The sequence below is a fragment of the Schistocerca nitens genome, chromosome 2 (assembly GCF_023898315.1).
Source record: "Schistocerca nitens isolate TAMUIC-IGC-003100 chromosome 2, iqSchNite1.1, whole genome shotgun sequence".
In the NCBI taxonomy this organism is placed as follows: domain Eukaryota; kingdom Metazoa; phylum Arthropoda; class Insecta; order Orthoptera; family Acrididae; genus Schistocerca; species Schistocerca nitens.
The window spans coordinates 403,669,197-403,813,375 of record NC_064615.1 but is presented as its reverse complement, the minus strand read 5'-3'; the positions used below and the strand labels follow the sequence as shown (position 1 = coordinate 403,813,375).

The following is a 144,179-nucleotide window of genomic DNA, read 5'->3' as shown; positions in this document are numbered from 1 at the left end:
AAGGTTTCGGCTTCATGGTTATCTTGGTCACGATAATGGGATGACTGTAATGTTCGTAGCAGCTTACGCCCATTCCTATTTTGTTACTCATTAGTAGGCCTACTTGTTCATTAGCCCTGTTAGATCTCGTGCTGATAAGCCTTCCTGACCTGACCAAAAGCCCTGTTCTTCCTGCCGCCACACTTGACTAATTCTCATTATGTCTAACTTCAACCTATCAACTTCCCCTTTTAGTCTCTGTAACGTACCTACCCGACTAAGAGATTTAACATTCCACCCTCCGCCCACTGGAATAACTGTCTTGGTTTTACTTGTATTTATCTTGAATGAGCGACAGTATTTGTTGGGGAATGAAGACTCCTACGCCATCTGTTGGTGTTCTGTTAAGTCTGTACATTGTGCTGCCCTCTGCAGCGGATATATTTCGAGTAACTGTAAAATGGACGTGTGAGAATAAAGGTGTGTGTGAGCAGAAGTTTTACTGTGTCCTTCATTTCACTAGTGTGTAGCAACATTTTGGTGCCGAAACCCGGGAGAACATGAAGAGATAGACTGCTACTACACATTAAAGAGGACTCGACTCTGGCGGAGAAGGTTTTGAGCGACTTCAATCTCAAAATCCGGTCACGTCACGCCACGTTCAGCTCACACAGATAAGTTGCGGCATTGCTCTGAAACTGTAGCAAAGGACACTGCGGGGCGATTGATTTGTATGTGATGTTACTTGGTGCATGTTTGTTGGTGGCAGAGCAATAGAGGGCAGTTGGCGTATTATTTGCAAGGCACAAAGGGGACTTGCTAAAGTATTGGTAGACTGCAGCGCCATCTGTTAGCAACAGCGACCACTACTAAAGGTCGCGGGAAGTTGAAAACTGCACGGTCGCGCCATCTGTTGAGAACTACAAACACCACTAGGGGGCTGCTAACGGTTCACACTCCTGGACAGCGCCATCCCTTAGCGATAGCATCCAACTGACGGGGTGTCTTGACCTTGAACGCACTCTCGCGACAGAAAGCAAAACCACCAACTCACCATGGCAGAAGCAGTAGCTCCGAACTTGGGGAGGCTGCGCCGGAAGCGGACGACCTTGCGATCGAATGCGACGCGTTTCGTCAGCCAAATAAACGCCTTCGATGGTTCTACAGCTGCAGAAGAAGTAGAACACTTCCAGGAACGCCTACAGGAAACATTAGAAGAGTTGAGCCGACTCAACGATACAATACAGGACTTGCTGGATGACTCTGAATACGAAGCCGACACGGAAGCTTGTGAGGAATATACTGATAAATGCAAACGCGCCCTCCGAAAGGCGAAAGGCCTTCTAGGAGGAGCGCGCTCAGGGGACAGGAATGCGACGTCAGCAGCTCAACAACACGCCTGTATGGACATAAAATTGCCTACTATCAAACTGCACGCATTCTCAGGGGATATAGAAGCTTGGCCTCGATTTTGGGAGCAATTCACAGCTTCCATAGACGAGAATCCGATGGTGTCAACAATGAACAAGCATGTATTCCTCCGTGGTTACCTTGATGGGGAACCTAAGGACTTGGTCGATGGCATTGCTGTTACAGCTGATACATATGAGCAGACTAAGCAAATTTTGAAATCCAAATATGGGGATAGGAACAGAATTATCCAAAGTCACCTGGATTTCTTGGAGGATCTTAACACTTCGACTTCAGGCAGTCCAGAGGCTCTCAACTCCACCTACATTGAGTGCCATAAGCGCATCCAAGCACTACGAGCTCTAGGAGAAAATGTGGACTCTTATGGGAGAGTGCTTGCACCCAAACTTCTTCGAGCCTTTCCTGAAGAAATTTGCAAAAATTGGCTTGTTCATGCCCGAAGGCAAAAGATTGAAGAAGGGAACCTCACCCACCTTATGGAGTTCTTAAATGAAGAGGTGGAAGGAGCTATCAACACACGCAAAATTCGTGGAGATACTGTACCACACGAAAATTACGTACCAACAGCATCTGCCTTCCATGTAAAGGTTAAAACGAAGAGGGACAAGAAGAAACAACAGAATTCAGAGCCCTTCTGTGTGTATTGCGGCGAAAGAGGGCACTGGGGCCAAGACTGCCAAAAGATTGCAAGCTTGCAGGCAAGAATCGACGCCCTCAAGACAATGAACCGTTGCTTTCTATGCCTGAGACGTGGTCACAACAGAAATCAGTGTTTCAAACGGGGAAAGGCGTCCTGTGCGAAATGTAAGGGGGAGCATCACATTTCTATCTGCAGTAGCCATACCACAACAGTAAATAAAATTGAAACTATGACTTCTAACTTCACATACCTGCAGACTGCTCGTGTGAGTATCACAGGACCCACTGGTAAGAGCAAACAGACACATGCCATCCTGGACACAGGGAGTCAATCGAGTTTCATTCACCATTCACTGATCGAATCTATCCAACTAAGTGTCATTGGAAGCACTACTCTCGAGATAACTACTTTCGAATCCAGTTACAGTTCATCACTCTCAAGGAAGAAGGTGCAGTTTAATATGATGGGATGCTCCACTAATTCCCACATATCAGTAACAGCCTTTGAAACCACAAATAATTTTTCACAGCAACCAACAGTGCCACAAGATGTAGGAGATATGGTCTTGAGGGGTGGTACACCACTCGCAGATCCTAAAGGAGACACTGAAGATCTACCTATTGAGATCCTGATTGGAGCTGATTATTACTGGAGAATCGTGACTTTGGAACAACCAATCAAGGTATCACCATCATTGGTTCTTCTCCCAACAATCTTTGGATATGTTCTCAGTGGAAACAGATCTAGCACCACCGTCAACAGAGCAACTGTCAACTTTATTCAGGGCAGCTGCAGTGATATATCTGATGAGTCAGTGCGCCGATTTTGGGACCTGGAGACAATAGGGATAACAGGACATCAAGAGCGAGCATTAAAACCCATGGACCACCCAATTTATCAGGAATTCCGAGAATCATACTGTGTGGAATATGGTCGCAGAGTTGTATCTCTGCCTCGAAAGAAGGATATGCCTCTCTCCTGCAACCGCACAACTGCTGAAGCGCGTCTTCGCGCCTTACGACAAGCTGTTAGGAGAGTTCTTCACTCTTGCCTACCATGCGAGATAATACACAGTCGCCGGTATGAAGAGATGGAGGCCCCACTACCACTGGACAGAGTTCAGCCTTCAAGACCATTTGCAGTAACAGGCATCGATTTTGCCGGACCATTATATGTCAAATCTGGACATCAAACAAAAAAGTCCTACATGGTCCTATTCACATGTGCATCAACACGGGCCATTCATATTGAACTTGCAACTGACATGTCCACTGGCAGATTTTTGATGGCCGTGCAACGCTTTGCAGGACGTAGGAGCCTACCAGTCACTGTCTACTCAGACAATGCTACAACATTCCATGCAGCCAACTCAGAACTGGCAGAGCTTTTCAAAACCATGCAGCATACTGACATACAGCTCTACTGTGCCCACCATGGAATCACTTGGAAATTCATACCACCACGTGCGGCTTGGTGGGGAGGCTGGTGTGAACGCATGATAGGCTCAGTCAAGCGCTGCCTGAGGAAAGTTCTTGGTCGCTCCCAGGTGGATGAAGAGAGCTTAAACGCCACCTTGATCAGCATAGAAGCCGCAATAAACTCACGACCCATCACTCAAGGAGAGAGTGACACTGCACTGACGCCAGCCCACTTTCTAAATGGTGGGAAATTAGTAACAATTCCATGTGGGCCAGAGCCAGCAACTAGAAAGGACCTTGCCAAGGAGTTCCGACTCAGACAAAAGGTCAATGGCGACATCTGGCGCAGGTGGAAGACAGAATACCTCCTGCTGCTAAGACAATATCATGAGGTGAAGGGATACCCTTCACAGAGGAAGCAGAGAATTGGAGAGGTTGTTCTGCTCCAAGAAGACAGCAAACCACGGCACTTGTGGAAGAGGGCTGTGGTAGAAGAACTGCGGCATGGCAGAGACAGTAAAATACGGTGCATCATCCCCCGCCAGCCAGATGGTATGAAGATCTGTCGACCGGTCCAGCTGGTCATCCCCCTCGAGATGGACCAGGGTGGGGAGGATGTCGGGGAATGAAGACTCCTACGCCATCTGTTGGTGTTCTGTTAAGTCTGTACATTGTGCTGCCCTCTGCAGCGGATATATTTCGAGTAACTGTAAAATGGACGTGTGAGAATAAAGGTGTGTGTGAGCAGAAGTTTTACTGTGTCCTTGATTTCACTAGTGTGTAGCAACAGTATTTGTAAGTACACACGTCTCACTGATGCTATCCCTTAAAGGAGTGTGGCTTTTTATAGTCGATTGCCTTATAAGACAATAACGACCGATTCCAACGTTGCTGATGTTCGCACGAGGGTTGAATGAAAAGTAATGCCTCCACCATCATTAATTGGGCTTGGATGGGAATATTTTAATACATCAAAATCAGAAATAATCCTTAGAGTGTGATCTTTAATTACCAATATTCACTTTTCCACATAATCACCAGCCACTTAAATACATTTCTGCCAGTGATGAACTTTTCTGAAGCTGTCACGCAAGAAGTCGACACTTTTGTTTCCGCAACTACAGTCTCAGTTCTCTCAACGTCTTCATCAGAAGCGTAATGAAGTCCCTGCAGATCGTCTTTCATTATCGGGAACAGATGGAAGTCAGACGGTGCTAAATCTGGTCTGTATGAAGGATGCTGTCCAGTCTCTGAAGTTCTACTGTGATGGCACATGAGGTGTGTGGTTTGGCATTGTCATGCTGCAGGAAAACGTGTGACCTACACGTTCTTGTGAAATGTCGATTGTGCTTGCAATTTCTCTCTGAGTGATACGACGATCGTCCTGAATCAGTCTGTCAACATTTTGCTTGTGAAACTCGGTGGTTGCTGTCACAGGACGTCCAATTCTTTGTCATGCAGGTCAGATGGCCCCGCCTGAACATCTTTACACTTACTCGCCCATTGACGCACAGTACTCGCATCAACACAATCACCATAAACTGCTTTCATTCTCTGATGAATATCCTTTGGGGTGCCACCTTCTACTGTGAAGGATTAATGACTGAACGTTCCTTAAATCGCATTGACCGACCGTCTGCGCAGGGTTCCATACTTTACACTGTAACAACACAACCGTTCAATGCTAAGGCTGTAGGGAAGAGGCTACGGAAGAAGCCAGTACCTGCCACACACCAATGCTGCCAACTGTTGAAGAGTTACGAAGATGGGGGCATTACTTTTCAGTCAACCCTCGTATTTCAAAGTAGAAGTAGCAATTGTATTACAAAAATAGTTGACGTGTCCTTTCACAACAATCTATGTCTAATACTGCATCGCTGATGTATTAATTGCGCTCTACTAAAGCGACCAGATTTCTCAAAAATTACAAGGTCAGTTTATTCTCCTGCTTGCCGTGGACGACACCGCCTGGAGGGGGGTAGGGGGGGAGGAGGCGACATGGGGGACGTGTCCCCTCCTCCAATATCATTTGCAAAACAGTATCAATTTTTTTACTCTTAGCTGACGAAAAATTACACGGTTCAAGGAATATATGCAAGCTTAGCTAATTAAAAACACTAAAACTCTTGCATGTTAAGAATTAATTGTGTACAGGATTTACTAACGCCATTGAATCTTACCCACTTACGTTATCCACTAGCAAGACAGTATCCCAAGCTTTAATGAACTGTGTTGGTGGGACAACGAATGATGGAGTAGCGGGATAGGTAAGTACGAATCTGGTTGGTTTTGCGGTAAGTTTGTAGGAGGAGTGGCCTGGAAGAAGGCGGTAAAAATGACACGCTACGCAACAATCACGTACTGTCGGGTGTTGGTATAATAGCAAAGTTAGAGTCATTGCATGTATCAAGAGGAATTACTGACAAGAGAATTCAGGGCAATTCGCCAATTTGTTTTAAAAACAAAGGAATGACGGTAAGTAAATATTTATTACAGAATGTGTTCCAGTTCACTCAACTTTACCTCTAGAGTGTAATAGAACACCTAGTTTATATGAATTTATGACCCGTTTTTAAACTGACATAAATGTAGCATGTAGCCTGTTACGTTCTCCATATGTAATTTTTCCCCCATTCTTCCCTACAGAAGTATTACAATGCAATGGCAGTCTACCCACAATGATTTCGCCCAAATTACTCAGTAAATGAAAACTATGCAGTGTGAATTTTTGGAAGGTATTTTGTAATGTAATGGGTTTCCAGCATTCTCCATGTTTTTAAAGCATGGATCTGATTTTAATAATCAAACTAACACAGTATTTAAAAAATGTAGAGGTCTTCGTCTGTTACTGTTTCACTCAACGGACTGAGCTGAAATTTTGCATGTACGAATCTTTTATATATTGAAAAAAACTTAGAACTATTGGGATTTCGTTTAGGACATAACACATAATAGTCATACGCACACTGTCTTTACTCATACAACTGCAGTTCGCCGCTTTACCTCCGAGGATGTCTCCCACGGCCTATCAGCCCGGAAGTTTTAGGTGAAGACACACTGTCTTTAAATTCAAATGTTGATATTATATGACTTTTTTTTACTCGGTAACCGCGTAATACGCTTTACCCCAGCCTACGTTGGAGTGTCGTAAGAGTCTTAAATGTCAGTGAAACAACTGTCTGACGCAACCAGATTTCTCCAAAAACTGATTGTCGGTCATAATTTTTCCAATTTTTTTAAGGGGAATCTGTCGTTTAGACTTCCTTATGATCTACATCCTATCTATTGATTCCTCCCATCCCAAAATTAAGTGTTACCTGCATCTGTACGTCTCGTATCTCCCCGTTCTTACCTCTCTTTATGTAATTACATTAACAAACCCCTAAGGCTGAAGGTACGTAATATAGTCCAGGAGCACTTCCAAGGAAGATTTCCTTTCAGCATACTTTCAAGATTCTTTCACTCGTAGAAGGGGAGAGAATTGCTCATTTGCACTTCTTTTTCCTATGGCATTGTGCTCTCTTGGTCTTTTATCATAAAACTTTGAGGAACTGTTATTTGTGTGTGTGTTGATGATAGACACGATGACGACGTAGGCTGGTCCAAACCAGGCGGTCTATTATGCTCTAGCAGCCACTTATTTCTGATGCGAACGAACGCATACAGCATGCCTGGCTCTGGTGTGCTGCCGCATACTGCAGCAAAGAAAAGAAACCCGAAACAATAGCTACGTAATGAAACGGCTGTTTTGTTCCTTTCCTGTAGAACTAAGAGACAATGGCGTTCAACTAAAGGCGAAGACTGTCACCACAAAGCCCAAGTATAAACGCGCCGTCTGCAATGTAAAGCCCAACAGATAAGTCCTTTGTAATACTGAATATAAAGCCACCCGACTCTGCCGCTAATTAGTGTGTGAACCGCGCTAAGTCTGCGTTCTTTCCTAAACTAAACGGCCACTTGCTTCAGAACAAAGCTTCCTGCCGTAGTTAATTTGTACTAACACTAGTCCCTGTTACGAAGACCTTCTCCAGCATAGTCTTCAGCAGAGAGCACACAAATGTGTTAAAACGTATTAATTTGAATCACCTGCTGCAACTTAATTTGAATGGAACCGTACTTGAGTTAAGTAACAAGGGATGAACTCATTGGAAAGTTAAGAACGACATGTTGTCTCAGAAAGCTGAACTTACATACGCCGTCTTACATGGTATGAAACCGGTTGTACAAGTCCCTGAACTACTACAATAAAACAGGTAACGCAGCAAATTGGACTCTCAGTCAATTTTACTAGAATTTCAACATCTCAGCATATTTAATTTTTATTTTTCGTTGCTTTCAGTATGTGTTGTAAATTATCCTTCTCTCTCTGTATTTTGTCCTTGCTATTTTCCACATTGAAAAAGCTTTCTTTAAATCTACAAATTTAGATTTGCGTTCTTCAACCTATCTTTTAAGATAAAACGTACGATCAGTATTGTCTCGCGTCTTCTCACATTTCTCTGGAACGCACACTGATTTTTCCCGAGGCCGTCTTCTACAAGTTTTCCCTTTCTTCTGTAAATAATTTGCGTCAATATTTTGCAAACATGATTTATTCAACTGTTAGTTCGGTGGCACTAACCTGTCCGGATCTGCCACCTTTAACGAGTAATAAATTACAGCCTGATACCTACACTTCAGAACAGCAGTACACCAGAAGAAGGTTAAATCGAGCTGTCGACTACGAACCTCTACTTTCAAATTTAATACTACACCTTTGCAGATAAAGTCTTTGACAGTGTTAAGAGGTTTCTTTATGTTTAAGACGACTTTATTTTTGTTAACGTGAACAAGATGTAAGCAATTGTTTGTAGACACGTTGACAAATTTCCTGCTCAGAATCTATCTATTGGGTTTTCGACGTGAATAAAAATGATATGTCGTGTGACGAGGGCCTCCCGTCGGGTAGACCGTTCGCCTGGTGCAAGTCTTTCGATTTGACGCCACTTCGGCGACTTGCGCGTCGATGGGGATGAAATGATGATGATTAGGACAACACAACACCCAGTCCCTGAGCGGAGAAAACCTCCGACCCAGCCGGGAATCGAACCCGGGCCCTTTGGATTGACAGTCTGTCAGGCTGACCACTCAGCTACCGGGGGCGGACTTCGACGTGAATAGAACAGCCCACAATGAGTTATTTCCTCGAAGTTACGAAGTTAGTACATTCAAATCCTAAAACGATTTCTGCGTGAGGTAGCGAGGAGGGAAACGGCGTAGATCGTGAAGAACAAAGGATTATCTTCTCCTACGAGACAACGCCTAAAGGAAACAGCATCGAATGTCAGGCATTTTCGACCAAAAACAAAATGAGAAGCTGTAAGATAGAACTTTTTGTCACAAGACACCCAGACATTGCATGATGCTGTAGTAGTACTATAATGTTTGGAGGTCCCATGCTGGGTATCAGTCGTGTTGTGAAATTCCATCTCTCCCCTTCTCCCCCTCTCCCCCTCCACCATTCCCCCAGGTGCATCAGTCGTTTCCAAATACTGGGTGTCAGACTGCTGAAGGCGTACTAACAGCAATCAAAATAGTATAATTGCGAATAGATAACGGAAGTGAAACAGGTAATACGGAACAACACATAATGAAACAAATAACTGTGTTATTATTTTAAATTTTCAGCAAAACAAGGAATTTCCTACACACCTCAGACCCCTTGTCCTAGGTACAAGATTAAACATACAGTACTTATTCCATATGAGTACGTCAGTACAGTTTCGTGTGATGATATAAACACCATACACGTTTGTTTTTTTTTTTAACATGAAGTCGTCAGCATTCGAGAAAAGATTCATTTTTCTTGTCGTGATACTGACAGGTAGAATTGTCGCATTTCCGACTTCGTAAACATATAACGTAGCCATTGAGTTAGTGGCGCCACTTACTCAGCTGTGCTATCGGCCATCCCTTTTGCGGCCCCATTGCCAATATCTACACTACTGGCCATTAAAATTGCTACACCACGAAGATGACGTGCTACAGACGCGATATTTAACCGACAGGAAGAAGATGCTGTGATGTGCAAATGATCAGCTTTTCAGAGCATTCACACAAGGTTGGCGCCGGTGGCGACACCTACAACGTGCTGACATGAGGAAAGTTTCCAACCGATTTCTCATACACAAACAGCAGTTGACCGGCGTTGCATAGTGAAACGTTGTTGTGATGCCTCGTGTAAGGAGGAGAAATACGTATCATCACGTTTCCGACTTTGATAAAGGTCGGATTCTAGCCTATCGCGATTGCGGTTTATCGTATCGAGACATAGCTGCTCCCGTTGGTCGAGATCCAATGACTGTTAGCAGAATATGGAATCGGTGGGTTCAGGAGGGTAATACGGAACGCCGTGCTGGATCCCAACGGCCTCGTATCAATAGCAGTCGAGATGACAGGCATCTTATCCGCATGGCTGTAACGGATCGTGCAGCCACGTCTCGATCCCTGAGTCAACAGATGGGGACGTTTGCAAGACAACAACCATCTGCACGAACAGTTCGACGACGTTTGCAGCAGCATGGACTATCAGCTCGGAGACCATGGCAGCGGTTTCCCTTGACACTGCATGACTGACAGGAGCGCCTGCGAAGGTGTACTCAACGACGAACCTGGGTGCACGAATGGAAAAACGTCATTTTTTCGGATGAATGCAGGTTGTGTTTACAGCACCATGATGGTTGCATCCGTGTTTGGCGACATCGCGGTGAACGCACATTGAAAGCGTGTATTCGTCATCGCCATACTGGCGTATCACCCGACGTGATGGTATGGGGTGCCATTGGTTACACGTCTCGGTCACCTCTTGTTCACAATGACGGCACTTTGAACAGTGGACGTTACATTTCAGATGTGTTACGACCCGTGGCTCTACCCTTCATTCGATCCCTGCGAAACCCTACATTTCAGCAGGATAATGCACGACCGCATGTCGCAGGTCCTGTACGGGCCTTTCTGGATAAAGAAAATGTTTGACTGCTGCCCTGGCCAGCACATTCTCCAAATCTCTCACCAATTGAAAACGTCTGGTCAATGGTGGCCGAGCAAATGGGTTGTCACAATACGCCAGTCACTACTCTTGAAGAACTGTGTTATCGTGTTGAAGCTGCATGGGCAGCTGTACCTGTACACGCCATCCAAGCTCTGTTTTGACTCAATGCCCAGGCGTATCAAGGCCGTTATTACGGCCAGTTCTAGTATAATATATTTGTCCTATGAATACCCGTTTATCATCTGCATTTCTTCTTGATGTAGCAATTTTAATGGCCAGTAGTGTATGAGGAACAGTTGGTATCTGTGGATAGTGTCCTTAGAAGGTTTTGCTTGCCTATATATATACGGTTCGCTGGCCAGAGAGTGAGGCACGAAGTTTGGGGATTGGCGGTAGCGTCGCGACGTGAGGTGGTCACGAGTTCCGAGCGGCCGAAACCACGACCTGCGCAAGGAGAGCCTCCGCAGAGCGAATATACCGGAATACTTCACTGGGGTCAGCGTCGATTACAAGCAGCAGGGAGACGTCGTGTCGGATGGTTGGCAACATTCGTTGGCCTGGGTGCCCTCTTCTACCTGGCTTTCATCGGCATCACTCAGTAACTGCTGCTACGCACCGTGGATCCACGGAACTGCTTGCAGATAAAGGGGAATAACATTCTGTAATCCTCGTGGTTATATGTTTCATTTTCTACCGCCCTTCTTATTATTTCTGGTTTGTAGCTGACCCTTTGAGTTTTACTCTGTTGGCTCTTTGGTCGTTGAAATAGGCAGTAGTATTGTACTAAGACACTAGCTGTCATTTGAAAATTTGTCCCGTTATTATATAGCCTTTCCTTCCTGGTTTGTACCAAATCATTAATGTTCTAATTAGTCGTTAATACGGCGAGAACTATTGTACTAAGGCACAAGCTGCTGTTAAACAAAAGAGGTTCAATTCTTTGACTGTAATTGTATTTCTCAGTCATTAGTTATAACTGAACAACCTGTTGTGCTAAGGTGTTCGTTTCTGTGTTTGCAACACCAGGTCATTATTGGTGTATTTTACCTGGATCTCGTGGTTCCGCCGAGTGAGTTCTCTTGTAGTAAGTGTTCACAAGTAAGGTTTCAGTACGTTCCTTCAGAGCGGTCTTAATAACTGACAATCAGTTAACTTTGAAAATATTAAGAGCCAACTGTCACCTGGGCTTTAATCAAAATAAAATTGACAGAAGGAACGGGTTGGGATCCAGTCGCACCTCGGTTGCCGATTGAAATTAAGAGGTTGGTTGCTTTGAAGTACGTCTTATTGTCATATTGTTTGCTAATCGGTTTAAGCAGAGGTGCGCATCTTAACCCCGATCCTTTCGACATACAGCTTTCAAATTAAAAGTTAAATCATCCGTTTTGAGTAACTAAATCACTCTTGTCATCAATGGTGCTTATATAGTTTCATGTGTTGCAGAGGGGCATGTAATAAGACAGGCTGTGTCCAGGGCGGTAGTAAACACCACTGTTTCACCCGATAAAGAGCGGGCTGCAGGTCCGACCGTCTTCTAATCATTGTCATATTGTTTACTGTTTTGCAATACAGCACTTCAGATTTCTTTTGCAAAGATTAAAAGTCCATTCAAGTTAAGGTTTAAGATAAAAACAGTTTTGCAAATTTGTTTATTTTGTTAAAGAAAATTTTATGTTTAAATGCTTCGATTATCTGTAAAACAGTTTGTAAATTTTTAAATAAATAGTTTGTGTGAAAAGAAAGTTATTGCGGTGGGTCCTCCCTCCCACGTAATCCTTAATTCCAGTAAGTACAACGTATCAGTGAGTCACTGGTTTCTCACCATCTCCAGGTTCAAATGGCTCTGAGCACTATGGAACTCAACTGCTGAGGTCATTAGTCCCCTAGAACTCAGAACTAGTTAAACGTAACTAACCTAAGGACATCACAAACATCCATGCCCGAGGCAGGATTCGAACCTGCGACCGTAGCGGTCTTGCGGTTCCAGACTGCAGCGCCTTTAACCGCACGGCCACTTCGGCCGGCCATCTCCAGGTGCTGGAAAGGACCATCAGCTGGCGAAGATAAATGTAGTTGTGTCAGGCGACTGTATGATGAAAGAATTCGCCGATCAGCGACGAGTGACACTAGATACATTATCAGACGTATCTTTCTTGAGCGTGCGGCCTTTTCTAATTGTTCTGTGTCTCCGCTTCTGCACATTCTGGTAGATCAGTTATCCTTTTGTGTGCTGTTGATAAGAAGTAATATGCCGTGCTGCTAGTAATGTAAACTGTTACACGCCCATTCGAGCTTCTTACTTCCTCCCAATTAATCGGTGATGATCTTCCATCTCTCACAGTTTATTTGATTACATCTTGGGGTATAAAACCATTCAAGGCAATTTCCATCGTTTCCTAGGTGTTATTTCCGTGCTATGTGAACAAACGTTGGCTGAGTCAAGGATTCTTTCAGACAACTTAACATCACAGGGAGTACAGAGTTGACGTAACCGCAGGGAGAGATTTAATTATACCCGACAGCGTAGCCTGTCGTTATGGTTACTCATACCAGAAAGAGTATCAGAGTAAGGGTAATTTAATGGCTGTCTTGGAGAAAGCTTTATAGGGATTTATGACTGACTTCCTAAAAGCAGTCATATCTCGTCTAGCAGGCATCACAGAGCAACATGCAGCTATTGTTGCGAAACAGACTAGAAGAGTGTCTTGCACTTAAGGCCAATATACAGGGTGTTTATAAATGAATATCGGGGTTTTAACGCTTTGTAATATTTATTATACTTACAGTTATAAATGATATGTCAAATGAAAGACCAACTCAAAAAGTTTTACCAAGAACCTTATAAATGTTCAATGTGAGCACCATACGTCACACGGCACACATTAAGTCTATAGCCGAGTTCTTCCCAAACGTTGATAAGTGTGTCTTCACTGATTGTAGCAACACCTGCTTCAATCCGGTTTCTTAATTAATAGAGGTTTGCTGGTAGCGGAGGCATGTACACACGATCCTTGATGAAGCCCCAAAGGCAAAAATCGCATAGCGTTAGGTCGGGTAAACGTGGAGGGCATGCAAAGCAAGCCCTGTCATTGGGCCCCTTGCGGCCTATCCTGCGCTTGGGTACAGTGGAGTTAAACCAATCGCCTACTTCGCTATGCCAGTGCTCATATTGAACATTTATAAGGTTCTTGATAAAACGGTTTTAGTTGCTCTTTCATTTGACATATCATTTATAACTGTAAGTTTCATGTAATAAATATTATAAAGCGTTAAAACCCCGATATTCATTTATAAATACCCTGTATTCAGATCATTTCGTATGTGTAAGGAAACATGAAGACATGGCAATAGTTGTGGTTCCGATGGGGCCGACAAAGCCCGTAGAGTGTAACGTTGATATCTAGTGAACAGTTTGCACTGAAAGGCCAAAAAAACGCGGTGATTCATATCATCTTTGATATCAATTTCTTAATTTAAGAAGGCACTATTATATTTAAGAACTATATAGCTGGATGTTATTTAACTGCTTTTTCATACGATGGAAATGATATATTGTAGCACGTGAAGCTGCTATATAATTTATTTTCAGTTCTATGATCGGTTTCAGTGAGAGATAATTTTCGAATATAAACTTTTGTTAATGGAAGGCGTCATACACTGATAAGCCCAAATATTATGACTGCTTCCCACTGCGAGGTTGGACGCCACCTGGTGACGTTGCGGGCACGTGACGCGCCGTGAAAAGTTTGTAAGCACAGCAGAGACGGATGGGGATCACCCTAGCGAGGATATGGGTTGCAAATGGGTAAATCCAGTGAGATGATCGACTGTGTCAAAGGACAGATATTTATGGCGCAAAGCCTGTGAACGAGTATTTTGAAAACGGCGAAGCTGGTCGAGCTGTGAGCATCTACGGAAAGAGGTACGGGGACAGTGAAACTACCAGTGGCCGCTGAATGGTTGGACATCCACGGCTCTTCATAGAACGTGGGGCTCGGAGGCTTGTTTGCTCCGTAAATCAAGACAGATGGTGATGCGTTGCATCTCTTCCGAAAGAGCGCAATGCTGGTGCACCCACAAGTGTTTCGAAATACACAGTTCGTCATGCATTGTTGAACATGGAGCTCCGCAACAGACCATCCCTGCCTGTTCACATGTTGATGCGACGGCATCGTCAGTTACGATTGCATTGGGCTCAGGACCATCGGGATTCGACCGTCTATCAGTGGAAACGCCTCGGCTCTTCGGATGAATAACACTTTTGCTACACTAGATCGGTGATCGTCTCCATAAACGCCGTTATCGAGGTGAACGGCGGCTCGGAACGTGCAGCGCGCCGCGGAGGCAGGCTGGTGGGAGCAGTATTATGCTGTGGGAGACTTTCTCCTGCGCTTTCGTGGGACCTGTGGTAGTAATCAAAGACATGCTGACAGCTGCGAACCACCTGCATCCCTTCATGCTTGATGTCTGCCCCGACGGCGACCTCACCTTTCAGCAGTATAATGGTCCGTGTCTCAGAGCCAGAACGCGCTACAGTGGCTTAAGGGGACTTATAGTGAACTCACGGTGATGTCTCTGCGACCAAATTAGCCTGATGGAAACCCTATGGAACCCATCTGGATCACTATCGAACACCATCACTGCGTATCCAAATTAACGGCCCATTATTTACGCGAATTTCATGGTCTGTTCTTAAACATCTAATGCCACATACCTCCTCAAAGCTACCAGCAAACTGTCGGATCGATGATAAACTGGATCAGTGATGTATTTCATTCCAAAGGCTGATAAACAAGCTATTGCGCTAATGTTTTGGCCCATCCGTATATATGCTGAAATGTAATACAGAGGCTGTCAAAATGAATATAGGTTTTTGAGGCTTTGCGGCATTTATTACGTTCAACTAACAATTATGAATAACACATCAAATGAAAGAACAACTTAGAAGGTTTTTCTTACTAGAGTTCGATGTGAGCACTGTTCGTCAAACATCGAGTCGATAAGCGAGCTTTCGCCAAAACTTGATCAGTGTATCTGAAGTAAGTGTTGCCACAATGCTGTTTCTCACATCAGGTAGATCAGCTGGTAGCGGAGGCAAATACACATGATCTTTGTGAACCCCCAAACGTAAAAGTCCCATGGTTTCAGGTCGAGAGTGAACGTGGAGGTCATGCAAAAGAATCTCTGTCGTCCGTCTCCTTCTGAACAATCCAGCGGTCGGGGAAAATGCCGTTTAACCAATCGCGTACTGAGTTATGGCAGAGAGGTGAGGCACCATCTTGATGCCAAAAAAAGTTTTGTGGCTCAACTTCCTTCAGTTAAAGAAAGAGCCGTAGTTCTGCCGCATCAAGATAAGAAACATCAGACACACTTACTTCACCGAAAAAGTAAGGCCCTTAAACTTTTCGGCGAGAGATGGTACAAAAAATATTTAACTTAGGGGAGCCTCGTTGCAGTTACGCCATCTCTTAGGGATTTACTGGCCCGTAGATGCTCACATTGTGTGAGTTTACACTCCCACCTAGGTGAAATGTGGCTTCATCACTGAAGACAATAGCACCAAGAAAATCTTCGTCGTCATGCAGCAACATTTCGTTCGGAAAGTTGTCAGGCTTTAGAGCCTTTGACAATTGCAAATGTAAAGACCTAGTTGTAATCGTCCCCTTAAGACTCCACACAGACGTCACTGGAATTACTCATTCACGACTAGCCTTCCGAACTGATTTCTTGGGGCTACGCGTGAAAAATTCTTCACTCGTTCGACACGTTTCTGAGTCGTTCTTATTTGTTACATACGCTTCCCTTTGCAGACAGATTTACAAACAAAACTGTTTGGGTTGCTCTTTAATTTGATGTATTATTTATGATTGTTAAGTTCAATGTAATAAACGCTACAAAGCCATAACCTCCTTATATTCGTTTTAAAATATCCTGCATTATATTTTGACCTTTGTTTTATGAGATATGTATACAGCGTGTAAGACGTACTATTAACAAAAATTTATATTGGAAGATGGTCTCTGACCGAAACCGATTGTACAATTAAAAATAAAATATGCAGCAGCTTCGCGTGCTACAATATGTCATTTGTAAGATATATCAAAGCTGAGGAACACAATCAACAAAAACTAATTTCTGAATCAGTTAGAATCATTCAGTAGCTTAGCTTCGTGAACTTTCTACGGTATGTGATTCAACTTCTAGGTACGAACAGAGTCTCAAAGTGCTGACGTAACTCCACAGATGCGACGGCCGCCGTCGCAGTTTTGCCAGTGTTCACAGGCATGCCACGGGATACCAACGTTGCAGCAGTTTAGGAGTGTACTCAGCGAACGCTGCAAGGAGGAGATAAGCGGCTTGCCCGCTCCGTGCGCTGAGTGGCTTCGTATTGCTGGGCGCTACTGATTGATTTTACGGCCTAGAGATATGCGGGGTACGGCAGCTGCAGGGTGGCTGGGCCGCGGAAGGCACACGTCGTCGATATTCAGAGCAGCTGTCCTTAGCAGCTGGAACGGTTTACCCTATACAAACTTGGCGTGGCACTACGCCCAGTCAGCCATATTGGTTCAGATATTATCCTGTGGGATTATTGCACCGGCACAACGTTGAGCAACAGACGCTACATCTGTAAGCGCTATGAGCAATGTGAAACGCTAGGCGGTGAACAATTGGTCATTGAGTACCACACCATCGCATACACAGGTACTGGCCTTGTCCTCTTCCACATGTCGTTGGCTTGCAGGCTGTCAAACTGATGTTTGCGACTATTGTGGATCTGGTTATGAATTGTGATTGTTTGAAAAATTCACGGTTAACCACTATTTGCATTCGATGTGCCCCGGCGTAAAGTTAAGCGCCGGCGCGCCAGTCGGGAGCGTTAGGGCAGAGAGGGCTGTGAGACGACGTCAGCCAGCTGCACGCTGGCCGACCGCTCTCCAGGACGACAACGCGACAGCCTCTATGCGAAGAGGACATTAGCGCCGCGCCTGACTGGTCGCGACCCGGTTCTACAGCAGCTTGAAGACCAGCAACTTGGATAGAAGCGTCTACTCTTATCACTTGCTTGTACAGTCTATGTAACATGGATTTGGGAATTGTTATACTGATGAGATTTCTTATTTTTTCTGTCGCCCTTTGCTCGCGACACATCTGTGTAACACAAAGTTAAGTATTGTGATTTTTCATTTTATAATAAAACTCATTAATACGATTTGTTTGAATGTTGTATAGCGGAAAGTAGATTTCCTAGACACCCCATATTTGATGACTAGGCTGGATTTAACAAGATGCCCAACTGCATTACTATGAAATAGTTCTCACAACGAAACTCTGTCCCGAAATCTGGCAGAAAATTCGAAGAGATATTGGTCATTTGTAGAATACGTACACCAGAGGGAAGACACAATCAATGCCTTCACTGCGCTACAGCGATGGTAATATTACCATTAATTACGAGGGCAGTTCAATAAGTAATGCAACACATTTTTTTTTCTGAAACAGGGATTGTTTTATTCAGCATTGAAATACACCAGGTTATTCCCCAATCTTTTAGCTACACAACACTATTTTTCAACGTAATCTCCATTCAATGCTACGGCCTTACGCCACCTTGAAATGAGGGCCTGTATGCCTGCACGGTACCGTTCCACTGGTCTATGTCGGAGCCAACGTCGTACTGCATCAATAACTTCTTCATCATCCGCGTAGTGCCTCCCACGGATTGCGTCCTTCATTGGGCCAAACATATGGAAATCCGACGGTGCGAGATCGGGGCTGTAGAGTGCATGAGGAAGAACAGTCCACTGAAGTTTTGTGAGCTCCTCTCGGTTGCGAAGACTTGTGTGAGGTCTTGCGTTGTCATGAAGAAGGAGAAGTTCGTTCAGATTTTTGTGCCTACAAACACGCTGAAGTCGTTTCTTCAATTTCTGAAGAGTAGCACAATACACTTCAGAGTTGATCGTTTGACCATGGGGAAGGACATCGAACAGAATAACCCCTTCAGCGTCCCAGAAGACTGTAACCATGACTTTACTAGCTGAGGGTATGGCTTTAAACTTTTTCTTGGTAGGGGAGTGGGTGTGGCGCCACTCCATTGATTACCGTTTTGTTTCAGGTTCGAAGTGATGAACCCATGTTTCATCGCCTGTAACAATCTTTGACAAGAAATTGTCACCCTCAGCCACATGACGAGCAAGCAATTCCGCACAGATGGTTCTCCTTTGCTCTTTATGGTGTTCGGTTAGACAACGAGGGACCCAGCGGGAACAAACCTTTGAATATCCCAACTGGTGAACAATTGTGACAGCACTACCAACAGAGATGTCAAGTTGAGCACTGAGTTGTTTGATGGTGATCCGTCGATCATCTCGAACGAGTGTGTTCGCACGCTCCGCCATTGCAGGAGTCACAGCTGTGCACGGCCGGCCCGCACGCGGGAGATCAGACAGTCTTGCTTGACCTTGCGGCGATGATGACACACGCTTTGCCCAACGACTCACCGTGCTTTTGTCCACTGCCAGATCACCGTAGACATTCTGCAAGCGCCTATGAATATCTGAGATGCCCTGGTTTTCCGCCAAAAGAAACTCGATCACTGCCCGTTGTTTGCAACGCACATCCGTTACAGACGCCATTTTAACAGCTCCGTACACCGCTGCCACCTGTCGGAAGTCAATGAAACTATGCGAGACGAAGCGGGAATGTTTGAAAATATTCCACAAGAAATTTCCGGTTTTTTCAACCAAAATTGGCCGAGAAAAAAAATGTGTTGCATTACTTATTGAACTGCCCTCGTAATAAAGACAGTTTTCCGAAACTCCTTTACCAAAGAAGACAACGCAAATATTCCAGAATTCGAATCAAGAACAGCTGCCAACATGAGTAACTTAGAAGCAGATGTCCTTTGTACAACGAAAGACCACAGATCATTTAATTAAGGCGAGTTTCCGGTCAAGATCCTTACAGAGTTTGCTGGTACATATGTCCATCTTTAACAGTCATAAAAACCCCTCATTCACTATATGAATATGAAAACTATCTATTGACGGATACACAGGACGGACTGAGAAAATACTTTTGTTGTAAAACACAGCTACCTCTTTATACACACGAAGTAATGAGTGCTATCGACAGAGAATCTCAAACTGATTCCATATTTAGAGATTTCCTGAAGGCATTTGATAACGTTCCTCACAAGCGGCCTCTAATCATATTGCGTATTTACGGAGATCGTCTCAATTGAAAGACTAGATTCGTGATTTCGTGTCAGGAAGAATGCAATTCCTAGTAACTGACGGGAAAACATCGAGAAAAACAGAAGTAATGTCTGACATTCCCCAAAGAAGGTTTTCAGGCCTTCTGCAATTCTTAATCCACATAAGTAATTTATGACGTAATCTGAGCAGCCCACTTATTGTTTCTGAGAATTATGATGTCGTTTACCGTCTAGTAAAGTCATCAGAAGATCAAAACAATTGCAAAATTAATTATGCATGACAGATGTGTAGTACGTGAAGTGGCACGTCCACTGGAGCATTACAGAACATTACGGGACCGTTACCAGACAGTATTGACGGAGGACGACGAAAAATTTCAAAGAGGGGTCGCTCGTTTTGCATTATCGCGAAACAGGAGGGATAGTGACAAGGTATGATATGCGAGTATGGGTAGCAATCACTAAAACAAAGGCGTTTCTTATTGCAGCGAGATCTTTTTACGAAATTTCGATGTGTAACTTTCTCCTCCAAATGCAAATATATTTGGTTGACGCCCAACTACATGGGGAGAAAAGATCCTAATAAAATAAGAGAGATCAGAGCTGGCACGGAAAGATTTATTTGTTTCTTTTTCTCGCGCGTTCTTTGAGAGTGGAACGGTAGAGAGATAGTGTTAAAGTGGTTCGATGAACCCTCTGCCATTCACTTAAGTATGTGTAGTTGTATAAGCAGATACAGAGGTAGATGCAGAAGTAAGAGGTTATGTATGACATTCTTGGCACTGTATCTAGTCGCCTACATTGGAAACCTGACCTTAACTGCCTTCTCGTTCTATATGGATTGTTCAAACGAAAAGGTACGAAACATCATAACAATCAAACCAGTTGAAATTTGCATATGCCACTTTGGGATAATGTAGTGAGACATCTGGGGAACAGCATGCAATGGAAGCATGAGTCGTCACCTGCCCCTAAAAACTTCAACGTCGTGGCGTCAGCAGGTAAAGCGATGCTCTTCGTCTCTTTCGACCACCGACGTCCGATACTCATCGAATTCCTCGAGCACGGAAAAGCCATTAACAGTGACGTGTACTGTGAAACATTCCATAGATTACGCAAGACCATCGAGAGCAAACGGCCTGGGCTGCTCACGGAGGGAGCGATTCCGTTCCACGATAACGTGCGTCCACACGTCTCTTAGGGCACACAAAGTGAAACGGTCTATTTGAAGTGGAGCAGTATGATGACATGCTCAACGGCCCGGACGTGTCACCCTGCGTCTTCCATATGGTTTGTCTGATAAAAATCAGAACACTTCAAAGGGAAGCGCTACAATTCGGGCGCCGACGAGATGAAGAACACAGAGGAGGACCTGCTCCTCTCACAGCCACAGACATTCTGACAACAGGGAACCCTTTGGCTCGTACAACAGTGGCGCACTTGTGTTGAGGCTTCTGGGTGATTACTTATGAATGAAGACTTCATTTATACCCACAATGTTTCGTCGTACCTTTTTCTTTGACCACCCTTCATACTTTTTTTTTCCTTTACGAACTATGTTTATACATGTTCGCCGGATGAATTACTAGTCAGTTCCTTAAAAGAGCGCAGTGGTCGCTTTGGAGTGCTTTACGTGGTGTAGAAAAGGTGCCCGGCTCTCGTATGATCCTCTACCGCTGACTTAAGTCATGGCGGTGAAGTGGTGTGTACGCACCAGTCTGTTACGTGGATTCAGCGGAGTAGCACGGGTCGACATGGAGACGTAACAGAATGCCAGGAAGAGGCCATCCTGTTTGTACGTACCCATGACTACACATGGATTGAAGCTGCCCGTTTAGTTGAGACATCAACGCCGAACTGTCCACCGAATCTACGAGGAATAGTGTCCAGCTAGCAGCCATGTAATGTGCTGTAACAACAGTGGCCGTAGAAAGATACAAACCGAAAGTTATAATCAGTTTCAAACACGACACGAATTGGTGCTGTCAGTAAACACAGAAATTCTTCTGCGTGTGCTGCCCAGTGTGTTACTAAATGCTTAAAATACTAAAATAACCGAGGTATCACTATAGTGAATGGACACGTCCACAACTAAATAAGTGTTTAAGTATATCAAGTGTTTTATAAGACACCTCCCGTCTAAATTTATCTAGAGAAGGTCACTGCAACACATCGAAATATTGTTTAGCATTTTAAGCGCTTCATGAATTTGTGGGTCAGAACATTCACAAGGAATTTTATTAGACTGAAAACGTATCTGCAACGGGATTATAGCTTTAGTAGCATTAATGCTGTAGGCAAGAGCTTAGATATTCACCTCAGAACAGAAGAAAGGTTGCTTTTAGAGAGACAACCAGAAGTTAATTGATACTCATGTGTTTTACTTTCTACTGTCGTTGTGATGAAGCATTTACCCACTTGCTCTATTTCTTGGGTTTCGTGCTTCATGTCATACCAAATCTCCTCACCTGTAATGATTTTTGAGAAAACGTTGATGTCAGTACGAATTTCAATAGCGTCCAAAATCTCCGAACATGCGATAAAAAGTGAAGGAAAGCAAGCAATCCAATCCAACTGATGATTCCTCACAGATGGAGTTAGGCCAGCTGGTTCGGAACACCGTGTAGCAGAGACACATAGTAAACTGCCTCACAATTTCTGAAGAACGGAAACATTATTGGAGAGGAGTAATCTCAGGCAATGATGGGCGACATTCAACAAAGCACATACGTAACAGAGGTGGAGGGGTATATTTATAACGAAAAATGGTACAGATTTCACCACATTGGAAAGCAGAACAACAGACACAAATAACGTTCATGTTTGACACAGGTCAGACTTCCAAAACAAAGGTCGACATCTTACACCCAGTTAGGAATATTCCCTCATCTGCCACTAATGCACATTTTGTACCTGAAATTAATGCTGGCTACCAAACTGTTGAGGCAATAATAAAAGTTTTTCGTGCTTCCAGCCGCGTCAAGTGGTCTGAAATCCACGAGCTTTCGGCCGGTTACTCCTCGGCCATTGTCAAGTGTTCACCTCTTGACAGTGGTGGAAGAGTACTCGGCCGAAAGCTCCTGGATTTCAAACCACTTGACGCGGTTGGAAGCCCGAGAAACTTTTATTAGTACATATCGCGGTGAAACTACACACTCCTATTAGACTGTTGAGGTGTCCTTGGGGGATATTGTATTACTCCTCTCTCAAAGCGGTTTCCATTACTTGCACAGTTTAGGGAGGAGTGTTCATCGAGAAAAACGTCTGCCAAGTGCATCCTGGGCTTGTTTTATCGGGTTTAGGTCGGAGAAGAACGCGAACCATTCCTCACCTTCAATATCATCACCTTCCTGTGTGTCACCCTGTCAGCGGTCCTATGTGAGCTGGAATTGTTGTTCATCTACAGTTCGGGACCTACCCCACCCCTAAACGGAAGTACGTGATGTAGAATAATGTCCTTGCAATACCGTTAACGGTACCTCGTGACAGATGCACAGCGGTTTTAGGCCATTGTGCGTAATGCCTACCCATACCATACCGATGACGTTCACGAGCACTCTTTGCTGTGTAATGTGTTCCCTTCTCTCTCCACGCTAACTGGTAGCTAGAAACATTTGTTGCAGTGAGGCGGGATTCGTTGGAGAATATCACGCTGGACCACTGTTGCCGACCCCAACCAACATAGTCAAAAATAGTTTTAACACCATGGGACTTAACTTCTGAGGTCATCAGTCCCCTAGAACTTAGAAGTACTTAAACCTAGCTAACCTAAGGACATCACACACATCCATGCCCGAGGCAGGATTCAAACCTGCGACCGTAGCGATCGCGCGGTTCCAGACTGCAGCGCCTAGAACCGCTGGACACTCCGGCGGGCCAACATAGTCCCCGCTCCAACGAACTCTTTCTCATTGAAGGCATGGTTGATGTGCGATGCATTTAACGGGCTTTCTAGCATACAAATCAGCCTGATTTAATCGCCGTAAAATAGTTCTGGCAAAGGCATGTGTACCGGTAGCGGTTAAAAGGTCTACAGCGATATGCCTGGGAGTTAGATGTCTACCTTTTCGCCACTAGGAGTACGTATCGATCCTCTAACGTTGTGACGGTCCGTCTACGGCTATCGGCTTGGTTAGGCACAGTATTTCGACGCTCAGCGTCCGCTTCTGATCACGAAGTGATACTTTTGGACATATTCATTAGTGTGGCCACAACAGTGACACTTGGCTCGGCTACGCTCGAAAGCTCTCAATTGATGTCTTTGTGACATGCTGCCACACCACTTTGAATGTTACACTCATAGGTTCCACGGTCACCTTCATCAAACGCCGTACTGCATGAAGTGTTCAATGCATACAGAGCGTTCGCGCACGACCTTCGCTGCAGTTAACACGTCCCGGCGTCTACATTTCCTTTTACTTTCATTAGTCGGATGTTCCGCAGCAATTGTCGGTTGTTCCGCAGCAGTTGGCCAGAAGTTCCTTAGCAGATGTCAGCTGGTCCTTAGCAGTTGTCAAGCAGCGCAGATGAACCCGTCAGTGTCCGTAGAAAAGAACCCTCGTACAGTGTCAACGAAAGAACTACCAGAACCTTTGTCTCCGGGATCTGATCGTATAGGAACATTCAGTTCGCTATAGCTTTCATGTACTGTGACCCCGATCCGACTAAACATGACCTGGAATCCAATAATCTTAGTGGCACGAACGCCGTGTCAAGTGTGATGACGGCCACACGTTTTTACACCGCACGTTACCCGCCGAGATGCTATAGTATGACACAAAGGCGGACCCTGTGAAAGGCAGGAAAGGATAGCTGTCTCCCTCCCCCCTCCATACTCCTTGACAAAAAGATCTTCTCAAACCGAGCTCGCATCCTGCCCCGCCACACACACACACACACACACACACACACACACACACACACAGTCGTGTTGATTCACGAAACTAGCAAATGTAAGGGACATTGACCTGTAGCAAGCGTACTAAAGAAATTTGTCGTAAGATCTCAGTATTTACCTGAGATACCCCTGTCCCCCTCTTTCCATACCTCACATTCTGAATAAGCTCTTGGTATGACGCTAAGCCAGTAAGTGCTATACGCTGAACATTTCTCATAAATAATTTGTAATTTCGCTTCCAAGTTCTGCGTAATGATTCCGTCACACCTGACGAAAGCAGAAACTTTTTCTGGTGAAGTAAAGCGCTGTCTTAAACAACACAGTCTGCAGCAAAACCTGGAAGAAGACGGTTATTGTATCGTGTAAACTACAAAACTTAAATTATATCAGTTTGCTCAAAATCTTGTAAAGTAAGTTCATAAAAGTCATTTCATTAGTTCTCCTTTGTAAATATGTGTTTTCCTTTTCACGATGATAATTCTCGTAGCCCCCCATGAACCATGGACCTTGCCGTTGGTGGGGAGGCTCGCGTGCCTCAGCGATACAGATGGCCGTACCGTAGGTGCAACCACAACGGAGGGGTATCTGTTGAGAGGCCAGACAAACGTGTGGTTCCTGAAGAGGGGCAGCAGCCTTTTCAGTAGTTGCAGGGGCAACAGTCTGGATGATTCACTGATCTGGTCTTGTAACACTAACCAAAACAGCCTTGCTGTGCTGGTACTGCGAATGGCTGAAAGCAAGGGGAAACTACGGCCGTAATTTTTCCCGAGAGCATGCAGCTTTACTGCATGGTTGAATGATGATGGCGTCCTCTTGGGTAAAATATTCCGGAGGTAAAATAATCCCCCATTCGGATCTCCGGGCGGGGACTACTGAAGAGGACGTCGTTATCAGGAGAAAGAAAACTGGCGTTCTACGGATTGGAGCGTGGAATGTCAGATCCCTTAATCGGGCAGGTAGGTTAGAAAATTTAAAAAGGTAAATGGATAGGTTAAAGTTAGATATAGTGGGAATTAGTGAAGTTCGGTGGCAGGAGGAACAAGACTTTGGTCGGGTGATTACAGGGTTATAAATACAAAATCAAATAGGGGTAATGCAGGAGTAGGTTTAATAATGAATAAAAAATAGGAGTGCGGGTTAGCTACTACAAACAGCATAGTGAACGCATTATTGTGGCCAAGATAGACACAAAGCCCATGCCTACTACAGTAGTACAAGTTTATATGCCAACTAGCTCTGCAGATGATGAAGAAATTGATGAAATGTATGACGAGATAAAAGAAATTATTCAGGTAGTGAAGGGAGACGAAAATTTAATAGTCATGGGTGACTGGAATTCGTCAGTAGGAAAAGGGAGAGAAGGAAACATAGTAGGTGAATATGGATTGGGGGAAAGAAATGAAAGAGGAAGCCGCCTTGTAGAATTTTGCACAGAGCATAACTTAATCATAGCTAACACTTGGTTCAAGAATCATAAAAGAAGGTTGTATACCTGGAAGAATCCTGGAGATACTAAAAGGTATCAGATAGATTATATAATGGTAAGACAGAGATTTAGGAACCAGGTTTTAAATTGTAAGACATTTCCAGGGGCAGATGTGGACTCTGACCACAATCTATTGGTTATGAACTGCAGATTAAAACTGAAGAAACTGCAAAAAGGTGGGAATTTAAGGAAATGGGACCTGGATAAACTGAAAGAACCAGAGGTTGCACAGAGTTTCAGGGAGAGCATAAGGGAACAATTGACAGGAATGGCGGAAAGAAATACAGTAGAAGAAGAATGGGTAGCTCTGAGGGATGAAGTAGTGAAGGCAGCAGAGGATCAAGTAGGTAAAAAGACGAGGGCTAATAGAAATCCTTGGGTAACAGAAGAAATATTGAATTTAATTGATGAAAGGAGAAAATATAAAAATGCAGTAAACGAAGCAGGCGAAAAGGAATACAAACGTCTCAAAAATGGGATCGACAGGAAGTGCAAAATGGCTAAGCAGGGATGGCTAGAGGACAAATGTAAGGATGTAGCGGCTTGTCTCACTAGGGGTAAGATAGATACTGCCTACAGGAAAATTAAAGAGACCTTTGGAGAGAAGAGAACCACTTGTATGAATATCAAGAGCTCAGATGGCAACCCAGTTCTAAGCAAAGAAGGGAAGGCAGAAAGGTGGAAGGAGTATATAGAGGGTTTACAAGGGCGATGTACTTGAGGACAATATTATGGAAATGGAAGACGATGTAGATGAAGACGAAATGGGAGGTAAGATACTGCGTGAAGAGTTTGACAGAGCACTGAAATACCTGAGTCGAAACAAGGCCCCGGGAATAGACAACATTCCATTAGAACTACTGATGGCCTTGGGAGAGCCAGTCATGACAAAACTCTACCATCTGGTGAGCAAGACGTATGAGACAGGCGAAATACCCTCAGACTTCAAGAAGAATATAATAATTCCAATCCCAAAGAAATCAGGTGTTGACAGCTGTGAAAATTACCGAACTATCAGTTTAATAAGTCACAGCTGCAAAATACTAACGCGAATTCTTTACAGACGAATGGACAAACTGGTAGAAGCGGACCTCGGGGAAGATCAGTTTGGATTCCGTAGAAATGTTGGAACACGTGAGGCAATACTAACCTTACGACTTATCTTAGAAGAAAGATTAAGAAAAAGCAAACCTACGTTTCTAGCATTTGTAGACTTAGAGAAAGCTTTTGACAATGTTAACTGGAATACTCTCTTTCAAATTCTGAAGGTGGCAGGGGTAAAATACAGGGAGCGAAAGGCTATTTACAATTTGTACAGAAACCAGATGGCAGTTATGAAAGTCGAGGGGCATGAAAGGGAAGCAGTGGTTTGGTAAGGAGTGAGACAGGGTTGTAGCCTGTCCCCGATGCCATTCAATCTGTATATTGAGCAAGCAGTAAAGGAAGCAAAAGAAAAATTCGGAGTAGGTATTCAAATTCATGGAGAAGAAGTAAAAACTTTGAGGTTCGCCGATGACATTGTAATTCTGTCAGAGACAACAAAGGACTTGGAAGAGCAGTTGAACGGAATGAACAGTGTCTTGAAAGGAGGATATAAGATGAACATCAACAAAAGCAAAACAAGGGTAATGGAATGTAGTCAAAATAAATAGGGTGATGGTGAGGAAATTAGATTAGGAAATGAGACACTTAAAGTAGTAAAGTATTTTTGCTATTTAGGGAGTAAAATAACTGATGATGGTCGAAGTAGAGAGGATATAAAATGTAGACTGGCAATGGCAAGGAAATCGTTTCTGAAGAAGAGAAATTTGTTAACATCGAGTATAGATTTAAGTGTCAGGAAGTCGTTTCTGAAAGTATTTGTATGGAGTGTAGCCATGTATGGAAGTGAAACATGGACGATAACTAGTTTGGACAAGAAGAGAATAGAAGCTTTCGAAATGTGGTGCTACAGAAGAATGCTGAAGATAAGGTGGGTAGATCACGTAACTAATGAGGAAGTATTGAATAGGATTGGGGAGAAGAGAAGTTAGTGGCACAACTTGACTAGAAGAAGGGATCGGTTGGTAGGACATGTTTTGAGGCATCAAGGGATCACAAATTTAGCATTGGAGGGCAGCGTGGAGGGTAAAAATCGTAGAGGGAGACCAAGAGATGAATACACTAAACAGATTCAGAAGGATGTAGGTTGCAGTAGGTACTGGGAGATTAAGAAGCTTGAACAGGATAGAGTAGCATGGAGAGCTGCATCAAACCAGTCTCAGGACTGAAGACCACAACAACAACAATTCTCTTAGGCTATAGCCTCTACAGTTGGCAGTAAACAGCGCTTACCCGTTCAAAAGGAAATCAGATATCACAATATGGTGAACCTCTGAAAGAATTAATCAAACGCGGGCAACAGGCTGCATCGGACTTCAGAATTTCAGTTCAGTGACATACAGGAATACGACGATTCATACACCGCTCGTAGTTATATACTGAAACATTCTTAACGTTCGCAAAATGCCGTTTTGACCGGAAGAAGAGACCGGCAACCTCTGAATCCGATTAGATTATGTAACTGAATGTGTTGGTCGGATACCACTTTATTAAAACTGATCACCGGTATCGGCTTTGCAGCCATTATCAGATAATAAAGAAACAACAGCAACTCGAAGGTGCTTAGTCAATTCTTTTATGCAATGTCTACACACTTGAATGTCAGTGTTGTAACATTAATACCTGATGATAGCTCCAAAGACGAAATCGGTAATCGGTTTCAATAATGTGTCATGTGACAAAGACATTGACTTAAATAATCTAATTCTTAAGACTCGTCGGCTTATCATGAGTTTCGAGGCTACCCAAATAGAAGAGCAGCAGTTGATACAGTAATTGCTAGAGTTAGACATTTTGATGCATTTTACAGTAGATAGACATAGGTTCCTAGTGCTAATGTCTCTCCGTACAAATTTTATATGGATTTTTACTGGTCAGGTATGCGAGAATTATTTTTATATTGGCGCTTACTTTTGAAACTTCCTCAATGTTTTTTTTTTTTTTTTTCTTGCAGCATTACACAAAAATTTAAGATATAAGTCACAATGCCAAACCAAAGCTCTCTGTATCCCTATGGCTGTGTTACTTGTGGGGTTTATAAAATATTACTGGATAATGACGTGAACTGGCTGAAAGTGGGCACTCATTATGCTTGTTTCCTACAGCTTAAATCTGGCTTTATTTCAGTATATTTGCGTTAGTATACATACACGATGTATTTTTAAATGCCATACCACTGTATATTACATGTATCTGTGGCCAACATAAGCATCTAATACATACAAGACTAGAGACTGAAACGTCCCCTTAGAAAAAGTTATGAATAACTGTGCTGGTAAACCCCTTACGTTATTTGATTTTCAAACAGCTGAGCAGAATTGAACGTACTCAGACATTTCGCTCTTTACCTATTCTGATCAACTCTAAACTGACACACAATATTTTTAGCGCAATGCAATCTGACTTTCAATAATCCCTACAAAGAATGGCCCTGACTAACGTTAATCTATACCTTTCACAAATCGCTTACCTCACAAAAATCTTCGTTACTCGAACTACTGCAATACAGCGAGCGCCACTACTGCCAGCTAAATAAAAGATTCAAACTACTGAAGGCACTAACTACTGAAAGGCATAGTTAGCAAACGAAAGATTTTGATAGAGAACAAACAATGTATTTACCTTAATAGTGTTCAAAAGTCATAATATATATATATAGCAGTTCATGACATCCAGTCTTACAAATTTACTGTCTCTGATGAACACACGTCCAGATCATCCGCTCTCAAAACTCCGCCATTTCACTCCCCACATCCACCATTGCAGGCGGCTCACCTGGAACTACGCAACGCTACGCACTGTTAACAGCGAACTGCCCAAAACTACAATGGCGAATATTACTCCAACAATGCAAACCAACCACAGCCTTTACACAGCACAGTCAGTGATTTTCATATAGAGTGCTACATGGCGTTACCAACATAAAAACCTAAACAGCCTACTTACAAGATCAGCATTTATCATGCTAGCAGTAAGCATGTCCAACGAATGTCTGTGCAGACAGTAATGGATAGTATCGGAAAGCACAGGTAAAAGATTAAATATTCTAATGTTTTTAAATGATGCCACACAGACTAGCAATATTTTTGGTGAGACATATTACCATACACATTGGATTAATTTGTTATAGTCGTGAGAATCTGCACTTATACGCAGGACCACTCATCTAAGACGACTCTGGCATAGTTTCTGTGTAATGCATAAGGAGCTACATTGACCGGAAAAAGATGGCAGCTTAAGGAGCGAGTTGTTTGATATAAACAAACGTTGGTAGGCGTGTCTCCACATCTGAAAGACGAGTTATATTCAAATTTAAAGCCAGTCGCATAAGAGTGATGCTAGTAGTGAAACTATGACGATGCAAATCAGGTTTGCTTTAAATACACTCTGTAACGCTCTTGAGCGTTAAGTTACCTTTGAGATTGGACCTGGTGAGTTGATGGTAGTCAAGGATGCCTTTAAGACGCCATTATCAACACCTCACTGCGTTTGAATGAGGTGGTGTAATAGGGCTACAAGAAGCTGGAAGTTCCTTCTGCGATATTGCAGAAACACTTGATAGGAATTTAGACACTATACAGGATTGCTGGCATCGGTGGTCACGAGAATGTACGGTCACAAGAAGACAACATCCCACAAACTGACATGCGGCACCTGTACAACACAATGCTTACACGTTTTCACGCTTAAATTCAACATTTTGGCGGTTACACCAGTTATTAATGTACAGTATTTCACATTTGCAATGTTTTATTTCACGCTTACATTAACCTGTGATCTTGCAACGTTAATCACTTAAATATTTCACCTAGGCAAATGTATTCCCAAAATTTCATTACTCTGAATTAATTAATTTTTGATGTTACGATTTTTTTTTTGGGTCAGTGTGTTTTGTGACCTTTATACATTTTACATTTTTATATGTTATATACAGGGTGTCCCGTTTATTTGACCACCCTAAAGAACTATTTGTACAGATGAAAATTGCAAAAAGTTTCAAGAAAATGTTCTTAAGCTGTCAGCTGGACATCAATCAGTATGATTGTCTTCGCTGTAGCTTTGTTTTTAACATAGATGTGAACAGCAGTATAACTTTTTTAAATGGAACCCTGTAATTTTTATTCGGTAATTCATTTCCTCTCCTAAAGACCTATTCAAAAATGTATCACAGTGTACCTTTCACTGAAACACAACGTTATTACTTACATAACACAACACTGACGTCGACGCTCCCAGCGCTTAGTGCAGGTACTCGGGGTAATGGAACACATCCACGTGCTGACGTTGACAGGGGACAAATGTAAACATAGGTAGAATGCACACCCGTCATTCCGTCAGCCATCGTCAGTTGAAGAGTTGTATGAGTAGAATGTACACCAGCAAAGAGAAGGTAGAAATGCTACTTATCTATGGGGAATGTAAGTTAGCAGACAGAAATTGCAATACTGTTTTCTTATGTATGGGTACATTTAGTACAGTAGTTTAGTCCTATTAAAAACTATTGTGTAGAGTAGGCATACAGTAAAGGTTGTCCTTCCTACAAAGTGCATCGACATAACGTTTCTTTTATCGTTGTTGTTGAAGGTAGGCGAAATGCTACGCAGGCAGCGAAACTGTACAGAGAGCGATATCCTGACAAGAACCCACCTTCCCGACGGATGTTTTCTCGTCTTGTTGCGACACTTCAGGAAATGGCAATTTTCAACCGACGACAACGCAATCGTCGTAGCACTCGCACATACGAATCTGCCGAAGTTACTGTTCTCGCTTCCGTTGCAGTGAATCCACATGTCAGCAAACGACAGCTTGAACACGAGATCGGCATTCCTAAAACCAGTGTACGTCGTATTCTTACACGTTACCGGTTCCATCCTTACCACGTACACCTACATCAAGATTTGCATGGGAATGATTTCCAGAATCGTGTACAGTTCTGTCAGTGGGCACAGCAGCAAATCCTCGCCAACACGAACTTCTTCTCAAATGTTCTATTTACCGATGAATGCTCCTTCTCAAACAAAGGACAGGTAAATACAAGGAACATTCATTATTGGTCCAGCGACACCCCACGATGGCTTAGACAGATGGAACATCAGCTTCAGTGGAGAGTCAACGTCTGGTGTTGGATGCTTGGTACAACAATTATTGACCCTTATTTCATCAATGGTAGTCTAAATGGCACAGCGCATGCCAACTTCCTCAGACGAATTCTTCCTCCTCTTCTGGATGAAGTGTCACTAAGAACCAAAATGCTTATGTTCCGCACATAATGCTTTGCGTGCACGTCGTGTTCTGAACCGAAGGCATCCTGCCAGATGGATTTCTCAAGGAGGAACAGTTACTTGGTCTGCTAGGTCTCCTGATTTAAATCCTCTGGACTTTTTTCTTTGTGGATGCATTAAAGACGTAGTCTATCGCGATATTCCAACAACTCCAGAGAACATGCAGGAACGTATCGTGCTTGCTTGTAATTGTCTTCAGCAGACAACACCGAAAGCACTAAATAATTCTTTCACTCAACCAGTGCACCAGTGTATCGGTGTCCAGAGCACCTTTGAGCACCTTTGAAAGTTCTACTCCTGGGCAATGGTACAGGAGAGTCAAAGTCAATTTTGTGTTATGTTTTTACTTGGTATTCATTTGTTTTCTGACAACTCCATCAAGAGGACGGGTTCAAAGTCAATGTTGTGTTATGTAATTAATAATGTTGTGTTTCAGTGAATGGTACACTGTGACACATTTTTGAATAGGTCTTTAGGGGAGGAAATGAATTACTGAATAAAAAATACAGGGTGCCATTTTAAAAAGTCATACCGCTGTTCATATCGTGTAAAAAACAAAGCTGCAACGAAGCAATCATACTGATTGATGTCTACCTGACGGCTAAAGAACATTTGCTTGAAACATTTTGTAATTTGCATCTGGACACACAGTTATTTAGGTTGGTCAAAATAAATGGGACACCCTGTGTATTGTAAATTAAGATATAGCATCTACTTTTGTGCTATCCTAGTTCAAAGTACATTATGAAATACACGGAGTGGTCCAATGAATTTGTGACACATGGCAATTATATGCATCTAGCTTTTAATGACTGATGACAAAATTCTCTTTGGTTTTATTTCACTGATTAAGTATAAATGTTTGTGACATATTGTTTTAAGACTGATCAAGATATCACTGAACATTAGGTACATATGGTATTCTTAGCAGGATGCTGTTAGAGTTAGATTTCATTTAAGTTCATGACTGGGAGGCTTGGTGGTACTTTCGGAAACTGTAACTGTATGAGTGTATTCGGTCATAGCATATTATTATGTTTATGGAACTATTACATGCAGCACACCAGAACATAAAGCTGTATCATTCAGCATGTTCTGTTATATACCGGCTGTCCCCCTAAGTGCGGCATTAAATGAATGCATATACGCAAGTATGCTTATATATACTTGTTGTGGGGTTCAGAGTGGAGACCTCCGCATTAGTTACATCATCTATATATTTAATCTTCAGCATTCTTCTGTAACACTACATTTCGAAAGGCCGGCCGCGGTGGTCTCGCGGTTCTAGGCGCGCAGTCCGGAACCGTGCGACTGCTACGGTCGCAGGTTCGAATCCTGCCTCGGGCATGGCTGTGTGTGATGTCCTTAGGTTAGTTAGGTTTAAGTAGTTCTAAGTTCTAGGGGACTGATGACCACAGCAGTTGAGTCCCATAGTGCTCAGAGCCATTTGAACCAACATTTCGAAAACATCTGTTCTCTTCTTCTCTGAACTGTTTATCACCCATGTTTCATTTGCGGAAAAAGCTACGCTCCAGACAAATACTTTCAGCAAAGACTTCCTAGCACTAAAATCTATATTCGATGTCAACAAATTTCTCTTTTTCATAAATACTTTTCTTGCTATTGGCAATCTACACTTTACATCCTCTCTAATTTGGCCATTATCATTTATTTTACTGCCCAAATATCAAAACTCATTTGCTATTTTTAGTGCCTCACTTGCTAGCTAAATCACTCAGCATCGTCTATATAATTTCGATTATATTAAATTACATTCTTTTCTATTTTATATTCATCTTATATCCTCGTTTCAAGACGCTGTCCATACCGTTCAACTGCTCTTCCAGGTCCTTTGCTGTCTTTGACGGAATTACAATGTCATCGGCAAACCTAAAAGTTTTTATTTCATCTCCCTGTCTCTAATTCCTTCTCCAAATTTTTGTTTGATTCACTTCACTGCTTGTTCAGTGTACATATTGGATAATATCGGGAAATGCTTCTACCTTCCTCGCTCCGTTCTCAACCAGTGCTTCCCTTTCATGCCCTTCGACTCTTATAATTGTCGTCTGGTTTCTGTACAGGTTGTAAATAGCCTTTCGCTCGCTGTATTTTACCCCTGCTACCTCCCGAATTTTAAACAGTGTTTTCGAGTCAACACTGTGGAAAGCTTTTCTTTAACTCTACAAATGCTATAAACATTGATTTCCCTTTCCTCAACCCAGCTTGTGATGATAATGTAGTGTTCGTATTGCCTCGTGTGTTCCTAAATTTCCCCAGAATCCGAACCAATCTTTCACGATGTCAGTTTCTACCAGTTATTCCTTTCTTCTGTAAATAATTCGTATCAGTCATTTGAAAAAAAAATGACTTATTAAACTGATTGTTCGGTTATATTCACATCTGTCAATGCCTGCTTTCTTTGAAATCGGAATTTTTTATTATAATGTTCCTGAGGTCTAACCGGCATTATTACATTCTTCTTGAGGTTTGAGGGTATTTCGCCTGTCTCATACATCTTGCACACCATGGGGAATAGCTTTGATGTGGCTGGCTCTCCGTAACGTATCAGCAGTTCTGACGGAATGTCATCTACTATATCAGCCTAGTATCGACTTAGGTCTCTCATTGCTCTGTCAAATCCTTCTCGCCGTATCACATCTCCCATCTTATCTTCATCTACATTATCTTCCCTTTCTGTACTGTTCCATTCATGTTCATTCCCCTTGTACAGGCACTCTATATACTCATTCCACCTTTGAGCATTTCTTCTCTACCTACTACTGGTTTTCCGTCTCAGCTCCTGATATTCATACGGCTGATTCTCTTTTCTCCAAAGGCCTCTTTAATTTTCCTGTAAGCTGTATCTATTGTAGCCGATTTGTATTTGCTTTCCAAGAGTAACCTGGACGCTCCGCTTTGTATTAACAGTGCTCTGATAGGTACAAGTTTTGCTCTCTGTGCTACTGCATTCACTTGTGAACAAGATATATTCTCACTCTGTGCATCTCCTTTTACATTCAGTTGCATTGACAACGGTGAAGTGCTGAAACGCGTATGGAAAAAACCAAACCAATATTTTTCCGTATGTCCATCTTTTCAGAGATAATTGCTGGACTCGGTTGTTCAGCACAGAATGTCAAATCAAACACATTTCAGCGGTCTATTTTCAAAACTGTTATTGTATTGGGATACCAGTTTCGGTGGCTTACTACGCCATCTTGTGACTGGTGTATCAAACAGAAATCTACAAACACCAGTCTTGAATGCTGGCCCCTAATTTGACCGAAACCTAGGCTGGAATCTTCCTAAACGTCGGTCAGGGGGCCTGAAGATGGCGTAGTAAATGGCCGAAACTGGTAGGGCAATAAAATAACAGTCTGGAAAATAGACGGATGAAAGATGTTTGATTTGACAAAATAAATATTTTGTGAACAAGATCAAAGTTTCATTATAAGTGAAAACTTTCTTACATTTCTTTTTTTCAGTGCATTAACGCTGTAAAGATACTATGTGTCAACGTTAGATCATTCGCGACGAGCAAATGTTCCATATGTAATGATAAATGGTGGCAAATAAAAACCATATGAAGAGCAAGGAATACACTGCTACATCTGCAGTTAACGTCTGCTTATATTATGTGTGTTGTTGACAGATTGTCTGATTATAAGTGGGGCTAGGTAGGGGGAAGCTAAGTGAACATCCTGGTAGGGTCACCAAATGAAATATATCTACTAAAATGGGGAATTAAATGCAAGTGGGCCATTATTAATATATGGATAACATCCCAGTAGAGCGAGCTAAATGAAATATGTCTACTATGATCCTGGCAGGGTGACTTAATTGAAAGAACCCTGTCGCAATACTGACAGGGTGAGCTAAATTAAATAAATCATTATGAGGAACCATGCGAGCTGTTACTTTCTTTAATTATTCATTTCAAAGGTCGCCAGATGCCTGAGCATCGATGATTAAAACAAAAATGAAGTAATATTTTCCATTGCCCATTGGTTGACCAAGAGCTGTCAGTAATTTTATAAAAAATAGGCGCCACCTAATAGACATAGAAAGGCAATGTTCTTCACGTATATGCATGACTATTGGCCTTGTATAATCTGTATTGAAATGACAATGGAGCAAGTAGTTACTGAAATAATATTCAGAGGAATTCGATTAATATAGTTTATTTTTTTAAATATTTGGACACATGGGATAATCTGAACATGGCGAATATCCAATAATGACATGAAATACGATAAAGTTTCAAAATGTTTCGATTACAATTAATTACAATGTATTGTTAGGCCACAATGTACAAGGCACCGGGAAACACTATGTAAAAGAGACGTTATTTCCTAAGATCGCAACTGAATATGCTTGGTATGATGTGGCAGAAATCATCGCGTTACCCATGGCATTAAGATGAGGTTACATGCAGCAGAATTAATAAATGAATCAGATTAGTTAACGAGAAAATCAATGGTCACTTACAGTTCATTGCAACAAAAAAGTTAAGACCTGAATCTCAAGAGAACTTAAATGAAAAGAATTAACTTGATCATAGGGTGTCTAAAGTTCACATGGTGTTGAACTGGATTAAATTCACAGCACAGCAGCGTAAATATTCGCCATTTGAGCTGCCGCCTCAGATAAAGAACGAAACGAAACTGCTCCCCGCCGGTCTCCGACAACCAATCTTCTCTCGACCACCCACCAGGATAGAACGTTCTCTCGACTTCTATCCAGAATAGAATGTCCTCTCGGCCGCTTCTGCATACCGAATGCCCTCTCCACTCTCTCGTTTACACTAAGTCCGGTGTCTCAACATTATAATTCCGTCAAAAACTCGCCTAGCCCACCAGGGCTTGTAAAAGGGAAAATTTTTCACAAAAATCCCTTCCTCTCGTCTCTCGTCTTACGAGCGTCAGAACGAATTACGTCAGATATTAGTGCCCAATGAAAGTTCTAGTGATGGTGTTAGCCTATGAGAGGTGTGCAAATGATTTTTTCTTCCCCTACCATCTAGAATATTTTTTGAAAGCGTCTCAATTCTTCCCACGGTTTCAGGTGTACATATCTGGCTTCAGTACATCTGTTGGGTGCGTAACTTGCGCCTTAATCACCAAGCTATCAACTTTCGCCAGCATGTCACGTGTGGGCGTGATTTCTCTCTCTATCAGCAAACAGTATATCTGCATCCGGCGCCACCAAGGCACCCTGGGGCATGAAACCGCCTTCACTTTCTGAGCTGTCCCTTAGGACGTGCACCAACAGGTCTGCAAGGAGTGTGTCTTCAGTGGAGCTTCGTGCATGCTGCGTGCTGCTGAAACACATCATAACGAAAACGCACTGTGGTACTCTCCAGAGTACAGTGCGTGCAACTCCACCGTCCACAGCGGACTCGTGGATACCTGGCCATAAGGGGCCGCGAAAAGTCAAGTGCGAAATTCATCTATCTCAGAATTACCTCAAAAATGGTTCAAATGGCTCTAAGCACTATGGGACGTAACATCTGAGGTTATCAGTCCCCTAGACTCAAACTACTTAAACCTAACTAACCTAAGGACATCACACACATCCATGCCCGAGGCAGGATTCGAACCTGCGACCGTAGCAGTAGCAGGGTTCCGGACTGAAGCGCCTAGAACCGCTCGACCACAGCAGCCGGCTAGAATTACCTCATGTGGAAGAAAACACTGTAATTTCAGATGCGTTCAACTTGCTTGTACTTGACCAGTATCAAACTGTCTTTCTAGGATTGATTACGATGGTAACTGGAGTTGTTTCCGCTCTAATCATATTGAAATTACCGCTGGAAACCAACCTTAACTGACATTTAATCACAGCAGACCCATGTTAATTGACTTGTAATCACGGCAGGTGGGTGTCTCAGTCGAAGTGCATTTAATGAGGCACACGCCAGCATTTTCCCATGTTCTTTTTACTAATTTACCTCTCCTCTTTGTCGCTTGGTATCAGGATGGATTTACATCAAGATGGATCAGGAAGAAAATGAGGAGAGCGGACACATTGTCATTTATTAGCATCTAAAACCTGTTGTTGTTGTTGTTGTTGTTGTGGTCTTCAGTCCTGAGATTGGTTTTATGCAGCTCTCCATGCTACCCTATCCTGTGCAAGCTTCTTCATCTCCCAGTACCTACTGCAACCTACATCCTTCTGAATCTGCTTAGTGTATTCATCTCTTGGTCTCCCTCTACGATTTTTACACTCCACGCTGCCCTACAATGCTAAATTTGTGATCCCTTGATGCCTCAAAACATGTCCTACCAACCGATCCCTTCTTCTAGTCAAGTTGTGCCACAAACTTCTCTTCTCCCCAATCCTATTCAATACCTCCTCATTAGTTACGTGATCTACCCACCTTATCTTCAGCATTCTTCTGTAGCACCACATTTCGAAAGCTTCTATTCTCTTCTTGTCTAAACTATCCATTGTCCACGTTTCACTTCCATACATGGCTACACTCCATACAAATATTTTCAGAAACGACTTCCTGACATTTAAATCTATTCTCGATGTTAACAAATTTTTCTTCTTCAGAAACGCTTTCCTTGCCATTGCCAGTCTACATTTTATATCCTCTCTACTTCGACCATCGTCAGTTATTTTGCTCCCCAAACAGCAAAACTCCTTTACTACTTCAAGTGCCTCATTTCCTAATCTAATTCCCTCAGCATCACCAGACTTAATTAGACTACATTCCGTTATCCTCGTTTTGCTTTTGTTGATGTTCATCTTGTACCCTCCTTTCAAGACACTGTCCATTCCGTTCAGCTGCTCTTCCAAGTCCTTTGCTGTCTCTGACAGAATTACAGCCGGCCGGAGTGGCCGTGCGTTTCTAGGCGCTACAGTCTGGAACCGCGTGACCGCTACGGTCGCAGGTTCGAATCCTGCCTCGGGCATGGATGTGTGTGATGTCCTTAGGTTAGTTAGGTTTAAGTACTTCTACGTTCTAGGGGACTGATAACCACAGCAGTTATGTCCCATAGTGCTCAGAGCCATTTGCACCATTTGAACAGAATTACAATGTCATCGGCGAACGTCAAAGTTTTTATTTCTTCTCTCTGGATTTTAATACCTACTCCGAACTTTTCTATTATTTCCTTTATTGCTTGCTCAATATACAGATTGAATAACATCGGGGATAGGCTACAACCCTGTCTCACTCCCTTCCCAACCACTGCTTCCCTTTCATACCCCTCGACTCTTATAACTGCAATCTGCTTTCTGTACAAATTGTAAATAGCCTTTCGCTCCCTGTATTTTACCCCTGCCACCTTCAGAATTTGAAAGAGAGTGTTCCAGTCAACATTGTCAAAAGCTTTCTCTAAGTCTACAAATGCTAGAAACGTAGGTTTGCCTTTCCTTAATCTTTTTTCTAATGTAAGTTGTTGGGTCAGTATTGCCTCACATGTTTAACATTTCTACGGAATCCAAACTGATCTTCCCCGAGGTCGGTTTCTATCAGTTTTTCCATTCGTCTGTAAAAAACTCGCGTTAGTATTTTGCAGCTGTGACTTATTAAACTGAAACCTAAAGAAAACAATGGCACACACTTCCTTCCGAGACATTGGTGATATTTGTAGACTATTAGCAAGTAGCAAAAGCCAATGATTGATTTAGAAAAAACAAACGATATTAGAAAGATCTTACAGATCTCTCACATCGTTAAAGCTATCTCCTCCGACATACGTCTTGCGAAATGATTGGGACGAGGAAGTCAGAGAAATTAAAGCTCATACGACATTCATTCTTTCCACACTCATTCGTAAATGGAGCAGGAAAGGAGGGAAGCGTCCTCCAACCACACACCATACGGTGGCTCTTGGAGTATAGATGTAGACGGAATTGATTATCTCTCTGGAATAAATTCAGAGTGAGTTGGTCATGTCAGATATTAATGACGTTGAGTAACTGTTTAACTTAAGGTCACATTAAATCATGTCGTCAAACAGTATTATAAGACTGTCGATAGTCACAAATACTGAAGTGTTATCACGTGTGCATTGAAAATAAACAGAGTTGCGAGTCTTTTAGGGCCGAGGAGAACGACGGGTTGTTGGAGACCCAACTCTTCGTAGATTCTTTTTAGCTAAATTATAGGCGAGCTGGTAGTGGGGAGAAGGGGAGTAATTGCGAGGGAATTATCAATCCCAGCACTTTCCTCTTTGCCAAGGGAATTCTCGCAAAAACCTTCTCCTGTTCCGTTAAAAGAATTTTTACTAATTTATTCAGTTTCTGTCGACGGTTCCTTTCATCTCACGTTCGCCAGGCTTGTTGGTACGGTTGCTGTTGTCTTTCGCAAACCTTTCCTTCCTTCAACTAACCAATCTCCAACATCGCTGTCTCCCACCGATTCTGCATTACTGTACTAATACTAGCTGTCAAACCTGTTAATTACAGTATGCAAATTAATAAACGTAGTATGCAAAATATAAATTCTCTGTACTGTTTATTGAACTCAGAACTTGACTATGAGCAGTATTTCTAGTTACATGTCCAGGCAGCTGGATGCACCTGCTTCGCATGTCTATAATGTGTTTTTGTAAACGTCTCTATGGCAACGCCACATCATAGCTGCATAGACGGCTATTGTTTTCGCCTACAAGCGTTTTCGCTTCGCAGTTGAAAGATGTCAAAAGCCCTGATAGGTGTCTGACATATCTTTAGGCTGATTCGACTATAGGGATGTCTTAGCAGTAAAGAATAATCATGCATGATTCGTCATTTTTCAAGAATCTCAGTGTTTATAACGTCATATCTCTTGAACTGTGTGTCATATAATGATATATTTGTGCAGGTACCTTCAGCGACAGTGATTGCGAAACATTTTGCGAGTATAGTTACTAGCAAACAAGTAATAAACTAAAACGTCATGCATGATGTGGCCGATTTTCACGCATCTCATTGCTTATGACGTCTTATCTTCTTAACTGTCAAAGGTAGGTGGTTCTTACTCCCACAGCCACTGTTGGCGACAGTAGGGGATACGCGTGCTAAGTTTTGTAGAAATCTATCCACTGTTTCAGGAGGATATGTGGGACATACACACAAAATAACGCACATACATACCTACACAGATACATTTTTATAATACGTGTAGATGTTTGGTCATAGCTTTTAACAATAAATATTGCGTACAACTTTTCACACAGACTATTACATGAGGAGTAGTATCTACAAAATTTCGTGTTTCTTGTATTTATATCAACAAAAGAAAAAAGTGGCAGTCATGAAAAAATCATCGCAATATGTATGATAAAGAGCTGTATGTGGCATATGGTTTACCCTGGGTTTCGGCTCATTAGTATCTTAATTTGTTTGCACGTAGCGTTTAACAATAAACATTACATAAATGAAACTTCCTGGCAGATTAAAACTGTGTGCCGGTCCGAGACTCGAACTCGGGACATTTGCCTTTCGCGGGCAAGTGCTCTACCAACTGAGCTACCCAAGCACGACTCACGCCCCGTCCTCACAGCTTCACTTCTGCCAGTATCTCGTCTGATTACATAAATGTTTTATACAGATCTTACTTATGGAAAATTATTTGCAAAATTTTGTATTACATATATTATTTATTTATTCGTTTCACCCTCTAAGGAACACGCGGAACCATTAGTTAGCATTGATCTTCTTAGCTTTCTTGTTCTTCTCTTCTTCCCAAAATTTCCTCATCCTTTCACTATGGGCCTGTCTTCTCTCTTGTGTCCGTGCGATTTTCAATTTCAGATTATTTCCGTTGGAATTTTGGTTGTGAACTTATGAGAGTGGATTTTCTGTCTGTACGCTGTCCGTGTGGTTTCTAGCGGGTCAATACTGAGTTCCGTGAGGTCATCTTGGGTTTCTGTTAGCCAACGTACCCTGGTTTGGTGAGTTACTTTGATGATAAGGAAGATTTTCTTGTCATTCTAGAGGTGCCCATTCATGCTAAATGTCAGTAGAATTTCAGTCGTCTTTTCCGTGCAACTGTCGTGAAACGTTCAGCTTTTGCGCATCCAGGTACCATCTTGTACTTTGGGTCCAAATATTTTCCTGAGTATTTGCCTTCCCATTTTCTCAATGTCCTTGATGTTGATGGTTAATGATGATGTTTCAGTTGCGTAGAGCGCTTCTAGAAGAGTGGCTCTATGATAGTGGTGAAGTTTGGATTGGGTAGATAGCGATTTCTTATGTATGTGTTCCAGGTCATTGTATAAGCTTTACGTAATTTTTCTGCTCGTGTTTTGTGAGATACTTTTTCGTTGCCAGTGTTGCTGATCATTTCACCTAAGTACTTGAAGTGCTTGTTTGATGTCATCATATTTTGTTGGAAGTGGTTTCAGATTTGAACTTTTGGAATCCATGAATTGTGTTTTCTCGTAAGAAATTTGGAGTCCAGTTTTGATGGCGACCTCATGAAGTTTCTCGATGGCATGTTTGGCTTCCTCTGGAGTCCGTGTAATTATTGCTAGGTCATCAGCAAAAGCAAAGCATTTTATGTTGATTCGTTTGTCCTTTGTTCCCATATTTATCCCAGGTATTTCTTTCTCCCACGTCTTGATAATCTTGTTCAGTACCATTTTAAAGAGGAGTGGAACAACCCATCACCCTGTCTCACTCCTATCCTAATTTGAAAAGGTTCAGAAACTTCTTCCATGAATTTTATTTTTGAGGTTGTGTCTGTTAAAGCCTGCTCAATTCATGAAGTAGTTTTGCTATCTACACCATACTCACGACGTGTATTGAACAGACTGGTGCGATGAATTGAGTCGTATGCTTTCTTGAAATCTACGAAGCTGACTACTGTGCGGTTCGACTGACGGTGCTGCTGTATCATCTTCAGGTTCCAAATCTGTTCTGCGCAGGATCCATGTGGTCGGAAGCCTGCCTGATATTCACCGATCATACATTCAGTCTGTTGTTCTAATCTGGTGAGCCGGCCGTTGTGGCCGAGCGGGTCTAGGCGCTTCAGTCTGGAACCGCGCGACTGCTACGGTCGCAGGTTCGAATCCTGCCTCGGGCATTGACGTGTGTGATGTCCCAGGACCTCAGATGTTAAGTCCCATAGTGCTCACAGTCATTTCAACCATTTTTCTAATCTGGTGAGAATAGCACGCACTTTGTAAGCGACTTGTAGGAGTGAAATGCCTCGACAGATGTTGAGATCGGTCTTGTCGCCCTTTTTGTGTAGAGGGTGAATCAAAGCAGTTTTCCAATCTGCTGGTATGACTTCACTTTCCTACATATTTGCAGTGATAGTTTTTAGTCTGTCAAGCAAGAGTTCACCCCCAATCTTGAGCACTTCGGCAATTACGCCGTCTTCCCCTGTTGCTTTGTTGTTTTTCAGACATGACAGAATGTTTCGTATCTCCTCATGCGTAGGTGGAGTTGAATCCTGGTTTGGGTTCGCCACATGGAAGCCAAGTTTGTCTGCTGGTGGTTCACAGTTGCGTAACTTCTCGAAATGCTGTTTCGGGATTTCACAGTTGGCCTTTGTGTTCTTCTCAAGTGTTCCATCAAGGCGCCGAAAACAAAGAGTGTGTGGCTTGAAGGTTGCTAGTTCTTCCCTAAATGTCCCATAAAAGTTTCTCGTGTTGTTTCTTTTAAAATCATTATCAGTTCCCTCTAATGGTCTGTGTGTGATGGTACGTGCGTTTAATTTGTCTGATGGTTTTGGATGTTTTCTTCTGTTTCCAAAAAGTTCTGCCAATTCTCCGGTGTTTGTTGGCTGTGCCAAATCTTCCAGGCTTGAATACGTGGTTCAAGTGCTCTGTCTGTCGCAGTCTGTTGTGCACCATCTGTGTTTCCTTCTCCGTGGTGGTTGACCGATTGTTCTTGATGACTGCTGTATTGTTCCAAGAAGCTCTTCCCATGTTTCTGTATTAGTATCTAGTGATTGTGCAAACTCCGATCATGTACTTCTAGGTATTATGGATCAATACGCAGCAGTATAGATTTTCAGCACTACTTTCGATTAAGTATGAAGCGGATTTTGATTTGTGAGAGATGGTGATCGGACTGCACGAAACCTTTGCGTACCCTCACGTTCATGATTTTTGGAGAGAATTTCCTGGTTATCGCTACATGGTAAATTTGATATTCCCCAACGTGGTTGTTCGGAGATTTCCAAGTAGTCATTTTCCTAGGTGGTTTCTTAAAGTGAGAGGACATTATCTTGACGTTGGCAGTCACACATATCTTGATTAAGCGATGTCCGTTGGTGTTCGTCTTTTTGTGTGCTGAAAAACTCCCAATTATATGTCTGTGTTCACGTCCTCTGCGCATTGAAATCTCCCAAGAGGACTTTGACATGGTGCTGAGGGATCTTGGTGAATATACGTTCGAGTTGTGACCACACCTTCTTCACTTTGTTTTTGTCAGGATCGTTATTGACTGGAGCATGTGCGTTTATCAGTGTATAGGCCTTATTGGCACAGTTATCAAAATAAATACTCACAGTTTGTGCAAATGAAAAATTCATCACGATATGAAGGATAAGAAACGGTTCACGGCTTACATTCGTAATTTACCCTATATTTCAGTTGGCGGCACCACCTTCGACTGTAGACTCTTCCTTATTTAATGTGGACTACGAGCGACTGCGTTATAGTCACATTCACGAATGATGACTGTCCGCGCACATCGCTGCACAGTCGGGAATTGCAGTGTTGCCGGTTCCAAGCTGCAGTTGCAGTACGAAGATAGAGCGACTTTGCTCTTGAAGAAAGCATGTACTCTGCAGATAATATATATCGCTTACTTATATACAATTTTTCGCTTACCACCCTCATCGACCATGACAACGAATGGAATCTTCACTAAATAAGTCGCTATAGTGACATTAAATCAGTGGTCATCCAACTGTGGCCCAGGGTTCTCAGCCGTATGTTATAATACAATCCTGGAAATGGAAAAAAGAACACATTGACACCGGTGTGTCAGACCCACCATACTTGCTCCGGACACTGCGAGAGGGCTGTACAAGCAATGATCACACGCACGGCACAGCGGACACACCAGGAACCGCGGTGTTGGCCGTCGAATGGCGCTAGTTGCGCAGCATTTGTGCACCGCCGCCGTCAGTGTCAGCCAGTTTGCCGTGGCATACGGAGCTCCATCGCAGCCTTTAACACTGGTAGCATGCCGCGACAGCGTGGACGTGAACCGTATGTGCAGTTGACGGACTTTGAGCGAGGGCGTATAGTGGGCATGCGGGAGGCCGGGTGGACGTACCGCCGAATTGCTCAACACGTGGGGCGTGAGGTCTCCACAGTACATCGATGTTGTCGCCAGTGGTCGGCGGAAGGTGCACGTGCCCGTCGACCTGGGACCGGACCGCAGCGACGCACGGATGCACGCCAAGACCGTAGGATCCTACGCAGTGCTGTAGGGGACCGCACCGCCACTTCCCAGCAAATTAGGGACACTGTTGCTCCTGGGGTATCGGCGAGGACCATTCGCAACCGTCTCCATGAAGCTGGGCTACGGTGCCGCACACCGTTAGGCCGTCTTCCGCTCACGCCCCAACATCGTGCAGCCCGCCTCCAGTGGTGTCGCGACAGGCGTGAATGGAGGGACGAATGGAGACGTGTCGTCTTCAGCGATGAGAGTCGCTTCTGCCTTGGTGCCAATGATGGTCGTATGCGTGTTTGGCGCCGTGCAGGTGAGCGCCACAATCAGGACTGCATACGACCGAGGCACACAGGGCCAACACCCGGCATCATGGTGTGGGGAGCGATCTCCTACACTGGCCGTACACCACTGGTGATCGTCGAGGGGACACTGAATAGTGCACGGTACATCCAAACCGTCATCGAACCCATCGTTCTACCATTCCTAGACCGGCAAGGGAACTTGCTGTTCCAACAGGACAATGCACGTCCGCGTGTATTCCGTGCCACCCAACGTGCTCTAGAAGGTGTAAGTCAACTACCCTGGCCAGCAAGATCTCCGGATCTGTCCCCCATTGAGCATGTTTGGGACTGGATGAAGCGTCGTCTCACGCGGTCTGCACGTCCAGCACGAACGCTGGTCCAACTGAGGCGCCAGGTGGAAATGGCATGGCAAGCCGTTCCACAGGACTACATCCAGCATCTCTACGATCGTCTCCATGGGAGAATAGCAGCCTGCATTGCTGCGAAAGGTGGATATACACTGTACTAGTGCCGCCATTGTGCATGCTCTGTTGCCTGTGTCTATGTGCCTGTGGTTCTGTCAGTGTGATCATGTGATGTATCTGACCCCAGGAATGTGTCAATAAAGTTTCCCCTTCCTGGGACAATGAATTCACGGTGTTCTTATTTCAATTTCCAGGAGTGTAATATGCATCTAGCAACTAACACCCGGATCCAAACACGTCAATTAACCGTTAAGAGCTTCTTAAAAATGTAGCTTTCCTGCTCATTAACAAACGAAAAGACTTAAGGAGGCAGTAATATTTTAAGTTTAAATGACGTGGGTGAATTCGCCAGTGAACTAAGTATAGTTGGCAGCTTACGTCAGTGGCAGAAGGGTGGTAGATACGGCGGCCGCTTAAGAGTTAGAGGATGTGAGAAATGGACTGTTTCACTGAATGTCTTCCGGTACTGACAACGCAAGGACCTGCGCGACTCGTACGGTTCAGCTGCTGCGGTATAACTTTTGACACGTAAATGTCATGTATTGGTGAATGCACATATAGAGGTGGCCACCTTCAAATGTGTCACAAATTAACTATGGCTGTTGTGAAAAACGCAATGAGTATAAGAAAACTGACATCAAAACATTAACAAACATTCTTGATCGTGTTTCATTCGCATAAAGCATTTAAATGTAAATACGGTTACTGTTATGAATCAATTAATCATCCGCTCACACACACAACACAAAAACACTTTGTGAGGAAAGTATAGTATAACAGCTTTTGGGGTCGCTGAGGGTGGCAGCTATCTGAAACAGGGAACAGCCGACACGATGTCTTCCAAATAGTGCCGACTTCTAACAGTCAGTACTTGGTGGGCCGACAGCAATTTATAGCGCCCTTATTACGGGGAATCTATTGGAGGTTCATTACATGCTAATTTATGTTGTTGTTGTTGTGGTCTTCAGTCCAGAGACTTGTGTGATGGAACTCTCCATGCTACTCTATCCTGTGCAAGGTTCTTCACCTCCCAGTACCTACTGAAACCTACATCCTTCTGAATCTGCTTACTGTATTCATCTCTTGGTCTCCCTCCACGATTTTTACCCTCCACGCTGCACTCCAGTACGAAATTGGTGATCCCTTGATGCCTCAGAATATGTCCTACCAAGCGATCCATTCTCCAAGTCAAGATATGCCACAAATTTCTCTTCTCCCCAATTCTATTCAATACGTCCTCATTAGTTATGTGATCGACCCATCTAATCTTCAGCATTCTTCTGTAGCACCACATTTCGAAAGCTTCTATTCTCTTCTTGTCTAAACTATTTATCGTCCACGTTTCACTTCCATGCATGGCTACACTCCATAAAAATTCTTCCTTACACTTAAATCTATACTCGATGTTAATAAATTTCTCTTCTTCAGAAACTCTTTCATTTCCATTGCCAGTCTATATTTTGTATCCTCTCTACTTCGACCATCATGTTATTTTGCTCCCCAAATAGCAGAAATTAATTAACGACTTTAAGCGTCTCATTTCGTAATCTAATTCCCTCTGCATCACCCGATTTAATTCCACTACATTCCATTATCCTCCTTTTGCTTATGTTGTTGTTCATCTTATATCGTCCTTTCAAGACTCTGTCCGTTCCGTTCAGCAGCTCTTCCAGGTCCTCTGATGTCTCTGACAGAATTATAATGTCATCGGCGAACCTCAAATTTTTTATATCTTCTCCATGAATTTTAATTCCTACTCTGAATTTTTCTATTGTTTCCTTTACTGCTTGGTCAATATGCAGATTGAATAACATCAGGGATAGACTACAACTCTGTCTCACTTCCCAAGCACTGCCTTCCCTTTCATGCCCCTCGACTCTTATAACTGCCATCCTGGTTTCTGTACAAATTGTAAATAGCCTGTCGCTCCCTGTATTTTACTCCTGCCACCTTGAGAATTTGAAAGAGAGTATTCCAGTCAACATTATCAAAAGCTTTCTCTAAGTCTACAAATGCTAGAAATGTAGGTTTTCCTTTCCTTAATCTATTTTCTAAGTTAAGTCATAGGGTCAGTATTGCCTCACGTGTTCCAACATTTTTACGGAATCCAAACTGATCTTCCCCGAGGTCGGCTTCTACCAGTTTTTCCATTCGTTTGTAAAGAATTCGTGTTAGTATTTTGGAGCCGTTGCTTATTAAACTGATAGTTCGGTACTTTTCACATCTGTCAACATCTGCTTTCTTTGGGCTTGGAATTATCATATTCTTCTTGAAGTCTGAGGGATTTTGCCTGTCTCATAATTCTTGCTCAGCAGATGGTAGAGTTTTGTCAGGCTGGCTCTCCCAAGGCTATCAGTAGTTCTAATGGAATGTTGTCTACTCCCGGAGCCTTGTTCCGACTTAGGTAATTCATGTAGCTTACCAATTAATAATAAGATCGATGCAGGTACTGCCCAACGCGCCGCTTCACCATGTCAGTGTTGGTTCTCGAGCAAAAAAGTTTGACGATCACGGCATTAAATGCTCGCACTCGTTACGCGTTCACAGCAAAGCGCTCAGAGCACTAAAAAAAGTGGCAGGTAACGCGTGACGTCAGACATGCAAAACGAGTCTAAACTCGACTGCCGTCATTCGTGACTCCAACTACAGCACAGCATACGCTGACGCATCAACAACCACCAAGAACTTTCCAGGCAGTTAACTGTTACAGACTGAGAGCATCTAAGGTGGTACTGGATAAGCACTGAGGAGCGTAACAAATTCAATACGCAACATAGCATTCATTTTCTAGAATGAGGAAAGAGAAATTCAGAGCACAGTTTGCTCTGGAGGGACTGAATATGGTTGTGAAAGCACACTATCCATCAACGCCACATCAATTCGCCTGCCATTATCATGATGAACGGTTCTTTGTCTGTTGGTCTTTTTTTCCTGACCTTTTCAGCTAGTGTTGCCGGTAGCAAGGTTCTCCATGCCATGCGTTGAACGTCACAGGAAACCGGTAATGAGGGCAAGGGTTAGGTAAAAGCCATAACAAGGATCGTCCCACTGCCTGGGGAAGCAGAAAAGGTGACTTCCCGCCCTTAACGAGGCGTCTGCCCTCTTCTAATGAGATACTATCAGTTTCTCTGTACGTAACTCTGGCGTTACTGTGCAGACGTTTTTTGATAGAATAGTTGCGAGTAGGATTCTGCTGCAGATCCACAGATTCCGATAACGGCCGCTTCATGCAAAAGTTATTATTGATCTTAAATTTAGTCAAATTTAGGGCACATTCATTAGTAAATTAACTATCATATGGAACAAGGGAATCGAGAGCAGAATTATATCGTTGGTAACTTAATTCACCTTTTTCTACGTCTGCATCTATACAAATCGTTGTGAAGCGAATGGCAGAGTGAATTTCCCACGGTAGAAGTTATTACGATTTTTTTTTCCGTTCCATTCGCGTGTGGAGTGCGAAAGAATTAGTATTTAATTGCCTCTGAATCTAAAACCGCCTTCGCGGTCCCTACGGCCGTACATTTCTAGGGACCTCACTTTACAATGGTTTTCGAAATTTTATAAGTAGGCTGTGCCATAATAGTTGTCATCTATTTTCAAGTGTCTGCCATTCAGGTGTTTCAACATCTACGTGATGCTCTCACTTACTAAAGTGCAACGACCCGTGTCAGCAGTGTACATGTAAGCGTAGTTGTGTATCGTGCTGAGCTGGCGTTCCACGTTCAAAATTAAATAGTTCGTTGCTTAAGGATCGTAAATATACTTTCTTTCCGAAGTTTCCAGTTGCAGGTTCGTCTAAAATCACGGTTAGATGAAATATGGGCACAAATGACTTTTTTTCTCATCAGAAATAAATTCCAATGAAAGACTTCATAATAGCCGGCTGATGTGGCTGAGAGGTTCTAGGTGCTTCAGTCTGGAACCGCGCGAGTGCTACGGTCGCAGGTTCGAATCCTGTCTCGGGCATGGATGTGTGTCATGTCCTTAGGTTAGTTAGGTTTAAGTAGTTCTAAGTTCTAGGGGACTGATGACGTCAGATGTTAAGTCCCATAGCGCTCAGAGCCATTTGAACCATTTTTGAACTTCATAATATCTGTGCAGGTGAATGTCCGTTGCTTTGATATGCGTAATGAACAATCCACATTAAACGAATCTCGTTTTTGTGATAACTCGTAAATATATATTTCTCCTTTATATTAACAATTACTTCCGCAATTTTGTAATTTCAGAGACTCTTCAAATAGTCCATACTCCTCATTACAATGTATAAAATAGCAGCGATTATAGTGCACTTTGCACTATCTCAAGTTAAATAATGTGATCAAATTAAAGGTTTTGCAATGAATATTTCTTGTATAGTGACTATACTGTTGCCTTAGACTAACAAATCTGCTCTTGTAACACGAAAAGAAATTTATCTATGTGTATAATGTTAAATACATGGTGAGGCAAACTTTCGTCCTCTTGTAACAGTGAAAAGAAACCTGACTGCTGAGTATTTTGCTATAGGAACCAGAGATAAGACAATACTGCCACTCTGTGACTTACAGTAACCTCTGGATACGAATTAATGATTGTCAATTAAATTCAAATTCTTTTAAAGTTGCGTTCTTACAGCGATCAGTTTTCAGAATATGAAGTATTGTACTTTTCAGTGGTAGACCATTTACAACTTCCTTTCAGAAAGTATCAGAATAGTCTGTAATAAATCCACTGGGTTGTTACACTGCAAAAGCACAGACATGATTAATTTTCACTCTCCACAATATTCACTACTGGTCTCTCTTTTCTTTTCAAAAATGAGAAGCCCACGTTTAACTGCTCATGACAGCGCAAATGAAAATAGAGTGTGTCGCTGTTATCTGCTTTCAAAATCCACACTGTAAGAAATATTTTTTGTCTTCCCCAAAATAATTTCGCGTGTTGAGCATAAAAGCGACAACATAGGTTTTGTAGTTTTCTGTAAATGACAATCGGTAACGCAACATTCATCTAAACGGAAATAGATTGTAAACATACCTGGTCATGTATCATATAGGTGGCAAAACAGTACAGTGGTACAGCGTCTTACGATGTATAGACAGAAGAATGAAATTTGGCACAGAGGTGTCTGCAATGATACTCTGCAACGGTTCAAAAGCATGGTACCCTGCAACGTCATCCTCGGGCTCAGCGAGATGTTGACACATGCGGGAAGGGCCAGAGCTCCCTTCATCTGAGGTGTAATGTGGTTTAATGACGTCACTTTGGCACCATTACACCACAATTCTGCCCAACGCCACCGTGGACGTGTCACATGATGAGAAGGTCATCACGCTTCCCCTTAACCATATCTTTTCATTTACTCCCATTTCGTTGTCAAAAACGACGGTACGTGGTTCGATGTGCAACAGAATGCCGCCCTTGATAACCTTTGGCAACTGCTATATGATGTGACCCCCTTGGAGTATAGCACGACCACAATTTTTTATCTCGTTTACAGGCGAGAACCAATAGGGACAGTTAACAACCTTTCAGTAAAATCTGAAAGTGATCCGAAGCAGTGAAGAGTATTTATGCTTTCTCAGCCCTCTTATTTCGCATCCTCCTGTAACATGACCATGAGGGTGAGCAACATTGACACAAGCATGTACAAAATGGCAGCGGCTGCCTTTAAAACACCTCCTCCCCGTTCGGTAACATGCCCAGTGCCACCCACGCACCTTTTTTTGATCACTTCAAAACTGTACCTGTACAGAGACAATTCTTCACTGGTTTTTAGTCGCCTGCACGCAGGCAACCCCTTTGGTACACTACAGCTGAGTGGCGCTACACTGCTGCTCTAGCACCTGGTTGCAGGCATGCAGAATCTGAGAGGTGTTGAAGCAGTTGCGTGCCTGCAGGTACCAATGATTCGGTCAAGAGTTTTCTGTGTGTGGGTATATTTTTAAACTCAAAACATTAAAATAGAGAACATGTTACATTGTTACTGACCCATCGTAATTTTTTCTATTCCATATTCTGTTCAAAGGACGTCATAAGGTATAGTTTGTGTACTAATACAATTACAAGGTGTCCAGTGGTATTTCATGTACAAATACCTACAAAATGTTCTGTTTTACACCCTACACTGACAGTACCAGATTGACGAGAGAGAAGTGTTACCAACTGCAATCGCAAATTTTACGATGGTCTACTAATCTAGGGTTAAAGTGCTCGATAAAGGTGCGCAGGTGTCACTGATCGTGGTGCTGAACTGGGAGGAGGTCTTAGAGGGACTCTTTGCAATTTTTCCCATGCTTGCGTCAATTTTGCACTCCCTCACGGTCACGCCAGAGGAAGACATGAAACAAGAAGGCTGAAAACCCATCAAGATCCTTTGGTACTTTGCATCACGTTCAGTAGTTTTAGTCATATGATTTTGAATGGTGTCTATAGTTCACCCCTGTATATCAGAGCAAAACCTGCAGTCTTAGAACACTCCAAAGGGATCATGTCACGTTACAGCTAAAAAAAAAAAAAACCGTTCAAATGTGTGTGAAATCTTATGGGACTTAACTGCTAAGGTCATCAGTCCCTAAGCTTACACACTACTTAGCCTAAATTATCCTAAGGACAAACACACACACCCAAGCCCGAGGGAGGACTCGAACCTCCGCCGGGACCAGCCGCACAGTCCATGACTGCACGTTACAGCTCCACGATGTCCTTAGAGAAGGGATGAATCATTCGAGGAGTGTCGCCAGCGTCAGAGGTTGCCGTAAACGGCGTTCTGTTGCATATTGCAGTGCGTATTGTATTTTTCCAGCACAAAATTAAGTAAACGAATGCCCCAAGGGAAGGGATGGTTTTGTTGACGCCCTTTATGTCAGCTTCTCACGCTTTCTCGCGTCGATTCTGAGAAACAGTGGGTCTCAAACATGTTCCTCGGCCGCTCGCAAGAAAACTGTTCAGCGATAGTAGTCGCGCTTCCGATCTCCATCGCAAAGACTGGAAGACAAGGGATGAGAAGTGATTAAGGCGGCGTTGTGACAACATTCCCATAGTATCACAAGTCAACAGTGGTGTTGGGCGGAACTGTGATGTCACTTTGTGCCAATGTTTCACCATAAACCCGCATAGCACGTCGCATGACAGATCTTTGACCCTCATTTCGCATGTTTCGACATTCTGCTGTTTGAAGCTTCGCTGAGGCCGAGGGTGATGTTGCAGAGCGCCTTGCGTTTGCCTATTACGAAGGAATGTAGTAGGCACCTTTGGCCTAAATTTCATTCTTCTGCATCGCAATGGGGGAAAAGACAGGATTTCAAAAAAGTTACTCTAAAACTTTTTGTGTAGCACGAGGGTTGCTCAGAAAATAATGCACCGCCTTTTTCCTCTTCAACAGTTCTCTATTGGACATAATGACAATTACACACAAGAGAGAATGGTATTTTATATTTACACACTGTTTTTCCACGTAATCTCCATTCTGTTCTATTGCCTTCCTCGGCATGTGTGCCCCTTCGGTACTAATCCTTGTCCTGGTGGCGGAGCCAGAGCTTCACTGTGTGAATCACCTCCTCATCGCACTCAAGATATCTTCCATAAATGGCATCCTTTAATAGAAGTTGAAGTCCGCGTAGGCTAGGTCAGGTGTGTCAGGTGGGACAGCCGTGGATCGTCTCCCAGACCGCTGCAAATCGTGGAGCTCCGTCTGCTGATGACCTCACCCTCCGTGTCCAGCAACTAACTGTGCTTCCTTCGACAGCAGATGCTCCATAGACTTCGCACAAGCGTTTGTGAATACTCGCCACAGTTTCTTTCTCTGCAATTCTGAAACTGTCCTGCTGCTACGCTATCTGTCGGAAGTGACGGAAAGTTGGCGCGGTCACTCAGGAGACTTCAAATAAAACAAACGTAATGTTTCACATTCGTATCATTGTTTTCGACTGAGAAAAAAAAGAGGTGCATTACTTTCTGGACAACCCTCATATATATACTCGTAACATCAGCATGGATGCACCCTCACATCACGCAAGAACTGTTCCTTCGTTTCGTTACTGTAGAAAAATGTCTTTCCTCTCTCTCGAGGAAATGAGCCCTGTGGGTACTGTTACATGTACCGTCACTGGTAAACGCTATAGAGTCATCTGCGAACCAGCGTCATTCCAACCCTTCAACAGCTTGGATGTGTGGTCCATACAAATGGACCTTGTTCTTTTCTGTCCTTAAAAACTACTTATGCTTAACAGCATAAACGACACAAGCCAAAAGCAATGAAAAATTTTGCCTTGACAGCAGCACGAGCAACTGATGCCTATAACCGGCAAAAATGTATGCGCTTTACTTTCCTCTCTTGCTTTTACTTATTGCCTAATGACACATAACCTGTCTGCAAGAATATCATTTAATTTTTTTTATAGTGTGTGGCTAATAATTAGATGCTGCAATCTCTGAGATGTACAATGTGTCTCTAATTAAAGTTCAAGTTTCAAAATATTGTAGAAAAAGAACCACTGCTCACAATGACGTCATGGAACAAAAAAATTAATGAAAATTTGTTAAATAGGTGGAATCAGAGTATGCGCGCCAACAGACGAGCAGCACACGGCTGTTCCTCTGTTTTCCTCAGAAACGCCCAACATGACTGTCTCCATGACGGATCGTGCACTGATGGTAAAGTCTTTTACAAGAACGGTGACTGTGCGCCAGTAACCCTGCAGAAGTTACGGGCACTAAGGCGTATGAAAAAAAGGTATTCGAACGGTGCGTACTAAGCGTCTGGAGAAAATGATTACAAAATTCGAAAAGACAGGTTGTTTTGAAGTGCAGTTTGGCATATGGAGGAAAGCAGTTGATATGACGTCTGTCGGTCGAAGATATGGCCATGGAGATGCAGGAGAGGTTGAGCAGCGGTGCTGCAAACATACTGTTGTTGTTGTTGTTGTTGTTGTTGTCTTCAGTCCTGAGACTGGTTTGATGCAGCTCTATCCTGTGCAAGCTGCTTCATCTCCCAGTACCTACTGCAGCCTACATCCTTCTGAATCTGCTAGGTGTATGCATCTCTTGGTCTCCCTCTACGATTTTTACCCTCCACGATGTCCTCCAATACTAAATTGGCGATCCCTTGATGCCTCAGAACATGTCCTACCAACCAATCCCTTCTTCTAGTCAACTTGTGCCACAAACTTCTCTTCTCCCCAATTCTAATCAGTACCTCCTCATTAATTATGTGATCGACCCATCTAATCTTCAGCATTCTTCTGTAGCACCACATTTCGAAAGCTTCTATTCTCTTCTTGTCCAAACTATTTATCGTCCATGTTTCTCTTCCATACATGGTTACACTCCATACAAATACTTTCAGAAACGACTTCCTGACACTTAAATCTATACTCGATGTTAACAAATTTCTCTTCTTCAGAAACGCTTTCCTTGCCATTGCCAGTCTACATTTTATATCCTCTCTACTTCGACCATCGTCAGTTATTTTGCTCCCCAAATAGCAAAACTCTTTTATTACTTTAAGTGTCTCATTTCCTAATCTAATTCCCTCAGCATCACCCAATTTAATTCGACTAAATTCCTTTACCCTCGTTTTGTTTTTGTTGATGTTCATCGTGTACCCTCCTTTCAAGACACTGTCCATTCCGTTCAACTGCTCTTCCAAGTCCTTTGCTGTCTCTGACAGCATTACAATGTCATCTGCGAACCTCAAAGTTTTTGTTTCTTCTCCATGGATTTTAATACCTACTCCGAATTTTTCTTATGTTTCGTTCACTGCTTGCTCAATATACAGATTGAATAACATCGGGGACAGACTACAACCCTGTCTCACTCCCTTCCCAACCACTCCTTCCCTTTCATGTCCCTCGACTCTTATAACTGCCATCTGCTTTCTGTACAAATTGTAAATAACCTTTCGCTCCCTGTATTTTACCCCTGCCACCTTCAGAATTTGAAAGAGGGTATTCCAGTCAACATTGTCAAACGCTTTCTCTAAGTCTACAAATACTAGAAACGTAAATTTTCCTTTTTCTTAATCTAGCTTTTAAGATCAGTCGTAGGGTCAGTACTGCAAACATACCGTGCATATGGAATTGGCCGAACGCTGGACATGCCTGCGAGCACGGTGGATAAAATCTTACGAAACATACTGCTTCGCTTTCCATACATATTCACGTATGTTCATCAGCTGCTTCCTGCTGACCTGGCAGCAAGACAAACGTTCGCTGTGGAACTTCTTGCTCACGTGGAAGCGGACAATGAACGGCCATAGGATATTCTGTGAATGTACGAAGCCCATTTCTATCTCCAAGAACGTATCATGACGTAGAATTGCAGAATACGGGCAACGGAAATTCCTAGCGCACCTCTTCATTCTGCAAAGGTGAATGTGTGGCACGTATCGACTACATCGTTTATCAATTTTTTTTTTCAAGGTAATGACTCCTGTGGATCCTGTTACCTGTACCGTCACTGGTAAACGCTATAGAGTCTTCTGCGAACCAGCATCATATCAACCCTTCAACAGCTTGGATGGTGGGTAGGATCGTTATGATGCAAGATGGCCCCTGGCCGCACATTGCACAACCATTGAATTACCTGCTGCAGACGTATTTCGGAAATGCTCGAATTGTCAGCCGTCATTTCCCTACAGCCTGGTCGTCCGCCACGTGATCTTAATCCGTGTGACTTCAGACTGAGGGGTTATCTGAAAGGTATTGTGTTCAACGCTCTAGCTACGACCGTAGCTGAACTGAAGGCACTCACTGCGCAAAGCATTTAAGAATCTGACGTGATCCCTGAGACACACCGATCTGTTGTGGAATAGGCTGTTTCCCGATTTCTACTTTTTGCAGGAAACGATGGATAGCATATTGAACACGTCTTACGCCAATCTCACGACGATGAGAAACGTATATCATTTTGCTTTTTATGCGGTTTTTGGCACGGGAACAATTAAAAATACCTAAAATATTCCGTGGGAACAGCGCCGGTTCGGTTCGAAAGGTCGATGTTTTAGGATTCCACAGACAATGCCATTTGAAAAATCTCAGATACATGTGTAACTTTCCTTGTGTGTTTCTTTTGCTGTACTGCTCGTCTCCACTACCGTTAACCTTATAGAATTTGTTGAGGAAAATTAATTGAGCGAGTTTGAAAGTAGATCTTAAAACTAATTGCAAATATACAAACATAATGCCGAGCCAACAGATCAAAAGCACAACTTACAAATTGACAATTTAACCAGCTGGTAAGTTTGGTATTTAGTGCAGTTAAAGATGTGAAAGAAGTAGAAAAATAGAAGAGCAAAAATTACCTGCAGTGTTAGCTAAGTAGTGTGTTCAAAGTTGAGCCGGCCCGGAGTGGCTGAGCGGTCCTAGGCGCTACAGTCTGGAACCGCACTACTGCTACGGTCGCAGTTTCGAATCCTGCCTCGGGCATGGATGTGTGTGATGTCCTTAGGTTAGTTAGGTTTAAGTAGTTCTAAGTTCTAGGGGACTGATGACCTCGTCCCATAGTGCTCAGAGCCATATGTTCAAAGTTTGAGTTTCCATCCTACTTTTTTACCTTAATTCAGGAGCTAGGCTACGAAAACTCCATCAAATGAGAACGTCGTAACGGACTCAGCACGCGGATTTTTATCAAAAGTTCATGAAGCGTTCCAGGTTGAATGTTGCATCACCCTTAGTATGTCGGTTTCTCAGGTACAGCGATGTGGAGGTAAACACGTCACTAGCAGCAACGCAGATAACAAAGCGGACGTCTAAACTTCTATACACGCAAACATCCTCCTGTCTTTATGAACAATGACTCGGTCTGTGTATACAACGTAATATCAAGGGCGCAAAGCCACCATAATGCGTACTGACAGGAGAGGACACGCTGAGCACACCATGATGAAACAATGTGGCTCACTTAACAGCTGGTGCTCAGGGAACGTCATGATGAAACCCTCTAGTTCATTTAGCACACAAGATTCGTACAACTCCTATAAGTGAAGACGCTATCTCTGGTAGTCAGTCATCACTACCGTCGCCCGCGAGAAACAAGAAGCACAAGTATGGACGCCGCATGTCCACTGTCTCGTGAGGAATGTCAGAAGATTGTCGAGGGTCATTTCCAAACGGACACCGTGGCGATGAGAGAATTTTCGTTGACGTCGCGAAGCAACGATATACAGGGCTTCATGGGCGACCATCTACAGCTTCGTGTGTCGGTGTCAGTCAAGGGTAAAGACGAGAAGGACAGCACTGAAGACGTGAAGTTCTTCGTGAAGAGCGTCCCAATGGAGGAAGGCTACCGACGGACGTTCGCCACGTCTGGCGTGGCCTACAAGAAGGAGGTGCTATTCTACGGCGACTTGTTGCGGAGTTTCCAGAAGCACCTGCGCTGCGCGGCCTACGAGTCGTCTACATTGTTGCGAACGGTCCCACAGTGCCACTACCTGCGGCCAGATGTGCTAGTGCTCGAGGATCTGGCACCGGCCGGTTTTCGTATGCTGGACCCTTCCGATCCGTTGGATATCGACCACTGCGAGTGTGTGCTGAAGGCGCTGGCCAGACTTCACGCCGCCTCGCTGGTCTTCGAAGAGCGCGAAGGCCGGCGACTGGCCGACGCCTATCCGCTGCTGCTGGAGGAGTCTCTGTTCTTGAAGCAACCCGAGCTGCCCTTCTACCAGTGCCAGAGGGGCTGCGTGGATGGCATGCACGCTGCCGTGGACCTGGTGGCTCGCTACGCGCCGGGCACGCCGCTCAACCGAGATCTGCACCGTCTGCTGCGCCCCACCATGGACACGATCTACGAGCTCGTGCAGCCCACCGACAAGTAAGTTCCCCTGTGGAAGAGCGATCGTTCATCTACGTCTGTCACTCAGATTTCACTGTTTACGACGATGATTTTACAATGAAATGAACACACTTAGCTGCTTACAGGCGTTGACATACGTCAACGGGGACAGATGAAAATGTGTGCCCCGACCGGGACTCGAAACCGGGATCTCCTGCTTACATGGCAGACGCTCTATCCATCTGAGCCACCGGGGACACAGAGGATAGCGCAACTGCAGGGGTTTATCTCTGGCACGCCTCCCGCGAAACCCACATTCTCAACGTATTGTCCCGCACTACATTCGTAGGGCCCCCGCCAATTATACTCCTTACTCGTGGCGCGTTGCCGATTCCCGTAAAGTGTTCGGGCACTGTTTGTGCATTCGCACAGAAGAAGAAGAAGATGGTCAAGTGGCCGGTGAGCCTAAACTATATATAAACTAAGATGGTATCAGTTCTTTCGGACATGTCCGAAAGAACAGATACTATCTTAGTATATATACGACGATGATGTTGTGGTCTAATATTCTTTGAAAAGGAGACGAACTACGAAGTACCGCATCGTGTCATCTAGGAATATAAATTGCTTATTAATTTCCCATCTTTTCGGTTAATTAACACCTTCTTGGCAAACGTTAGTCCGCCGAACTCCAGAAAACAGTTTTTCAAAGTCAGCTAGAATTGAAGAGTCTAGCCAGCCTTAGGCAAAATATAGCAGCACAGGTTTAAGCTGTCATCGCCCGGGACGAGTTAGCTATGATGATGGGAGCTGTACGAGTTTTATGACGTCACTACCTGCTGTTCGAGGAGCCATTTTGGCACGTGAAACACAAAAACTTTCTGCAACAATTCGGGAGCGTGCGGCGTGAAGCAGAAGCAGTAAGATGGAAGAACGCTCGCTACATCACAAGCAGAACTAAAGAAACGCCGTATTGTATTATTTTCTTCGGTTGAAGCCTTGGACTTCTTTCTTTTTGTTATAAATTACAGCCTATAAATATATGCTGTTTCTAAGTGCCAGAACTTGAGAAGCTCTCGAAAATGATTTGATGTAAGAAAATGACGGGAAAGTTATCATTGGTAATTAAAGAATTCTCATATTTAGTTATTTTCGTCCTACAGCTCGTGTGTTAAGAAAGTACGCCGCTTTAAGGCAATGGAACATTGAAGATTCGCCGGCCACAGTGGCCGAGCGGTTCTAGGCGCTACAGTCTGGAACCACGCGACCGCTACGGTCGCAGGTTCGAATCCTGCGCCGTCGGCGCAAGGGGCGAACTGATTAACGTGATTCGCACTCTCAGGGCTCTCCAGCGGCAGTTGTCGGCTTTATTTCGTTCGCAAACAAAAATATATTACAAAAACAACTTGACTATCCGAGGCGATGCTGTCGTTGGTTATTTTGAGTTCTCAGTTCGTCGCAATTCTGGTTGCAACGATGTGTTAAGTAGAAGTGTATTATTCCATTTAAGGATACAAATTCAACATTATGTATTTATCGGGGGATATATACGGTATTTGTTAGTTGTAACTGTACTGCCTACACATTCCATTTTACGCGAAGAGAGCTGGTGAAGCGTTACGCAGCGTTTAATTGTAGAAATAAATTCGAGAAAAGAATCGATAGTATATTTCATAGATATGTGGATATGTTTTTGATGTTTTATATGTTAATACACTTGTCCGACAAATGTGTCTACGAACTGATAATATAAAAAACGTGCATTTAATTGCAAGTTTCCTGTTTCAAAGCCTCAACTTTTAGAAACATGGTTAAATGCCGTTAGAAGGTAAGGTTTATAACTGAGAAAAAAACATTTTCTATGTTTGGAACATTTCGAGGATACTTGTTTCCTACCGAGCGAGATGGCGCAGTGGTTAGACACTGGACTCGCATTCGGGAGGACGACGGTTCAATCCCGCGTCCGGCCATCCTGATTTAGGTTTTCCGTGATTTCCCTAAATCGCTCCAGGCAAATGCCGGGATGGTTCCTTTCAAAGGGCACGGCCGACTTCCTTCCCCGTCCTTCCCTAATCCGATGAGACCGATGACTTCGCTGTCTAGTCTCCTTCCCCAAACCAACCAACCAACTTGTTTCCTTGCGAACTGCGTGAAGACTGGAAGATGATGCTGTTCCTCCTTCCTGCCGTTTTTCTGTGGATGTATCGCAGAATGTAAATTGTTCTTATAAAAAATAGGGACTAGGGCCTATCATATTTTACTTTAACCGTAGACTTTTAAAGACACTGAAGTGTGGGCAAGACGATATTTCGCGCTTAACTTTACCAACGCAGTGGTCGATATTCAATTTGTCCACAGTTCACCGTAGACCACTCACGAGATTGTGGGGCATGGCGCAAACCGCACAGTTTGTTTACGAAAATGGACGCGCATAGAATTCCTACGTTAGCTTTATTGAAACGCACATCTCCCCCCTTGTCTATATGCCAGTCATGTTGTTGTGTGTGTAGTACATCTAAAAAAAAATTCAGCATCCGTGAACATGTTATGACAAAAAAGGAAGTTTCACGTTCAGGCACAAGGGACATCAGCTTATGAAACTTCACAAAATCGGACAAACTTACTCCTGAGAGATAGCACATATATTTACACAACATCGAATATTGTAGAAACTCTTTCTGTCAATTTAATAAGAAAGTCCCACAACTTGTTAGAAATTGTGAAAGTGAGAAAAAAAATCTGTGTATAACGGGATGCGCACCGGCTACATGATGTATCGAAATTTGGCGCCGCTACCAATTACACTACGCAGAGTTCGTCACTCAGTGGCTTCGTATTTTATGTTACGATCTTCTGAAGGCCGCTGAAATATTGTTAATTAATTTCTCTTGTGCCGACGGCTCTGTGTCTTATGATATGGAACGTCCCGTCCGTGTTCACGTCAAAGTTAGCTGTCTCGGCCCGTATGAGAATGACTTTAAAAGTAATTAGCACACAATCTACGGCTTATTCTGTGTGCCTTATTTGTACGTATTGGATTTACTATTGCCGTCATTTAACAGAAGAACAATGATCCTATTCCCTATTCGTAAACCTGTGGGGATAAGTAAGGGTCACACAGAACATGTCTTGTTACCAATGACGCTATTTATCACTTAATTGCCGAAGATATACTTTGCAGAGTTATCTTTGGTTCTAGTGTATAATTGTTGACAACCTAAAACACGGCTGGGCACCGCGAAGCAGAAAAGAAACACGTATCTAATTCTGCCCACAGATTTAATCCTCTCATTTTTCTAACGTTTTAATACATTGTTTTTAATCTCATGATCACAAATAAAAAACGTGCATAAATTAATGAGGAAAGAACAGACATATTTCAGATAATCTTACACAGAAGTGTGAAGTTCGGTGAAGGTACTAAATCCGATAAAGAAACGAACACTTTTTTTACATCATACAAATTTTTAAAAATATATTTGTATTAATATCTTCATCTCCAGTATGCTTCAGTAAGACAAACATAAGTAATGCTTTTCCTAAGTTATGATTTCATTAAATTGGTTACTGAAAAAACGCTTTCACATACGTATTTCGTTCTGAACGTACGACACACTCGAGTGGCAGTTTTAAACAACTGCGGCAACTGATTACGAAGAACATTCTTACAGAACAGATCAAAATTTTCTGCAATGCGAAACCTCTCCCTCTCCATACGATAGCTATAAAGATCTACGAGCTGCAACAGTATTTCAGGAGATGTGTTTCCAATGCCCACTGCAAAGTAGTTGCAAAATATTAAAATCAAGTTCATACTGATTGACGCCATTAAATTCACTGTCATAAGTTTCTCTCAGAGCCTGAGGCACAGGAACAAATGCATCTAAATGTTCGTTCAGTGTCTCCTTTACCAGATTTTTTTCCATTTTCAATTACTATAATGTTTGGCAAGCACATAAACGAATATAGTGAAAGTTGCTTTTTCTTTAGCACCAGTTTGTAAGGCAAACATGAACTAATTATGGAAGCAGTTGATATCATCTTAGTTTCAAGAGGAAAGTAGTGTTGTGTGTGCTTGGTCGGCTCAGTTCAGTTAGAAATGCTACGTAGATCCAATACCTACCGACAGTTGGCAAACTCTTGTATTATTTTCTTATGTCGATGAAGAGCGTCATGTATTTACATTTCACGCAGATATAATGGTAAACAACACCTCTAATCAACCAGTGTTCTTCAGAAAAATAAGGCACACCAAGTACTTCAAGGAAAGTTAAGTAACCTACATTATTCGTGATTTGAAATTGCACGTTTTTCAAACAGATCATCTTGACATAGAACATTCCTTGTATTTCCTACCTTATACCAACTTCTTTCAACTCTTTCCTCGCAAAAGCTACATCAGACTTGTGACCAATCATTGCAGAAAATCCATCGGTTCCGATAGACGGAAGTTTTTCCCAACAAAAGCCTTAGTCTATAGTTCTGTCATACATTGTAATCAAACCAAACAGTTCCCCATCACGTTGAATTCAGAATCGACAACTCTCAGAAATTTCAGAATAAAATTCAGTGCCAGATTTACAAATATCTTTATTTCGGTTTATCAATTTCAACAGGTTAATCTGTCGTCTTCAGAAGGCTACAGAACTAGCGATATTATAAATAACTATACCTTGTCCATACATTTATGAAAAGAATGAGAAGTGTATTACAGAAAAATTAGTATTGGTTTAGCAGATGTCAATATCTTCTTCACAGAAGTATAATCTCATGACATGTCCAAATATGTACTTATTGTATGTGATTATTATAAACGCAGGCAGACAGATAGATACGAAATTTATAGTAAATAAATTAGTCTTATGTACATAGTGAAGCTGTTGTGCCAGCAACAAGGAATATATATAAAAGCATACAAAAAGTACTATATATTTGAAAAACGTGGCACATATTTCTAATATCTAAAAGGAATAGGCTAACTGTCGCGTTTTGTAAGAGGTGCTATATAATCAAAGTAGTGTCTGTTTCTCAATGCACTCTAACCATTCGTATTCCTTGTTGCTATCACATCTTCTATGCACACAAATTTGATTCATTTACTGTAAATTATCAATCTGGCAATCTGTGTTTTTGTAAATGTAAATGTTGTGTTCCTACGGCCTCACGTCGGGTAGACCATTCGCCGGGTGCAAGTCTTCCGATTTGACGCCAATTCGGCGACTTGCGAGTCGATGGGGATGAAATGATGATGATTAGGACAACGCAACACCCAGTGCCTGAGCGGAGAAAATCTCGGACCCAGCCGGGAATCGAACCCGGGCCCTTAGGATTGACATTCTGTCGCACTGACCACTCAGCCCCCGGGGCGGACAATCTGTGTTTTTAATGAACGCGTACAATATGTACATCTTTGGCCATGTCATGAAGAAGATACTGACTTCTGCTAAACCAGTAACACGTAACTTCTTGTGATACACTTCTTATGCTTTACATAAATGTATGGGCAATGTCTAACGAATTATAATATCCCTAATCTTTTAGCCTTCTCAGAATGACTTTGAGGTTCGCCGATGACATTGTAATTCTATCAGAGACAGAAAAAGACTTGGAATAGCAGTTGAACGGAATGGACAGTGTTTTTAAGGAGGATATAAGATGTGGGTTGCAGTAAGTACTGGACGATGAAGAAGCTTGCACAGGATAGGGTAGCATGGAGTGCTGCATCAAACCAGTCTCAGGACTGAAGACCACAACAACAACAACAACGAGAATGACAGATTAATGAATTGAGACCGACAAAGCAAAATAAAAATAACTGTCCAACTGACGACTGGATTTTATTCTGAAATATATACTACTGTTGCTGAAAAAGTAAGAGCCGTAAATAAAATAATAACTCTCAGAAACATGCTAAATTAAACAACACGTTACATCACTGCTTTCACACAAAACCAAAGATAAAAAAAATACTTTTATTCCAGTCTATCAGCTATGCTTCCACGTCGTGCTTCCATATCGTTCGCCATTTATCCAGTATGTCGGCAAACCGATCTCGCTGAAAGAGGTAGTATCATTTACCACGAAGATTTCCAAAAGAGAAATTTTCACTGAGCGTACAGTTGTTGCGGCAGCCACAAGGCAGCATTTCATAAATTCTCCGTCGCTGAAGGGGCACACTACTTTAACTGTTTTGAGAGCTACGTGATAACTCATTTTCGTTGCAGCTCCATCATTCGTCGCATGATTTTCTTTAAGTGCTTTAAGTGAGGAGTTTAAGTCAAGGGCAAACCTACATAATGTGAAATCAGTGACAATAATAATTTCAAAATTGACATATATGAATGCTACATGAATACTTACCTCATTCTCTCTATGCTGTCTTATCTCGAGAAATTCGGCTTTCCTTTCTTCAGTATTCAAATTGATGGGTATTTCATTATGAAGCAGATGGAAATGTTGTTGCATGCCATCCTTGTTCGAGGTCAGTATTTTGTATTACACAACAAACAAGGGCCACTTTGCTTTTCAGTATAAAATAATTTTCTTCCTAATGTGGGTTAAAGCGTAAGGATTCGTTAAATTTCCGTTTTGGGCATCTTAACTACTCCACGACTATTTTCTTCTCTCTAGTTCTGACTTGTTACTAGAAACGAGAGCTTAGCATAGACAATTTTACACACAAAGTTAACAAGCGACGTTAGCGCACGGTTGTGGGTTTGAAAAGAGCGGCGCTAGAAGTGTTCGTGTGTTGGATGGGGAGGGGAAACTAGGGCTGTTGGAGTTCCGGTAGGAGGGGGGGGGGGGGGAGGAGGAGAAGAAGGAGGTACGGAATGGTCCTGCGGACATATGAGAGAGCATTTGCCTAGCCCTAACCTAAATGGTACTTTCACTTAGTACTTCAACATACCATAAGAGTTTCATTAACATGACACTCCATGAAGATCGAATAGTGAATATGATGTTCTTCATACCATGCAATGTAACAAGAATTCGAAAGGACGATAATGGTATTTCACCTATTAACATTAAACTCGGTACAAATTTTCATGGTATAAATTGCAATGTAGTAGTAATGTGCTAGTGCCGAAATGTGTATTTAATTGGTTGGAAACAGAGATGTATTACTTGCAACAAACTTCATTAAGGAATAAATATACTGAGAAGCAGTAGTTATAATACAAAGTTCCTTGAACATGTTTCTACATGATGTTCTTAAATTCAAACCACAAATGATTACATGCTTTTGCACCCTAAAATCTTTTGCTCAGTTTGATGAGTTGCCTCAGAATATGATCCCATATGACATAATAGAATGAAAGTAAGTAAAGTATACAAGTTTCTTTTTATATTTATAACTCCTAGATCTGACATAGTTCTCACTGCGAATACATACTTGTTTACACACTCAAACAATTCTGTGGAATGCCCTTCCCAACTGAATTCATTACCGAGGTGTAATCGCAGAAATTGAACACTGCCAATCTCTTCGATCTGCATGTCTTCATGTGTTATACGTGTGCTGGAAGGAAATTTCTCACAGGTTCTGAACTGCATATAATTGGTCTTCTCAAAGTTTAATGACAGTGAATTAGCTTTAAACTACTTATTAATGTCAGTGAAAATATGATTAGAAGCTATTTCTAAATCTGCACTTGACTTGCTACTAATTGCAATGTTTACATCATCTGCAAACAAAGCAAACTTAGCGTCTGGTAATGTGACAGATGAGAGGTCACTAATATTTCCAAGAAAAAGCAATGGAGCCAAGATGGAACCTTGAGGAACACCACATGTAATTAATTCCCAGCCAGATGAAGCACGACTGCATACTGCACAGGTATTTCGCAATGACGCCATTTGTTTCCTGTTAGATAGATAAGACTCAAACATTTCGCAGCATTGCCGGTGACACCATAATATTCTAATTTACTTAAGAGAATGCTGGAGTTCACACAGTTCAAGGCTTCTGACAGGTCTCAGAAAATGCCAGTAGCCTCTAATTTATTATCTAATGAATTATGTACATTCTCACTATAAGTGTAAATAGCTTTCTCTGTATCAACACCCTTAAGAAATCCATACTGTGACTTGGACAATATATTATTTGCAGTCAGATGCTTAGGGAGTCACTTGAACACAGACTTTTGAAATATTTTTGAGAAAACCGTCAAAAGTGAAATGGTCTGTTGTTTGCTGGTTCCTCTTTATCCCCCTTCTTGTAAAGAGGCTAAACTTCAGCATATTTTAGCCAGTCTGGAAATGTTCCACTGATAAGAGATTTATTCCACAAATAACTTAAGATAGAACTCAACTCACATGAGCACTCTTTGATTAACTTCATCGATACGTTATCATACCCACAGGAATACTTAGATTTTAAGGATTTTATGATGGATGCTACTTCTTTGGAAGACATGAGTGTCATTTTCATTTTACTGAAGTTATTTTTAAAGGCTGGTGTCAGATACTCCATTGCACTCTTCACGAAACCAGATAACTCAAGGCTGTCAGTAACAGAAATGAAGTACTTGTTTAAGAGGTTTGCAACACTACATACACTTTTTACCAAAGTCTCATATATTTTTGGAGCTATTTGTTCCTCTTACTTGTTGGCCCCACCATTCTCTGTCTTGCTATATCCCATATAGTTTATATTGTTGCTTGATGTAATTATCTTTTTCTCATAATAAAGCTGCTTCGATTACTGGATTACTTGCTACAATAAGTTAATGTATTCTTTGTAATGAATTATAATTCTAACATCAGAGCTGTTCCTAGTGTATCTGTATGACGTTACCGTCCAGAAACAGAATGACAAGTATTTGTTTCTAACTTGGACCACTAGGGTTAGCTTCGATACGTAACTCATGGATAGCTCTACAGAAAGACTATCCAATACCCGCAGATCCGCAATAGATCAACCTAAAAATTCAGGTAGTTGCACAAATCCTGACGACATATTTGAAATGCCTTTGTAACCTAATACAAAGCACGAGACAACACATTACGTTTTTAGGAAGGTAAATATACAGGGTGAACCACAACTCCAATGGCGAACTTCCAGAGATCGTAGTATGGACCAAAACAAGACAAAAGTTTCTATTTAACATGCCACAGAATAGACAAAACTTTTTTAAGTATAAGAAAACCAGTGAGCAAAAATATCAAAATCATAAAACGTCTGAGAAGACCAACTCCTCTTTCAGATCAACGAAGAGTTTATCAAAAACAACACAAGGAATTTTTATAAGACTTTAAAAAAAAAACATATAACACACCGACCCCACAAAAAGGAAAATATCACCCACAACAACAAGGGTAATTGAAAAATATTGGCATAATATTTCAGGAACTTTCTCAACTGTGAAGGAACCATAGAAAAATTGACTTTAAGATTTCAACAATAACCAACGCTAACTGAACCATCCTCCACCGAGGAACTACAGTCATTTCAAATCTCTAATTATAAAACTTCGAGAGAAAATGAAATCACAACTAAACTTTGGAAAAATATCAACAAAAGTGCCATATACTCTGTCCAAAACATCTCTGAAGAAATCTGGTTAAATGAAAGACTCCTAAATGAATATAAGATGGCTCTCATCCACCCACTCCATAAGGACGGGTCCAAAACTGACCCCAACAACTGCAGAGGAATCTCACTTCCAGATGTAACGTGCAAGATATTCTCTAAGGACATGCTAAGAAGGGCAGAACCCCAATTAGACCATCAATTTAGAGGATAGGAAGCAGGTTTCAGGAAAGGAATTTCCTCCCTAGAACAAATATTGAACCTCAAAAACCTCATGGACCAATAAAAATCAAGAGCAAAATCATATGTTATCACTTTCATTCAGTTTTAGAAAGCATACTACTCAATACACTGCGAATCTCTGATCTCTAAACTTAAAGTATATAAATCTCGACAAGACCGAAAACCTAATCAGAGACGCCCTTACGAATACATGCTCAAGTCAGATTCGTAGGAGAGCTCTCCGACCCTTTTGAGGTAAAAACTAGAGTATGGTGAGGAAATGGGTCTCCCCACTGCTTTTTAACTGCACCCTAGGAAAGTAGTCAGAGGGTGGAACACGGAGGTACTTAGTGGAATCCAACTGGGAACAAAAACCAAAGGCATCAAAGTCAATTGTCGAGCTTTTGCAAATGATATAGCCCTACTAGCCGAGACCTGGAAAGAAGCCGAAGAACAGACCCTCGAACCATAAAAAGAAGGTGAAAAAATATATCTCAAAATCTCCTTTCGAAAGGAAACATAAAAAACCAACCAAAACATATTAAAGTGGGAGATCAAAACAGTAGAGATCGTCAAAAAATTAAAATATCTTGGATAATGGATTAAGTGAAATGCTTCGAGAAAAAAAAGCAACGGAATTTAAAAGAAGTACAGATGAGCTGTCCTTACAGTGCACCAAAAACATATAAAATGAAACGCCAGTCTCATGAAATGTACAAATAAGACATTACAATACATTAATCAAACAGGAAGCGCTGTGTGCAGCGGGAACATTGTCCATTACCGACCATGGTCCAGTTGAAAGTTTGGAGATCAAAGAATGGAAGATATCAAGAAAAATCCTTGGTCCCAGATTCCACAAAAAGAAAGTAATTCGCATTAAAAATAAAACCATTTACCAAACTACCGAAAGGCTTTCAGACGTAATGAGGAAAAGAAGAATTGATTTTTATGGATACGTCCTCAAAATGAACTCAAATAGATTAAGAAAAAGCATTTTAACTACTTCTGAAACAACAAAAAACCAACCAAATTAGTTCAAGCAAATGGAGAAGGAGAACTTCTGAACACATAAAATATGCTCTTAGGTAAACAGCAAAAAAGAAAAAAGAAAAGAAAACAGGAACCAAAAAGAGAGCTTCCAAGTCAAAATGAAAACCAAACGAACAATAAAGATCTCTGAAGAAGAAAGGAAAGGAAGGTAAGGAAGATCAGGAAGAATGAAACAATACTGGGCTAATAGAAAGTCACAGAACACTAAAAACTGATTGTTTTAACGTACCCCAAAGTACAAAAGAAGAAAAACCGTGACCTCTAAAATGCACTTGTTCATATTCGGCACTGTGAAATGCAGCCGGCCGCTATGACCGAGCGGTTCTAGGCGCTTCAGTCCGGAACCGCGCTGCTGTTACGGTCGCAGCTTCGAATCCTTCCTCGGGCATGGATGTGTGTGATGTCCTTAGGTTAGTTAGGGTTAAGTAGTTCTTAGTCTACGTGACTGATGACCTCAGATGTTAAGTCCCATAGTGCTTAGAGCCATTTGAACCATTTTTTTGTGAAATGTAACTCTCTGCTTTACGTATTATGGTAGGTAGCAATACCGACCAAGACGAGAAGAAAATGTCCATTGAACATGAGCTCTAAAATACATACTTAATAGCTATGAGCGCTTGTTCAGTATAAGAGGTGTGTTTCATGTATCGAAGATGAACAAGTGCTCATAGCTCTTAAGGTATGCACATTAGAGCCCATGTTCACTCGACATTTTGTTCTTAGTTTGGTCCATACTCGAAATGTGGAAAGCAAAGAGCTTACAGAAGATGAAGTGTCTCAGAGTGCTTAAAAGCTCTTAAAGTATGTATTTTACAGCAGAATTTTATTTAGTATTTTTTCTTGTTTTAGTCCATACTTCCACATCTGAAAGTTGTCGGCGAAGTTCTGGTTTTCCCTGTAGATATTCGTGTCCAAGATTAAGTTATTTAACGGTTCATCACGCTGCGTTTAAATCATTGACTTTGTTGCATTCTGACAGTGCCTGATGTAAGTAGGGTATTCATATATTATTTTATTTTTTTGCGTCACCTCGGTTCCGAGAGTTTCGGAACCTGTACAGAAAACCGGAATGGAGATGAACATACACATCACTTCTGCCCTCTTTATTGCTCATGGAAACCACACATTGCATGTTATAACACCATACAGCGAGACCTTCAGAGATGGTGGTCTAGATTGCTGTACACACTGGAACCTCTGATACCCAGTAGCACATCCTCTTGCATTAATGCATGCCTGTACTCGTCGTGCCATACTATCCATAAGTTCATCAAGGCACTATTGGTCCAGATTGTCCCACTCTTCAAAAGAGATTCGGCGTAGATCCCTCAGACAGGTTGGTCGGTCACGTCGTCTATAAACAGCCCTTTTCAATCTATCCCAGGCATGTTCGATGGGGTTCATGTCTGGAGAACATGCTGGCCACACTAATCGAGCAATGTCGTTATCCTACAGGAAGTCATTCACAAGATGCGCACAATGGGGGCTCGAATTGTCGTCCATGAAAACGAATGCCTAGCCAATATGCTGCTGATATGGTTGCACTACCGGTCGAAAGATGGCATTCGCGTATCGTATAGCCGTTATGGCGCCTTCCGTGACCACCAGCGGCTTACGTTGCCTCACATAATGCCACAACGAAACAGCAGGGAACCTCTATCTTGCAGTACTCGCTGGACAGTGTGTCTAAGGCGTTCATATTGATCGGTTTGCCTCCAAACACGTCTCCGAGGATTGTCTGGTTGAAGGCATATGCGACACTCATCGGTGAAGAGAACGTCATGCCAACCCTGAGCGGTCCATTCGGCATTTTGTGGGGCCCATCTGTATCGCGCTTCATGGTGCCGTGGTTGCAAAGATGGACCTCGCCATGGACGTCGTGACCACCAGCGGCTTACGTTGCCTCACATAATGCCACAACGAAACAGCAGGGAACCTCTATCTTGCTGTACTCGCTGGACAGTGTGCCTAAGGCGTTCATATTGATCGGTTTGCCTCCAAACACGTCTCCGAGGATTGTCTGGTTGAAGGCACATGCGACACTCATCGGTGAAGAGAACGTCATGCCAACCCTGAGCGGTCCATTCGGCATTTTGTGGGGCCCATCTGTATCGCGCTTCATGGTGCCGTGGTTGCAAAGATGGACCTCGCCATGGACGTCGTGACCACCAGCGGCTTACGTTGCCTCACATAATGCCACAACGAAACAGCAGGGAACCTCTATCTTGCTGTACTCGCTGGACGGTGTGTCTAAGGCGTTCATATTGATCGGTTTGCCTCCAAACACGTCTCCGAGGATTGTCTGGTTGAAGGCATATGCGACACTCATCGGTGAAGAGAACGTCATGCCAACCCTGAGCGGTCCATTCGGCATTTTGTGGGGCCCATCTGTATCGCGCTTCATGGTGCCGTGGTTGCAAAGATGGACCTCGCCATGGACGTCGGTGGTGAAGTTGCGCATCACGCAGCCTATTGCGCACAGTTTGAGTTGTAACACGACGTCCTTTGGCTGCACGAAAAGAATTATTCAACATGGTGGCGTTGCTGTCAGGGTTCCTCCGAGCCATAGTTCGTAGGTAGTAGTCATCCACTGCAGTAGTAGCCCTCGGGCGGCCTGAGCGAGGCATGCAATCGACAGTTCCTGTCTCTCTGTATCTCCTCCATGTCCGAACAATATCGCTTTGGTTCACTCCGAGACACCTGGTCACTTCCCTTGTTGAGAGCCCTTCCTGGCACAATGTAACAATGAGGACGCGATCCAACCGCTATATTTACCGTCTAGGCATGGTTGAACTACAGACAAGACGAGCCATGTACCTCCTTCCTGGTGGAATGACTGGAAGTGATCGGCTATCGGAGCCCCTCCGTCCAATAGGTTCATGCATGGTTGTTTACATCTTTGCGCGGTTTAGCGACATCCCTGAACAGTCAAAGTGACTGTGTTTGTGGTACAATATCCACAGTCAACGTCTATCTTCAGGAATTCTGGGAACCGGGGTGATGCAAAACTTTTTTGATATGTGTATTATTTTACGATTGCTAAGCAGAAGAAGCATTTCTAAAAAAAAAAAAAGGTGTTCCTTAACATCGAATGTAAATTTAAATATTAGGAGTTTTTTATGCAGGTATTTGTCTTGTGTGCTTTCTTGAACAGAAGTGAAACATGAACGATAAGCATTTCAGAGATGAAGAGAATAGAGGTGTGGTGCTACAGAAGAATACTAGAGGTTAGATGGGTAGATCAAATAACTAATAGGAACTAATGAATTGAATTGGGGAAGAATGCGGTTTACGGCAAAACCTGACTAAAAGAAAGGATAATTTGACAAGATACATGCTGAGGCTTCAAAGAATAGTCAATTTGGTACAAGAGGGAAATTTGAGGAAGGGGGGAGGGCAAATTGGAGACGAAGCGATGAATATGGTAAGCGGGTTCAGATAGATGCAGTTTGCAGTAGTCATTAAACAAAATGGAGAGACTCGCACAATATAGACTAGCGTGGAGAGGTGCATGAAATCGGTCCAAAGACTGACACCAACGAGGAGCGGAACAAAAGGAGGCCCACTGAAGGATTTGCAATCTACAATTAAGTTAAGACCCCCACAGCGTGTGAGTTTTATCGCTCTCCTGCAATGTCTCAACCGCTTCTTTGCCTTTCTGCTGAACACAAAGGAGGAACTCTGAGGCCACTGCTAAAAGTGATTAGACAATTCACTGCCGCAGCACTTTGCACAGTCTGGGAACGCATTAGCTAGCGTCTCTGTGGTCCACTAACGCGCCGCAGCTTCACGCTGATAGCTTCTTCGCAAACTCGATTGTCTCGGAAGTAGCAGTTCCGAAACTTCAAGGCGAACTGATTACTATAATGTTCACTAACAGGCTGCTCCTTTAGTAGTGGTATACTGCCGTCTTCTTCTTTATAATTATCACTCTTCCGACTGGTTATTTTTGCCCAAAATTTTTTCCTAAGTCCGTTTAGCATATTCGTTTCTGTGTATTTGTCTCCCACAACATATATTTTTGGAAATGTTTTACAAACAAATGCTTTCGTCTAGCTTGTTATTTACACTCAGACTTTATTCTTTTGGTTTCCGATCTGTACTTTGTCCACAAAATTTCTAAAATTTCCGGTACAGCATCACTGCATTCAAAATCTTCCCAATTTTTTCTCGTCGCTTCTCTGTCCATCTGCCTTTGATTTAAGCATACTAGAACGTGTTAGATTTACAGTTCAGTTTCAGAAACTTATTTATGAATTCTAAGCCACTATGAACATTTCGTAAAACAAAGCTTTCTTCCCATGTATCAGTCTAATTTCCTACATTTCTCCATTTTTTTCGTAGATTTGACCTTTGCTAGCTTTTGATCTTGTTTATTATACGCATCGTTGTTTTCGTCTTCGTTTCTTTTGAATTTCAAGAAAACACTTCTGCTGTGATATACACCTAATGAGAACTTTTGTAACGCATGGTTTACTGCTTTTTGAACTATAGTTCTCTTAAATTGCGAGCCGACTTTATCGGATTTCTAATGGTAGTTTGTCTATCTGGGATGTTTATTCTCATGATTCTCATTCGGTTTCGTTTACACGAAATAGATACATCATTTGTGTCTGTACTTCATGCATACTTTCATCAGTTATATAAACAGCTTATTTCAGTTTACATTGCCACAGACTTTTAATGTCCCAAATTCCTTTAGTGTATACCGACTTCATTCACTTGTTTCCTCAAGCCAAAGTTCGAATGATTCCTTCCTTTACTGTTTGTCAAGACGAAATGATATTTATCCAGTGTTTCTTCGACACTGCATCATCTGCCACAAGTATAATCTGCTAGAGCTTTGTTGTTTCGGTCGAACGACAGTTTTTAAGTCGACCCACTTTTGTAAAAACAAGAATATGAATACATACTTACATAGAACTCATTATATGCGATACGTCGCATAATGTTTACCTTGGGATACATCGGTTCAGAGCCAAACGGCTCTACATTTCCAATGTACGGAAATCATCCACATCAACAAAAAATGTTATCAGCTGGGTGTTAAATGCTATAACCTCTACATAAATCACTACTGTGGTCCCCATTAGTACGTCGCAGCTATGATCCTGAAATGTTCCAACGTACCACGAATCTGTTACCTGGACGCTGTAGATACGCTGATAAAGAGGTAAGCAAACCGTTAGAACACGTGCGCAGCAGTTGCCGTGCTTGAATATGACGTTATTCTCTAGTCACGGCCAAAAGCAGCCCCTGACCAAACCTGTAATTGGGTGCATCCATTATTATTTTACTGAATGGCAGAATAACAGCCGATATGTATGTAGAAAATGTCAAGAATACCTTCAACTGTAAGTTCCTCTCCAATTTGTTTAATGGACTACCGTTTTAGGCGATATTATACGCCATCATCAAACTGTCTACACTAGATAGCGGCTGAATTTTCCTGTGACAAATGTATGTATGTCGCACGTGAAAATATCCGGTCTTCGCACCAGCTTATCCACGTGCGACATCAGCGCATGACAACACCTCGTGTGATAACGTCGGCGTGCTTAAGCTGGTGCAACGATTGGTTATTTACACATAGGACATACATACGTTTGTTATTGGAAAATTCAGCCGCTGTCTTTATAGAGGGTCTGAAGATGGCCAATTACGAGTATACCGCCGAAACCAGTAGCCACAAAGTAAGTTGGAAATAACTTGCAGCTGACGGTGTTATTGATATTTTCTACAAACCTATAACTGGTCGATGCCGGACCATTCAATGACGATTCATAAACTTCCACACATTGATTTCAAAGTTAATTACTCTGAAAACCTTCAAAATGCTCAGAATGGTAACTTTATTATTGCAAACACTTCTAGACAAATAGTGGAGACGATCATATTCGAAGAAAAATAACAGTAAAGTACGCAGTGCAACTTCGCAAATTCGTGTTTTATCGTGCATCCTCAGGACACTAATATGTTTTAAGCTGTTATAGAGTTCTTTATATTTCCTCCTAAGAGAATCCAGATCGTGAGGTTACGGTTAGCGTGTATTTTTGCCTGTGCTCATCGGCAGTAATCAGACAGGTAAATACTCTTAGTCGCCGATTTGACTCGAATGCTGCAACAAATATTTAAGATTTGAAAACGGAAACTGGTGTGATGATGGATTTCTTTTTTCATGGTTTTACAAGCCTCCGTGGGTATTAACCTCTAGTCTGCCCTCTCCAGCATGGTTCTCCGCTATCCGCACACTCCGAGAAACTTTATATCTTTTCCATGTCGTCTGCACACCACTCTTGTTTCTTGACGCAATTCGTCTTCGTAAAAGTAGTCCGCCATTCCTTGTTATATTATTCGTGACGGCAGTCTTTTTACAAGGCAATCTCGTGCTCGGCCCCCGACATAGAGGATCAGGCTTTCATTTTCAGGTCAGCACCCACAGGGCCGCTTGACGGTCTTGTCTATAGAGCTCCCCCCCCCCCCCCCCCTATCGTACGATGTGGGACACATTCCGTCTCGTTCCTCAGGTGGGGCCAGCTACTCTACCGTCGGCACAGCCCCCACCTTGGTCAGAGCAAACAATCATACACACCCGGCACAAAAGGTGCCTTCGACAAGGCGGTGTCCCCTAGAGGGGAAGAGAGGTGCGTGTGATCGTGGATGGTTAAGGCGTAACGTCCTGTCGGCGTGACGGAACAGAAGCGGAATCATGCGGAAAGGAATAGGCCGTCCGCTTTCAATGAAACCATCCTAACATTCGCCTTAAGACATTGAAGAAAACCATGGAAAACCAAAACGTGGATGGCGAGACCGGAATTTGAAAAGGATGCTTATGTAGTGTCTTATCACTGGCTCATCTGTTCGATAAAACGGAAACCAGTCTTTTGAAATCACGAACAAGCAGTAATAAGGGCTTTATTTGAGCAACTTAGATTGTTTGCTGTAATGTTCCATAATGCCAACTGCACAGAATTATTCATTTACTGACAGCAAACAGTTACAAAATATTCGCGTATTTGTTCCTGCCTATACCGCTAACACTTCGTTACTTCTCACTGCGTGTTACCTTGTGGCTGGAAGCCAATGAGTTCACTGCAGCATGTGTCTATAACAACAATGGAGTGCAAGTAAGTACTGGTAATTATTTCAAATTATCTGTTCGTTCACTTTATGGAAATTATTTTTGGTCCAGACAACGACCTAAAATTACAGGAAACAATTCATGTTGTCTCAAATTTTCATACAGTAGTAGGTGTGACTGCCACGAACAATATACTAAAAACCGTAACGAATGTTCCCATGGGGGTAGGGGAGCGTTTGATTGTCATCTTTGGGCGTTTTTCTCGAGTGGCTCGAAAACCACTACCTCTATCGAAAACGTGTCCCATTATACAATTGAATCAACTTAAATATCCCACAACAACAATTCCATTCATTTTCGCTCTAAGACTCACAGTAAGCGCGATGCAGGGGATTGAAAAATAGTGTTTTAATGGCATGAAATTAATCTTTATTGTTAAATGAAGGGGGTAAGAACAATTAAATACCAGTAAACCTCGATTCTCTTAAAGAATCGAACTCGCACGCATAAAACAGCTTCCGATTACTTTATAAATGAGCGCTACGGTTATAAAATCTTTCGTAAAGGTTTGAACTTAAGTGTACACATACATTTACATCAACATGATTACTCCGTAGTTCACAATTAAGTGCCTGGCAGAGGGTTCACCGAACCACCTTCAAGCTATTCCTTTACCGTTCGATTTTAGAACAGCACGCGGGAAAACGAACGATTAAATCTTTCCCTGCGAGTTCGGATTCCTCTTATTTTATTGTGTTTATTATTTGTCCCTACGTAGGTGGGCTCCAACAAAATATTCTCAAATTCTGAGGAGAAAGTTGGAGACCGAAATTTCGTGAGAAGATCCTGCCGCGATGAAAGACGCCTTTGTTCCGATGATTGCCACCCCAGTTCGCATATCATATCAGTGGCGGCACTCTCTCTCTTATTTCGAGATAATACAAAACAAGCCGCCGTTCCTTGAACTTTTTCGATATCCTCCGTCAGTCCTATCAGACGCCTTTCCAACGCCCAACAGTAACAGTCTAGAAGAGGGCGGACAAGCGTAGTGTAAGCAATCTCTTTAGTAGACCTGTTGCATTTTGTAAGTATGCTGCCAATCATTCGTCGTCTTTGATTTGTTTTCGAGATACCTTTATTTATGTCATCATTCCACTTTAAGTTATTCGTAATTTTAGTCCATGTATTTAGTTGTATTCCCAGCCTTTAGATTTGTGTGATTTCTCGTGTGACGGAAATTAGCGGATTTCTTTTAATACTCATGTGGACGACTTGACACACACAGTTTGTTGCAAGTCAATAATTTCTTTCATTCTCAGATACCGTCCGCAGCTCGTGGTCTAGTGGCTACCGCTGCTGCCTCTGGATCACGGGGTCCCGGGTTCGATTCCCGGCTGGATTGGGGAGTTTCTCATCCCGGAGACTGAGTGTTTGTGTTGTCCTCATATTTCATCATACTCTTTATCATTCGTGACAGGGCCTAGATTGGATTGTGTAAAAACTGGACTGAGTAAAAATTGGGACTTCGTACTGGCGCTGATGACCGCGCAGTTGAGCGCCCCACAAACCAAACATCATCATCATCATCATTCTCAAATACTGGATGAGTGTAGTCTGGGTATTTGTCTGAAGACATAGAAACTAACTGTATACGGCAATTTTTCACACATCTAAATGTTGATGAGGTCATATTTCCTAAACTATGTGTCGTAGAATGATACAATTGTGTATGTACATTCACTAATATATGTGGATACTGTTTGCAAAATACGTTGCTAATACAGTTAGAAGTAAAGAAGTAATCAATAAAAGCGTAATGCGTAATGCGGCTACTTTACTACATGAACAGCGAAAATGTAGTGAGCCATAAACTTTTTCCCTTTCATCATTTTGCTGTGGTCTCAGCGAGGAAAAGTTTCCCAAGTGTTTGAAACGATGTGTAATGTTTATTGAAAATCTCCAAGTGTTCTGATACTCAGATACTGGATGAACATAATCTGCGTATTTGTGTGTGGTGAGTTGCGCTCTCTCATGGTACACAGGCGGACAGAAAAATCGGTTAACATTTGAAAATGCACTAATTCGCTGAATAATATACGAGTAGATAGAGAGGTACGAATTGGAGTACGTGCCTGAAATGATATTGGGTTTTGTTGAAACCAGAAAACTACTGCAAAAACTGGCCATCAGACGACGCTGGACAGCTACACTGCAGTGGCGCCACATGAGAATCGTGTATAAAATGACCTGTAGTGAAAGAAGGACTCACATTCTATAGTTGGAGCCCCTCTTCCTCTCGGGAATTAGACCCTCAGGGTTACAGTTCCGATTGGGACAAGTTTCCAGCTGTCTTACGTCACCGTCGTCATCTTTGCTGCCAGTGTACACTGCCAATCACCGCTTTTGCTGCCAGTGCTCGCTACCTGTCATCTTCTTCGCTGCCCAGTCGTCATCGTCGCATCCCGACGTCGCCCTCGCCAACGGTCATCGCCAGCTCGCACGTTCACTGCCAGTCTTGATCTCCATCAGCCAATTATCGCCGTTTCGTCGTCTATTTGTCACCGCCGCCACCTCAATCTGTTTATCGTCACCACTCCATCTCATCGGAGACGTTCTTATCCCTTGCAACTCCCTCACAGTTCAGCGGCCATTCACCCCACTCAACGCCGCTCATCACTGTCCGCCATCATGGACCATCCCACAGCAACCTTTGCCTCTATCTGTCCTCATCCTGCTCCGACAGTCACTACATGGAGCACATCCTCTCACCAACCCTCCCTATGCCTATCTGCTCTTACTAATAGTATCCTCTCTCACCACAGCATTAACTCATGCCTCTCTCTCCACCCTCAGCTCCCACCACAACAATAACCCAGTTCAGCCACAACCCATGTAAATCATTACCCACTTTATCCATACCTTAACCATCAACTCTGCAACGATTTGCATCTGACCTAATCACCCCATCCTCTATGACTTCCTCACCCTCATAGATCATCCCATACCCACCTATATTATTGCTGCTGCCCTCATGATCCATAGTAGATCCCCTGCAGAGCTCGAGTGGCGTCAGTTTACTGGCCCCCTGAAAGGTCATATTGTTCCCACGCCACACCACACCCACCCTGAAAGCAAGATCATACTTGATGTCATCCTAGTTCAGCTCCTTGGGTACCTCACTGCAGAAGTCCTTGCTCTGACCGGAAGTGACTACCTGCCTGTACTCTTCACCATCTCCTACACACAACCTCATCCTGTGCATGCCATCACAGTATCCATCCAAGAGTATCCAAGACCACTCTTGTACCAACTGGAATGCCTATCAGGATTCCATAGAAACAGATTAAAAACCACCCTCGACCTTCCAACAACCTGACGATATGCGTCACACCCCATCCTTCTTGCAGCAGATCTTGTCAGACGCTCTATGGATCCACATTCCTACCAAGACCATATATTCTCACCCACCCCCCTCCCCCACGTCCACTCCTCCTTACACAATTCTATCATATGTACTGCTCCCTTGTGTGAACTCATGACTGATGAGAGATATGCATCAGACTCATCTCCCCACTCCCCATGAACTTTTCCAAATACTGGAAAGCATTCCATCGACTTACAAGTAATAACCCATACCTCACTACGTCCTCCTCCACAACAGTCATCTCATAGCTGATAATCTGAGCAAACCTGTCCACTTTGCAGCCTATCTCTTTGACATCTTCCCCATCCCCGAAGACCCTCATTTTGTTTACACCTTGTTCCCTTCCATCCACAAACGTACTAACACTGTTATCCCGCCCCTGGCTCCAGCTGCCAGTACTTGGGCAACATACCACATATAGAACTAAATATGCCAATCACAGCGTATGACATAAAACCTATACTTTACAGAAAGTGCAACACACCACCTGGTTATGACCACATCACCTATCACCACCTTAAAGAATGCCCCCTCTCCTTTTTTGTCACCCTTGTACCCTTTATACAATTGTCTTCTCCACAGCTTACTAACCGAAACTTTGGAAAACCTCCAAAATCCTACTTTTCCTCTAACCACACAAAACCTCGACGCCTCCACCTATCGCCCCATCTGGGGTCGGGTTCCATGCCTAGGGATACTCGCTTACTAGTATAGATGTGTACCATGTATAAATGCTGTAGAGCCTTATTAAAGTAGGGGAGGAGGATAGAAGCATGAGGAATGCTGGTCGCTGGAATGTGGTCGACCGCTTCCCTCCTTTCTGTGTCCGCAAACTGAAGAGGAGGAGGCGAGTCCTGGCTCACTCTACTCCACTAAACCACAGGAAGCAACTACAGGGTGTATCACCAAGCTATATCGACCATTTTGTGTTTGCAGCATTCTTTAAAAATCAGTTTTGGTGCAGTGCACAGACACTCCGGAGGATGGAGGAGGGGGCGGAAGGAAGTGGGCCGTGCCCTTTCAAAGGAACCATCCCAGCATTTGCCTGGAGTGATCTAGGGAAAGGGCACGGCACACTTCCTTCCCCATTCTTCCCTAATCCGAACTTGTGCTCCGTCTCTAATGACCTCGCTGTCGACGGGACGTTAAACACCAATATCCTCCTCCTCCTCCGTATTCTATTTACTTGTTATGTCGATAGATGCAAACATTATATTAAAGATACAGCTACATACATCTTATCAGCAATCATCCCTACACCTCCCCCCCCCCCCCCCGCCCTACACCCTCCACCCAGTCTCCCTTGTATAAAATAGCTTTAAACATCTGATTACTTTACAACAGAGTTACGAGCAGGTGAGTAGTCATGGGGTAGCGATACACACTTATACAGAACGAACAGTGTCAGGAATCTGCTGAGAATACCAAATTTCAGGCATTACCTCTCATCATGGATAACGCAGTGGCCGACGGCCTTCATTTAACGACCTAGAGCAGCAGCGTTTACGTAGAGTTGTCATGCTGACAGACAAGCAACACTGCGTTAAATAAAGGCAGAAATAAATGGACGTACGACGAATGTACCCGTTAGGATAATGTGGCGAAATCTGGCGTCAATGGTCTATGGCAGCAGCCGACGGATCCGAGTGCCTTTGCCTTCAGCACCTCTCCTTGGCTCGTGACCATATCGGTTGAACTCCAGAAGAGTCCCGACTTTAGTTGGTAAGAGCTGATGGTATGGTTCGAGTGCGACGCAGACCCCACAAGCCATGGACCCACGTTGTTAACAAGGCAATGTGCAACCTTGTGGTGGCTCCATAATGATGTGGGCTATGTTTATGTGGGATGAACTGCGTCCTCTAGTCCAACTGAACCGACCATTGACTCGAAATGGTTATGTTTGGTTACTTGGAGATCATTTGCAGCCATTCAACGGCGGAAGTTCTGTGGATGACAATACTCCATGTCACTGGGCCACAATTGTTCACGACTGGTTTGACAATTTGAGTGAACGATTTGGCCACACAGATAGCCCGACATGAATGCCATCGAACATTTAGAGGACGTAATCGAGAGGTCAGTTCGTGCACAAAACCCTGCACTGGCAACACTTTCTCAATTGTGGAAGATTACAGAGGAAACATGGTCATTATTTCTGCAGAGGTCTTCCAACGACTTATTTAGTCCATACCACGACGAGTTGTTGACTACGCCAGGCGAAGGAGGTCAGTTTATGTGTTAAGGGGCTCCGGAACGCCCTATACTTGCAATGTTAAAATAACGCTTATAAATTACATCTTTCCTCACAAAGTATTTGAGGTAGGAAGTTGAACTTTTTACAGATTATTTATTGGAATATGGGCTACAACTTAACACAGGGATTTTACAAAATTTTAGTTCAGTTATTAAAGATGATTTTTTTTCAATTGTAATGAAAATTCACAACTTTTTTTGCAATTTTTTATTTATATATTCAAAAATATACAGTTTTTTGGAAAAAGGCTGTGTTAAATTATGCAGAAGGTACTGTGTAACATTTACTGAAAGTTTGAAACAAATATGTTTGGAAGATCCTTAGAAAACATGTAATTAGTATGAGAAAATAAAAGTTTTGGGAATCGAGCGACAAAGATTGGATTAACTTTTTAGTGCATTCCAGGTCCATAGGATGGATTATCTTCATCCTCTGCAAACTCCTCCTCCAGCTTCCTCTTGTTCCTCCTCCTGTTTACTCTTGCTTGTATTTCTAGACTCTTTACAGCCCTGTCTGCAGCCCGAAGGCGTTCCTTGTCTAAAGCAAGCATCGCTCGTACCATGTTAGAACCTATCTTCATTCCCATATTTCTAAATACCTTGCACCTTACAATGTTGTCATCATTGAAAGTCGCAACAGCAAATACAGTCTTGGGGATTCTCGACCATATAACACTATTTACACTTTCATTGGGGTTTTGAGTTTTTCCGTGAATACACTTTTTCAACAGTTCAGGTGCTGCTAAGTCTCTGAAAATAGGTTTTATCACCTCCATTATTGCATGAGGCAGACTATGCTTATGAGTGTACACTTCACCAGTTAGCAATCCTTTGTTATATTTACACCAACTGTCTTCTTCTTTGGGACACAAGCTATGTTGGGGATTTTCATCGGTTGAAGAAGTATGAAAAAAAAAGAGCCCAAACAGCCTTCTTCATTTCGTTGACACTTTGTGTATTTTGCCTAATAGCCATTCCATAATAGTTCTGTATTTTGTCAATTACACTGTCAGTTAACCTTCCCTTCCCATCCAACCCTTTACCATCACTGAGTTTTTGTTTTTTGTACGAAGCTTTCAGTCGCCGAAGTCTTGTTCCCATTCGCTTCTGTACGTGTCCAATACACTCAAATTTCTGCACTACAACATCATCACCATAGGGCTTCAGTCCTTGAACATGTTTGAAACTTTTAGAATCACCGTCTCCAAGGTAATTAACATATCGCACTTTATCACACGCCTCAGAACGCTGGAATATACTGGCAACACTAGCCACTTCCATTCCTCCACTACTGCCACTATAGTTAGCTTTGCAATTATTTTCATGTGTACCTTTATATTTTTGTGGACATCTACAATACTTTGATATTACTGCTACATCTAAAACTTTCCCTGTATACATACTGGTGGCAGATACTACACCATGAAGAGATGTGTGTCCCCGTTTATGCCAGGTACTATCGAACGCTGCAGTCAAATCTCTGTTACCATTATTTTCCATTACTGCCTCTTCCACAGCGTTCTTCTTAGATTCTATACAGACATCTTCTACTTTAGACCCTATTAATTTATTATAGGTCGTAAACTTGGTTGGGGGATTTGGAAGATTCATGATGCCACAGAAAATTGCACCTGCAGTAGCACCCTTACCAACTGAACGCAAGGAATAAACAAATCTAATGTTGTGTTCGTAGATTTTGCTACCATTTTCTTCAGTTGCAGTTACTGCAACACTGTTCCAAAAGGTGGTCATGTATGAACACTTATCACATTTCAGTTGTATTTCACTAGCAAGTCCTACGTGCTTTATTATGGAGAGTTCCAGACCAACTTCACTACAATCAATACATCTTACACAGTTTGAAAAAATTCCTTTGAGAACCGACATATCAAATATTTCATTCACATCCGATTCGCCCATAAAACATTCATAGTTTTCACTCATTGAACCAAGCTTCTTCTGTGAAGTATTTTCTTTCCCACTTTGACTGCTATGGGCAGGTGTACTTGAGAGGTTAGGTTCACTCACTTGGTTATCGTCTTTATTGTTTACAGTAATAACACATACCTTTGGCTTTCCAACATTTCTCCTTTTCTTAAAAGCCTTCAGAGGATTTCTAATAACTTTACTTTTACTCATTATTATACTTCAACAAAACAGAGACTCAAGAAACAGAATTAATTACGAATATTTTCGAGATAACGACAGAGTAAATAAACATGAAACAATCGACAATCACACCAGCGATATATATTGAACCATCACAGGTTAGCTACAACACATACTTTATCTCACATCACTAAAATGTACCTGATGAACACGGACGTTAATAATAACACCATTTGACAGCAGTTTAACAGCGCCACAGTGGGTCACGCCCATGTAGAACACATTTCAAAAAAAATTTAAAAATAGTTGTAGTCTTCGGAATTGAATAAATTATATATCTATTAAAAGGTAATAGTCTGCAGATTCAGAAAACGCAAAAAAGTTAAAATTGAACTTTTCATGATTTTGAGCCTTTCCGGAGCCCCTTAAGCATTTAAGGTTGAGCATATAAGCGGAAAAAAAAGTTTAAGAAAAGTTTGAAATTACGTTTAACGTTTTTTCGAAGTCACTAAGTCCTCTCATTGTCAAATACTGGTTGGATATAGTGTGGGTAACTTTTGCACCATGAGTTGCGTTGCCTCAAGACATACACATAATCATAAGTGTTATATCTGCTTCCGTTGTTAAACTTTTAACATAAGATTATAATTCATAATGAATAAGTTATTATGGCATTTAAAATTTTTAAATTCTGTGTCTAATTACATGACATATCGAAAATCAAATTTTTGTTGCAACTGAAAACCTTTAGAGATACAACGTGCAAGTGGGACTGTACACCATGAACCAGGTTAGCAGTTTAATAGACAGACCGCTTACGAAGTCATCTCCGCTGTGATGACGTTTGAAAGGAAAATCTCGTTCAGGCGACACGTGGGATAAAGTCGAGTCACTGGTAGGTATTACGTGCTATGCGAAGTGGAGCTGATGATTACCATTTTCTCATTTACAGCAGAAATTACGAGCTGATTTTAATAACTAATGTAAAACTGCAATCTGCGGGAATTTTGGTATTATTGTGATGGTTCCGACAGGTGAAAACGTAACAAACGAAGTCTGAAACATTCTAATTATAGTTCGCATCATTTTTTTTACAAGCTCCAGAACTACAAAAAAAAATGGTTCAAATGGCTCTAAGCAGTATGGGACTTAACATCTGAGGTCATCAGTCCCATAGACTTAGAACTACTTAAACCTAACTAACCTAAGGACATCACACACATCCATGCCCGAGGCAGGATTCGAACCTGCGACCGTAGCAGCTGCGTGGTTCCGGACTGAAGCACCTACAACAGCTCGGTCACAGCGGTCGGCTCCAGAATTACATTTTCTTCAGAGATATCCCCAGTTTTGCTACACTGCGCATCGCTTGGTTCACCGCTTCCACAGCAGTAGACAGCGAAATTTATGGTTTTGCAGCATTTAATTTTGAAACGTTTCCTCTAAAATATATCTGAAACGGATTTCTATGCTGTTACACGTATGATATTCGATTTTATCCACCACATCATATCGATACACGTAATAACACGAATAAAATCCAGCTGACACTTCATTTTGCGATGCTGAAGACATTATTTCGTCTTCCTTTGCTTTGATAATTTGCATTTCTTTAGGAGCAAAATGGGATGAAAATGAAATTAAAAAGTTGATGGTACAGCATATGACTTCTACTTCCTTTGGAAACTGCGTGTCAAAACATTCCAGCGAAAAATGTTTGCTGTTTGGTTCAGTCATTTGCCTTAAGACCGTTTCTGAAAGGCAAGGGTACCAACATTTCTTCGTAGAAAATTGCACCCGTCAGTTGTTCGAATGCCTCGTCTTAGGATAATGACCTCAGGCGCCGTCTATGTTTCGAGACCGTTTGCAACAGCATTCTAGAGCTATTGGTAATAGGCGCACAACGATATAGCGCCATGACATAAAGCTGCGGCCGAATGACACAGCGAAGTTTCATCAATACACGGGCAGACAAACCTCTAATGAGTCAGCACGTCACCACTGCAGGCTGCCACAGATTCAGCACAACTTCTGCCTCATTACGGAGCCGTTACCAGTGCCGGTCTCTCTGACAGTACTATGGCTCGCCACGTCACGTACCTAGTTCTCTATGGCGTAACTCATCCCATAAGTGTTTCACTGGGTTCAGGTCTGGCCTCTGTACAGGATAACCCATTTCGGGAATGTTATTGTCCTCAAACCTCTGTCTCACAGATGCTGCTTTGTGACACGGCGCACATTCCTGCTGATACGATCCTCCTCTCCGAAGTGTTCCTATACTGTACTCAGTACATAGTGGTGTAAAATTTGTTGATATCCTCCTGCATGTAGTCTTCTCTTAAGCACGAGCGGTCTAAGGCGCTATAGTCAGGACTGTGCGGCTGGTCCCAGCAGAGGTTCGAGTCCTCCCTCGGGCATGGGTATATGTGTTTGTCCTTAGGATAATTTAGGTTAAGTAGTGTGTAAGCTTAGGGACTGATGACCTTAGCAGTTAAGTCCCATAAGATTTCACACACATTTGAACATTTTTTTTTCTCTTAAGCACTAAGCAGGGCCCATACATTAACCATGAAAAACACCCCAGTGGCGTAACACGCGTTTCTCCATATTTCACTGTTTGTGCTACACATGATAGCAGGTAACGTTCTCCACGCATTCGCCAAACCCAAATTTTTCCATCGGATTGTCACGGGGTCTAGAGTGATCAGTCACTCCAAATTAATCGTTTCGAGTCGTTCATTGTCGTCGCTGTTTTCATCACCTCATGCGTCGCTTAACATTGACAAGAGAATTATGTGGCTTACCAGAAGCTGCTCAACCACTGTACCTCATTCTTTTTAACCACATGTGCACAATAGTGCTACTGGTAGCACTTTCTAACTCACACATGATTCCTTTTGCTGATTTCATGCGATTTTTTACAACCACCCTACTTAATGCTCTTCGGTTTTTTTCTTCACATTGCAAAGAAGGTAGGCTGGCAGAGGCCTATTTATTCCGCTCTTCGGCCATAGAAAAGACATACAGTACAATAGGAATGCAGAATAACAAACATACATGGAGGACAAAAATGGGAGACAAACATAGTAAAATAAACGAAGTCGTTCACTGACGCACTGCTCGGATAAAAAAAAAGAACGTTCAACACTGCACACAGCGGAGAATACATAATGTCACATGTGAACGGAGGAGCTCGGATGGAGAGACACTGATGCACTGACGGGACGACAAACACGAGCACTGCGACGACGATCTCCAGCCCACGAAGATGCACTGTGCACACAAAAAAGCTGGGGGCCTGCCAGAGGGAAGAGGTGAGGGTAGGAGGGGGTGTGGGAGGGGGCTGTGCCAGTGGGAAAGAAGAAGGGAGGGGAGGGGAGAGGGTAGGGGGTGTGTGTGGAAACCTGGCGAGGGGGGGAGGGTGGAGAGGGAGGGAGGAAGTGAGGAGGGAGAGAAGGGAAAGAGGGTGCCCTGGAGGAAAACACAGGAGGAGGGAGGGGAGGATCAATGTTGGCAGGAGGGGTAGATGGAGGGGACGAGGGCATCATCAGGGAGGGGAAGTTGGCGGAAGCCACCTTGGGCAAGGGTATGGAGTGTCGCAAGATGGAGAGCAAGTGGGATGCAGGAGTACAGGCGCGGCAGCGGACAGGGGTGGGAAAGGATGGGAGAGACAAGTGGGTGAGGGGGATCAAGTTTGCAGGAGGTGTAAAGAATCCGTATCGGTTCAAGGAAAAGGAGGAGGTGTAGGAAAGGAATTAGGTCGTAATCAGCGTGCGGGAAGGGAGGCGGATGCGATAGGGGAGGTGAAGTACATGGCGTTCCAGGATTTGAAGGGATTTGTAAAAGGTAGGAGCGCCGGAGGTCCAATTCTCGACTGTCCTTGACCTCAGTATATGATGTGTGCCTGGTCTTGGTGTAGTCATGAGTGTTACTTTGTTCTTAGACTCCACAGTGACATTACCAACATCTTTACAAGGATTGAAACATCTTTACAAGGATTGAAACGTCGCTGATGGAGTTGCACTCAGAGGACGTCCAGTGACTAATCCACATTCGAAGCCTCTGAGCTCTCCCGACAGATCCATTCTCCTTTCACTGCTTCTCCACTAGCAACAGAATACTCCTTGCTTCATTTTATACTGGGGGATCCGTCTCTTGTGACATCTAGCGGTCCATCCCGCATAGGGTTCAAATGGCTCTGAGCACTATGGGACTCAACTGCTGAGGTCATTAGTCCCCTAGAACGTAGAACTAGTTAAACCTAACTAACCTAAGGACATCACAAACATCCATGCCCGAGGCAGGATTCGAACCTGCGACCGTAGCGGTCTTGCGGTTCCAGACTGCCGCGCCTTTAACCGCACGGCCACTTCGGCCGGCTCCCGCATAGGGGCTGCAGATGATTTTGGTCAGGTAATGTAGAGCATCTGAGCAGCCATCTTCGGTTGTTTGCAGATGACGCTGTTGTCTATCGACTAATAAAGTCATCAGAAGATCAAAACAAACTGCAGAACGATTTAGAAAAGATATCTGAATTGTGCGAAAAGTGGCAGTGGACCCTAAATAACGAAAAGTGTGAGGTCATCCACATGAATGCTGAAAGGAACTCGTTAAACTTCGGTTACACGATAAATCAGTCTAAAAGCCGTAAATTCAACTAAATACGATGTATTACAATTACGAACTGCTTAAATTGGAAGGAACACATAGAAAATGTTGTTGGGAAGGCTAACTAAAGAGTGCGGTTTATTGTCAGGACACTTAGAAAATGTAACAGATCTACTAAGGATACTGCCTACGCTACACTTGTCCGTCCTCTTTCAGAATACTGCTGTGCGGTGTGGGATCCTTACCAGATAGGACTGACGGAATACATCGAAAAAGTTCAAAGAAAGGTAGCACGTTTTGTATTATCGCGAAATATGGGAGAGAGTGTCACAGAAATGATACAGGATTTGGGCTGGGTATCATTAAAAGAAAGGCGTTTATCGTTGAGACGGAATCTTCTCACGAAATTCCAATCACCAACTTTCTCCTCCGAATGCGAAAATATTTTGTTGACACCGACCTACATAGGGAGGAACTATCACCACGATAAAATAAGGAAAATCAGAGCTCGTTCGGAAAGATATAGGCGTTCATTCTTTCCGCGCGCTATACGAGATTGGAATAACAGAGAGTTGTGAAGGTGGTTCGATGAACCCTCTGCCAGGTACTTAAATGTGATTTGCAGAGTATCCATACAGATGTAGATGTAGATGGCAGCTTTGTAACAGTGTGCACTATCGTCCCGCTCATGTACCGTTAAAGGGATGGATATTCCAGCAAGGTAAGGACAGGAAAGTCGAAATCTGATTTGAAGAACATTGTGGTGAATTTGCATTAACAGAGTGACTACTCCTCTGCGTTTTTATTTTTATTTATGTTTGCATCGTGCCTCGTTGTTGTGACCAAGTGCGATGTGTCCCATAGCATTGGGTATCTGTTACTTGCTTTCGTCACCGCATACGTTTTTTAACCCCAAAACATCATCTCAATATAAGGAAAGTGTCTGTAAGTGTGATGTAACAATCATTTTCCGAATAACTAATTCGAGAGAACAGCGCAGTCACCGGAGCACATCACAAAACATCGTGGCAAGATATTCTTCGTCTGATCAGATCTCCAAAGTGCCCCTCTAACTATCGTCAGAAGTACACAGCAGATATGATGCTGCATAAAGTCCAGGACGCTTTCCTTCTCTTGCAACGGAAAGAAGAGGGAATAATTTTCTGCTAGGTCCTAGAGTGTTTAGAGATCCGAGGCAATGAACTCGCTGAAGTGGCTGTCAAGATGGCTTGCTCCCTTCTACCTCCTGCTCTCTGTTCAGTCACCCTGCAGGCTGTTACAACGTATGTTACCCAGAAGACCATGAGTTGGGGGGAGGGGGGGGAGGTTCTATGGTTGGGAATAATAGGCTGTGGTCAATAAAACATTCAGTACGATCTTGTCTCCTTGCTACCACTACGCCCTGAAGAAGTAGCCATTACATGGGTCAGAGAGAGACACTGGCCATTGACACATGGTTGTCTCTTCCGCCACGAGGAACTACCATTGTGTCACTGATATGTATCACAGCTGTCAGTGCAACATATTTAAATTGAGTATGTTTTATGTGATGACCATAGGGCAGATCTAGGTCACACATAGGACCTACCCTCTGTTGCAACTGATAATCAGGCGAATGTGATTGGCATTTTAAGGTTTTGTGTGATGTCAGGATTCCTTCCCATAACACTAGGTGTGAGACTTTAATGTAACGCAGAGTAGCTTAGTGACCCATTATTTCTAAGTATTTATTTAATTATCTGATTCACTTCCGACGTACCTTTACTTCTGTTTTATCCCTGATCTTGTTATTCTCTTGTCGTTTATCTGCATTTTATGTTTGGTCTTTTATGAATATCAACATGCCAGTATTATATTTTAAATTTTTGTTTATACAGCTTATTTTTAATATTTATTGTGATTTTTAATTGATTTTCATCACCCTCGTCTCTACCTATTTCATGCAAGACCGCTGATAACCTCGACGTTTAGTTTCCTAAACCACTAGTCATCATCATCATCATCATCACCAGTGCAGACACTTACACTGAGTAGCTAGACATGTACGAAAGTGACAGAACAAGAATCGAAGCAATAATATCGAAATATACAGTTTTAATACTGATGCATATATCTTTGTCATTTCTGTCCATAAATTCTTGTCTTCAATGTACTCAAGACGTCTTTGTTTCTTATCCAATGATATTAACTTTCTGTGAAGAAAAATAATCCCAACTATGAGAGGTTATTATTAGCGCTTAGTATTCTGTTGGTTCACATCAGAGGAATAGCTGACCCTCTCTCACGCCTCACCACACATTACTGCTCTCATGATTAGACTTCAGTTTCTCTAGATAATGCCGTATATCCTAAGATAGTTCTCTACGCATTACAAACAGACCCTGTCTTCTATAGAAACATCATTAATGAGACAGATGTTAACTACCTGGATACTTTTGCAGGAACAATGATCAGCTGCAGGTGTTGTAAATCACAATGTGAATCAGTGAGTTCAGAGTTAAGTAACAAAAGACTGCAAAGGTACGTGGTGGTTCAGTGATACTAACTAATCGTATAATGATGCATAAACAGAGACTATCGTAGTCTCTTTGCAATGGAAATTGCAACTTAATAGCATTGCATGCATCGGTAAGAATGGGCAAACGTGAATTTTATAATAAGTTTCAGTCAGAGCCTGGGGGGAGATTCCTCAGAATATTTTAGGAAGTTCCGGTCATGTATAAATTCAGTAGACGGAAGTCATCAAAAAGACAGCAGAAATTCTAAATTCTGCGATTAAAAATGTATCCACGCTAGAGGATACCACCGTAGCCATCCTGGAACGCCACACAGTCTTCCAAATGGACAAAATAGATCTTAAAACCTCCGGTATTGAAAACAATTAAGAGTACTTAAAGCGAAAAAGGCACATTATACCCAGTTATATTTTTGCTGAAAACACAATAGAATTAGCTTCTCTAGTAGCTAAAGTTGTAAAACTACTGTAGGCTACCTTAGACTATCATAAGTAAGCGTAGACTACGGTAGGTTTCCTAATATCTTTGGTCAGTGAAGGCCGTAAGGGCGTTACCTGTGCGATACGTGTGTGGTGTACCAGGCGTTACCTCATAATGAACTCTTTCTTTACATTGCGATCAGTGTCTTCCTAAACACCCCTAAAAACCAGAAGCGGTAAACCGTCTAGAAACTGAGTGACGATGTAAGAACTGCATGATCTATAGAACATTTTTGTTCTACTTAGTTATCCTCCTGCCTGTTACTTAAAAATAAACAGTATTTATAGTAAAACTAAACTTAAAACTAAACTAAACTCCGTCCGAACAGGCCTTGGAAAGTCCAACGTTACCGACCGGCCGCCGTGTCATCCTCAGAACACAGGCATCATTGTATGCGGATATGGAGGGGCATGTGGTCAGCACACCGCTCTCCCGGCCGTATATCATTTTCTGATACCGTAACCGCTACTTCTCAATCAAGTAGCTCCTCAGTTTGCCTCACAAGTGCTGAGTGCACCCCACTTGCCAACAGCGCTCGGCAGACCAGATGGTCACCCATCCAAGTGCTAGCCCAGCTCTACAGCGCTTAACTTCGGTTATGTGACGGGAACCGGTGTTACCGCTGCGGCAAGCTCGTTGACAAAACTGTTCTTGTCAATGTTTGATTCAGGTGCCATTCGAAAATTATAGATCTGTAACGTGAAACAGACGGATGCTTTCGCATTTATCAATTACAGACAGAAACTTTTGCCTTTGATGTATTGAATACGAAATACAACAATAATTATATATATTATGTTTGCGCATATAAACTGTACTTACACCGAAAGTAATTGTTTTGGTTACATAAAAACGTAGGAGTTACGCGATCAACTAATTTTTTTTTACTTAAGAAATGCAATTTATACTTTGTACTGATATAAAATACACAATGGACTAACACTGAATGGTTCCAGTTATGTGAAAAACAAAGAAGCATACAAACAAGACACAAAAAGGCGTCTGCTGCCAGTTTCTCTCTTACACATTCATTTATCTTTCTTTCCCTACCAGTGCTACCAATACTACTGGTAACAGTACCATTAACTACATCATTTATGTGGTTTACCAACACCATTGAACTGTACTTTTGGTAGTGCGCAGCTCTAGTTATAGCTCATATCTATTAAGAATGGACTGCCTAACGAATAATCCCGTGTGACTGCAAGTGGGCACATGTCACTTCCGTCTACGAAAAGGGTAATAGATGAGATGCACGGTATTACATAATAACTAGCGTCCCACCCTGGCTTCACACGGTTAGCACTAAGTATTTCCAATTGGACGACTTGTCTGGCGTAGTGGTAATAAATTGTACACACAAGCCTTCCTCGTGAATCAGTCTCTCTATTCATGAAAACCGTATCAAAATTCCTGCAGTAGTTATTCAGATTTGCATTCACGTACAGACGGAAAACGCGGCAGGAGATTTCAATTTACACTCACATTCAGAAAAAACGGAACACCTCGAACGACTGGAGGTAGAACGTTCATATTCACATGACATGTGCATTAGTATGTTCTGCAGAAGTGATTAGCATTTCGGTCAGCTCGGTTCAGCATGTCTCCTAACGCCTAGTAGGCACAGAGTCTGCCATCGGCTCTGATAACTTTTTCCATGCAAGGTGGAATCGACGCGTACAAGGAGCGAATGGGGTCATGTGGTATAGCCATCCGTGCACCAAAGTTCATCTGTGGTAGTCGGAGTTGGGTCATATCACTGCACCTGTCGTTTCACCGTATCCCTGGCGACAAGTGTGGTGATCTGGAGGGCCAGGGCAAAAGGCTGACATCCTATGACATCAAGAAGCACATGTTCCTGCAGCAACATGTGGCTGTGCATTGTCTTGATGAAAAATGTGGCCTGGGGAGTCGGGCACAAGGGTGTGGTCGTGGGTCGCAGAATGTCATTCAAGGATGTCACACTGGTTACAGTGCCATGGATGCGCACCAACTGTAGTTTGTGGCTGTACCCGATAGTACCCCATCATTTTCAAATAAACAGAATCCGGATTCGTCCAAAAACACTGTCTGATGCCTTTCCTGTCCCCACTGACGTCGTTCCATACACCATTGCCGTCTAGCATGTTCCTGCACATTCGTCAAAGGTACGCGCAGAAGTGGACGACGTAGCCCATGTCGTAATTTACGGCGACGGACTGTCGCCCTTGGTAGTGTACGATGTGTTACACTGTTCCACTGTTGCTCCAGAGCTGAGGAGGACTCAGGTCTCTCCTGCAATGCCATTCGGATGAGGTGTCGATTTTCTCGGGAGGTGGTTTGGATGGTGCGGCCTGACCCATCTCGTCTCGTTCTACTGCCTTCCGCGAACCTTCCTGCACACACCCGTTGCACCGCCGAAACATTTCGTCCCACACGAGCAGCAATTTCCCTGATGCCAATAATGCGCCCTCTTTCAGACTCACTAATTTGACGATGCGGTTCGCGCATTCGTCTACGAGGCATCCTGCACGTCTGCTCAAATCACACTGATCCATTGCCTTCGATTTACAGCGACAACGAGAGCCCCAGGCACACTTTACCGGTAGATGGTGTTGCGCCACGATATCGATGTTGATCATGAGCCCGCGGGCCGACAGGGCTCAAACGCTATTGATTTCTGCAGGTCATACTAGCCGTCCGCTGTGACCGAGCGGTTCTAGGCGCTTCAGTCCGGAACCACGCGGCTGCTGCGGTCGCAGTTTCGAATCCTGCCTCGGGCGTGGATGTGTGTGATGTCTTTAGGTTAGTTAGGTTTAAGTAGTTCTAAGGCTAGGGGACTGATGAATTCATATGTTAAGTCCCATAGTGCTTAGAGCCATTTGAACCATTTTAGAACATACTAATGTACATTCCCTGTGAATATGAGAGTCCTGTTATTACTTGTTAAAGGTGTTCTGTTTTTTCTGAACATGAGTGTATAATATAAATCATGTTTGAAAGTCTTTGGGAAAAACGTTGGCCCGCCTGGGACCAGAACGCGGAACTCTACCTCACCTACTTACTGTACCCCCTGAGAGGCGGCGGGAACGCAATTATTTTTCCTGGAGCTCTACTATCTCAAAAAAAGTAACTTTTATAAGCGATATGTGGGTGACATAATGATTGTTTCCGACTGCGAAGAATCTGACATCATGCTTCTGGTACAAGAGTTTAACAGCCTGCGTAATAAAATGACTTTACACACAAAGTAACGCATAGCAAAGATATTCTCAGCTCCCTCGATCTGCAACTTTGCCTCGCTAACAAGTCATCAAATTAGACATTCACCGTAAGTGTTCTACAAACAACTCAGCTACACTGCCACGTCATGTCATCCTCATAAGTACAAGATGTTTTACTTAAGATCTGTGACACTTCTCATCACTGAAATTCCTCTTAGCGCAAGATCCACTGCAAAGGAATTGGAAAATCTTAAATTTGTGGTTTTTAATAATGTCTACAGCCCCTCCAACGTTGGAAAATTATATATACAAAAAGTATTTCCAGGTTAAGAAGGAACTACTCTTAGTCTTGTATCTCAGAACCGCAAATTTGCGAAGTTATATTTTTAAGTAATTTGTCTTATGGTCTAGCTAAAAGTTTTCGGAATCAAAATGTAAGAATAGTGTTTACCAGTTCTAGCAAAATCCAGTATCTGTATATTTACAATGAGCATACCCGGAAAGATAAATATGAAGCATCTGGGCGTATATAAACTTGAGACCTGTGATTTTCAAGCAGCTTACATTGGCCAGACTGGAAGGGTATCGGTTTCAGTCACGTCTGCTAACAAGGAAATGGCAAGTTAAACATTATTCCACCTTCGCAGAACATGTCAAGTGTAGTGGTCAACAATCACTCACGATTGGAAACCTAATGGTTTTACGCCACGCTCTCAATGGGAAGAGACTGAACCTTCTTGAAGAGTTTGAAGTCGGTAAACGTTTGTACATTACGAAGGATTTGTTGCTGACCAGTAAAGATAAAGTTTTCTATGATTCTATGTTTCCCATTTTTAAGGATTTTATGACTTTTTTTGTTCCTCTTCTTCTTTACAACCAGGGCCACACTTATTTATCATACATATTATATTGTACTTTATTTGTATTCTCACTCTTTTATTTTAGTTTTATATTTATTATAAATATTTTCAGTTGTTATTGATTTATGAATTTCACTTTTATTGTACTGCGCTTGAGCCTAAGAGACTTTCTGTTTATGCCTCCAAACGTAGTTTTTGATCTTATATATCCTGCACTACTATTACGTAATTTTTTTTTCTCTACAGTGGTTTACATTTGTTTCTTATTCTGTTAATTATTACCTTACAATTTTCTTCAGTTACTGCACTTCACCCCCGATTACAGCGCCGCTTAGCCCCTGTCATTGCTACTCGCTCACTATTTTTCTCGTGCTCTCATCACTGATAATAGGTGTCCAGAAATTCCCATTACAAACTTCTAGGACTTGTAGAAGGTAGCGAGCACATAACATTTTGAATAGGAACGTATATCCGGAAATCCTCTTCCATCGACGCTACAGAGCGTCAAAGTTACAGGCGCCAGCGTCTGTAAATACATGGATATACAGGGTGATGCCGTGACGACGTTACAAACTGTTCTGTGGTAAGGGTCCCTGTAACCGAAACGACCTACTGTAGTCTGCAGCCAGTTTTTACGTTCTTAGATAAATTTTATGTGTAGTACTGAGATCAAACTACCGGTATCTACAACCCTATAATTTGTTTGATTAGTATCAATAAGTGAGCTGTTTGTATGTTAATAAGTTATACACACAACGTAGCAATCGAAATAGTAAGTATTAAGGTCGATATTGCTTGCAATGTGTCGTACAGCAATCGAATTTGCATTGTCAACAAGTGCTACATAATCTAAAAGTATTTATCATTAGTGCCAATAGCCAATCTGTGAAAATTTTAATAAATAATACAGACTATACAGATATGAAGATATTTAATTTGTAGGTCCATCGTGCTTGCAGAATGTGTTTTGTGCTCAAGATCTAACAGTTTTACTTCATGTGCAACCTACATATGTTTTTTGCACTTGATACATGAAAAAATAATATTGCTTTCGAGATATAGACTCTGTCACCCTCGATGGAGATATGATGTCTCTGTCACTATCTTTCTTGATGTTGCGTCTAAACATTGGAAAAGTTGTCCAATTGAAGTGATAAATCGTAATAATAACAGCTCCTTCCTTCCTTAAACGAAGTTCGGATATTTTATATGCGTGTGTGTCTATATGTGTGTATGTGTGCGTGGTGTTTTATGTCACGTGTTTTTATTACAAGTATATATTATTTAGTAGCTGATTACAGCAAATACAGTCTGCCAACGTTTTATAGTGCCTTGGGACTATGGTTCAGATTGGTAAATACAAAAGAAGTTCGTTTTGTGTTTAACCTCGACCATAGTTAAGTCAGTGCTGGTTGATCTCTGACAGCTGCAGTTCACTGGGCGTGGCAGCTTCACGTGCCTACCTTAACCGATCACGTAATGCGATTTTGTAAACGACTTTATAGCAACGCAGCAGTTTTGTCACAGCTCAGCTATGTTTTCACCTACAGCCACTTACTCTTCAAATTTGATAGCTGGCAACAGAACTGCTAGCTGTCAGGTATCATCCTACACTGTCTCGCGTATAGGCACTATTATCGGTAATAAAAGCCAATAATTGTCAATCAGTATTATCGATTGTATTTTTCAAGTGATATGTAATCTTTTTCTCCGCTAAACTGGTGGTGAAACGCTAGTAAGAAACGGTAGATGATGTCAGTAATTTGTATAACATTTTCTCAGCTTGAAATGACAACATGCTTTTTGTATTTTAGACAAAGTGCTAGCACTGTAACACTTGACGTTCATCATAGAATTTGAGGGTGTATTGTGACTTGCACCAAGAGTAGACCTAATTAATTGCATTCAGAATATCTGTTTGTTTGTGAGTTTTCCTAGTGTTGCAGCATGTACGTATTTTCTCTAGTTATAAGCCTCATCATGCTACTACTACAATATCGATCATTTAGGCCTGACTTATAATATCATCTGTCTGTTTAGCACGCGTTTAGTCATGTAAATAGCGTTGCTGCACTTAAGTGGAGAATCTGCAGCGATTTTTTAGGCACCAGTTTGAGGAATGTATGTGTGTATGTAGAAAATAACATTGTGCTCCCTGATGTAAACACTGAGATTTTCTTGAATCAATGACACATTTTTACAGGCAATTGATGGTTTGACTTAACATTATGGTGAATATCATAGATGTAGAAAATAATTAATTTTTGATCTGTTATACTTTGCACTATCATCCATTAATTGAATTATGAGCGTTTAGCAGTTCAGCTTTCTGTTAATGACGACAAGCAACTGGAACATAAAGCAGTAGTTGACTTTCTTTCGTGTTTTGAAATTTTCCAGAATAGTATTTAAAGATAAACTCATCTTGAGAAATTGTGTATTACTGATTTGTTAACTACATTCCATAAGCAAATGTTGGTTTTTAACTATTTACGGACAATATTTGTTATACTCGTTATGATATTCCGTAAGACGTTTACATGCAAGGTTACCATGCCACATGTGTTTGGAAGTGAAAACAGCATGGAGGTACTTACTTTGGAGTTCACAGTCGTGTTCTGGATACTGATTTCATGAATATGTGCGTTGTGTGCATGTGTAAAGTAGCACTGTAATAAAATACGTGACAAAAGTATTACACTTTTTTGTGATGCTGACATACTTTTGCAGACGTTTTACTCGTGGAAAGAACAGTGTGACACTTGATAAGCATCATAAGAAAACAAACACCGTCTGAACAGGCCATGGAGGTCCAACAGTACCAACTGGCCGCCATGTCATTCACAGTCCTTAGGCATCACCGGTTACGGAGGGTCATGTGGTCAGCACACTACTCTCCCAGTCGTTGTCAGTTTCCGTGGCCGGTGCCGCTACTGCTCAGTCAAGTAGCTCCTCAATTGGCCTCACAGGGGCTGAGTGCACCTCGCTTGCAACACCACTGGGCAGACCCAGACGTTGACCCACCCAAGTGCTAGCCAAGCCCGACAGTGCTTAACTTCGGTGATCTTACAGGAACCAGTGTGACCACTGTGGAAACGCCATTGTCCGATAAGCATCATACATGTGTAAAATAATTTGAGGTGACTATAATGTTTGACTGACTTTGGTGTCAGACAAGTTTTTGAGGTGGGAATAACATTGTTTACTCTCGCCAATAAGCGTGCTTCAAGTTGTAGTTCCAATGTGTGTTTTACAACGTGGCATGCACATCACATTATGCCAACTGGATGTCACAGCAAGACAAGTATTGTAGGTACAAGCAAAATGCTCAGTCAGTTTAGACCTGCCTATGGCTGCCTTCCTGCCTTGTGACACCTGACAAAATTTTAGATGTGGAAAATAATTCATTTTAGGCTTCGTTTGTACCGAAGTGGTGCTTTACGTAAGTTTTTGGATAAATACACTGACGGAAAAAGATTGCAACACCAAGAAGGAGTTGTGTGACATGAAATTGGTAGGCGTTTTCTACATCTGAAAGATAATAGCTATTAAAGTTTCGGGACAGTTGCGTAAAAGTGGCGCTAGTAACGTCACTATGAGGATGTAAATGAGGTTTACTTTACATATAGGGTAGTTCATTGATCGTGATCGGGCCAAATATCTCACGAAATAAGCGTTAAACGAAAAAACTACAAAGAACGAATCTTGTCTAACTTGAAGGGGAAAACCACATGGCGCTATGGTTGGCCATAGGTCAAACGGATATCAACTGCGTTTTTTTTTAAATAGGATCTCTCATTTTTATTACATATTCGTCCAGTACGTAAAGAAATATGAATGTTTTAGTTGGGCCACTTTTTTCGCTTTATGATAGATGGCGCTGTAATAGTCAGAAACATATGGCTCAGAATTTTGGATGAACAGTTTGTAACAGACAGTTTTCTTTTAATTAAAATACAGAACGTAGGTACGTTTGAACATTTTATTTCGGTTGTTCCAGTGTGATACATGTACCTTTGCGAACTTATCATTTCTGAGAACGCATGCTGTTACAGCGTGATTGCCTGTAAATACCACATTAATGCAATAAATGCTCAAAATGATGTCCGTCAACCTCAATGCATTTGGCAATACGTGTAACGACATCCCTCTCAACAGCGAGTAATTCGCTTTCCGAAATGTTCGCACATGCACTGACAATGCGCTGACGCATGTTGTTGACATACATCAACACGATATCGACCTTTTCCGCAAATGGTAAACGGTCCATTTTAACACAGGTAATGTATCACGAAGCAAATACCTTCCGCACTGGCGGAATGTTATGATACCACGGACTTACGTTTGTGACTATTACAGCGCCATCTATCACAAAGCGAAAAAAGTGGTCCAACTAAAACATTCATATTTCTTTACGTACTACACGAATATGTAATAAAAATGGGGGTTCCTATTTAAAAAAACGCAGTGGATATCCGTTTGACCTATGGCAGCGTGACTAGCGGGCCAACCAAAGCGCCATCTGGTTCCCCCCTTCTAGCTAGACGACTTTCGTTCTTTTTAGTTTTTTCGTTTTATGCTTATTTCGTGAGATATTTGGCCCGGACACTATCAATGGACCACCCTGTATACACTGTAACGGTCGTGAGCGTTTGCTACCTTTGAGATTGGGCGTGGTGAGCTGATGTTAGTCAAGAACGCCTTTAAGCCGACGAAGACGCCATTATCAGTACCTCATTGAGTTTGAAAGAGGTCTTGTAACAGGATTACGAGAAGCCGGATGTTCCTTCTGCGATACGGCTGAAAGACTTGGCAGGATTGTAGCCACTGTGCACGACTGCTGGCAGCTGCGGTCACGAGAATGTACGGTCGCAAGAAGATGGCCGCGTGGTACTACTGACAGGGAAGACCATCGTGTTCGGTACATGGCTCTGGCGTTTTGTACTGCATCTGCAGCAGCAGTCTGAACAACAGTTGGCACCTTAGTGACACAACGAACTGTTAGAAATCGGTTATTTCAAGGGCAGCTCAGAGCCAGACGACCCGTAACGTGCGTTCCACTGACCCCAGACCACCACCAATAGCGACTTCAGTGGTGTCATGTGAGAGCTCATTGGAGGGAAAGGTAGAGGTCTGTTGTGTTTTTTGATGAAAGCTGGTTCTGTCTTGATACCACTGATGGCCGTATGTTGCTTAGAAAGAGACCAGTTGAGGGCATGCAACCAACTTGTCCGCATGTTATTAGATGCATTGAATCTACTCCTGGATTTTGTGTGACATCAGGAGCACTCCTTTGGTTATACCACGTGCTCTGACTGCAAATTTGTACGTCAGTCTGGTGATTCGCCATGTTGAGCTGCCATTCAGGAGCAGCATTCCAGGGGTTGTTTTCCAACAGGGTATTACTCGCCCACGTACTTATATTATAACCCAACATGCTCTACAGAGTGTCGGCATGTTCTTTTGGCCTTCTCGATCACCATATCTGTCTCCAGTTTAGCACACATGGGACATCATGGGACGACAACTTCAGCGTTATGTGTTGATCACTTAAATATGTTATCCAAACAAAGGTATTCCCAAAATTTCATTACTCTAGATTAATTAATACTTGGTGTTGAGATTTTTTCCCGTCAGTCTAGTTTCGAATATGGCGAAAAATATTCAGAACTCTCGGGCACTTTTGAGCATGGGCAAAAATACTGCAAATTACACCCTTTGCAGAGTTTTTAGAATAAATTATTTTGAATGTGACGCAAAAAAATCACAGTATTCGCAAACTTTTGATGATCCTGTAAAGTATTACAAAATATTTCATGTTATACCCTTTTACACCCTTCACATAATTTTTGAATAAACAGAGTTTTTTGAATAAATTATTTTGAATGTGATGCAAAAAAATCACTGTGTACGCATACTTTTGAGAATCCTGTAAAGTATTACAAAATATTTCATGTTACACCCTTTACATAATCTTTGAATAAATAGAGTTTTTTAAATAAATTATTTTGAATGTGATGCAAAAAAATCACTGTGTACGCATACTTTTGAGGATCCTGTAAAGTATTACAAAATATTTCATGTTACACACTTTACATAATTTTTGAATAAATAGATGCATGTATGCGTGTGTCTGTGTGTGAGTGTGTGTGTGGGTGTGTGTGTGTGTGTGTGTGTAGAAGGAAATAGAGCAGGTTACTTTGTAAGAGAGATGCCATGAACAAGGAGTACTTTTTAATTCTGGCGCTGCAGTCTGGAACCGCGGGACTGCTACGGTCGCAGGTTCGAATCCTGCCTCGGGCATGGATGTGTGTGATGTCCTTAGGTTAGTTAGGTTTAAGTAGTTCTAAGTTCTAGGGGACTTATGACCTAAGATGTTGAGTCCCATAGTGCTCAGAGCCATTTGAGTACTTTTTAAGATTTATGTTATGTATTTCTATTAACTACATTCTGATTGGTTTGCCTTATTTTAATACTACACTGTGATTGCTGGAGAGAAGAGTGCAAGGAGGAGGGGCGGGACGTGTCACGTGACGACATCATAGGGGACATAGCTTTGTCACAAATGTAAACAAAATGGGCCAGAACATCTAATGCAAACAAAGTGTGCGGGAATCCCGGTAGGCTATACTACGAAAATGTTGGAAATTACAATGAAATCTTGTTTTTCGTTTAAATTTGGACAGATATCCCTAAGTGATCACACATTAATCAAAGTAATTGCACCGAGACATTGTGAGAGAGATATCATGCGCAAGGAGAACTTCTTAAGTTTATTTTATGTATTTCTTTACACAACATTCTCATTGGGGTGCCTCATTTTAATACTACACTGTGATTGGCTGAAGAGGATCGTGCGAGGGCGAGGGTGGTGCTTGTCACGTGATGACGTCATAGGGGGCGTGGCTTCGTCGCAAATGTGAACAAAATGAGCCAGAACATATCATGTAAGCGAAGTGTGCTGGAATCCCTGTAGGCTATACTACTAAAATGTTAGAAATTATAGTGAAATCTTTTTCCTTTTTACTTGGAGAGGTGTCCCTAAACGATCACACGTTGATCACAGCAGCTGCACGCAGTCGTTGTTATTAGGCAAAGTATCGTTCATAGGTTACGCACTTACCACTCTCCTTTTGCCGTGCAGGTACCGCAACGTGGTCTGCCACAAAGACCTGTGGCCGAACAACATGCTGTTCGCAGAGGACGCGCAGCGCGGGCTGTCGGTGCGGCTGGTGGACTTCCAGACGGCCAAACTGGCGCCCCCGGCGTATGACGTGCTCAGCTTCCTGCACCTCAGTTCCATGCGCGACCTGCGGCAAGCGCACGGCCGGAGGCTGCTCGAGCTCTACCACCAGACGCTGGCCGACGTGCTGCGCCAGCATGACCTCGACGTCGACTCCGTCCTGCCCCTGCAGGACTTCCTCCAGTCCTGCGAGGACACCCGGCCGCTTGCTGTTATCGTCGCTGCATACGTTTTGCTGATCGTCATGATTCCTTTACAGGTACAAACAGCCACTTCGTAAGACAACATTCCGTAACAACGACAAAACGGGTCAAACTAATGTAAAAAAAGAATTGTGACAAGAGCATGCTAAGTCCTAAAGTGACACTGAATCACATTTTCAAAAGGGAGTAAAAGCATTAGTCATGTTTATAGCTTTTTCGTTGCCTGCGAAGTAGTTCTCAAACGTTTATCGTCAGAGCTCCCCATCACGATAAAAAACTGTGCCAGCCCCCCAGTCTAATTTATTAATAAAAAATAAGCATTTTTTAATATTCTCTTTGCCTTATTCGGTGTCTTAACTAACTCAATTTAGGAGGATTACACACAACAGAAACCAAACTACATCAATTATTATAATGATGATACGGAACGACCTGTTTGTCACATTTTCATTTATTCAAAAACATTGAAACGAACAATATTTATAATTCAGAAACCAAGGATTACAAGAGCATAAAAATATAAATTACGAAGTTCAGTGTAATGGATGATCTTGCTTTTGAGGGAAAAATTCTCAAGGCGGATGTAACAGCAGAAACTCCAAGTTCTTTGCTTACGTCTAGCCTCGAAAGGTAGTTCGACTCCAGAAACTGAAAGTCAGCGTAGTCTAAGTTTGTTGTTGCAGAAGGAATCAGGCTCTTCATTGCATTTTCGTTCAGAGCTGGGAATTCGTTGCTAATATCTATCTCAAACCCCAACAAAGACACTTCACTAAATTCATTAATTCATTAAATTCATTAATTTCAGTGAAGTATCACAAGTGAGATCAATAAATTGTTCTTGTTCTTTTATATTTAGACTTGATGCTCCAGGAGCAGTTTCGAACGGATTTTTCATCAAATTAAATTTATCAAAATCGCCATATTTTTCGAAGCGTTACAAGATACTGAAGAAGACAGGCTACTATCTTCATTGAAAGTATCGGATTATCTGTGTCCTGTAACAGTGACACTAGAGTAGGGAACATATCTAACATGTCGCTTTCCATTCGGTTCTAGCACGGGACTAATTCCTTTATGAACACCTTCACTTTTTCGTTGTAAGATTGCCTAATTGTTGTTGTGGTCTTCAGTCCAGAGACTGGTTTGATGCAGCTCTCCATGCTACTCTATCCTATGCAAGCTTCTTCATCTCCCAGTACCTACTGCAACCTACATCCTTCTGAATCTGCTTTGTGTATTCATCTCTTGGTCTCCCTCTACGATTTTTACCCTCCACGCTGCCCTCCAATACCAAATTGGTGATCCCTTGATGCCTCAGAATATGCTCTACCAACCGATCCCTAGCTCTAGTCAAGTTGTGCCACAAATTTCTCTTCTCTCCAATTCTATTCAGTACTTCCTCATTAGTTATGTGATGTACCAATCTAATCTTCAGCATTCCTCTGTAGCACCACATTTCTAAAGCTTCTACTCTCTTCTTGTCTAAACCATTTATCGTACACGTTTCACTTCCATACATGGCTACACTCCATACAAATACTTTCAGAAACGACTTCCTGACACTTAAATCTATACTCGATGTTAACAAATTTCTCTTCTTCAGAAACGCTTTCCTTGCCATTGCCAGTCTACATTTTATATCCTTTCTACTTCGACCATCATCAGTTATTTTGGTCCCCAAATAGAAAAACTCATTTGCTATTTTAAGAGTCTCACTTCATAATCTAATTCCTGCAGCATCGCCTGATTTAATTTGACTACATACCATTACCCTTGTTTTGCTTTTGTTGACGTTCATCTTATATCCTCCTTTCAAGACACTGTCGGTCCGTTCTATTGCTCAATGTACAGATTGAATAACATCGGGGAGAGGCTACAACCCTGTCTCACTCCCTTCCCAACCACTGCTTTCCTTTCATGCCCCTCGACTCTTATAACTGCCATCTGGTTTCTGGACAAATTGTAAATAGCCTTTCGCTCCCTGTATTTTACCCCTGCCACCTTCAGAATTTGAAAGAGAGTATTCCAGTCAACAATTTCAAAAGCTTTCTCTAAGCCTACAAATGCTAGAAACGTAGGTTTGCCTTTTCTTAATCTAGCTTCTAAGATAAGTCGTAGGGTCAGTATTGCCTCACATGTTCCAACACTTCTACGGAATCCAAACTGATCATCCCCAAGGTCGGCTTCTACCAGTTTTTCCATTCGTTATTGCCTAATTACCTTGAAATAAAATGTTTAGAATATTTACTCCCTCAAAAAATTCAGTGAGGTAAGCCATTTTCAGTAGAAAATTCCGTTGTTGACACAGCCAGCTAGAGAGTGACTTTTCTCCTTTAAAAGAAGTATCTCATTCGTCAGTACAAACATTCTTTTTGGTTTTTTTATCCCTTAAAAGCCATCGAACATTACTAAAACCGAGCAGTTGAATGTGTTCAGCATCCATCTCCTCACATAGCATTTCAAAAATTTATAGAGTTCGCCCTAGTAATGTTAACTGTTTCTATAACCGTTTGCAAAACTTCATGAAGGTGCAGGCTCAGATCTTTGCGGTCACGCCTCCCGATGTACTGTATCATGCAGTGAGTCCATATTGCTTCAGGAGCTACAGCTTTAACTTTCGCTTCCAGTCGGCCATGAATTCCAGACGTTGAGCAAACCCCAACTGTTCATACTCCAGTTCACCTATTCCATTATATTTTTTAAAAAATTAAGAAAACGTATCGATAATGTCGAAAAGGCTTTGAGCTGTAGCTGTTCTCACTGTCGGCTTAAATAAAAGAAAGTTCTCTCGAATGTTAAACTCATCAACGAAATGAACATTAACTATCAAATGAGCGTCTTTACGAATATCAAACGCTTCGCCCACATGAACTGCAAAACTGTTGTTACGCAATTTATCGATTAACTGCTCGAGTAAATCGTCAGAGATGTCTGAAATTATTCTATGTACTGTATCATTAGAGATAGGAATACATTCCAACTGTCGAGCAATTAAGTCATGAAACATTGTTGATACTATATCAATCGCTAATAGTAAAACTGGAGTTTCTGCAACCGTGTGCGGTTTGTTGCGTTTAGCAATCCTATGTGAAACCTGATAAGAGGCTGAAAGGACCATAAAAGGACCATTCGTTGATTTAGCAAAGTTCTTCTGGGGATAGGCAATAAAACAGATTTCTGATAAAAATTATCTTAGTTTTCCCGTTAATTCAGGATGTCTAGTTGCAATATGTCTCTTCAACTTCTTAGGCTTCGTGCTATCACTAGCTAAAATGGGTAAACAAATTATACTCTAAGGACGTTCTTCACTATTGATTAGTTCTCATCATACCTTGTCGTTTACGATTCAAATGGCTCTGAGCACTATGGGACTTAACATCTGAGGTCATGAGTCCCCTAGAACTTAGAACTACTTAAACCTAACTAACCTAAGGACATCACACACATCCATGCCCGAGGCAGGATTTGAACCTGCGACCGTAGCGGTCACGCGTTTCCGGACTGAAGCGCCTGGAACCGCTCGACCACCGTGGCCAGCTGTCGTTTACGACTTTGGAGTATCTCCATCCCCTTCGCCAGCTGATAACAATTTGTGTCTTCATGTCTGTCACTAACCGGGAACTGCTTTATACCGCAGGCAAGACTACCTTGCGGAATCTGAAAGACTGTGAGAGGACAGTCGAGATACACGAGCCAAAGCTGGCAGTGCACGCGATAGTTCCGGGTAGTCACACTACAGCCAACAACGGGAGGTACTCCCCCTGACGGCCGACGTCGCCCAGCGCGCCCGATCATTTCAATGTTAAAAATTGACCGCGGTTTCACTGTCGTTGACCACGTCCGGAGTCAACACCGACGTCGGGCGAAATTCAAAAAAATGGCTCTGACCACTATGGGACTTAACTTGTGAGGTCATCAGTCCCCTAGAACTTAGAACTAGTTAAACTTAACTAACCTAAGGACATCACACACATCCATGCCCGAGGCAGGATTCGAACCTGCGACCGTAGCGGTCACGCGGTTCCAGACTGCAGCGCCTAGAACCACTCGGTCACTCCGGCCAGCCGGCGGCGAAATTCAATCTCGATCGACTGCATCTTCTTTGCTCGAACGGAAAGATAAACGTAAACTGTTTGTTACTAATATTTCTTTTAGAATATACCACGCCCCCCACCCCCTTCACCCGCCTGTGTGTCGCATCCCACTGTTTCAGAACACTGGCCTACATTTGTTGTGCCTGGGCCACGGTCTATGATTTCAGAATAGCACCAGCACAGAACTGGAATGGGAGCTTTCCTTTTTTTTAATAGTTTTACTGTGATTTTTGCGTTCGGCCAACACAACAATTAATTTAGCAGTCACTTCGGTTGCTACAGGTGACTAGTACCGCATGAATTACGTTTTCCTCTCCTTTCAATTAAACACCACACCCATTGCAATGTTTTCCACTACCATGTCGCAGAGTCATATTCCGTTGGCTAGCGATTCCTTTTCTTCACTGATACGTGCCCGCAGGGTTTACCAACAAGACTTTACAAGAGTATTTAATAAAGACAGTATGAGATCTTCTCGGGTTCTCAGACCAGTCGTAGCGTGATGTCGTGTTGTCTCAACGATTCACGAGTTTCCTATTCGTCATTTTGCTAATCGCCAACTTTGCCTGAAGGTGATCAGAACGGAAATCGTCGAAACGTTGCCACAACAGGCCGCCACGACTCAGGTTGTAACCTGAGAAGATTTCATCAACGTAATTAGCTCAGAAATCCTGCATTTGCTTATAAAACAAAGGTAGTTAAACATCTTTACATACTACTTCGACTGAGTGAAATATCCTGGAATTACCAGTTGTTAACAGTGACGTATTGAGCTGTAAATGGTAGTTTAATGAGTGATTTTCGTAACACAAGTTATATTTTAAAATTGTTAGAAGCGTGTCAAAAGATTGTCAAATTACAGCCAGCAGGACGCAGCACTCGTCAATAGTGCTACCTTTCAAACTGTCGCCACTACCTCGCATGCGCATTTACTCATAGAACAGTAGTATACACTTCCCTTTCTCTAGAACTCACCTATTAAAATTCACAAAAAGTGAGTGTATATGGAGGGAGATGTCTGCTTTTAGTGCCACACATCTATCCACATGTTGATGGGTACAGTCAAAACACTAGAGAAACTGATCGAGATGGAGTAGTGGCTAGCACAAGGTACTCGCGTTCGGAATGAGAGGGGTGCTGATCCCTGTCCGGCTGTTTAGTTTTTTTTTTTTTTCGTTATTTCGCCCTGAGTCGATTAAGGTGAATGCTGGAATACTTCCTTTGAAAAACCCACAGCCCGTTTCCTCCCCGATCGCTGTCCATTACGATCCTGAGTTCTGTTGCTAATGAACCCGTCATCGACGGATTATTAATCAATAATATTTCTTTTGAAAGCTACAAGACCGATCAAGATCGAAGGAAGGCAGTGCTAGCAGAAAGTAAAGCATCAGAATATCCATTGATCGACGGTGGAGCACTAAAATCAGTCTGACATATAAATCAAGATTAAGGCAAAAAACACTTCAATCGTGGCTTCAACGAACTGATGCACTTTTCACAGAGACCACTAAGACAATCGTCAGTAGTAGAATATATCTGTTTAAAAAAACTAATAATAAGAATTACTAATCTGTGCCTTCCCATTAAATTAAGAGCGAGATATAGACGATCCAGTGACATTAATGAGACCACCGCCTAATCTCGATGTCAACGTGCAAGAACCACTCGCAGACAGCTAGAGGCAGCACTAGCAATGGAGGGTATAATAAAGCGTGTCTGGAGGACGCAGAAGACAATTCAGTCTTTATTGGAATGAGGAAACGGATCGATTTATCAGACTTCTAGAGGGGCATGTTCATTGGGTTTCGGACCATGGGGCGAGGCTTTCCGGATCGGCTAAATTTGTAAACGTTCGCTGGCCGCCGTTGTTAAAGTATACTATGCATGGCAAAACAGTGCTATCCAAAATTGGTGCCGAGGCAACTGTGTTGTACCACGGGCCATAGACGGCAGCGGTAGTGGTGAACGACGGATCTAGGCGCTTCAGTCGGGAGCCGCGCGACTGCTACGGTCGCAGGTTCGAATCCTGCCTCGGGCATGGATGTTTGTGATGTCCTTGGGTTAGTTAGGTTTAAGTAGCTCTAAGTTCTAGGGGACTGATGCTCAGAGCTATTTGAACCATCTGAAGGACGGTTGCGGAGATTTGTATGGGCGACTAGACGTGCAGCTGTTGAGCAACTCACCTCCCAGATGAGCCAGGGTCCACCAACAGCGTCTTTTCAATGACTGTTCAGCAAACATTGCTGCTTATGGGTCTCTACTGCAAGCGTCTCGTTCACGCACACATGCTGACTGCTGTTCGTAGGCGACGAAGGCTGGAATCTGCACGCCATTACCACGACTGGACATCCATCGAGTGGGACCAGATGGTTTTCTCAGATGAATCTCGTTTTATGCCCCATCGGACAGTCAGTCTTTGTCATGGACGGCCCTGCAACAATCGTCGGCGTGGTCAATGTCGAAGGGGGAAGCATTATGGTGTGGGGAATAATTTCGTCTCATTCCCTGGATGATCCCGTCATTCTGAAAGGCACAATGGAATCACACGAGTATGCATCTATCCTTGGAGACCGTGTCCACACCTACATGCAGTTAATTTTTCTTCTGGCACGATGACATCCACCAGCAAGACAGTGCAACGTATCACACAGCTCGCAATGTACGCGCGTTGTTCGAAGAGCCCAGGATGAGTTTACCATACTCCCTTATCCAACAAGTCCCCAGGATATGAATCCAGTCGAGAATCAATGGAATCACGTAGATCGGACTGTTAGCTCCAAGGCCCCTCAATCGTGAAACATAGTGCAGCCGATCACGACACTGGAGTCGGCATGGCTCCACATTCCTGTCGGTATCTCACAGAACCTCATGACTCTCTACTGCACATCCGCGAGGTGGTTATTCAGTCTGTGACTGTTGGTCACACTAATGTGACTGGACCGTGTTGTAGTCTAATTGGGATTTGCCCTAAAATCCCACAGAGAATTTTGAACGAGGTACACAACATTTATTTATTAAGCTATCTTTCAGTTTGCCGGACGCCGTGACCGAGCGGTTCCAGGCGCTTCAGTCCGGAACCATGCGGCTGCTACGGTCGCAGGTTCGAATCCTGCCTCGGGCATGGATATGTGTGATGTCCTTAGGTTAGTTAGGTTTAATTAGTTCTAAGTTCTAGGGGACTGATGACCTCAGATGTTAAGTCCCATACTGCTTAGAGCCATTGGAACCAACTTTCTGTTTATATTTACACGAGTAATTAACCAACGATAGAAAGGTTCTTTTAACTGGGGAATTGAAATCTAATTAGTGTGATACCGAGAATCAGAAAGCCTGAAGCAGTGTGAGTCATCGAGCTGAAGGTGTTCATTGAATTTTATTTCTTCACAGGATGGCGATATGCACAGATTCATGACGGATCGGCCGTCTATGGTGAAGGAAGCGTTCCAGCGAGATGAGCGCTTCCGCCAGAGGATCAGCCAGGCCCTGGACGACCTAGTCGAGGTCTGCATCCTGCCTCGCATTCAAGATCAGCAGAGGTGAATGTGCGTGAAGACAGCGGCGTACCTTTGCTTGGATGGCTTTTTCTCGGCGATACGATGAAAGATACGGAATTCCCGCACAGACCTGGCAGGAAATCAAGAGCGATCTAAGTACTTGTAAGAGATTATTTTAAGCAACTTTGAAATATGTAAATAAAAAAATATTTTTTTGAAACTTGAGTGTTGCTTTCCTACCATTTTCTTCTATATCGTGACATCGCTTCTTATTATTAGCTACTCAACGTGACATTTGATCGCGAACACCAACTTATGTTAAAGTTTTTATACAAAATACATGAAATGATGTAAAGCCTGAGATGTTCCTCTCTGTTCAACACTTTCCCGAGAAACCACCTTTTTGTAGCAACATCGACGTCCGCCACCGCAGCGCAGCGGTAGCGTTACCGTATACCACACAAGAGAGCCCGAGTTCGATTCCCGGCAGGGGACTGGGTGTTGTGTGTCCTTCACCATCATTTTCATCATAACTGACGCGCAAGTCACTGAATTAGCGTCAACTAAAAAGATTTGCAATACGGCGGCGAAACCCCGAAGGGGATATCCCGGCCAATAAATGCCATACGATCATTTCATTTCATCAACATCACTTAAACGTGAAAGTAGTAATTTTGGGACAGCGACATCTATGAGCTCATGTCATTAGAGATATGAATATTGTAGGGTGAAACACATGCAGTATCATTTGGGTTCAGTAATGACAGCTACCTTACTGGACCACGATTCAAACTGATGTGTCATGTATGAAAATTAGACTGATACATTCTCCGCTCCCAATCTGATGAACACACTGATTGCTCTCGCTGCTAAGAAACACAGGGTGTCAGTAAAATAATACTATACGATCTGGGATGCTTTTCTTGGAACAAAATGTGGAATACTTGTGGCCCAAAACCCGCCTAACATTTGTGAGAAGTGATTGGTATGTACGAGGGTGAATCAAATGAAAACCTTAGATATTTTTTAAATATTATTTATTGTGCAGAAGTGGTACAAAGCTGTATCACTTTTCAACATAATCTCCCCCACGCTCAATGCAAGACCTCCAGCACTTACAAAGTGCATAAATTCCTTTAGAAAAGAATTCTTTTGGTAGTCCGCGCAACCACTCATGCACCGCGTGGCGTACCTCTTCATCAGAATGGAACTTATTTCCTCCCATTGCATCTTTGAGTGGCCCAAACATATGGAAATCACTTGGGGAAAGGACTGGTGAGTATGGTGGATGAGGAAGACACTCAAAATGCAGGTCTGTGATTCTTGCAACTGTTGTACGGGCAGTATGGGGCCTTGCATTGTCATGTTGCAAAAGGACACCTGCTGACAGCAATCCACGTCGCTTTGATTTGATTGCAGGCCGCAGATGATTTTTTAGGAGATCTGTGTATGATGCACTGGTGACAGTGGTCCCTCTAGGCATGTAATGCTCCAAAGTGACGCCTTTTTCGTCCCAAAAGAGAGTCAGCATAACCTTCCCTGCTGAAGGTTCTGTTCGAAACTTCTTTGGTTTTGGTGATGAGGAATGGTGCCATTCCTTGCTCGCTCTCTTAGTTTCCGGTTGGTGGAAGTGAACCCAGGTTTCGTACCCAGTAACGATTCTTGCGAGGAAGCAATCACCTTCTCGTCCAAATCGCCGCAGAAGTTCTTCACAAGCGTCAACACGTCGTTCTCTCATTTCAGGAGTCAGCTGCCGCAGCACCCATCTTGCAGACACTTTGTGAAACTGGAGCACATCATGCACAATGTGGTGTGCTGACCCATAACTAATATGTAAGCCCGCATCTCGTGGTCGTGCGGTAGCCTTCTCGCTTCCCACACCCGGGTTCCCGGGTTCGATTCCCGGCGGGGTCAGGGATTTTCTCTGCCTCGTGATGGCTGGGTGTTGTGTGCTGTCCTTAGGTTAGTTAGGTTTAAGTAGTTCTAAGTTCTAGGGGACTGATGACCTCAGCAGTTGAGTCCCATAGTGCTCAGAGCCATTTGAACCATTTGAACTAATATGTAAACATGCTGCAACGTCATTCAGTGTCACTTGGCGGTTATCCTTCTCTATGGCTTCAACTGCTGCAATGTTCTGTGGAGTCACAACTCGTTGTGCCTGACCTGGACGAGGAGCATCTTCCAGTGAAGTCACACCATTTGCGAACTTCCTACTCCATTCATAGGCTTGCTCCTGTGACATACATGCATCACCATACTAAACCTTCATTCGTCCATGAATTTCAATAGGTTTCACAAATTCACTACGCAAAAACCGAATAACAGAACGCTGTTCTTCCCTGGTGCAAGTCGCAAGTGGGGCGGCCATCTTTATACTGATACTGCGACGGTATGTGTGCATCTGCACTATGCTGCCACCTACATGCCATTCTGCACGCTGTTTGTAGCACGCTCACCAACTTACAGAATAACGGAGAGAAATTTCGATTTCTTATTACAAATTTAAGGTTTTCGTTTAACTCACCCTCGTATAACAAAAATATTGGCGCGGTGTAGGTGTGCAGGTGTCTGGCCATGATGTGAGGATTTTTTTAAATTGCGAAGTGAACTTCGATGTTCATTGATTACTATAGTTTCGTTTACGAGAATGTGAATGAGCCAGGTAGTACACCATTAATGGGAACGCAGCTAATTAAAGCGACCAATTTGGTTCGTGTTGTCTGTTCATAACAAAGACATGACACACAGCGTATGGCTGAAAGAAGGCACTGCACTATCGTATCGACAGTATCCGTACATCCCAATGTAACATAGAATTGACCACTAGACGTTACGAGAGATGGACGCGCCGTTATGAAGCGAGGCAGGGCGCGTCGTGTCGTCTGTAGGGAAGCATTAACAGCAGAATGGGCCCGTCAAGAAACCTCAGTGACTTTGAACGTGGACTAGGCACTGAATGTCACCAGAACAACAGATCCGTCAACGACTCTTCAACGCTTATAAGGCTACCCAAGTCGACTGTTGGTGAGGTGATTGTGAAGTGCAAACGCGAAGGAACTGCCGCAGTTAAACAAAGACCTGGAAGACCAACGTCTACACCTACGTGATTACACTGCTATTCACAATAAAGTGCCTGGCAGAGGGTTCAATGAAGCACCTTCAAGCTGTCGCTCTACCGTTCCACTCTCGAACGGCACGCGGGAAAAGCGAGCACTGATATTTTTCTGTGCGAGCCCTAATTTCTCTTATTTTATCGTGATGATCATTTCTCCCTATGTAGGTGGGTGCCAACAGAATGTTTTCGCAATCGGAGGAGAAAATTGGCAATTTAAATTTCATGAGAAGATTCCGTCGCAACGAAAAACGCCTCTGTTCACGTATCATGTCCGTGCCACTATCCTACTTCGCGATTATACGAAACGATCTGTCCTTCTTTGTGCTTTCTCGATGTCATCCGTCAGTCTCACCTGATGTGGATCCCGCACCGCACAGCAATATTCCAGAATAGGGCGGACAAGCGTCGTGTAAGCAGTCTCTTTAGTAGACCTGTTGTACCTTCTAAGTGTTCTGCCAATGAATCGCAGTCTTTGGTTTGCTCTCCCCACAATAGTATCCATGTGACCGTTCCAATTTAGGTTATTTGTAATTGTAATCTACAAGTATTTAGTTGAATTTACAGCGTTCAGATCTGTGTCACTTATCGCGTAATCGAAATTTGGCTGATTTCTTTTAGTACTCATGTGAATAACTTCACACTTTTCCTTATTCAGGGCCAATTGCCGCTTTTCGCACCAATTCGTTTTGGTCATCTGATGACTTTACAGGATGGTAAATGCAGCATCATCTGTAAACAATCTAAGACGGCTACTCAGATTGTCTCCTATGTCGTTAATATAGATCAGGAACAATAGAGGGCCTATAACAATTCCTCTGGGAACGCCGGATACTATTTCTGTTTTAATCGATGACTTTCCGTCTATTACTACGAACTGTGGCCTTTCTGACAGGAAATCACGAATGCATCCGCACAACTGAGGCGATATTCCATAGGCACGCTATTTGGTTAGAAGATGCTTGTGAGGAACGGTGTCGAAAGCCTTCTGGAAATCTAAAAATATGGAATCAATTTGGCATCCCCTGTCGGTATCACTCATTATTTCATGAGTATAAAGAGCTAGTTGCGTATCGCAAGAACGATATTTTCTGAATCCGTGCTAACTACGTGTCAATAAATCGTTTTCTTCGTTTTGTTCGAATACAATATATGTTCCAAAACCCTATTGCAAATCAACGTTAGTGATATGGGCCTGTAATTCAACGGATTACTCCTACTTACCTATTTGGGTATTGGTGTGACTGGAGCAATTTTCCAGTCTTTAGGTACGAATCTTTCTATAAGCGAGCGGTTGAATGTAATTGCTAAATATGGAGATATTGGATCAGCATACTCTGGGAGGAACCTGACTGCTATACAGTCTGGACCGGAAGCCTTGCTTTTATTAAGTGATTTAAGCTGCTTTGCGACACCGAAGATATCTATTTCTACGTTCCTCATCTTGGCCGTTGTTCTTGATTGGAATTCATGAATATTTATTTCGTCTTCTTTGGTGAAGGAGTTGCGGAAAATCTTGTTTAATAACTCTGCTTTAGTGGCACTGTCATCAGTGACTTCACCGTTGTCATCGCGCAGTGAAGGTATTGATTGCGTCTTGCCACTGGTGCGCTTTATGTGTGACCAGAATCTCTTTGGGTTTCCTGCCAGATTTCGAGACAGAGTTTCGTTGTGGAAATTATTGAAAGCATCTCGCATTGAAGTACGCTCTATGTTTCGAAATTCTGCAAAACTTTGCCGGTCTTGGAGATTTTGTGTTCTTTTAAATTTGGCATGCTTTTTTCGCTGATTCTGCGACAGCGATCTAACCCGTTTTGTGTACCGTGAGTGATCAGTACCATCACTTATTAATTTATATGGTGTATATCCCTCAATTGCTGTCGATACTATGTCATTGAAAACATTCCACAACTTTTTTACGCTTACATGATCAGATATACGACAAAGGGGAATGGCCTGAGGACTTCGATGCAACAGTTATGATACCAATATAGAAAAAGAGAAACACTAAAAAATTTGAAGAGCACCGGACCATCAGTCTAATTTCTCATGCAGCTAAAGTCTTGCTGAGAGTGTTGAATAGAAGGTTATATGGCAAGCTGGATAGAGGGATTGCAGAGGAGCAGTTCGGATTTAGAAGAGGAAAAGGAACAAGAGATGCTATTGGCCTGCTAAGAACTATAGGGGAAGATATGTGGAAAAGGGTAGAGGAATCTTTGCTGTTTTTATAGATTCAGAAAAGGCTTTTGACAGAGTTCAATGGAACAAGCTGATGGATATTTTGAAGAGGAAAGAAATAGATTGGAAAGAGAGACGACTGATAAAGAATCTATATTTACACCAGGAAGTAAGAATAAGGATTGGAAATGAAATGACAGAAGGAAGCAGCATTGGACGAGGTGTCAGGCAAGGTTGTTGCCTTTCCCCACTGTTCTTTAAAGTATACCTTGAAGAGATTATTGCGAAAAGCTTAGATGGAAAAAGAGGAATATGTATTGGTGGAAAGAGAATAGAATGTACAAGATTTGCTGATGACATGGTATTAGTGGCAGAAAGTGAGCGGACAGTGAATAGCATGTTCGAAATCTGAATTAAGACTGTTTGGAATATGGGATGCAAATAAATAAAGCAAAAACAAAGAGTATGGTCATCAGTACAAGACGCAGACTTCCAATATTAAAATAGGACAATCTACCATTAGCCAAGTAAGTGAATTTAAATATCTCGGAAGCACAATAACTGAAGACTTGAGATGTCACCAGGAGGTGAAAACTCGAATTGCCATAGCGAAGGAGGCATTCAACAGAAAGAGGAGACTCTTACGTGTCTAACTAGATAAAGGACTAAGGAAAAGGCTTGGCAAATGTTTTCTCTGGATTGTGGCACTATATGGGGCAGAAACATGGTCGCTGAGACTAGAGGGTGAAAAAAGGTTAGAAGCATTTGAGATGTGGATGTGGAGGAGAATGGAGAGAATAAGCTGGATGGAAAGAGTGCGCAATGAAAGAGTATTTGAAACGATTGGTGAGAGAAGATGTCTACTGAGGTTGTAAGAGAAAGGAAAAAGAACTGGTTGGGACATTCATCGAGAAGGGAGTGCTTGCTAGTAGATGCTTTCGAAGGATTGGTTTGTGGGAGAAGACTGAGAGGAAGAAGGAGATAGAAGATGATAGACGACATAAAGGGAAGAGGAAATTATGCAGACCTGAAGAGGATGGCAGAAGACCGGACAGCCTGGAGAACTACCATGTGAAAACCTGCCTTTTGGCAGAACACTGATGATGATGACATGATCAGATCGGAAGGAGTGCAGACTGTCTGTTAAAAAGGCGTTAAGAGTATTTTTATCAGCTTCTTTAGATAGATATACTTCGCGTTTCTTTTTGATAGTTGTAGAAATTACGGTATTCGTCATAGCAGCTACTGCCTTGTGGTCGCTAACCCCTGTATTCGTCACGATACTCACAATTTGTCCAGGATTATTTGTTGCTAAGAGGTCAAGTATGCTTTCGCAAACATTTACGCTTCGAGTGGGCTCATGAAGTAATTGTTCAAAATAATTACCTCGTGTACTGGTGGACAGGGACCGTGGAGGATTGCGGTGGAATCTTTCGTGGGTGCTGAAGTGCTATCAGCAGTCCAGGTAGCTCAACGACTGTGGTATAGTGGTCGAGCAGCTCCTCATAAGCCACACGTCCATGTAGTCAATGCTAACAAGGTAAACTCCCCATCACCCCAACCCCCCCCCCCCCCCTCAGATTTAGTGGTAAAATGGTCCAGTGGATAGTCAGTCAAAAACTGAACACACATCAAGCATGAAAACAATAATAAGCACGCAGCCTTGGTTGTGTGGTCACGGTATCGAACTGCAAACAGGAGATCAGTGTTCAATTCTCCCTTGTGACCCACTCTGAAACTGACCTGAGACAATTCAGTCTTTGGAACAAAAAAAAACCATGTCATTAACATAAGCTACTCATGATGCATATGCTTCCTTAATCGTAACATATTAAGGAAAGGAAACTGACTGCCCACCTTATAACATGCAATCGATACATAATCTGTATTTTACACAGCGAACTTAGTACAGTGTCGGCAGCCACCACACATCATCATTTATTAACACGTTCTAGTGACATTGTGTCTGTGGGTAGTTGTTACGTAATATCACTAGCAAACACTAGATTACAGTACCTATTAAGTATACAGGGTGAATCACCTAGAACTTTTACTGCAAATATTGCAGAAGTGGTAAGTGCTATAGCTGTGCGATTTTGACAGAATGGATTGGAGGAAGGGGCTCGTATTGTTAGACAATCAACAAATTATAATAACACTTAGAAAGTGTACTTTTATGCAAACGTAAGCTTTTTAAATGGACCCATTGATAATAACACACTAAAAGCAGGGTAAATTAGAATGTTATGGTGTTTGTTTCAGGTTTCTAGTGCGAGTCGATTACGAGATATCGTATTTTGAAAAGTTTCCACACCAACACTTTACATACCTGTTGTAGCACACACTACAGAACAACCCAAGTACATACACTATTATGTGTATTCTGATAAGTAGCGAGACAACTGACCATCACAGGTTGTGTCCAAAATGACCACCGGCAGCGATAATACACGCTTCCAGTCTGGTATGAAACGACTGCCGCACACATACTAGCATTTCACCAGAGATGTCCGAGCAGGCTGCAGTAATATGTCGTTGGTTATCATAGGGTGCAGCCGGTATGTCCTTGTATACCGTGTCTTTCAGCTTACCCCACAGGAAAAACAGTCTACAGGCATCAAATCTGGAGAAGGGACCGGCCAGCAGTTCATGAAGACATGCTGTAGTACTCAGTGCACTACGGACTGCACAGTGCAGTATTTAGGGATATTTGTAAACATCCCAACACAGCATTGGAAAGCCGTCGACAAGAGATGCTCGTGAATAAATTGAATAAGGATAAATGTAGTGGGAAAGGGAAGGTGTGTGTTTTCCTTTTTGGTATGAAGTGAATGTGAAGCAGTGGTGGAGCTGGCCGAAAGAGGACCAGTAAAAATGGTATTACAACCACTGATCGTCCGGGTGTCATTTGTGCCATGGTGCAGCAAATGCCTGAATCCGAGAGCAATGGAGTAAACGACGCACCAACAAGGGCGTAATGAACAATTGAACAGCGACAGTTGTTTTATCGGTTTGTTTTTACTCTCAGGTCCTACAGTACGCATGTACGGACATTTTGAATGTACTCAAGAGAGAGGTATTACCATAGCAATTGTTGGTTGTTAAAAGTAACAGTGAAAATGTTGGACAAAATATACCCCTGTTTGTGAGAAGTATGGCTATTTATCTAGTAGCGCAGTAGAGAGAACTTGCGGAAGCATTCTAGGAATCTTCACCGCAGTTGGATCGACGGGGAGGTGGCACGGAAGGATCCGGACCACCAAAAGACAACTCTGAGAAGAGAGGATAAAGGTAATACTACTTTCATCTGGCGGTGTATTGGGGTCGGGAAAATATTGCCCTGTTATATCGGCTAGGGACGCGACTACCCGCTAGTGCTGGTATAAGACCCACCACAGATCTTACAAAATGAACTACAGAAAGAAAAGAAGGAAAAATACACCCCAACAGTCACTATGTTGATATCACAGGTTCCTCTTACTCTGCAGAGGGAAGTCTTCTAACAACCTGGAAGATGGTATGTTAGGAGGCTGCGATAATTGTGCGTGTTCACCGTTCCATCTATGAAAAACAGACCTATGAGCTGATGGTTCACTATCCCACACCTCACATTTACACTCCATGGACGCTGACGTTCCATCTGACGGAGACAACAGGGATTTCCAACAGATCAATAGTGCATGCTTCGGCGGTTTACCTGGTCATGATTGGTAAATTTGGGTTCATTACTAAATAAGATACATGATACATCAGGAGTATCCCGTATTAATGTCCATGTACAGAAGTTAACACGATTCTCGTAAGCGTTTCCAACTTGCTACTAATGGAGAGAGATGTTATAGGGATGGAACCTATGTTGATGAAGAATGTGTAGGACACTTGCCTAACTCATGCCCCTCCCTCCTGCGATTGCGCGGGAGCTAACGTGCGGATGATCGGCAGCAGTACCATGAAGATGAATTTCCCCCTCTTCTGTTTCCTGATAAATAATTGGCGAGATGGTAGACTTCTGTTGGGGTATCTTGCTACATACAGTATACAAGAACAGGCTGCATACTCCTTACAGTCTTCCATACATCATGAGCATGTCGACATTTTCTGCATAATAAATCCTATCGTACACTCACACCCTACTCGTTGGGCTGTCACATACTAACTGACTAGAAAGTCGCAACGCACTCGAAGCGCACACAAACACACTGCAAGCAAACATATCAACCTCGTACCCAGCAACTACGCAGGTTTAATGGCAAAAGTAAGTGGCGGTGTGTAAACATTGCAAAAACTCGCACTAGAATCCTGCAACAAATACCACTGACACTCCAATTTACCCAATTTTAGTTTGTTAAGACCAGTGGGCATTGTTCCTTTTTAAAAATGTATATTTGCAAAAAAATACTCTTTCTAAGTATTATTCCGATGTATTTACTGGCTAACAGTCCAAGCCCCTGACTACCAATCCATTCTGTGTAAACCGTACATCAATAGTACTTACCATTTTCGGAATAGTTTTAGGTGATCCATCCTGTATCATGCTGCTTAGTGCAGCTAGCTATACACATCCTCGATATAGTATGTCTGACTTGCAATGAACACCAGCACACTGTAACAGGATCTATTAAGTCAAAGGTTCCAGCACCTCAGGACTGCTCATCTCAGAAGGCCCAAAATAACTGTCATGCCCGTGGACGACTTCACATAAACACGCCCGCTCTCGACTTGTTGCCAAACTTCTACCAGTGGGCGACGAGCACTGCTCAATGTCCTATCTCTCAGCCCTCTGCAACAGCAGATAAGCACTTCCTCCGCCAGCGTCGCGCCATCGTAACCGGCATCAAATCACAGGAAGTAATCCCATCCTAGAAAACCTAGGCAAAATAGTGCCAGACCTGGTGTAAGTAGGGTGTTTCTGTTTTCTTATTGGTAACGCCACGTAGCGCTCTGTATGAAAATCACTGGCTGTGCTGTGTGCAGTCTGTGGATAGTTTGCATTGTTGTCTGCCATTGTAGTGTTGGTCAGCTGGATGTGAACAGCGCGTAGCGTTGGGCAGTTGGAGGTGAGCCGCCAGCAGTGGTGGATGTGGGGAGAGAGATGGCGGAGTTTTGAAATTTGTAATACTGGATATCATGAAGTGCTATATATATATTATGACTATTAAGGTAAATACATTGTTTGTTCTCTATCAAAATCTTTCATTTGCTAGCTATGCCTATCAGTAGTTAGTGCCTTCAGTAGTTTGAATCTTTTATTTAGCTGGCAGTAGTGGCGCTCGCTGTATTGCAGTAGTTCGAGTAACGAAGATTTTTGGTGAGGTAAGTGATTTGTGAAAGGTATAGGTTAATGTTAGTCAGGGCCATTCTTTTGTAGGGATTTTTGAAAGTCAGATTGCGTTGTGCTAAAAATATTGTGTGTCAGTTTAAGCATAGTCTTGTATAATTGTTCAAAGGGGACGTTTTACTGGCACAGCTTCTAAAATGTCTTTCCCTGTTTACAATCATTCTTAGGGTCTTCTTGTTGAAAAGCCGGCCGCGGTGGTCTAGCGATTCTGGCGCTGCAGTCCGGAACCGCGGGACTGCTACGGTCGCAGGTTCGAATCCTGCCTCGGGCATGGGTGTGTGTGATGTCCTTAGGTTATTTAGGTTTAAGTAGTTCTAAGTTCTACGGGACTTATGACCTAAGATGTTGAGTCCCATAGTGCTCAGAGCCATTTGAACCATTTTGAATCTTGTTGAAAATCACTCTGTTTACTGGGGTAGATAGTATGCAGCATACTGGTTAGGAGACCCAGCTATTTTCGTAAAGCAAGTATACTAAAGGTCAGTCAAGAAGTACCAGTGAATATTTGGTCTGTAACAAAATTTTTACCTCATCACATGATGTATCAACCGTAGAGGTCTGAAAGAAGGCCTTTGAAACATCCTCCAAATGGAAAAAAGATGTAAATACACAATTATACATTACACTATGCCAAATTTGAACAGGAATCGCTCGTTGAACCTGGAAGTGTACCGAGACAGAACATGCATCTACACTGATCAGCCAGAACACTAAGACCATCGACACACTATCGATATAAACCCGTCCGGACGATAGCGGCGTCAACTGGCGAGGAATGACTGCTGGTCAAGACACACGCACGGTGCACGTAGTATCAGCGAGCTTGCTGTACGTGTGCAGAATGCGGAAGGCGCGCAATCTATCCGAGTTCACTGACAAGGGAACCTCCCCATCGCACCCCCCTCAGATTTAGTTATAAGTTGGCACAGTGGATAGGCCTTGAAAAACTGAACACAGATCAATCGAGAAAACAGGAAGAAGTTGTGTGGAACTGTGAAAAAAATTAGTGAAATATACAAACTGAGTAGTCCATATGCAAGATAAGGCCGGTATTACACTATCAAATTTCTTTGTCCAATATCTTTGTCCAATATCTTTGTCAAAGATATTTGATAGTGTAATAGGGATCTTTGACAAATGTCGTCCAATATTTGATCAAATCTAGGCCGAGGCCGTATATTTGATCAAAGAAATCGCTTGTCTTCTGTTCACTGCAATGCGATATGTTACCACGCGGAGCGCTAGCATCGCTGCAGCGTTCTGTCGTCTGTAGTGTTTTACTGTTTTTATAACCATTGCCGGTAAATACAATTGGTGTGTGCCGACAACTACAGAATTAATAGAGATGTCTGAAGCTGATGAGGCGCTTTACAACGTGAGGCATCCTGAATACAAAAATAGATTAAGAAGATTGGAGACCTAACCTGACCTAACCTAACCTAACATAACCCTCTCCTGTAGCAAGGAATCGGAGTGTTATAGTGAGCCTGTCTTCTGAAGATGTAGCAGTTCTTAAGTGAAAATTGTGCTTTGTGATATGAGGATACACTTCATTGAGCACATACAGAAATGTATGCTCGTCCATTCTTAAGTAATTGATGTACGACTTGACGTCTTCCACTGTAAGCTCACGTAACAAGTTTTGTTGAATGCTTTTATCGTGTCGTCGTAAAACCCACGGCTTCACCCAGATTAGATTAGTTTTTCGTTCCATAGATCCGTGCTGAGGAGATCCTCGTGGATGTGGAACATGTCGATTTTTTTTAAGCTGAAATAAAAATACTAATAGTATGAATAAATACAATACATCATTTGTTTCTATTAAAAATTTCGCCAATGGAGTAGAAGGAGTTGGCCAGTAGTAAGTCTTTCAGGCTCCTTTTAAACGGATAAACTGATCTTTATTTCTAACTAAATTTTTTATGTTTCCTGGCAAATTATTGAAGATGAGTGTTCCTGAGTAGTGGACCCCTTTTTGAACTAAAGTAAGTGCTTTTAAGTCCTTGTGCAGATCATTTTTGTTCCTGGTATTGTATGTATGAACTGAGTTGTTTGTTGGAAAAAGAGATATATTATTTACGACAAATTTTATTAAGAAGTAAATATACTTAGAGGCAGTAGTTAGTATACCCAGTTCTTTGAAGAGGTTTCTGCAGGAGGTCCGTGAATTTACTCCACAAATAATACGTATTACACGCTTTTGGACCTTGAAAACTTTTGTTTGCCTTCAAGATTTACCCCAAAATATTATCCCATATGACATTATGGAATGAAAGTATGCAAGCTTTTTCATTTTTATGTTGCCTATGTCTGCTAACACTCGAATTGCAAATACAGATTTGTTAAGGCGTTTCTGCAGTTCTGTGGTGTGCTCCTCCCAACTGAATTTATTATCAAGTTGTAATCCCAGGACTTTTAAGACTCTCAACCTCGTATGTATGGTTCCATTTTTCCCCCCACTTCTTTTCCGCATGTGCACACAATGCAATTGGAGTACGTAGAACTGCTGCGGTTAATAACAAGTTGTTGTCAGCCATCTTGAACTTTGACGAAAAATTTGATGACAGTGTAATACCCCTTGTAGCGCTACGTCAAAGATCTTTGTCAAATATATTGGACGGAATATTGGATCACATCTTTGATCAAATCTTTGACAAAGAAATTTGATAGTGTAATACCGGTCTAAGCAACGTCAAGGAGGATGCGAGCTCAGCAGCGCCGTGGTCCTGTGGTTAGCGTGAGTAGCTGTAGAACGAGGGGTCGTTGGTTCAAGTCTTCCCTCGAGTGAAAATTTTACTTTCTTTATTTTCGCAAAGTTATGATCTGTCCGTTCGTTCATTGACGTTTCTGTTCACTGCAATAAGTTTAGTGTCTGTGTTTTGCGACCGCACCGCAAAACCGTGCGATTAGTAGACGAAAGGACGTGCCTCTCCAATGGGAACCGAAAACATTTGATCGCAAGGTCATAGGTCAACTGATTCCTCCACGGGAAAACACGTCTGATATATTCTATACAACACTGGTGACGGCATGTGCGTCACATGACAGGAATATGTTGTCGACCCACCTAACTTGTACACTTAGCGAATGGGTAAAAAGATTCTTCTACCTTGCCCGATTTAGGTTTTCTTGTAGATGTTATAATCACTCCCAAAATAGTGATGAAAACATAAGAGTTTGTCACATAAACTGAAAATAAAAAATTAAATTTTTCACTCAAAGGAAGACTTGAACCAAGGACCTCCCGTTCTGTAGCTGCTCACGCTAACCACGGGACCAAGGCGCATCCAGACTCCAAATGTCCTTGATGTTGCCTATCTTCGCATGGACTACTCAGTTTGTATATTTTACTAATTTTTTTCATAATTTCATACAACTTCTTCCTGTTTTCTCGATTGATCTGTGTTCAGTTTTTCAAGGTCTATCCACTGTGCCAACTTATAACTAAACCTGAGGGGGGTGCGATGGGGAGGTTCCCTTGTGAGGGCCCATTCTGATGTTCTGGAGGCTCGACACGAGCATGGAGGAAACTGGATGATTTGTTGGGTGTTCGAGGAGTGCTGTGGTGAGTGTCTTCAACGTGGCCAAACCAAGGTGAAACTACGTCCAGACGTCGTGGGGTTGGTTGGCCATCCCTTATTACAGATGTCGGATGTTGTAGGATAGGATGGGCAGATTGATAAAACAGGACACGTGGCGAAATGTGTCGGAACTACCGTCAGACTTTAATACTGGATAGAGTGCGAGTGTGTCTGAATACACAGTGCACTGTGTAACCTCCCCACGAAAATATTCGAAAGACTATATTTATTAGAAATGGTGCCACAGCTAAGTATAAACTCCCCACAAGAATATTAATGGCAAAGACAATTAAATGAAAGCTCGCTATCTGACTCAAGTACAAGTTCCCATTAAATAATGAAAGATAATCTCATGACAATGAAACTACAGTGATAACCAAAACTCAATTAAACCGAAATGTCGGTGTTTGCCCTGTGCGAATTCAGAATAAATTTCTTACCTTATTAAAACTGCATGTCAAAATTCTGCTCTTATTCTGCGGCACAGCTTGCAATAGATGTATCGCCATAACTAAATTTTTTGAAGTTAACTGAAATTTTTTGTTTAAGGAAATGCAAGGGAATCAAATGACACTTTTGTTAAAAAATTGCTTTCAAAAAATCAAAATTATTATTGGGGGCGATTTTTACAGAAAATTACACTTAATTAACATTGCTAGTTGAGCGCGAGGCTGATTAACAATATACCTTATCCTGTATCTCGACCATTGCGGTGCCGACGCCCGCCGACTGCTCTCCGCTACTGCTACTCACAGACTACTATTCGCAACTGCTCGCGACCGACAACTGTACTGCACTGCGCTTTGAGCGCAACTGCTCTGGTCAGAGATTCTACAATGCCTCAGCATCGCTGCCGCACAACATACGTGTTTCATAACCCTCCACTGGGGGGGCAAAAATTTGGCAGCGATGGTGAGTCATTTGGACTTGCCATCGTAACAAATTTTTCTTTTAATTAATTAACATTTACAAAATATTTAGATGTATCACATGAATTAAATGTTGTGCGCATGCACCGATTACAAAACATTAGAGACAAGACAAAATATAAGTACAAAACAAATCAGGAAAAATGTATATACAAATTATTTGACAGATAATAAAATGCACACACACGGAAAAATTCTTTAGCAGTTTCATAACAGGCAAAAAAAAAAAAATCATGTTGACAAGTGTCATGAGTGCACATGCACTGCAGTGGAGAACATATCAGTAAAAGACGAAATGTATATACAAGAGTAACAAATGACATAAATCATAAAAGGTATACAGAATGAACACAAATCATATCGTAAATTGAGAAGAGTCCACAGGCACTGGAGTTCAGTTGAAAACATATTCACATAAGTGCACATGCACTGAAAACTTTTGAACATTTTTATAACAAATAAACGCAAGAGTAGAAAAAATCATCAAATCACAAAAAGTATATACAATATAGATGACAAGAGTGCACACATACTGCACTTCAAAACAAATCGAAAATGTCTTTAGTATTTTGACAACAAATGGCAAAAATCATGTCGACAAGTGACACAAGTGTACTCGCACTAGAGTTCAACAAATCGAGAAAAAATGTATATGCCATGAACATAAATGGTGTTAGTAAAAAATGATTTTCACTATTAGGATAGGAAAGGAAGGATTGCACCATGGTTGTAGCACTTTAGTTTGCACATAGCTGCACTGAAAGTCCATATCTTTCCACAGAATCACAACTAAGTGATACAATCTGCAGTTCCGTTCCCAGAAGTATTTATCAGCGTATCAAGACAGTGAAACGTCGTAGTAGTATTCCATACTATCATTTGGCAGTATACCAGGTACACCAAACAGTGGGACCAGAATAATGTCTTCATCGCTTACGGTGGTGGACAGCATGTCGTGTCAACACCACGCTCTTAAGAGGCAGCACACAGTGCTCCATAACAAAGTCTTGATTAGTGATTACATAAGTAGTTTCTTCGCCTACAGTGGTGGACAGCATGTCGTGTCAACACCACGCTTTTAAGAGGCGGCACACCAACGTAGAATTAGTGCAAAAACCAAATATAGTGCTCCATGATAATGAGGATGGACAAGACAAATGGATGTTACAATAATTTCAGGTAGTTAGGTCAGAAGGTGAAGGACATTAACTAACACACAAGTCTTGATTAGTGATTACATAAGTAGTTTGCGGTATCCATACTCTAGTCATTGAACATTTCTGTACCATGTATTTTAATATTACAGAACATGTTCATAAAAAGTCTTAATTATAGGCACTCAGTGGCCAGCAAGTATTGAATAGTATAAAACATTAGTCATCATTCAGTATTATTCATATCATTAAGAAATCATCATTAGAAAAATGTTAATTACAATCATAGCATTAATAAGCATGGGCATTATAAGTAATTACATTAAATATGGGCACTCAGTGGCCAGCAAGTATTGAATAGTATAAAACATTAGTAGCATTAATAAGCATGGGCATAATAAGTACTCTCATTACAATAGATAGTGGCAATTATGTTTTGGTATCATTAAGAAGTCATTATTCAAGTGACATACTATTCAGAGCTGATCAGTGTTATTCAGAATTATCATAAACTAGTGACATTATCTGGGACTGTTAATACATTTTGTTTTTTCTGCTAGCAATGCATTGCTTTGGGTAATTATAAGGGAAAGCAAGAAGAAATAAGAGAAAAAATTGCTTCTAGGTTGTTCCTATAAATGAAAAGATTGTGTAACGTCATCCGTCATGAGTCAGCTGTAGCAAGGTTATCACATTTATAAATGATAGACACAAGTGGGTAAGAAAAATGCAAGTACTAGAACAGGTATAATAAGTAACAAGTTTAGTAACTATCATAAAAAGCTTCTCCTGAAATAAAAATACAAAATGGATTATTGAACTGAAAGAAGAAACGCAGACTATGCTGAAAAGTAGTGAACTTCGAATTAACAGGTAGTGAAATGTGTATAAAAAATGTGTTCCATAGCTGTCCTTTCCAAAACCTTCAGTCATCCTACTACGCAATATAACACCTGCTGTCAAAGTAAACTGCAACAAATACTTAAATAACTACATAGCATAAATACATAACTTCAACATTATCCTCATCTGTAAAGAAAAACTTCATTATTCATATCATCATAACTCCATCATTATCATCACCTGTAAACAAAAACTTCATTATTCATAGTACCATATTCTTCATCATTGTTCATTATCAGCATTCATTATCATCTGCAAAAATCATTTCATTATTCATCACACAACTATTCCTAATCCCTAGCATATTTCATCACTTAAAACTAAAATGTGTAGTTCTGTCTGACAGCTTGCATCAATCGCTTTGTATTCTGAAAGAAAAAATTAGTTAAGACTGCTATTCTGCGGTGTGTATAATATATTCTGGTTAATGCTTGTTAATTCTGATCCATTTACTCGTCCTCATTAGCTTATTGCATCTTCTTTCGTTTATTCCATAGGTGAAATTCCCACTTCTGTTTAATTCATTTCCTGTACGCATCATTTATTTCTGAAATTGATGAACAAAGATTAATGTCTTGCATTTAAATCATATACCCATTAAATAGTGACTGGTTAATGGTGACTCAATTAAGCATACAACATAACATGACAGAAAACGTAATATCTCAAAGCACAGACAGTGTTTAAAGGCAAAAAGTGTACAGAGAATATCGTAATGCAGCAGCAAAAAAGGAAAATGTAAAACAGTCACGATGTTGAGATATCACAAGGCAAAATGTCAAAGTCAAATGGTGTGTGTTATACCTTAACTAGTTCACAGTGCATACAAACAAAACATGAAAACAATCGTACATACATAAGAAAGACAAAATGTGACATTCGTTGTGTTCAGCTTATATGTAGTGTAGTTAATAGATGCGATAATTAAAGACTTCAATGGAGAGAGAATTTGATAAAATTAATGCGTCATTATAGAGAATTGCATAATTATTCATAAAATGCGTAAGTTCATCTGAAAAAATGCACGGTCTAGTGTGTAACGACAAGAAGAGCGACCTGCTAACCTTACCTTGCCGGGCACTTGCCAAGAAAAAATACGATAATCATCAATAGGTAGTCACATAAATGTAATTGCATAAGTGGTCACAAAATGTGTAAGTTCATCTGGAAAATATGCACGGTCTGATGTGTAACGACAAGAAAAGCGACCTGCTAACCTTACCTTGCCGGGCACTTGCCAAGAAAAAATACGATAATCATCAGTAATTAGTAATGTCAATATAATTGCATAAGTGGTCATAAAATGTGTAAATTCATCTGAAAAAATGTGCACGGTCTGATGTGTAACGACAAGAAGAGCGACCTGCTAACCTTACCTTGCCGGGCACTTGCCAAGAAAAAAAAAATACGATAATCATCAATAATTAGTCATGTGAATATAATTGCATAAGTGGTCATAAAATGTGTAAACGGCCTCATAGCATGTTACATCGTAAAGTGGTTTCATTCGATAAAGGGTTTAATGTTTGACACATGATGGTTGCCTTTCGATTTTCTGGTTCTCAGAGTTTCGACGTGTACAACATTGGGGTGAGGAATGCTGCGAATCCGATATGGACCTGCGTATAGAAGTTCAAATTTACTGCACTTACCTTTTAATTTGCTGGATAAATAGTGTGTACGTACTAATATCTTCTGTCCAACGTGAAAGTCTCGGTGTCTACAAACCTGTTTTTGCTGTCTTCTCCGGCGCTCTGCGGCACGTTTGATGTTGTTCAGCGCAATGTCAATTATTTCGTGGTGTCGTAATCGACGAGATGTAGGAAAATTTACTAACTCTTTGATTTTGTTGGGTGGTTCAACGTTTTTCAGTATAACAGACGGAGGTAGCATAGTGGATTCATTTGGAATGGAATTAATTACATCTTGGAATGACTGTATGTGTGTGTCCCAATTAACATGTCTTTTGTGGCAGTATATTCTACACAGTTTACCAATTTCTTTCATTAGTCGTTCACAAGGGTTCGAAGAGGCGTGGTACTTGGATATATAAATCGGAGAAATGTTTCTAGCTCGTAACATGCGTGTCCATATGACAGAACGAAATTGTGATCCATTGTCAGAAATTACTTTCATCACATGCCCTACATGAAATAAGAAATGCTTTACAAATGCTTTCGAAACAGTTTTAGCAGTAGCTTTGCGTAACGGAGTGAAGGTAACAAATTTTGAAGTGAGTTCAACAGCGACAAAGATGTAGCAAAAACCTCTATTAGTTCTCGGAATTGGACCAAAAATGTCTACTGCGGCCATATGTCTTAATTTAACAGGTACAATGGGATATAATGGAGGAATGTGTGAAGTGGTGTCAGACTTAGCTTTCTGGCAAATTTTACATGACGCTAAAACTCGTCGTATACGTTTTTCCATGTTTGTAAAATAACAGTTCTGTCTCAGTATCAGAAAACATTTTCTTGCTCCATAATGTGCGTAGCTTAAATGAGTGTACCAGATTAATTTGTTAACCACTTCGTCAGGAATGCATAATAACCAATTGTTACTGTCTGGATGAGAGCGGCGAAACAGAATGTCATTGCGTACAGTGTAGTGGTTTCTAATCGTAACATTATTCTTATCTTGCCAAAGGTGTTTAATTTCTTTCCACACATTGTCTTTGCTTTGCTCTCGTGCTATGTCCTGTAATGACGATGAAATAAAATTTTCAAATGCAACTTGTTGAATGTACATGACGCTGAAATTTGCTTTGCAGAAGTTGGTTGCTACGTCTTGCTGATTGTTGCTGAGAGAACGAGAAAGTGCGTCTGCTATAACATTTTGTGTACCGGGAATGTGAACAATCGTAAAATTAAATTCTTGTAAATACAGTTTCCATCTGCTTAATCTGTCGTGAGTAAATTTAGCTGAAAGTAAAAATTGTATAGCTCTGTGATCTGTGTAAACGGTGGTATGTCTGCCATAAAGAAAGTGCCGAAATCTCGTAAAAGCCCATACAACACACAACGTTTCCAATTCTGTGACGGAATAATTTCGTTCAGCAGGTGACAGAATGCGGCTTGCAAATGCGATGTTTTTAATTACTGTAGAACCATCTTCTTCAATTTCCTGAAAAATATGTACGCCTAAAGCTGTGTTGGAACTGTCGGTGGCAATGGAAAAATTTCTGGTAAGATCTGGGTGCGATAAAAGTGGAGCATTCAACAAAGCATGTTTCAGGTTCACGAATTCAGAATGTGCTTGCTTATCCCATGACCAAATAGTGTTTTTACCTGTTAATTGGCATAATCTAGGTGTGTCTAGTGCAGAGTGATGAATAAATTTGCGAAAAAAGTTAATTAAGCCCAAAAAACTGCGTAATTGTTTCTTTGTCGTAGGAACAGTAATGTCACGTAGAGCTTGAAGTTTTTCTGGATCAGGCGCAATGCCTTCTGCTGAAATTACGTGTCCAAGAAATTTTATAGAAGTTTTGCCAAAATGCGATTTACTAAGATTAACTGTAAGTCCTTGTGCATGGAAAGTTTGCAACAGTCGTTCAAGAATCAGATTATGTTCAGACCAGTTAGCTTCTGCAATAAGAATGTCGTCTACGTACGTCGTAATTCTGTCTTTAAGTTCTGTCGGAAGTATTGTGTTCAAACCACGAATAAAAGCAGCAGAAGAAATAGTTAGGCCGAACGGTAATTTACAAAATTGATAACAGTCACCAAAACAGAGAAAAGCTGTATACTTTCTGCAATTCGGATGAAGTTGTATTTGCCAAAATCCCGATTTCAAATCTAATGTGGAATAAATAGCTGTACCGTGAAATTTCCGTAGTAGTTCTTCTAATGTCTGTGGTCGATCTGTTTCATTAATAATAATGTCATTAATGTGACGTGAATCAAGTACGAGGCGAAGTGAGCCATCTTTTTTCTTAACAATATGCAGCGGGTTTATGTACGGGCTAACTGCTGGTTCAATAATTCCTTGATCGAGCATATCCTGCAATTCTTTTTTAACTTGTTCTCTGTGGATATATGGAATGGGATAATGTTTAGCTTTAAATGTATCGTGCTGTTTGACTTGAAATTCATACATAAAGCCGGACATAGTACCAGGAATATTGTCGAAAACTGGAGCTTGTTGTAAAAGAATTTTATGTAATTGCGTTCGTTCGTCGTCTGTATTTGCACTGCTTTGTTTAACTTTATCAGAAATCATTTGCATTACGTCGTAGTCAGTTTCGTCTGGAGTGTTATAGTTATGTACGTACGTGTCGGTGAACAATGCGGAATTACAGTTTATGTTACGTGTTGCGGAAATGACCTCTGTGCAGTTAATTGTTTGTTCTTCCGCAGATAAAGAATGCTGAAACTCTAACGCTAATTGTACATTTTCGTCCTTCAACATTAAATAAGAATTTTGAAAATCGACCACTGCGTCGTGTTGTACCAGAAAGTTCATGCCTAAAATAACGTCTGTTGTCAACAAGGGAACAATCCAAAAATTTGAATGAAAAGTATGACCTCCAATACAAAATGATAAATGCGTCTGTAATTTAACGTCTACACCTTTACTTGATACTGCTCCTTTCACTTTGGTTTTGCCTAAAGGTAATGTGGGATAGGTATTCTCTTTGTTGCACTCGTTAAAAGTTTCCTCATTTATAACTGACATAGGTGATCCGGAATCAATTACTGCTGAAAATTTCGATGAACCAATTTTAATTTCGATGACAGGATGTGAAATGATTTTCTGAATAACTGGTTTTTCCTGCAAAAGAGTGTCTCTGATGTCGTCAAACGTAATTACATTCTCGTGAACAACATTTTGCGTGTCAAAAGTAGTGCGGTTGTTATTGGCAGATGCACCCTGTACGGTATCTAGTCAGATTCTATCTGACGTGTTATTATTTTCTGGATGACGTTGTGGCATTTCTACAATTTGAACAGTTCTATTACTTTTTCCAGACGTATTACGCTCTGGATGATACCTACTGTCGGGTTCATTCATGAGAATAGGTTCTTGTGGATAATTTTGCTGTTGGTGTGACCGACTGTTGTTAGATGTACGCTGAAAACTATCGTCATTATTTTTACGTCTATCGTAATAGTCATTCCTATACGGTGCATTGCGATAGGAATTGAAGTATTGTGTTTTCTGTACGTAGTTGTTTCTTTGCTGCCGTGCGTTACTATTTGTTGTATCAGGGACTATACGTCCACGCGGTGAAACATTAAAGTTAGGCTGACCTTGTGCATTACATTGTTGGTTAGGCATGTTAACCGGTTGACTTTCATGCTGTTGTGGTGGAAAACGTCTATTGTTACCAAAATGTGATTCTTGTTGCTCAAAATTTTGACGATATTGATAATTAGAATTTTGCCTGTTATTAAAGTTCTGGTGGTTGTCGTTCCTAAAGTGTCTGTTACTTTTCCTGTTGAAATTACGTCCCTGATCGTAATTACTGTAAGTTTGTTGACTTTGATTACTATACGAAAAATTTTTGTTTACGAAAGAATAATCTGATTGTTGTACCTCCAACAGCTGTAACAGATCTCTGAATGCTGAAATATTTTCTTTTTGCTGACCGGTTAAAAGTGAAACTCTTAATGATCGCGGTAACTTAGAGATACATAATTGAATAAGTGCAGATTCACTGTACGGTTCACTTAGGTACTGGTTCTGCTGGACCATGTGCTCAAAGAATTGCGTGACACTGGAAAAATTTGTGTTCTCATAATTTGGTAAGCTAATTAACTGATCTTTAATTCCGCGCTGTGTCGTCTTTGACCAATACGCAGATAGGAACGCATTCTGAAACTCTTCTACTGAGTAACATTGCCTCGCGATCGGCCTCATACGAGTTGCCGGTTCGCCTTCCAAAAAGCTGCAAATAAATTCAAGTTTATGCGTTACAGGCCAAGTCGGTGGAAAAGCAAAGCTAAATTGTTGGATCCAATCTAGCGGGTGAATCTGTGTTCTGTCGTTTTTAAACACTTTAAATTTTCTTACTGACAGAAAATGTTTGTAATCGAAACTATCGTCTCTGTGTGATGGAACAGGATCAGTATTGCAAGAAAATCTGTTGAACTGTGGTTGTCCGGAATCTAAGTCCCGTACTCTCTGTAGATTACCCAAATTACACGCGCTGTGTGAGTCTGGCCAATGTTCGAAAAGTGGCGTCTGCTGTGCTGTGTTATTAACTGAAGTGGTTTTTATCTGTGTTACTTCTTGTTGTAAGCTTGACAGTTTTCTACGTAAGGTGTTATTAGACGAATCAATCTCATTAATCGTCTGCTGTAAATTTTGAAATTCAGGCGTTTGATTAAATGAAACTGGTGAAGTATCGTCTGATTTATTGTCGTTAGCATTTTCGATGACGTCAATACGACTGGCCAATTCATCACATTTTTCAGTCAGTATTTTAACCTGATCATCGGTTTTAGTGTCTGTGGCATTAATCTGGTTTTGCAATTTACGTGTAGTTTCGTTCAGTTTTCTAACGTCAGCTTTCACGACATCGGAATCCTGTGTTATTTCTAATTGTTCGAGTCTGTCGGTCACTATTTGAATATCTGCTGTGTGTGTAACTGTTTTTGATTTAAGGTCAGAAATTTCGTCACTTAATTCTGTGTTCGACTGTTCGAGAGTATTAATTTTGTCGGATACTGTGGCAATATTGTTGTCTACATATGTTTTCGCCTTCGCAAACATTTTACGTTTGTCTTCTTGTCTCTGAACAGTGATTGTTTCCATTACTTGACGTTTTACTTCATTTTGATCATCAATAAATTTGCGGAAACGCGTATCACTGTTTTGTATGTGAACACTAAGACGTTCGTTAATCTGAGTGTTTTGTTGGTCGAATTTCGCGTCAATCTTTTCATCCATTGTGCGCGAAAGTTCTGCTGTCATTGCTTTAAATTCATCGCGTAATTGTGTAGCTTTTTCAGAACATTGTTTAGCGACTCCGCTAATTTCCGCTCTAAGTGTTTCGGTTGTAACTGTTTGCATTTCCCTTAATTCTTGCGCAACAGATCTAATTTCTTCGCTACTTTTTCGTGAACAAGCCTCGATTTCCTCGCGTAACTGTTCCTTAGTGTCGTGACACTGCGCGGCAACGGCTCTAATTTGTTCACTAAGCTGTCTGGAATTGTTGTCTAATTTCTCATTTAACTGTCTGGAATTGTTGTCTAATTTTTCATTTAAGTGTTGTTTGAGATTTTCGTTATCTTGTTTGTTCTGTTCTCTAAGTTGTCTGAAATCTTTACTCTGATTGTCTAATTTTTCATTTAACTGTTGTCTGAGATTTTCATTCTGTTGTTTGGACTCTTCACTTTGTTGTTTGTTTGATTCGAGAATTTGCACCAATAATGCCCTAATTGGATCCGATACAAAATTAGCATTTCCATTCTGTGTGCTGTTTAATGGTGGATTTGGAATTGTTTCGCTTTCCGTAACCATTTGGTTATTTTGAGATTTACAAAAAGGTTTGTCAGTCGAACGTACACTGTCGGTCATTATTTCGGAATTAAATAAATCCGGCGTACTTTGTGTATCCTGCTCATTTTCATTAGAGAAATTTGTCTGTACGTTATTTGAATTTTCCAAACCGGGTGTGTTAAGCTGGGCAGTGCTCATTCCAACAGAACGCCCCGCGTCACCAATTGTCGTCAAATTAACAGAGGAGACAATTGAGTTCTCTTGTTCATCATTAAGGTAAAAGTCGTCATTCGCGATTGGAACGCACTGACTGTTAGTGAACGCAGGATTGTCATCATTACACTGCGTGTCACTAGTACTATTCGTCACGTTGTTTAAGTCGGTGATTTCATTCACAATACCTCGCGATACACTATTCACAGTCTTTCGCGGCATTTTCACAATAGTCACAATTAATCACAAAACAAATAAGCACAATGCAAAATCAACACACAAATACAACAGAGCAACGAGTTGCCGATGATCTGAGGAAAGAAAGTCACAAATTAGTAAAAGCGTTGCGCCAAATTATAATTATATTTAAGCAATAAGAGCAGATATCTGACTGTTTTTCAAAAGATTCTCACGAAATACGATCCTGGACCGGGTGTCGCCAAGTGTAACCTCCCCACAGAAATTTTAAAAGACTATAATTATTAGTAATGGAGCCACAGCTAAGTGTTACCTTCCCACAGAAATTTTAAAAACAATATTTATTAGAAATGGTGTCACAGCTAAGTATAAACTCCCCACAAGAATATTAATGGCAAAGACAATTAAATGAAAGCTCGCTATCTGACTCAAGTACAAGTTCCCATTAAATAATGAAAGATAATCTCATGACAATGAAACTACAGTGATAACCAAAACTCAATTAAACCGAAATGTCGGTGTTTGCCCTGTGCGAATTCAGAATAAATTTCTTACCTTATTAAAACTGCATGTCAAAATTCTGCTCTTATTCTGCGGCACAGCTTGCAATAGATGTATCGCCATAACTAAATTTTTTGAAGTTAACTGAAATTTTTTGTTTAAGGAAATGCAAGGGAATCAAATGACACTTTTGTTAAAAAATTGCTTTCAAAAAATCAAAATTATTATTGGGGGCGATTTTTACAGAAAATTACACTTAATTAACATTGCTAGTTGAGCGCGAGGCTGATTAACAATATACCTTATCCTGTATCTCGACCATTGCGGTGCCGACGCCCGCCGACTGCTCTCCGCTACTGCTACTCACAGACTACTATTCGCAACTGCTCGCGACCGACAACTGTACTGCACTGCGCTTTGAGCGCAACTGCTCTGGTCAGAGATTCTACAATGCCTCAGCATCGCTGCCGCACAACATACGTGTTTCAACTGAACACTCCTTACGATGGGCCTCCTCAGTCGACGACCTGTGCATGTGACATTGTTAACACGACACGTGTAGCTATGACTGAAAAGGGCACGTGACCTCGTAACTGGATGTTAGCGCTGTGGAAGAGCGCTGCGTGATCTGATGAATCCCGATACCTTCTTCACCGTGCTGATGGGTGGGCGCGAAACCGCCGTCTTACATTGGAACAGCTCGTTGATACCTATACTGTGGAACGAAGACAAGCTGGGAACGGGTTCATTATGCTCCGGGGGACAGTCACGTCGGCAACCATGGGCCCAGTGGAGCACGTGTACGTACACGTGCACCTAGACAGCCAGGAAGTATCGTACACTGGTTGCAACTATGTACACCTATTCACGACGATCATGTTTCCCGATCGCAGTGGCATTTTTCAACAAGATAATGCACCATGGCACAAGGCCAGGAGTGTGATGGAGTGGTTCGAGGAATTGTTGTGAATTCAAATTGATGTGCTGCCTCCCACCTCGCTAGCTCTGAACCCCATGGAACACGTCTAGGATGTGATTGAACGTGGCGCGAGAGCTCATCGCCCTCTTCCACGGAATTCACGAGAATTAGGTGACCTGTATGTGCAGATATGGTGCTAAATCCCTCTAACGTACTATCAAAGCCTCACTGCTTCCATGCCACGATGCGACGCCGCTGTTATCCACGCCACAGTTGGACATGCTGACTATTGGGTAGGTGGTCAAAATCTTCTAGCTCATCAGTGTATATGTAGACTCAAAAATTGGAACTATCACCTAAAGCCTCAAGGATAAAAACGCTCGGAGCGGAGGGGCGGGGACCACATTAGAGTCACATCGAAGTTAACTGATATACTAGCTCCATGGACCGATGCAATTCAAACCACATTAGAACGTTTAAAAAAACAGCCTCTCAGTATGAAGCTGCGGTACGACAGTGGAATGAAACCCTTGCAACTAGTCAAAGTTGTAAATAAGTTGTGCACTGTCTCAGTATATTTCTTGTTATTAACATGTCGACAGAACGTAATATTATAAGCATACAAGGGTTTTAGATGGAAATTGCTGCTGCTGAGAACAGGGCAGTTAGATGGAAACCTCCTGAAGAACAAGAATAGTAGCAAGATAGTGGGAAGCCTGTACGCTCAAGAATTGCAGAGAAAACTCAGGCCAGACATGTTTATCGTGGGGTGTGTCATCAAATATCGTGGGAATAAAGTGTCGACTAGAAGGCTTGGTTTTGTTTTCTTACACAACAGTTGCATAGATGCTAAAGATGTGTACTCTGTCACCTACAAGGTGCTTCTGTGGTTGGAGAAGTGTCAAAAAAATGGTTCAAATGGCTCTGAGCACTATGGGACTCAACTGCTGTGGTTATCAGTCCCCTAGAACTTAGAACTACTTAAACCTAACTAAACTAAGGAAATCACACACATCCATACTTAAAAGGAGAATCGATAATACCTCACCAGACTTATGTTTTCCATTTCGTTCAAATACGGGTTATATCTACATATCTTGAGGAATGTATCTACAGACAAAGTGATCTCAGAGCAATTCTGTTTTGTCATAATCTGACCATAAAAAACCTCTATCAACATTTTTCCTGCTGGGTGCATCCAAATCGACAAAATAATTAAACGGTAGCAGACTCCTAGATAACAATATGCGATCTTTGCTTCACGTTCTACTGGATCAGCGGATAAAAGCATACGAGGGTTTTAGACGGAAATTATTGCTATTGAGGTAATAAATGTAGAGAGACATTATATGGCCCCCAATGGGAGCATAGCTCCTTAAGTATTAAATAGTAATTATACCATTCTATTTACATTAGTCAATACAATAGATTATCTACTTTATTATGGCTGTTCTCTGACCTGTGAAACCAAGGAATTTGCAGCTTAGCGTTATGTATGCTTAGGGTCAGTTACCCATTGAGCCACTGTGACTGTTTCTCAAGGTTGATTTTTTTAGCATTAGGACTATTCACAGTATACTAGCACTGGTGCAAGCTTCGATAGAAATATCGATTACGTTTCACCGTGAGCGCTAAAAGCCTCAAGATAACCCAAATGAAAGCATTGAACAAATCTACCTTGCGTTATACACTGAACTGACATGTTTAATTTCCAAAGACTGAATACTTCAGATAAATACTGCGTTTGAAATTAAGTTTAAAATTACAAACTGCAAAATTGACTGCATGCATAATATTCTGTCAGATTTGACTGTAATATTCAAGCAATCACCCAGGAAACATTAATATTACCGTAGTGATCTGGATTTGGATCTCTGTGTTCATTTCATGATTTTAGTGGCGGATATTACAGGTATTAATACGCTGAACATAACGTCAAAGAACAGAACATTCAATATGGTCATTCATTAATCGCTGATCTCCAGATGAGGGCGACTCGAATGTGACGTCATCGAGGAAGTCAGAAGGGATAGTAATGATGGACGTGGGGCGATAGACATTGTAGCCCTTCTTGGTCATAGGTCAGGTTTATGTGATACAGGGAGCTGCCAGGACCCTCAGAAGGGCAGAAGAAAGGACTCAGAGAGCGCAAACCAGGAATCAATGACGAGTGAATATGGAACATCCGTACAACAAGCATAAGTAATGAATGAAAACAAAAAACTGCCTGAAAAGAAATAGATTAAGAGCCTAAATACATGGATATAGTAGCAGAGGTTGAATAAACTAATCCTACTGAAGTCGTAAGTGGTCCTGGAGTACCGATTCAATTCCAGACATCACATGTTAACACGACAGTTTTCCATGAATCTGCACTTTAATCGAGACAACGTCAGATTACAATCATAGCCTATCCAAGTATCTCAGCCAGCTTGATCAGGAAATTGCGAACACAGCACAATGTGTCTTTGCTAAGGATTGGCATTGGCTTAAATAGAAGAACACGATCATTTGTCTCTTGTCTCACAATCTGCGACATCGTCGCGAATTGAACAGTGGCCCGAAAATAGAATAAATTTCCTTTACTTCACGTCTATGGTCCAAACTGTTTATGTCATCAGACTACCGGTTTCGGTCTATAATGACCATCTTCAGATTTCCAGCAAAATATGGGGAAAACATAAATACAACTAGCAGATTGTCTACCACTTAAAACAAGGAAATAAACCGTGTTGAAAAGAATTACTGACACACATGTGCATTTGTGCGCTTTAAATATGATGAGCCATACACGAAAAAACAAGAGCCAATAAAAGTGCTTAAGTGGCAGAGCGGTTTCGTGACCAATGCCTACTTTAGTCTGTTTGACAATGTTCTACTTCAATCAATGAACGCCTGAGTTTTATATACCTTGGTGGTAGTTACACCTAGTATAGAGTGGTAGTTTCACCTAGTATAGAGTGCCTCACTGATTTACTTCGTTTTTTTACGTTTCGCGTATAACTAGCGTTTTTTTGTTCCTTCTCTGTTTATATAATATACTTCATTAGCTAGTTAATACTGCTCATGTGCTGGTGCGGGTTTTATCATTATTTTCTTGGAACTGTGTTCCGCATGGTACTAGGGGCCCTGATGGTCACGTTCCTCTAACACTTCTCATCTATGCGGCATTCTGGCGTTAGCGCCAACAGAAGGTGGTGACCGTGTACGGCAGTCTGTTTTCATTCATTTGGCTTCTTTAGCTATGTGTTTTATAATTTTTATATTATTCTGTGTACTCGTTTTTTTTCTTTATTGTCATTTTGCACCTCATACAAGGTGGGCTGGTAGCGGAAAATTTTACTCCGCTCTTCAGCCACAGGCGCCACAATTAGAGAGAAAATCAATGAAGACAGAAAAGTAACATAATGGTGGTTAAAAAAGTAATTAAAAAACATGAAGCCGTTCACACTCGACGATAAACAAGAAAACTGGCGGCACTGTGCACAAACACTGATGATGTAGACGACACACGTCAACGAAGGAGCGTGGGCGGCGAAAAACACTGAATCACAAACACTACGGCACAGCCGGCCGGTGTGGCCGAGAGGTTCTAGGCGCTTCAGTCTGGATCCACGCGACCGCTACGGTCCAGGTCCTGCCTCAGGCATGGATGTGTGTGATGTCCTTAGGTTAGTTAGGTTTAAGTAGTTCTAAGTTCTAGGGGACTGATGACTGCAGATGTTAAGTCCCATGGTGCTCAGAGCCATTTTTTTAACTACAGCACACACACTAAACTGATAGAGACGATCTCCGGCCCGCGAATGTCCACTTAACCTGCAGGTCCGGGGACCTGCCAAGAGGGGAAGAAGGTGTTGGGGGAGGGAGAGGGGAGAGCAGAGATGCCAATGGCAGAGGAGATGGGGGGAGGAATGAAGGTACGGGGGGTAGGGGAAGCCCAGGGGAGGAGAGGGAGGCAGGGAGGAGGGAGGAGATGGAGAGAGAAGGGAGAGAGGGTACCCTGAGGAAAAAACACAGGAAGTGGGAGGGGAGGATCAAAGTTGATAGGAGGGGTAGATGGAGGGGAGAAGGGCACCATCAGGGAGGGGGAGCTGGCAGAAGCCACCTTGGGTGAGAGTAAGGACGGTGGAGAGATGGAGAGCAGGTGGGACGTGGAAATACAGGCGTGGCAGCGGACAGGGTGGGAGAGGATGTGAGAGACAAGCGGGTGAGGGGGATCTAGTTTACAGGAGGTTTAGAGGATCCATATCCATTTGAGGAAAAGGAGGAGGTGGGGGAATGGAATAAGGTCGTACAGGATCTGCATGGGGGAGGGGAGACGGATGTGATAGGCGAGGCGGAGAGCATGGCGTTCGAGGATTTGAAGCGATTTGTAAAAGATAGGAGGGGTGGAGATCCAGGCAGGGTGGGCGTAGCAGAGGATAGGGCAGATGAGGGATTTATAGGTGTGGAGGATGGTGTAGGGGTCCAGACCCCATGTACGGCCAGAAAGGAGCTTAAGGAGACAGAGCCGGGAGCGTATCTTGGCTTGATCCGTCCGGAGATAGGGGGTCCATGAGAGGCGACGGTCAATGGTGACGCCAAGGTACTTAAGGGTGGGGGTGAGGGCGATAGGACGGCCATAGATGGTGACATAGAGTCGAGGAGGCGGAAGGAAGGGGTGGTTTTGCCTACAATGATCGCCTGGATTTTGGGTGTACTCGGACAGCTGTTTATTATTTATGTCAATATCTATAACATCGCCCCTTGAGCATATGTCAATTACTGTCTCTTAACTTTTTCATTTTTAACAACCTAACATTTGTCGCGTTTTATTTCATTGCTTTTTACTACTGTAATGCTTTTTATTACTTTATTCTCACCTTATAAGTCAATTACTGACTTTACTGATTGTATCCCCCTTTATTTTATATCGTACAATTATCATTGTGGAATATGCGTACGCCTACAGTAGCGACATCTGGCGAACTTGCAACGCAAACATTTTGTGGTTACTGTACCGTTGTTTGTTTTGCACAGTAATGGTGCAGACAAGATGACCCTTGTGTATGCTATTATTTATATATGTTTGACGATGCTGACGCTGATTTTGTGTTAAGCATTTGACGATGCGACTATAGCTCCACTATATCAGTACATCTTTTTATGAAACAGGTATGTCTCATAATATTTAAAGAGCACAAATGCACTTGTATGTAAGTAATACTTTTCATAATTGTCTATTTTATTGTTTTAAGCTGTAGACAATCTGCTAGTTGTATTTGTGTTTTTCCCATATTTTTCTGCAGATCTGAAGATGATCGTTACAGACCAAAACGGGTAGTCTAACGAAATAAAACATTTTTTACCATAGACTTGAAGTAAAGGATATTTATTTGTCTATTCGTCAACAGTGCTGTCTAAAACATAGTATTCATCGAGCAACAGTTCACTACGATAGCGGTTAACTCGTCCATAGAGAATAACAGGTGAACTACTCATCATCTCGTGCAACTCATAAATCACAGTTCGTGGATTTAAGTCACTTCCTGCCCCCTAGAGTGAAGTGTCACAAATGCACACAAATAACTCAAGAGTCATAAACTGCCGTTGTCTTATTTGTAGTGGATCAAAATATTGTCCACATCAGTTCAGAGGCTTATGGCACGGGAATCTATAATTCACTAGATTAAGATAATTACTTGTAATGCAAAAAGTCACTTTTAACAAATTGTATTACCCTCCAAGTGGATTGATACTAATTCCCTACTACTTTGAACAACAGTCAGAAGGATGTTTAATGGGGAACAAATTAAGAATCTAAACCTAAAAAAAAAATTCAGAGAGAAAGACAACTATTGTACACAAGTATTGTCTTTAGAGGATAATCACAATGCTCCTTAAGAGGGCTAGACCTGGCAGAAGAACACCACCTCCTACCCGCTCTCACTGATGCGCTGATACCAAGTTCAGTAAGGTGAATAAAAACATAAACTCCTTCCA

General features: G+C 42.1%; 2 protein-coding genes across 2 annotated transcripts; both read left to right on the top strand.

Moving 5' to 3' along the window:
• The first annotated feature begins 3,314 nt into the window (after window positions 1-3,314).
• Window positions 3,315-4,097, top strand: LOC126235052 (uncharacterized). Its single transcript, XM_049943787.1, has one exon. It carries the CDS (start codon window positions 3,315-3,317, stop codon window positions 4,095-4,097), a length of 783 nt encoding a protein of 260 aa, XP_049799744.1.
• Window positions 4,098-58,543: 54,446 nt separating this feature from the next.
• Window positions 58,544-111,891, top strand: LOC126234426 (uncharacterized). The gene is made up of 3 exons (XM_049943119.1): window positions 58,544-59,392; window positions 103,839-104,196; window positions 111,622-111,891. The coding sequence occupies exons 1-3, from the start codon at window positions 58,629-58,631 to the stop codon at window positions 111,772-111,774; spliced, it is 1,275 nt and encodes a 424-aa protein (XP_049799076.1). The 5' UTR covers window positions 58,544-58,628; the 3' UTR covers window positions 111,775-111,891.
• The last annotated feature ends 32,288 nt before the right edge of the window (window positions 111,892-144,179 follow it).

Excerpts from the sequence above, each read along its gene's own strand:
- LOC126235052 (XM_049943787.1), top strand. The coding sequence starts at position 3,315 with ATGTCCACTGGCAGATTTTTGATGGCCGTGCAACGCTTTGCAGGACGT.
- LOC126234426 (XM_049943119.1), top strand. The coding sequence starts at position 58,629 with ATGGACGCCGCATGTCCACTGTCTCGTGAGGAATGTCAGAAGATTGTC. Across the intron at positions 59,393-103,838 it reads CTCGTGCAGCCCACCGACAA|GTACCGCAACGTGGTCTGCC; the intron begins GTAAGTTCCCCT and ends TTTGCCGTGCAG. Across the intron at positions 104,197-111,621 it reads TCGTCATGATTCCTTTACAG|GATGGCGATATGCACAGATT; the intron begins GTACAAACAGCC and ends ATTTCTTCACAG.